Raw genomic sequence first — 130,888 nt, forward strand, 5'->3', positions numbered from 1 at the left:
TGTTTCAATTCAGTGAGGTGTACTTAATGTCATTAGTTATAGAAAAGTGACTTCTTCATTCAGTTTTCAGATATTAATGAAGATCAATGGATGTATTAGAATACTAAGATATGAATTGGGCACATTTTTTTAATCAGTGCCATGTAGCTCAGTAATATCCTTCCACACAGAAAACAGGTTGTAGGAGGTATAAACTCTTACATTAGTATTGGAAAGAGGGCTACTACATCTGGATCATTTCTCTAAACCTCCACAGACTCTTACTGAAATCTAATTATTGAAGATAGAGGCACTGGTATCAATATACAACTGAATTTGGGGTAGGTTGTTGAAACTTCAACAAATCCTGAGTCACATTTCCTTTAAAGTTTCATTTAAAGTCAATCACAATGATTACTTTCTGGTGCAAGTGATAAAAAAAAAAATAAAATAAATTAGCCTTTAATCTGAGAAGAAGGACTATAATTTAACTATTATTCTGCCAAGAGACTACACCATTGTGTAAAACTGCTAGATGGTTAGAAAAAAATGGTGGGGTTTTTTGTTTTTTCTTTAAACACACCCTGGATAAACAAAGTGCCTTGAACAAGATACAGAAGCTGCAGAAATATAATGTTGTTTTTGTCTTGGCTGGCTATTGCTGCATTCATTAATATTTTTCTTACCTTTTTTTAAATGAATAATGCTAGTGTAGGTTCTCGACAGATACCAGTGATGATTTTTGAAGACTTTAGACATTTACTGAATATTTTATACACTTTAAAAGGGCTTTCTTTAACTTCCTGAAAAAGGCTATTGCCATTTACATAATTATAAAAAACCCTCCAAACCCTCAAAATATATTTGAGGTGATCCTATACTTAAAATAGAGAGTTTGGAAAACAATTAAGGATTTGGCTAATTTTTAATAGAACCTGTGAAGAAGGTGGTGAAATATTGAAATATACAAAATTGTAGAGGTACATAATTATTTATAGTTCATGCAGTGAAGCAAATGAAAATAACGTATTTGTTTGTTCATAATAAAGTGGTTACCTGCTTCACACACAGTCCTTGTGGCATTGAATATTTCTCAGTAGTATTAGAAACAACACTACTGTTTCAACATTAACAAGGAAGTGTTCAATACAACAGTTTATTTTTTATTTATTTAAAAATATTCAAGTGTTCAAAATAAATAAGGTCTACAGAAAACATGCATCTATATGCACTGTGAATGCATTTTCATACCTGTTACTAAATTTTTATACCTGTTACTCAGTTTGAAAAAGAAAAACTGACAAAGGACTGGCAGTCTCAAAAATAATGTATGCTTTCACATTTCAGGAAAGAGCAAAAGAGTAAAAGAGTAAAAGAAATATGTTAATAATGGTAACTTCTGCTGAGAGAATTATGGCACTATTATTGAGGAACACCTAAGATTCCACAGAGAAGCAGCATATTATGAATATTTCAGCTGCAGTACAAGCTTCAATCAGATAAAAGAAAGCTTTGTTACTGCTACTGTTCCTGAAACTATTTTGTTTTATTTTAAAATATATATATTTGTTTCTATACACAATTCTGGAAGCTCTGGATTTTTAAGCTTTTTGAACACAATAACTGAAGATACACTAGAATCAGGATGTGAAGGAAGGGGCTGTTTTTTTAGCTAGGGACCTTGCCTCCCACAAAAGCCTTATCTTGTTTCTCTGTTGTGTCAAGCTGCCTCGACATCAAGCTGCAGCACAGTGGAGGGAAAGTGTTCATTTCTCGCCTAGACAAGCTCTGAGGGGCTCTGCTGCAACTCACACTTCTGCTGAGAAAATGCCACATGCTGAGCCAAGTTCATTTGTATTTGAACTCCATTAAAGCTAATGGGCTTTCCCTGGGGATGAAGATGGTTTCTTGAAGCTAGGTGGAAATGAAAGAAGACATCACTTAGGGGAGCTGAGTTACGATTGAAACAGAATATGAAACTGTTTATTCCTAGGTCAGGAGATGTTTTTTCCTTTTTCAGCTTATGTCAGCCTGGAAAGAATTTTATAGCATGGGATATCCATCTAGTCTGGATAAATGGATAAATGTATTTTAGAGCTTGCTCTTGCATGGACACATATGATAGTGGGCCATCAGCTGAAAGTTTTGGTAGGGTCAGCCTTCAAGTGTGGTAGTGTTTTAGGCTGCAAGACTCCAGACTTCTTTCCTAACTTTTATTTAAGCTTTACTACTTTCTCAGTTGTCCCAGAATTTGCACTGTCAGGATTTCTGCCTGTCTCTGGGCTGCCAGAGTACCCTTGCTGGGAAACAACAGCAGCACAGAGCACTCGTGCTCAGCACTGACATTCAGATTCATTTGATGTCCCTAAACATCTTCCATGATTTTCTTCGTCTTCTCAATGGAGAGTCATTTTGTCTCCAAAATGGTGTCTCCTGGGTCATACAACGCAGAAATTAGAATTGGGAAGGGAGTTTAGGGTTAGCCATATATCAGATAGAGATCTGATAGCCATCCTTTTCAAATTTCTATAAATTAGAGCCTTTCTGAAGTGATGCCTGACTTTGAATTGTTATACTGAAACAATATAAGTTGCTCCCTCTTAGGTGATACCCAGTGTAGAATGTGTCTTTCTCAATATGACAGATATAAGAAAGCATAACTTTTCAACTCAGATTATATAGACACCTGTGTGTATAATTGCCTCATTCAGCATTCAGACTTCACTGTTGGACAAAGCAATGACCATGACATTTCCTTAGGCACCTTCTAGCAAATTCAACTAGAGATGTAAGCGTTCATCTGAAAAAGTCATCTCACAGTTTCAGATTGGTTGGCATCAGAGACAAAAATTAGTATCAAAATGAGTGGACCTCAAGAAGGAGTTGTGCAGGCTGCCTCTGAGTACACCATGTCATACTGTGTGTGAGAACCTGTGTACAGTTACTCCTTACATAAAGCGTATGACCCGGGTCTGAGAGCATGTATGATTAATGGTGCCAGCTGGAAGATGCTCATAAACTCATCCAAAGTTCACTCTATGGAAAAAATAACCATCTGGTGATGTTTTGCTGCAATATGGCATCAGGAGATGGCAAGTTTCCTGCTTGAATACTATGACAACAGGGAAGTGGTGAACAAAGGAATTGCGAGTTGTGAGGATGTGCAAGTAGTTTTTTAATAGGTAGCCCAGGAAAGGACAGTGGGAGGTGTATCTCCTTCAGAAATGCTACTGGAAGAGGTCTGCCCTTTAGAGGGAAATGGGGCAGTCCTCCCCTTATCTATTTTGGTTTTCCCCTAAGGAATAAGTTGCTAGTTTATCTACAAAGCAAGAGTAAGAGACTTCTAACCCTCCTAAACTCAGACAAGAGCTGTGCCTCCCTCCAACTGCATACAGTGTCCAGCTGTGGTAAGGGTGCAATGGGTGTGGGAAAGGAGGCTCAAAGCACCAGGACAAGATGGTCATGGTGAAGGAAACACCCAAAGCATAACTACACCAGCCACCTGGAGCAGGAGAGATCAGTACCTGAGTTGGAGAGTACCTCCACTTCAGATTTGTCATGGGACCTTTACAGGTAGATGTGCCAGGGCTGTCACCAAACATGCTGAGGAAATGAAGGACCAGACCTCTTCTCTGAAATGCCAAAGGTTACTGCATGGGCAAGGGGAGCTAGGCCAAGACACACAGCTCCTGTTCCCACCCACCAGGCTGGCAGAGGGAACACCTTATAGAATCACGGAAGCACAGAATTACTTGAGTTGGGAAGGACTCTCAAAGATTATGCCAAGGGGAGGTACCCTTCCACAAAACCAGATTACTCAAAGCCTCATCCAACCCAGCTGTGAACCCTTCCAGGGATAGGGCATCCACAACTTCCTGGGCAATCTGGTTCCGGTGTCTCACCAAACTCATTGTAACAGATTTCTTCGATGTCCAACCTAAATTGACTCACTTTTCACATCACTGCCCATCGGTCTATAGCTACAGGTAAAAAAAATCCGTCCTCATTTTTCTTGTAACTCCCCTTTAGATAATAGAAGGATGCTGCGTCCCCAGAACCTTCTCTTCTCCAGGCTAAAGTGCTCAAACTCTTCTAGTATTCGTAGGAGAAACTCTCCAGCCCTCTGGGCATCTTTGTGGCCTCCTCTGACTCACTCCAAAAAATCGTTCTTCTGGGGAAGGGGTGTCGTGGTCAGGGGCGACCCGCGGACGGCGCGGCCCCGAGGCGGAGCGGGGGCAGCTGCGGGGGCGGTGACAGGGGCAGGGCCAGCTGCGGGGCAGGAGAAGATAGCGGGGCAGGAGCAGATAGCGGGGCAGGACCAGAGAGCGGGGCCACTCATCCATCCTCCGCCACCGCCCTCTCCCGGCCGGGCAGCGGCGCGGGGCGGGGCCGGGGCGGGCCGCTCCTCTGCCCGCCCTCGGCGGCGGCGGCGCCCGGCCTCTTTGTGCCGCCCGCCCCGGCCCCGGCCCCGGCCCCGGCTGTCCTCCGCCTCGCCCCGACCCCGCTTCGCTCGGCTCCGGCCGCCGACACTGCCGCCGAGGGGATCGGCGGGTCAGCCCGCCCCCGCCCTGCGCGGGGCTTCCCCGCCTCCCTCCCCGCCCCGCCGCCGCTCTAGCCCGCCTCGTCCCCCTGCCCCCGGTGCGGGCTACTCGCGGCCGCCTCCCCGGGCTGCCTGTGAGCCCGCCGTGCGCGCCGCCGCCCGGAGCTCCCCCGCCGTCGGGGATGGCGCTGCTGGCAGCGCCCGTGCGCGCCTGAGGCGGAGGGGCGAGCCCGCGGCCGCCGCGGGAGGAGGAGAAAAGCAGGAGGAGGAGGAGGAGGAGAGATGAAGCGCTTCCAGCCGGGGGTCGCGCTGCTGCTCTCGCTGCTGTGGGAGGTGAGGTGGGCCGCGGGGGGAGCGCTGCCCTGCGGCAGCCCCGGCTTCACCCCGCGGGGATCCGCATCGGTCGCGACCTGAAGTGCGCGGCTGGCGGAGGGGGAGCTGCAGCCCGCAGCCTGCCGGGGGGCGTGCGCGGGAGGTGATTTATCTTTGGGGTTAGTGGCTTGGCCGTACGGGCTTGGCTCCACGGGCCGTGCGCCGTCCGGAGTGCGGGCCGGGCTGGGCGAGACCCGCTGCGGGTCGCGGGTGTCGGCGGCGGCCGGGCTCGCCGGGTGTCCGGGGTCTTACTGCTGGAGCAGGGGAAGATGATCCGCGCTGTGATGGAGCAGAGTAACGCGGGACCTGTACGCAGGGGCACAAGCTGCTGGAAGCTGCCCATTCCCAGCAGACCGGCACACTGTCCGGGGGACGCAAAGCCTGCGCTTGTCAGTAAGGGTTAAGCGGAAGGTGCGTCTCTTATTTTCATTTTAAGTGGCCTTTCCTGGGCAAAGTGTCCATTGTGAGGTAGGTAGAGGTGCGGCGGCGAGGAGCCGTGGCGTGGTTAAACTTCTGGGAAAGCCTGGCTAGCGCAGCTTTCCTGCTTACAACACCGAGCAAACAGTGAATTAGGAGCTTTCGTCAGTCGGAGCGGGGATTTGTGCCACGCAGCCCTGGAATCACGGAATAGTGATTGGAAGTGATTGGTGGCTTGGAAGACACCTTAAGATCGTCCGGTTTCCACCATGCCTGCCAGGGGCTGGGATGGCAGTGGATCGGGGAGGGCTGGGAGGGCAGCTGTGTTTTCCCGGCGGGCGGCTCGGTAGATGCTGCGGGGTTTAAGCCGGGGCTGGGGGCGGGCAGGGGGCAGCGGGAGCGCCCTGGGGCGGGCACCTCGGAAACACCCCTGGGCTTCTCTTGGGCACAGCTCTGCGCTCAGAAAGCCCAGAGGCTATGTAGCTGGAAGCGACGGAGAGGTGAAAGAGCTGTGTTGCCTCTGTGATGGAGCAGTTCAGACAGAGAATGAATTAATTTATTTTTTTTTAAACGGCATGCCGCTAAATCCGTGCGCGGAAACCAGAGTGCTGGCTGTATAATTACCCTTTGGTAATGGATATAATTCATGAAAATTATGTTTACTACGTGTTTATGCCACCTACGTAGATGAATGATTTCTGGTGTGTTGCCCACTGTTGCCATCCAGTATCATCCCATTAAAACACTCGGATGAAAATCGTCGCTTAATGTAAATAAGTGTAACACTTTACAAGTTAATTGATTTGCATCTCCTTACCCTGGCTGTAAACCTGGCCCTGATCCTGGCCCTCAATTGCTCTTGACTCCGCAGCAGCTCTTCAGAAAGCAGGAATAGCAAAATGTCGATTAAATGAACCAAACACCATCGTTTCCCCGAGGGATTGTGTTCATCTGAGACTGTGAAAGGTTTCACCCCTCCAGGATCTCTTTGATTAGATGTCTCTGCTCTCTTGACGTGTATTCTGCTGAAAAAGATCATTCGTGCCTGAAAAAAGTAATTTGCATAAATCCTCACTGGATCTAGCCAGTGTTGCTGTTATTTAAGCTTTTGTACTCGTTTTAATTGTGGGGTTATTTCCTCCCCCCGTCCTTTTCTTTTAATCTAGAATGTTTGTTTTGCCATCTGGTTTTGTGGATTGGTTTTTTTTTTTTTCTTTTTTGGAAATTCTTAGGTTGCCTATTAAAATGAGATGCTATGTAAATAAGGTTATATTCCACAGGCCCAGAAACAGAGTGCTGGTGGTTTAAATAACTTAATGTGAGACATCTGGTTGTTTCAAAGATTTTTGGTACGTGAAACTTTTGCTGTCTTCTGTACAAAGTTCTGTACTGGATATTATCTGAAATAACATTGCTGCAATTGTTTTAAATCTGTTTGCAGCTTCAACATGATCTAAGTTATTACTGAACAGAGCATGGGCTGAGAAATACGGTTTTCATTCATCATTTTGCAAAAGGCTCTGACTGTTACCCAGGTACTGTGGGGAGGAACCCATTTAGTCCGTCAGAGCACTGTGCAGTAGTTTACTGATTCTAACTTAGTTTTCCTTGATCAGATTACCCAAAATACTTGTAAAATATTGGTGTGTTGCAAAACCACTATTTTCGGTTATACAGATGAAAGGAATGAACTCTTTCACAATTAAGTATACCTCAAGTTCCTGGTGGGTGTGAGTTTGGATGTGGGGAGCGTGTGTGTTTGTGGCTTTCGGGCTGAAGCCTCGTCAGTAGCTGGCTGTGGCAGTCCCCCACGAGGAAGTGATGGATTGCTGTTCCTGATGTAAAGGCAGAAGATGCAGAAGAGGGGCTGAGGGGCAGGGGAGGGAGTTTGCATGTGTTGGTGGGTGGTTTCATGAAGGTGATTAAAGGCATTGCCATCGAAGCAGGATTTGCACATAAGAAATTGCTGGCTCTTGATTCTAAAATGCCAGTCCTTGTCTTGTTCTAGACAAGCTTGAGATGCACTAATTACAGAAACACCCAGAGCACTGTGATGGTGGGAGAGGGGAATTAATTTTGAATTCTCTTGTGTGATGAGGGCTTTTTTACTACAACCACAAAGAGCATGGTGGAAGAAAAATCTCCAATCCCAGGACCCAGAAAGCTCTGCTCTGAGAAGACATTATTATTAGGTGAGAAAAGCCAAAGATGCCATGTGTTTTGCTCACAACTTAATTGCAGTTGAACAGTTTAACAAGTAAGGTAAAATGAGGTGGACAATTTGACAGGTAATTTTGGTTCTTGCAGGAAGAAATGAAGATTGTTGAATCTTTATCTGTCTTTTTCAAATTAATTTGGCTACTTGGAGATGGCAGTGTGTTATTAACTGCAATTGCTTGAAATGCCCTTTCTGACCAGAAGCCTGGATGTCTGATATACCCACAGTACTGGGATATGTGATTTCTGCACTCAGAAATAACCAGTAGCCTACTTGCTAGCTAGGCTTGCTGTTCTGTCAACAAGACTGTATTTTTTCTCAGTTGGCTCTCATTTTTATGGAAAGATTTGAGGAGGTCCTTGAAGTGATGACTGCTTGGGGCATATATCTCAAGATTTTCTGCTTCTTTTTCAGTGATCCCAAGGGCTTTGCTTGTTTGAGCTTAAATGTGACTTTAATGAATAGTGATGTCTTTGGAATGAGGAAAGAATAAACCTAAACAGACAGTCCCCCCACCCCCCTGTTGGAGCAAGCTTATTTTCAGCCTGAATGAGGGCACCAGTGTCTCTGTGGGGCTTCTCAGACTGAGTGCTTGCCTTCTCTCTCACAAGCTGTAGAAGTGCTGTCTGGAGGAGAGCTCAATAGCTGAAGCTCAGATCAGGGATGGGGAAGCTGAACAAAGCTGTTTCAGGCTGGTAGAGGACCCCATCTGTGCTGCAGTGGTAATAAAGGTGTTTTATTGTTACTGCTGCGGAGAAGCTTGCTGGATAGCCTCACCTTTCAAAACTGTCGAATAGACAGGTTTTTTTAGATGCCTAAACTTTTGATTGGCCCCCATGTTACATCCAGGAGAACCCAGGAGCTAACACAAGTGTCTGAATATTTAGGTTAAGCTTCTTAGTTAAGATGAGCAAGGCCTGCAGTAGTTGCTGTAGGTGGTGAGTGGTGTTTGTGGGAATCCCTCTAAAAAGGTCTCCACGTGGCTATAAGATTATCTAAATTGAGAACCTCACTTCTGGAAGTACTAGCACTGATTTTTCTACTCACAGTTTCTCATTACTGAGAATTATAATGTGGATGCTGATAGAAACACTGATAATTGGATGCTTGAAAAAAGTGATCAGTGCAGTCCTCTTGTTAATTTGTCAGATGAAAGATACTACACTAGAGTCAAGTGCCTTTTTTAAAAAGAACAAGAAAATGGACATGTCATAGGAACGGCAAAATGTGTTATCTTGAAAGAAAATTCAAATACTCACGACAGTCTGTCATACAAGATTTGTTTAAGTAAAAGCAAAGTTGGCTGGTGCTCCTCTGTTGGTTAACTGCTGTGCTGAGCTTTTTAGTATTGTTTTTGTAAGTGGATTTCAACAGGAGAGATTTTATTAAATCAGAGAAAACAAAAAATTTTTCTCCTTCTGGAAGAAGTTTGTTTGTAGTTTTTCTTTGACTGTTTGTGGATTTGTTGGGGTTTTCTTTATAATTCTTGTAGGAACAAGAACTTTAAGATGAGGAAACCGACCACTCTTAAAGAAAAAACCTACATATTTTAATGGTGGTAGGTGGAGTTTGAGAATTTGTGAGAATTATGGGGGCCACTCTATCCTCCCCTACTCTTCTCTTTCTGATATTTTTTTCTATCCATTAGTAGTAAAGTTTTCCTTTATATAAAGTACTGTAAGAGAGTATATACTCTTGAATATACACATGGGCATGCACACCATTGTTGCTGTCTCCGTGATGACCCTCTCTGTGGAATACAGATACTGCCCTACTGATGTTTTAACTCTTGTTCTTTCAGTGGGGGTTGGTGGGAATAAGGGGAAAAATCTATCCCAAAAATTCTGCTAGAGGGTTGTTAGTGTAGATGTGTCTACTAACCCTCTCCTGCTTTTTAGTTTTGGTTATGTAACAGACTTAGCAGCTTAAACGGTTTCTTGTGGGTTTTTTTCCTTACCATCCTGCAGCTGGTTGCAAAGCAGCTATTGCATTGCTAAGTGAAGGCAGGAAAGAGATTTCTTACAATTTACAGTTTGGAGATCCAACTGGTGCTGGCAAGCCTTTCCTGCCTTTTGACAGCAGTGAGATGGGCTGTGATTTCCAGGCAGGAGGACTGAGCTCACACTCTTTCCTCACTTTGCTCCTGCTGAGGAGGAGACAGATTTGTGTTGGTTGTGGGTAGGGAATGGATGGCCGACTGCCATTTCCATCCTCCCAAGAGGAGGTGCAAATGGGGTTTTTTGGGCTTGGTTGGTTTGGGATTTTTTTCTTTAAATTAGAAAAAGCATCTGTAAAATCTGTTTGTATTTTCTTACATCAGTCAAAAATATTTAGCACTTTCTATTACGTTATCTTCATAAAAGGAAAGTTGTGTGACTCTCTTTCTTCTTGGTACTTTCCACTCAGCTAATGCAGGTGGCTGGAAGGTTAAATTTGGCCAAAGCAAGCCCATAGACTTTGAAAATGGATTTAGCTAAAATCAGTAAAGAAAAAAAAAAAAAAAAGGTAATTGAAACTCTTTGGTTTAATGCAAATTCTTTTTGGTTTTCTCCACTAAGAAGAGGCTTAGAAAAACTGCAATGAGTATACCCATATAGGGGCTTGTTCTGGTCATCAGTGTAGGCTGAGTTTACAAGCAGAAGAAGATTAATGCTTAAGCTTATGCTACAGAATTTAAAATAAAAAATATATTTTAAATATTTAAAAATATATCTTACTGGGGCAAGGTAGCTAACAATTTACTTCAAATTTGTTGTGATATGAAGTAAAATCCATGTGAAAAACCATTACATAAGGCTAGCATATTTTACTTTTTATGTCTGATTTTGACAAGGCAACTGTTGCCTTGTAACCTCAACAATGCAGCTGAATTTGTTTTGCTGAAGGTTTTGTTGAAATCCTGTTAGCTTGTTATGGCAAATATAAACTCTCTTTGGACTAGTAAGAGGCAAAACCTTTCTAAAAGTTTTTTTGTTTGTTTGTTTGCTTGAATAGTGTTTTTTGGAAAGTGAGTCTAGATCTGTCTGAAGTCGGGGGACAGAGCCTGGGATCCTGGGCATTAAATAGCAGTTTCAAGACAAGGAAAAGCTAAGGTCTTTGATAGTGGATATTCCTGATATCAGATCGGTAAGATATGAGATGAAATGCATGCCTGGTATTTCAGAAGGGCATGAGAGGAGAATCTGGGTTTGTTGAATGTTTTTTTCTTCTTTTCCTGTTTGAGAACAATGTGTCTTGACAGGTTTCTCACATATTAAATGGAAGAGTTATCGCCACTAAGTTAAAAATGTCTTTCTTCAGAAGTGTGTCTTCAACTTCTTGCTAAATAGGTGTTAGCTACACCTGTGTTTTAAATAGCTCAGCTAAAAATCTTTTCCTTCTTTCTCAATGACTCAGCTTTCAGTCTGATAAATTTTTTAAAGGAAAGGAACTAGCAAGAAGTGGTTTCTTACCTGTATCTCATGCAATGAAGGTGTGGGTTATTGTGAGCAAAGATGGTCACTAATGCTTGGTTTTGCCAGCTCCTGCTGCTCTAGTGACCCTGGGACAATGAAAGGATCATATCAACCCACTAATGCTGTGAATGACTAAGCCACAAAAAAGGGTCTGGGGGAAAAAAAAATGAGAGGGAATAGTTTTCCATTGCTTCAGCAGAGATTTGTGCCGTGGTATAGCATCATGAAACTTGATGCAGCAAGGGAGGAGGGAGAATGTATGGCTTGGAGCAGGACTGCTCATTTCGGTAGCAGACTTCTTGTTTCAATACATTAGTTATCTCCTAATAGGAATCATAAAATCCTTTTGATTGGAAAAGACCTTTAAGGTCACTGAGTCCAATGGTAAACCTAACGCAGCCACATCCACTGCTAAACTGTGTCCCTGGATGATGCTGCATTTGTACTAGAGTGGAAGGCAATCATGGAGACCTTTTATGTGCTCTGCTAGAAGGGGAAACAAGCAAAATCTTGATTTTTATTTTTTTTTTCCCTTTGCCTGAAAGGTGCCAGTAGATACTATGCTGGAAAAGTTATTCTTACAGTTTTCCCAAATCACCTGCCACATGTCTCAGCACAGGAGCTGATGTCCTCCCCAACCTTTCCCATCTGTAGGGCAGGAGAGGGTCATGGATGGAGACTGTGCTTCTGGGGAAGCTCCAGCATCAGTTGCAGCTTTGGAGGGACTGTTATCCTCGAGTCCAGCCAAAGGTAACTGCAAACACAGCACTCCGCTGCTGCACCCTTCACTCTGCCTCTCTCATTTGGAGGTTTAAAAAAACTCTAAAACCTTGGCCCTTCCTTGAAAGTGATTGTGAAGTGATCTGGGCCTTAGTTTCAAAGTTCAGAGGCAGTGGAAAGTGGCCATTTGTGAAGGATGAAGGGACTACACCTACACTCCAATCCTGGTTGCATGCAAGCCCTCTGTAAGCAGCTCACTGTTTCCAGCTGGAGTAGGAAAGATGCTATGCCAGCTGGCTCCTACCTCTGACATTGATACTCATCAGGCAACTAAAGATCTGGCAATAGTTTCGAGGATGGATCCTTCCTTCCCAGGTCTTGTGCTGCTGGAATAAGATGTGAGGGCTGTGGAGTCCAGGAATGTAGCCAATACATCTAAAGATTTGTCCTTCTAAGGTAATTACCTTCAATGTTTTCTTATGCCTTTCTAGTTACATGCATTCCAGTCTGTTTGGATCTTCCCTGGGAGTATGAAGAAGTGGAGAACCCTGAAATGAAGTTAGTATGAGAGGAACGTGAGCATGTGGGAAGGTGGCAGGGATCTCACTGACAGCAGACTGAAGATGATGGGTAGCACGTGTTACTCTTGATGTGAGAGGAGTGTTTTGTTGTGCATGTTTATCTTTTTGGGCCTCAGTCAGTGCTACTAACACCCAGGGGAGAATGATGCTTTTGGAGACTTACAAAAGTAAGTAAGACTTACTCTGCTTAGCTTGGTCTTGCCAGCAGTGTAGTTACAGTGACAAGCTTGTGCTGCTGTGGGGTTAAGAGCAGGTAGTGATCCAGAGGGTTTGGTTATCAATAAATTAGGAGCTCTGTCTGGGAACATATACTAGCAAAGAAAAATAAAAGCAATGACTGTAGTAGCAAAGATGGACTCCTTTTGAGTTGCTGCAAACTAGGGTTTTTTTTGGCTGGCACAGCTGTGTTTTTCTGCATGCATGTCTGATGGCTGTTGGTAGACCAACAAATTCCTTCTGCGTGTCCTGGCTGGAGTCTGTATTTCTCCCTCTGTACAGGAGATGCTCGATGCATCTTTTCTAACCAGTAAAGGCCAGGTGTTTATACCTAACTGGTTTTGGCACAGTCCCTTCAGTGTCAGCACAGGAGATTGATATCCAGCTGTGCAGCACTTTTCAGACATGGTGATAGAACAATAGACAGTGTAAGGGTCTGTACCTGGGAAATTGCTCAGGTGTTGCCCAGTGCTTTGTTTTTCCCAATTTTGTTAAATCCTTTCACTAAACTGGATAGAAAACCTATTAACTTAGTGAATTCTTTTCTGCTTTCCTCATGATATCTGTAAATGTGGAAGCAGGCACTTCTCAGTCTGGTTGGTGGGTGACTGTAAGTGCTGCAGCTTTTGATGCAAAAAACAGGCAAGGATGAGTCAAGCAAGTGTTTTCTTTCATTTCTGCTTCTTGGGTGGGGGCGGGAAATACATTGCTCATCGCTACAGATAATTCTCTCAATGCTGGTGTAAGTGAGATCCAGGAATTCACTGCTGGCTCTCTTACAGTGTGAGTTCCCAGCTCAGGACCTTATTTCCCTGCTGCAGTTGGAGCCAGGGGTTTAACCTGTTACAGGAAGGGTAATGTGTATAAAAGTCCACCTTCATTTGTTCAAGTGCCATTAAATTTGGCAGAATCTTAGTCCAAAGGAGAGGACACATGATCTCTGAACATGGCTTTTCTCAAGTGGTCAGACAATTGTCTAGCCTAAAATAAAAAGAGGGAGGATGAGTGTGTAAGTTTTAAATTTTTTTTTTTTAAGACTTTTTCACAGTCTGCTTTTCTTTTTCAGGCTGACATAAGATGCTCCTATCTTGAGTGCTGTCTTGCCTATCCCAAACATGCATCAGTAATGACAGCCACGATTTTCAATGTTTTGAGCAGCAATGGTGCAGAAGGTTCCTGTTGATCCTGAACTATCAAGCAGCACTGTCATGATGGGCCCCACCGTGTGCCGTGGGCTTTCACATCAGGGACCCCAGTTCTGCTCTGATCTGCTTGTTGACTAAATCAATTCACATCTTCCGGCTATGATTCAGAAATACTAATAGCATATGGGATTGGGCTAAAACTCTTCAGAACTGGGTCATCATGTAGTTTGAGACAGTGTAAAATAATGTTAGGCTGCTTCTTTTTTTTTTTTTTTTTTCCTGTAGCTGAAACCATAGTGGTCTCTGTTCCTAAACTTGCGTGCATGCATCCCTGCATAAAGTATGTTAGAGTGCTACACTAAGGCTGGGTGTTTGCCTGCATATTCTTATGATGACCTGCATTTCTAAGGAAGCTAGGGAGCAGGGGAGGCATAAGTGCCTAATAATAGCTGGATACTACAAGTTGCATAATGTTGAGGAAAATATAAGACAGTTTTGGGGCTTTCGCGTAATGCCAGCACCATGCAACCAGCTGAACTTAGCGCTGAACTTGCAGCGTGGTGATGGAGAAGTGTTTCAGGATCTGCAAGTGACCTGTGGATCTTGGAGCTTCTGTTTTCTGAAATCCAGGTCTTAGATTTGTTTTCTCATGTGCCGTGTGTAACACTTCTGATGCTGACTCTTTAAAGCCCTGAGGGAATATTAGGAAGTTGGGTCTCACTACACCCTGTATGTGGCAATCATCTGGATAGGTATCTGCAGTGTTCCTAGAAGGCATTGGATGGGACCCTGAAAATGTTGTAGGAAACACATTGGAATATGTCCTAAACCTGGCTGGTGAAACTTCCTGGTGTGGCTATGCAGACCCACACTTCCAGCTCTGTGTGTGTGTCTGCCTGTCACAAGGCATCCTGTGGGAATGCATTTAGGTTGCAGCTTTACCTGGTTTTCCCTGTGGATGAAAACCATGGGCGCAGCTGTGGCACAAAGCCAGAGGGATTTGGATTAAGCTTGTTTTAATTCTGAAGTAATCTTGACTTCCTATTTTTATTAAAGCCCTAATCCTGGGCTCCGTCCAAAGACCATTAAAAGTCAATGGAGACATCCCACTTGCTGGGACAGGCTGCCTGGAGGGTGCTGGATGCCTTTGGTTTTGCTGTCTCAACTAGCTTGAGGTGCAGGTGACCTTTGCTGTGTGCAGCTTCTGGAGCCCTGTGGGCAGGAATGGTGGTGTCTTCCCCGGGCTGAAGGCACACACACTGGCAAGTTTGGTTGCCTTGCAGCAGGTCTTGCTGTCACTCCCCTGTGTACCTGCACTGTGCAGCACGTCCGCCCACGGAGCTGCTGGTGTAGCTCTCCTTGGGGAAGCAGCTACTTCAGCCGGCCACGGTCACTGTCCATGTTGCGTAAGGAGAAAAGCATCGTAGTGATTATATAAAAGAGATTATGTAACTGGGTAATTTGGTAATCGCCTCTCTGGTGAATGCTAAGAATAGCTCGTGAATATGCATTTATATCTGTGATAGCCATCCACAATGATGAAGTGCTGGAAAAAGTGGGTGCTGGGCAGTGGCACAGGGTGGAATACTTGTGCCTGCTGGGTTTGTGTTTGCAGACTCTGCAGCTGTGTCACTCCTGTGCTGCTGTGGTGAGACACATCAGCTGTTGTTCCCCCTGCCCCACACTGTGGTGTGACCTGCTCCACAGGTGCAGTGTAGGTATCCAGCTGCTCTTGATAAGCCTGTGCCACCTGCCTGTGGCATCCGTATGAGGATGTACAATGCATAGGCAGAGCAGATAATGGAGGAGGGAACACATGTTGCTTCTCCATGAATTTGGGCCATTTTCTCTTTCTCTTGATTCCCAGAACTATCTGTTTTTCATGCTGAAGTTGCCAGCTCTTCCCCCCACCCCACCCTGAAAAGTGTCTGGGAGGTGCTGGACAATTTCCAGGATCCTGGTGAGGAGTGAGAAGGCTCATTGCCTGCAACAACTGAGAAGACCATGTGTGCTTCAGCCCCACTCTTACTTGCATCTCTTCCTAGGTTTATTTCTCTCTTGCAGAAGGGAGGGTGACTCATAAAAAAAAAAAAATCAGCTGTTGCCAAAGCCAGTGAGAGCTCTCTGATGCTAACTGAAGTCGAGGGAGAAATTGTGGAGGAGATGGGTGCTGTTCCTTGTAGTCTCTTAGTCCTGAGAAGGCTGTGCAGGGGTGAGCTCAGGATAGCTTGGGAGAAGGCAGGAAGCTGGATGAAAGGCTGTGGCAGGGGAGGAAGTGAGCAAAAGAAACTCTCTGAGCACCAGTGGTTCAATTTGGAACATTGGTGCTGGCTCTGAAAATATTCCTGAAGTTTTCAGATCAGCTTCTGGAGTCTGAGTGGCTGCTGGCTTTTTCTTGTGGGTTTGGGGTTATTTTTAATTTTTCTTTTGTGTGATTATAATTTGCCTTTCCATTCACCCAAAGGTACAGTTTTCCACCTTTTCTCATTGCTACAGCTACGCCTTATCTACCTTGAATTGCTTTTTCAGCTCCTCATCTCCTGCTGCCTGAAGCTCAAGCTCTTTAACCTTATCTTCAAGCTGGCACATAATCCTCTCTCCACCTATGGCTCTGACCTGGTTTCCTCCTCCTCCTCCCAGCCTTGCTCTGGACTGTTGTTACACCCTTCTTGGCTTAGGATGGCTTTCTTCTCTCTTTTCTGCGTTACTGATTTCATGATTTGCAATAGTTTCCACTTCCCTGGCATCCCTGTTCTCTTTTTTTTTAATGTTTTTTTCTGTACTTTCCTCTTTTATTTCTTTTCTCGGCTTTCTTCAGTTCCATCTATGATTCAGCCCTGGCACAGCCACTTCCCACGTGGGTTTTGCCTCTCCCATAATTTCTTTACTTTTCCCTGCTTGCAGAAGGAAAGGCTGTACCATCTGCCCTTAGAAGTGCCTTATAAATCCATTTCCCATGTATTGCAGTTAGGTGTTGGATGCAGATTAAAAAATGTAATTTAAATCCTTTTCCTTGAAAGAAATACACATTCCCATCCTGTCCCTTTTGCCTGGATATCTGTTTCCTAGAATGTTTTTTCTCATTTTTGTACATTAGACTAGAGATTTGAGAGTTCAGCTTGCAGCTTCACCCAAGAATTCCCTTTGCTGATTCCTTGTTGCAGTTCACTGCCTTGTGTATATACCCCTTCTCCTTGGTATTTATACCTTTTCCTTTTAGCAGGCTGTCAACCCTGGAATATGCTGCTGTTGTTGTCAGGACAAAAGAGATTTAGGGGAATATTTTTAATAAACATATGGTTGTTGCATAATGTTGATGGAAAGTAGGCAGAGGAGACTGCATGTGCAGCACCCTATGAACTGTAGAAGACAAGGGCAGGCACAGACCACGGATAATACGAAATTATTTTGATGCCATGTAAATTCTCAGGTGCTTAATGGACTTAATTTTTCAGTCTCAAATTACACATCTGGAAAAAGATGTGACTAAAGTTGAAAGGTTTTGCGCAAAAGCATGTAAGGGTATGTTAGAGCTGTTACAGGAGCTTCTGTAATGTGAAAACAAAAATTTGCAGCTGTACAGTTACATTAAGAGTAATCCTATCTGGACTGATGGGCAAGTGTGAAGTAGTGAAAAGTGAAGGAAGCCAAAATTCATGTACTGTGTTAACTTTTTAAAACCAGTGAAACTGAAATAGTATCTCATTTGCATCAATTTTAATGAAAAGTATGTATGTAAACTCCTGCCTAAGATCAAAGAAAAACATTAATTCTTAGTTTCATGTGGATAAGATGGTTCAAGGTGCGTAAGGATGGTAAAAAAAGGTATGAAGGCAATTTTAACATTTGGTGCAGAGATACCATACAAGAATTTGCTTTACTTTTGTCTGCCTTTCCAGTGTCACATGCAGCATGTATAATCTGACTCAGTTTAGTAGCAATTGTTCTGAAACCTCCAGAAACTCTCACTGGTAAGAAGGAGCAGAATGGGTTCCATGTTTTGGGAGTTTGAACTTGAATCCTAATTGGTCATCTGTTCCCTTTGAAGAAAATACACTGTAAAGATACTAAATTTCTTATGAAGGTTCCAGTTCAGTTAAATAGATTCAGTTAAAAGAGATTTCCAAAAGCAAGTCAAGAGATTTCCAAAAGCAAATCCAGCAGAGGAAAAAAAATAAGCAGTGTCTGCAGATATCCTGCTGTCTGGAAGAGCCTGATGGAACCAAATTAATAACTTTTAAGAAGTTCCCTTTTGAAATGTTCCTGCAGCAAGCCTTTTAAAAAGAGAGAGGCTTGAAAGCAGAAACCCTTTGTAAAAAGTTTTTCCTTCAAGCAAGAACATTTAGACATGATGTGAAGCAAGGTTGTGAAGGGACAATTAGTACTGGGTTTCCTGATACTGCCTGAAGAAAGCTTGGCTGCCTTTTTCGCTGTGGTAGGGATGGAACTTGTAATCTCAGTGTCAGTACTTGCAAGTGTTACTCTGGCCCTGCTGGTGACTCCCTGCACATCTCCCTGAAGGTGACTGCCTCCTGTGTGAGGGTTGTACACAGCCGGGTCTTGAGGAAGGACTGAGGTCTGACTCCAAAGCCATCTACAGGAACAAGTGACTCTTCCAAGGGAATTGATCTCATGTCTGTGCAGGCTTGCCAGATGTGTCTGGACCTGACTCTCCCTCAGCCTGACAGGTGTTTTTGCAGCCATTTGATGGCAGGGATGTGCCACCTTTGTGCCTGTGGCCCCCAGTATGATGGTGACAGCTGGCAGGGCTGGCATTCTTCTGCTGGGCTGGGTACAGCTCCCCCTGCCCTCTCTGCCTGCCCCTGCAGGGACAGAGGTGCTCACACACAGATACTTGTTCCTGGAACATGGGCTGATGATGGCAAAACTACATAATGTGTCTGACTTTAATACCTGGCTCTTCAGCTGCTGGAAAAAAGTCACTGTTCTTTTCCCTTTCAGTGCTTTATGTTGTTCTGGAGGAGAAATTCTTTCTTAACGATGTCCTAGACTTTGATATACGTTCTGTATTCATGGTAACAGCTTCTCCAACTATCCATCTTCCAAATTAGATTAAATCTATTTGTACATTTATGGTATTTCTTCATGCTTTATTTAAACACAAGTAATCAAATAAAGAACAGTTCATGCTGTTACGCTTCAGAAGTCCTTGCCAGTACTTAGATTTTTATGGGAAACCAGAATTTTGCAGCTGATTGTAATGACAAAATGTGTACTTGTCTGCCATCTCTCACAGAAGGATTTCATAGTACTTAAGCAATATTAAATACGTCATAGCATGTTCCGGTCACATCCAGTCCAGATGCGTAGCCTTGTACAGATGGGTAAGTGGGCAGAAAGTATTGTAAATGTCATGCAGGGTGTTTGTAGCTGAGTTAGAAACTTAGGATTTCTGATTCCTGGTTTCCTACTCCAGTTCAATAAAAGGCAACTGCTTTGACCTGACTATAAACTTTGCAACAAGCCCTTTTTCATGAAGTTATAAAAATGGGTGTTTTTTTGGAAGTTCCAAGCGGGCATCATGTCAATGGCACAGATATGTACAGGCATGTGAGTGGTCTGGAGGAAAATTTCCTGTGTTGGACTCATCTACATGTGGAATTATCAAATTGTAACCATAATGTTTATTCAGTGTGTCGTGTTAGTACTGAGGTCAATAGATACCTCCAGATTCTTACCCTTAGTCTTTTGATTTATGCATTTGCACATTTACCACTCAACTGTACTTGTATTGGGATTGTATTTTAGACTTAATGACTTTCTGATGATCTAATTAACCTCAGCCTGTTAGTGATGGCAGTATTTATTTGTGTAGAATATGAATTGATGAAGGTGTCCACCTGCATCTCACCTCTTTGGATAGCTGACTAAATCTGTTTAACTTACTGTTGTCTTCATAGTGCTGCTCTCTGAAATACCACAGGAACTAATGCTTGTGTGAGGTTCTTTGTTTTCCCTTTTTTTTTCTTTTAAGCATTCATTGAATATGCAGTCCTCAGACAGTCTAATATTTGCAAACTTGGGTCAATGCTGCTGAGTAGATTAGGTCAAAATAGAAATAACAGTGCATCAAAACAGTTTCAGACTTTCAAAGGCTATTTTTGTTTTAAGCACTTCCAAAAGCTAGTGTATTGAAAGTCCAGGTTTACAATGTGTGATGAGACTGGAGAAACAACTCTGAAAATCTTGGCATTCACCCAGGGTGTGGGAGGCCAGTTTTGTCTCCTTTGTGTCTGCTGGATGAACCCTTGAAAGAGTTCCTACCCTAGATGGGGTATCCTAGAGTTGATTTATGTCAATTGTTGATATTATCTCTGTTTTCCACTTCTAAAGGAAATATGTGCTAAGCTAGGTAGAAAGCTTCACCATCACTCAGTGGTTTAGATGCTCTTTGAAGAGAGACATCTTTGCAGAGTTTAGTCCAATTATACCCCTTCAGAGACTGAACATAGAAACTGAAAGACAGAAAAGGGTGAGACATTGGGTCTGTTGGTTGCAATAAAACAGCATGGCCTTGTCTTGGGAAGTGCTTACAGAGGGAATTTGAGGAAGCTGCTTGTGTGTGTTGGGAAGGAGATAATTTTGTCCTTGCTGCTTTTTTACATTATGTCCTAAAAATTTTACTACTATCTCCGGATAGAGATAGGATGCTGGTGAAAATAGGTGTTTGCATCTATGTTTATGCATTTCATGCAAATGCATAGAATGCATAAATATATGCATAATGTTGAAAAGAAACACTGCCAGCACAAAAGTTTGAGGTTCTGTCTCCTCCAATTGCCTGAAGTTAAATTTCGTCCACTTCCAGGGGAGCGAGAAAGGCTTGAGTCCTGGGTGGGAGATAGAAAAACAGACTTGGCATATCCTGGTAGACCACATTAGCTGGGTTGGGTGGATCTTGACTGCAGTTGCTACTGCACCCTTCCCCTTTTACCTCTGCATTCTGCAGATCTTCTTTTTCTACACCTAACAGATGCAAAAAACCTCAAAGGAAGATTTTTTGTTTTGTTTTTGCTTTAGGAGTGCAGGAAGCACAGTTTTGGGATCTAAAAAATACAGTTATGTGCCCAACTCTGTAATATGAGAGGGTTTCTTGGAAGATTTCTCTTTAAGTTTCTTATCAAGCTGGCACTATCTGGAGTTTACCTGCTGCTACATTTTTGACTCATATGATGACATGAAATATTTATATTTAATAAAGAGCTCATAAAAATCTGTCTCCCCTCTTTTTTGTACTGAGAGCATCTCATGGCAGTGTCCTGAATGTTGCACATCTAGGCAAGGACTGTGGCAATACTGGAGAGATACATTTCAAATAATCAGCATTCATCTCCAGTAACTAGGCAGATGGGAAGGTGGTACAGTGAAGAATGTCAAGAGGGCAATGCCTAGTATACCTTTTCCAGCCTTACAGAGTGTTCTAAAACAGATCCATATAACATTTAGGCCGAGAGTACTGGTAGTATCTTTTCTAAGCACCAGATTTTTTACAGGGCTGTTGTATTCCTGACATTGCTGTGCTAGTTCATGGTACCTTGCTCAGCTCCTTCCTGTATGATAGGGACTAGGTTAGGGAATTCGTGCTGAGGCTGGTTTTGGCACTGTCTTTTTCCTTTAATGAACATCTTAAGGCAGTCTTAGATACTTACTTCAAGTTTTATTTATATGAACTGATGAAATGTCCATGGAACTGGATGTTTGCTACATTAAGTGGTGAGTTTATATATTCCTGTCTAAGTCTGTCTTATGTCTGCTGCTCTAATTTGCATTATTTTTTTTCCTGAATATTTTTAAATAATCCAGTGATTTATATTTTTTCTGGATAGTTCAATTTTCCAGTTTGATGTTTCTGTGTCTGGTGACAGGGCTGGCAGCTCAGGATTGATTTAACACTCGCCATCTCTGTTGGTATGAGAGACTATCCAAGTGCTCTATGCAGTGAAACCAAGAGAAAAAGAGTTTTCAAGTAAAAGCATGCATATCAGCAGCATTAATCCTACAGTTCCTTGTACCAGTGTGTAGAATTGGCACTCCGGGTTTCTTGTTGCACACTGTGGATTTAAGCTTGGAGGAAACCCTGCATCTTGAGCCTGTGATCACAATCTTATGCGCATAAATAGTGCTGGGTTTTACAATGTCCCCCAAGAATTTTCTGTTCTGCTTTCAGGCAGTCTTGAAACAAGCTGCCTACATGTGTGCCTTGCAAATAAGCCTCAAACCTGACCTGGAGGGAATACATCTGTGGGTGGATACACAGCCCAAGCTCCCCACCTCCTCAGAGCTCTGCTTCAGATGAGGCAGTTGGCAAAGTTGATAATGAATCCTGGTGATGAGGATGACTTTTTGTTTGGTGCAGAAGAACCCAGTTTAAACTGTTGTTGGAGAAAAAAAGTTACTTCTTTAGAGCTTGTCTTAATGTTAGAAATAATCAGTTTCCTCATTCATGTCTTTGTATATTTGAATATATTTTTCCATCCAGTGTTTTTGTATGATCTTCTATACTCTGTAGGAAGTGGTATAAAAGTATGGCCTCATGGCTAAAGGCTGTGTCACTTAGGAAGGTGGGGTTTTGCTGTTGGCTCTGCTGTCAGGCACAGGCACATTTCTTTGTGATCTTTGTCCCATATTCCTCTTCTAGTTTAAGAAATTATAAATTCTATTCATAGGTAGTCTTGGAAGCCATGGATTAAAAGCCATAGGAAAGACAGATGAGTTTCAATAGATTGAATTGAGCAGATCCTACCATTAACAGAGGTGAGGAAGAGTGATCTCTGATATCCTTTTCCTGACCAAGTACCACAGAATTTTCTCTTGCCACGTAACGTGTTGGTTCTCATATCAAACAACGCCCTCTCTGACTATGGGCTGAGGGTCATCTTTCAGTCTGTACTGTTTCGTGTTTAGGAGGGTTTTTTTAGCTAATGAACTTAAGACCTTTAATAAAACCTTGTTTTTAAAAAAGTAAAAAGATCTGGATATCAGTTTCATTCCCTCTATTGAGAACTTCTGGGATTCTTTTTTCTGCTTTGTTTAATGGCCTTGAACACATCTAGTTTCTCCTTGAAAAGCCTTAGGCAGTGCTTGACTTGTAGTACAGTTAGCATTGTACCTTAAGGAGCCACAGGCACTGCCATTGTGTAGTGTTAAACTCTGCTCCATCATTTGCCAGAGCTGTGTTGTTCCTCCTGCACCTTCATTCAGGAACATGGGTACATAATTTTGCAAAAAATAAGTTCTATTTAAACCCATGCAGTTTTGATCTGAGATTTGTCTTCAAATGAATTGTAACTCTAAGCAAAGTTCATTCACAATGTTTTCTAGAAATTAGGAATTCACCATGGTTTTCCAGATGCTTGCCTAAGTTTGTCAGAAAATGTTTTAAATGAGAAATATTTTCCAGAGGCTTTTATTTATCTGAAAGCCACAAAAAGTATTTTGTGTTTCGTGCCATGATTCAACCCCAGCTGGCAACTAAACACCCCATAGCTGCTTGCTCACCCTCTCCTGGTGGAATGGGGAAGAAAATCAGAAGGGTAAAAGCCAGTAAAGTCATGGGTTGAGATAATGACAGCTTAATAGGGAAAGCAAAGCAAGAAATTGATTCAGTGCTTCCCCTGGACAGGTGGATGTTTAGCCATTCCCAGGCTCCATCACACATAACAATTACTTGGGAAGACAAATGCCATCACTCTGAATATCTTCCCTTCCTCTTTCTTCCCACACCTGATATTCTGAATGTGACACCATATAGTGTGGAATATGCCTTTGGTCACTTGAAGACAGCTGTCCCAGCTTCTTATGCACCCCCAGTGTCCTCCCTAGTGAGGCACAGAAAAGGCCTTGGCTCCGTGCAAGCACTGTTCAGCAATAACTTAAGTATTCCTGTGTTATCAACAGTGTTTTCAGCCCAAATCCCAGACATAGCTCCATACTAGCTACTGTGAATCAAATTAATGCCACCCCAGCCAAAACCAGCACATTCTGTATTGCTAATTCCATCTCATTTACATCATGTTCGGTCCCACACTATCCAGAACACCCTCATTAACCCCCACCACCCTTCACTCACATCCTTCAGTATAATAAGTAGATATCATTCCCTTAGTCAATGAACATTGGATTAATTTATTCCATGACTTAGGGGTTCCATCTCTTATAGGGAGTCAATGAACATTGGATTAATTTATTCCATGACTTAGGGGTTCCGTCTCTTATAGGGAGCACTCAGGACAGGAGAGATGGTGTGGAGTTACTTGTGTGGTGTTACTGGGTACCACAACCAGCTCAGGTCAGGTCACTGCTGCATTTGCACTGCTTCTTGTAAGGCTTGTCCTCTGTTGGGTCAGGTGGTTTCTGTAGTTTCTGTGGTTGCTGTAGTAATTCCCATAATATGCAACTCAAATCCTGGGTTACAGCAATGTAAAAGTATTTCCATTGCAATCTTCACCCCTTGTCCCTTTGGGCCAGACTTTAGGGTTTAATAGTGCAATGAACTTGACCCTGCTTCAGCTTGGATTTATCAACAGCCTGCAGTTCCTTAGGGTTGTACTTGCTCCAAGTGGAGCCTTATCTATGAGCCAGTTTCTTCAGGGGTATACCTGCTGTGGCATGGACTTATCCATAGGCAGAGTTGCTTTAGATGTACCTGTTCCCCAGCATGGCCTTTTATCCATTGGCCACAATCCCTTTGGAGGTGCACCTGCCACAGCACAGACATAAACACAGCCACACTCCCTGCTCTGGCATGGACTTATCTGCAGCCACAGGCTCCTGGGAGTGTTCTGCTCTGGTGTGGACTCATCCACAGGTGACAGTCCCTTTGACTTGAGTTCACACTGGAATTCCAGCCTGTCCAGCACAGCAGCGATGCTCTGGTCCTCTGCCAGCCCAGGCACGTTGCCACAGCTGTTACCAAAATGTTCCCAGGCACAGGAGAGTAAGATGATAAAGCAGCACAGCAGTACAGGAAGCAGTGAAAGCTAAAAGCAGCCAGTAATGAGCACCAGACTCTGACATACACTAAGGCAAGCAAGCCTTGCAGCCACAGGGGCCTGCTGATTAATACCAAACAGCAATAACAGCTATAAATTCCATCTAGCCCCTTCCAGTCTAACCTGTTGTTATCTCCAAATGTTCAAACCCCAGGCTGGCACCCAAAAAGGATGGCTGTGGTTTAACTCCACAACAAGGCACCACACAGCTTCTTCCTCACTCTCACCTAATGGAATGGGGAAAGGAATCAGAGTGGTAGAAAAAAGCATGGGTTGAGGTAAAATTAGTTAAACCAAAGGTTGTGCCCACAAACAGAGCAAAATGAGGAATACATTCGCCGCTTCCCATGGGCTGGCAGGTGTTCAGCCATCCCCAGGGGATCAGGGCTCCATCACACATAGTGGTTACTTGGGAAGACAGCTGTCATCACTGAACATCCCCCTTTTCTTCCTCCAGCTGTATATGCTCACCATAGCGCCATAGGGTATGGAATATCCCTTTGGATAGCCCTTAGAATCAGCTGTCCTGACTGTATTTTCTCAACTTTTTGTGCACCCCCAACCTTCTTCACTGGCATGGTGCTACAAGAAACAGTGTGTAAGCACAGCTCAGCAGTAGCTAAGACATCCCTGTGTTATCAACACTGTTTACAACACAAATCCAAACTAGCTACTGTGAAGAAAATTTTGCCAGCCAAACTCAGCACATTTCATCATGATGCTTTCATGAAAAGCACCCTCAGTAAGCTACCGTACAGCACGTGTTACATTGCTCTTAGGGAGGTGTTGGTCAAAATGGAACACCTTTCTAAATCCCCATCTAGCCAGTTCTCAGGCCATAAAGTTCAGTGGGACATTTGCAAGGGTGCGAAGGGATGCTCTTCCTACTTGTCGTGGTTTTGTGTTTAATTGGATGGTCTGTGTCTTGCAGGCATAAGATGATCTTTGTGGTTGTTTATGGTTTTATAAACCTGCAGAATGATTGGGTTAGTATTCTTTGGCTGCAGCTCTACAGAGAAAGTCTGAATGTTTAATGGAGTATTGAATACTGCATAACTTTTCCATGTATGAACTCGAAGAAGGTGTTTTGATGGATTGGTTGGTTTGCTTCTTAAACTCTGAAGGGTCAGAGATTATGTGTCTGAAATGTTTTATACATCTTGTGTAGGTTTTAGGTAATTAATATTTCATGCTTGCCCCCAGATATGTGGTAGTGGTTAAAACTCAATTAAGTGGTGATTATACAGAATGATGAATATTTCATTTATTTAATATTAAAATGGAAAAAAAGTATATTGCTGTCATGCTGGTTGTATTTCAAAAAACTTAGTCAAGATTGGCAAGATTGAAAGTCTTGTTAGGGTCCTGAATTTATTCTGCTGAAAGAATGCAGGATTTCTTTGAGTTTAAAAAATGGGTTCTGTTCTCCTTTACAAGGTTGTTTCTTCTTGCACCTTTATAAAAGCCTTTGCCTTGTTCAGTTACAGACCAAAATATTGTTCTGTTCACACCATTTATTAATTTAGCTCTTGGTAATTATATATTCAGAAATATGAGTGTCTGCAAGACTGAAAGAAATCAGAGACAAGTGTCTGTGTCATTATTGTGTCTCGGGTGGTGGCAGGTGCTGTGCCAGGAAGGGCCACAAGACTGCCCACTGTCTGAGATCCATTTCTTTAATGCCTCCCAACATATGGACCACTTGGATCAGAGATATTAGGGTGTATCTCCCTTTTTATTTGGTTTAGTTACTGATTTGGATCTATCTTCTGTGGATTTGTCAATTTCCTTTTGAATCTGTCATTTTCTGCAGTTTCCTGCGTCAACAGATTTCAGATTATGTCTGTGTGCTGTGTAAAAAAGTACTTCTTAAATTAATTTCCTGCAAGGAAGAGGGGCACTTACTGAAACTATTGTTACAGGGCTTGGCAGATAATAGTTCTGTGCTTGGCCTCATTCAGCTGTGCATTCAACCTTGCTCTTCCTCATCCCCAAGGCATCTGTTTTCCAAGTTGAAGGCTCCCAATCCTTTTAAACCCTTCTTGAAAGGCAGATGCTCTATCTGATTATTCACTGTAGTTTTTCCTCTGTGTACATCTGATTTCTAGATACAAGCACTTCTTGGAAAGCAGAAATAAGGACTTAGAGATACACTTTAAAATAGGGGAGAAATTGGTCACTAATATCTGCTGAAAATTTGGGATTCACCTCCTGTATGGGAAAAGAGCTCAAAATGATCTTTAAAATATAATTTTAATGTCTAAGCTTTTAAGGAACTGTAATAAAGTAACTCATCTGTTTGAGTTGGATTCCAGTGGCGTTACTGACTTTTAGTTGCTTTTATTCTTCAAGGGGTTATTAGTGTAGTAAAGGACTTTCCAACACAGAGAGCTAAAGTGCATGAAACCTACCAGAAAGCACGTATTGACTCATGCCTCCTGAAGCTTCACTCCTTTTGATGGGGCTGGCTAAGGGGGAAATTTTTATGTGCTCGCCTTCTCTGAGAGAGACTAGTCTAGTTGAATTTTCAAAATTCAGTGCTCAGAGGCTTGCTGGAGCATACCTGTAGGAGGAGATGGACAGATTTTAGCCTGAAGGAGTGTGGATAAGTGCAGCTGTCAGAAGACAGTTGGAATACACGTCCTGCTTCTGCAGCCAACGCTCAGCTCCCTCCTGCAGCATGAGCATAAAGACTGCTCATCATCACAACTGGCTCTTTAGAGAGCTGTATTAGATAATGGAAGTTTTATTACGTGGTTTGTAACTATTATTTAGGATTAAGTTTTGTTTCCTATAGCTGTCCTGCCACTGCCGTGGTGGTGTCTTCTAGTGGTGTACCAAAGAGCATGGCCAATATCTGTTCTGGGTCCTCTTCCAGTGAGCTGAGTAGTTTTTCCTATAAGAGGCTCAGTTTTGTATCCTATGAAACTTCATTGTAGACAAAGGAGAGAAAGTAGAATTTGTTTCATTATGTTTGAGGTGGGTGGGGTGGGTGTGAGTTTGCGGGGAGTCAGGATGGAGTGTTGGTCCTCTTTTCTGTCTTTTAGCCTGTGTTGTTGAGGGAGTGCAATTTGATGCTTGGTGCCTGTTGGATTTTCTGAGCCACTGATGCCTTTATGGTATATCACAAACATCTCTTAGTGCCACAGCTGGACTGAGAGATGGCAAAGGCACCCATGCCAAAACATAGGCCACAAGATGAAGTTGGGACTTCCAGGCTGTTGGGGTCTCTTAATAGTGATCTGTCCTTGAAAATGGTAGGCAAATTTGACCACTTGTGGGTGTATATGGAGAGTCAGAGATTAATGGAAAATCCTCAAAACACATTCTGCTCTGCATTTTGCCTTCCTTATCTAATGCTGTCACCACAGTAGTGCCGCTGTGGTCACAGTGGTTAGATGGAGAGGAGCTGAAAATTGTCTGTAGATTGCTAGCATTCATATCCGTGTCATTTTCATCCATTTGAGTATGGCTGTAAATAAAGAAAATGGATCCTTTTGAACATTAATTTGATTGTCTGGACTCAAACTCCTGGTGAAGGAACTGGATTATATGTTTTGTTCTGTGTTGTAGCAGTCACATTACATAGTTGGGCTGTTAACTAATGCTTGAGTGTGTCTTATATTAAATACTACAAAGTTCAGCTGCTAGGGATCTTACCTGGTGGGTTGGTTGCTTTTTTTTTTTTTTTCAGGTGAGCTCCAGGTGCAGGTCTATAGTAACTGTAAGTTTGTTCATCAGCATAGAGGTTTTTTGATAAATCATATGCCCATGATTTTAATATTCCTCATGATAAAAAACACAAGGACTTTGGGTGCTGCTTTTTCAGAGACATGGTTCTTCTCTGATTTTCCCATTCTTTTTCAATTCAAATGCATGCAGCCTGGTTCACATAGGTCTTTGTACATTTTAGTGTTTCTACATTTTGCTGATATATGGCTAGTTGCATTTTTTTTTTTTTTTGAGAAGGGCAGTTATAAGCACATCTGATACTTAGAGTCAGTGCTTTTTATATCATGTGAATGAAGAGTGTTTAATGCTGTTCCTTAGACCTGAGCTAGTTGAATGAATGGCATGTGAAGTTCAAGCACAGTAATCTTGGTTCAGTTACAGCTCTAAATTCTTCTGAGAATTTGAACCATGGGTACACTTACTTTTTTTGTTTTCTTGTGAATTTAAAGTAGTATTATACCACCAACCCACTTGACTTGCAGAAGCACAGGAGCATGAACAGTAATGTTTAGTTTGGTTGTTTGCAAAAGAAACTGGTGTGAGATTCCTTGATACCTGATGGTTTCCTTGATGTTCATCATACTGCAAGATGGTCTTGGTTTGCTCCTGCTTGGATGAAAACATAAATAGGTAGTCAAAATAAGACTTTATGCATCTGTGTACTATCATCCTGCTCCTCGTGTTTTCTTCCTAAACCCAATCTAGACTTCAAATAAATTTGTGAAATTCTTGGTAGGCCTTCTTCATCCTGCCCTTTTCCCAAACATTGGGAAAGGCTTTCAGTAAACACCTGCAGCTTCCTTCCTTGTTTATCTGCAGGTCCTGCCATGGACTCTATGCCATGAATGCAAAATGTGGCAGCAGTTAAGTGGGTGTATTGAGACCAGTTGCTGTCAGGACAAGAAATATTGCTTCATTGTTTGCTTTTACCCTCTCTTTGCGTCTTGCTTTCTGTTGTGTCTTTTGTTTTAGACTTTGATAGTCCCTGTTCCCTTTCTGAGTAGTGACTGTGCAGCCATGGCTGGTTCCTGATACGGGCTTCTGGATGCAGCCAATGATAAATGTGCAATAGCAGTCATCCTGGAATACCTGGAAAGTAGAGTCAAACTCTACTTCTGGTGAATTTATTTCCCGTTTATTTTTTTCTGCTGCTAAGTACAGCAAGCAGCTGTCTACCAGCAGAAACTCTGGTGAACCAACTTTCCCACTGTTGATTTTTCCTTCAGTCCATATGGATTTCTCCTTTAGAGTGAGGGGCAGATGTACTTTGCCTGCTCATTTGTGTAACACACCACTGGTTGCTCTTCTGCCTTGAACTCGTAATGAAGTAACCTAAATGATTATAAAAGCTTTAGTATCAGCTTCATTTCATTTTAATAGACCAATAAAAGCAACCAGTGTGCAAGTTGCTGGCTCTAGTACTCCTGCATAAGCCATTAGCAAAACAATATTACTGGCTCTTGACAAAGGAAAATGGCAGTGACAAATCCAAGAATTCACTCTGGAAAGAAGTCAACCAAGTGCCAGTGAATCCAGAGACCCACTCATATGCACACTGGCTGCTGTGAGCTCTTTGTTTGAGGCTGAGAAGTCAGCACTTTCTCATAATTTGTTTTACATTCTGGCTTTGTTTTCTGTAAATATCTTTTGCAGTGTTTCCAGCAACGCTGGCAGCTGCCTAGGCACCAGAGGAGCTTTCCCAGTTAGCTTGCATGCACAGAGATCTGATGGGTTTTGCATTTTGTGTGTGAGACTGGCTCATCTGGCCACTTCCTACGCTCTTGCCCTGCAATGCTGGTAGACTGTGTGTTTGCAGCACTATGTGCCAGGTACAGTGTGTTGGCTTTGAAGAGCAATAGTCTCCCCACAGGGCCCAAAGGAGCCTCATGATGTCTCTGCTAGAATAGAATGCCTGTGGTTACCTCACTGGTTCTGGGACATGGGAGAAGAAGCATCTCATGGGACTCAACACATTTCCCATGGGAGCTTTCTGTACTGAGCAACAACAGCAAAATCCTGCGAGCCTTTTATTTGCCTAAGGTTTGTTAAGTGTGCCTTGAAGGATGCCTATACAGTTGTTATACTGTGTATTTATTTCTAAGTATGCAGAAACTGTAAAACTACCTGCCAACTCTCAACAGATATAAACTAGTACCATCTGCTTATATATTATCCTCTAGTGTTTTACTGTGTCAGATAAACAAAAGCACTGCTCACGTTTGGGTACGTGGATGGATAGACAGTGGTCTGGTTTCAGACATAGTTGCCTGTGGCAGTGGCTGCCCCCTGTACTTTCTGTTGAATGGTAGACCTCACAGATGGGCAGGTCAGAAGACCAGTGCTCTGCTGACACCCTTTTTCTGGGTGCTTTATGTTTAGGCTTTGCCTTGGACCTCTGAAAAGGCAATACAAGATTCTAAGAGCTTTGGTCCCCTCTTCACGGTGTCTTCCTTTGTTTCCTTTCTTTAAAGCTGAAAACAAAAACCCTGCCTTTTTAATTTTACTTGCTGAATTTAAGAGTGTCATGATCATTCTTTTCCAAGAAAACCTCTCAGCACTTCAAACTTTCCTAAGATGTACACTGAGTATGGGTGCTCCCCAAAATATCTGGTCAGCTGAAGCAATTTTAAAATGTAGTATCACTTAGAGCAAGACAGATGCTGGAAGAGTGATGTAGATGACCTCAGGGACAGTGAGAGGATTAAATTTTCCTAAAAGAGAACTTGGAAAAGATTAATATCTCTGTTATGTGCTATGTTCTGGTAGTTGTGCATTAAGTCTAATAAGGAACTGAGGATTCTTTCTGTGCCCCTGTAACCTGGACAATCATTTAATAAGTCTGTGTGGACTTTTCCTTTCCATCTCTTTGCTTTTGCAGAAGTGGATGAACAGCACAGCATTATCGCCTTTCCTGCTTGTCCAGATCTTGTTTCTCTCTTAGGATTTGTTTTACTGTTCCTGCAGCAAATCTCCCAGTCATCCAGATAGATGTGGTTGTATGTATACATTTTTAAGATATTATTATTATTTGATTCATTTGTGTTCATCAGTGTCATTGGCAGTAATCTGAGTGGTCACAATCTGGTGTGCTGGCGTCATGTGCTTCTCTTCTTGCTTCTTTTGATGGATCTTTGTCTTTCTTCAAAGCTATTATCCTTTGAAGAATGTTTGTCCTGTTTCCAGTCTCCTAATATCTGTTCTGGTTTAAAGCAGATGTTTCTAACCCATTAAGAATGCCTTTACTGTGATAGCTAGACTTAAATTTGCAGAGCTGATCTGAAATAGAACAAGAATTTCCAGATGATCATCCTTAGTTTCTTGGTGCATTGTGGGTTTGTTATTTTTAGTAATCTTTGCTGTTTAGTTGTCAGTCTCACATTGGTGATCTTCCTTTCCACTGCCAGGATCAGCTGCTAGAGTCAAGGGGTTATGATTGCTTTAACGAATGAGCAGGGAGCTTTGTAGTCTGATGGCTGCAGACAAAGAAGTTTGATATTTCATTCTCTTTGAACAGAGTTAGAGAAAGTCAACACAAAAACATGTAAAGAATTTCAACAGTATATCACTGCATAGCCCTGCTGATTTCAGTTTCAAAGTGAAGGATTTCTCCTGATGATGTTTTCTTTCTTTTCTTTTTGTTTAAATGGACATTGTAAGAGCAGTCCATGTGGATGTGCCTGGAATAAGTCATCAAGTCATCTCACAGACATAGTCATTCTGGATGTAGGGTTTCATTTTGGCTTCTCCCTTGCAAATTATACAGTGAGATGTATTTTCTTTCCTGTTCTTTTCCTATCACTTCTCTTACTACTCAAAAGAAAACACAGTTAGCCCTTTAGTAGTTATCTGATGATGTAATTACAAGCCCTGAAATCTCACTGAAAGCTTCTGGCTGGCCTAGGCTTGAAGTGTGACAAACATCCTCTGGTCCCTAAGTTTCCAAACTGCCATACAAGCTGTACTTGCACATGTTCTTACTGGTGTAATGCCAGCTAAGTTCTCCTTCCAGACCCTCTGTATTAATTGGTTTGTTGGGGCTCAGCCATGAACAGGGTCTTGTTTCAGCAATTCACCCATTCCACACATCGCCTTCATGTTGCAGTGTGTGCATGAGCATTGCTGTGGTGCCAGGTGTGTGATTCTCTGTTTCTGGAGGTTTTCTCAGTTTCCCTTCTCTAATTTACCTAGTTTTGCAATTTCTCTGTGGCCAGGTAGTTGCCCACTCCGTTGTAGCTTTAAGACTAGATTTAAAAGCTGAATAAAATCACTTCTGTGATCTAGTTTCTTTATAGAGAAAATTAAATATGTCAGGAAGCCGATACCTTCTCAGAGAATATACAGTGAATGATCCCTATCTATCTCTGTACCTCTGAATAGCAGCCATTCCTGCTTCAAACAATGAGGGCTCTGTCTTTTATGACTGGGGACTACATCCTGGCAGGTCAGTACCTGGCTGGATAGGTGCCTGTGTGCCTTGATACATTTACTGTCCTGTGAAGTGACCTATTATGTGCAGATATCATCTGTCACAGGAGCAGCCATACGTGCAGGGACTGAGCTGTGGACAGCCAGAACAAGTATCTTAACTTGAACAACGAGTTGAACTGTGTTACTGCTGTCTCTGCAGTCACCAGAGGGATATGGCTTTGCTCTGTTAAACAGCAGGGAGAAAGGATCAGGAAGGAAGCCTTCTATGTGCAGGGCAAAGTCAGGGAGAGCCCAGAAGCCTGAGGAACAGCTGGACACCAGGCTCTCTCCAGCAGGCTCACCACAGCTCTCACTGTTGCTTTGTCCCTTTGCAGAAGGCTCCACCAAGTCCAGCTGGTTGCTCTTCTCCACGCTTGGGCTGAGGGCAGGAGCACAGTGCTGTTGGCCCTAAGGCACTCAGCAGTGATGGCTTTGCCACATCTGCACTGTCAATTGCCTTTTTAAATGGGATTTAATCCTGTTCTTTACCTGCAGGAAGGCACTGGGCTACATGTGAAACTATTATTTATGTCTACTTTTCAATCCAACCAGCCATTTTCTTCCCCACTTAGGTCACATTTGCCAGGCAGTTTATTTATATAGAGCTATCTGAACCCAAGTCTCTGATCTGTTGAGTGCTGGATTGAGCCTTTGCTTTTGCAATTATTGGGCCAAGGCTGCATTGTTGGGGCCTTTTTATTTTTCCTCCCTTAAGGAAAAAAAAAATAGATTAAAACCATATCTGAGCATAATAGAAGGCTCTTGGCAATGTTACAAACTTTGACTTACTTTAAAATTTTTTTTCCCCCTCTCTTTAAAACTGTTACTTACCACTTGAGAACTGTTACTTACCATATTTTAAATTTTGCTCTGTCAGTGGGTCCTTAACAAGAGGAGAATATTTTTTTTTTCCACTGGATATTAACTCCTAAATGCTCTGGCTTTGTGACCTCTAACTGTGCCTTTATACATGGGAATGAGGCAAATGAAGCCAAACAAAGACAGAAACTCTGTATTTCCAGGAATAATCAGCTGTTTCCAAATTTCCTTGTCAGTTCTGAGCCTTTGAATTTTACTCCTATACATAAAGTCTTCATTTTTCTTTTGTGTCTTCTTTGTATTTTCTTTTTCTTCTCATTGCTCCTTATGGCTGTTGTGTGTGAATTTATAGGCATTGTCTCTTTGCTAATTTTGCTCAGTCTGGTTTGTGAGTGGGTATCCATGAGAAGATGCTTAGCAACTGAAGGCAGAGCTTCAAGAGGTGTAACTATGAAAGCATTTCTGCTGCATCTGACTTCAGTGTTTCAAAAATGATTTTAATATTTGGATTCTCCTTGCCAAGCTTAAGAGGCATGTTTTGTTTAATTCCTTTTTTTTTACAAATACCAAGTACTTTATTGCTTTGTTCCACTCATCCAGACTATAGACAAGTTGGTTTATTCAGGGAGATGAGTGAGTAAAACTTCCCTGTGTAAATCATTTCGCACCAGAAACACCCTATACTTAAAATAGAAAAATCAGCTCTTCAGCTGTAAAAATGTTCTCCACTTCATGAATTTTTATTAGGCACATTTTTTTCCTGCTAGGCATGCTAGTAAGTCTGCAAGCCTGGTCTATCCAGCTGGGGAGTCAACTAATAGCATTAAATGAGAAACAAAAAGCTGGAGAAAATGTTTGGTGTGGACATCCAGTGGTTTACATCATGTTGTCCTCCTTCCTTTTCCCTACTTGCTGTAGTCGTTGACTTGCCTTTGGCATTCACATGAGCTAAAATATCTGCCTGCTGCTCAGATAGCCTTGTGCCAGGACTGAAACTGGAGCATATTGTTCCATCATTAAACGGGCAACGTTGAATACTTTGGAAATTAACAACAGCTGCAAGTTCTTCAGCTATTTTTATTTGTACTGTGGCTCTAATTTTTCTAGTGTGTTTGTGCTGAAGTCAGAAGAGGAAAGGAAAATAGATCCCCCAAGAGGCTGATTTTTTGTTTTTAATTTAAAAAAAGGCACTGCCTAACAAAAGCATCCATAAAACAAATAGTACCAAGGGTTGCCTAGCAGTTTACTCAGTGTTGTGTGGGCCCTTTAATGTCGTTGCTGGTATGAATTTCTGAGGACTTTAGTGACACCTTAGTGTACAGTGAGGTAATGAGTGAGGTAATTGGCAATTTCCACCATCAGCCTTCTCCTTTAAAAGTCCTGCTACTAATAGCATCTGTCTTGGCCTTTTGTAAAGACTGCTGGCAGCAAACAGTTTTCCATTTTATTTATATTTTATGCTCCTAGTCAGAGATATAAGCCTCAATCCCCAACAGCCACTCCGTTTGGTGGTCTTTGGATGAGTCCCTAAAGTCAAGCTAGGAAAGCTTTAAAGGATGATTGTTAAACAGGATTTCTTAAATATCCTTCAAGAGTCCAGTGGCTTGAATTCCTCCCCATAAGTCTCATGATCCTGTGTCAGGAATGACAAGGCAGAGCCTTATCCTTTCTGAAAGTTCAAGAAAATGCTTCTTAGAGCAGCTGTAGGAATCAGGCATAAGTGCATTGTTTCTTAATTTGAAAAGCAATTTAGCAAGAATGTATTTTTTTCCCTTTAACTGAAGAGAGAGGTGGTCCAATTCTTTTGCCTTGTTATGTTACCTAACTCATGGCCAGAGATCTTTTAATTAGGCTGGACATCATTTTAGAAAACTGCATACCACTATGGGAATTTATAGGCATTCCTTTAAAGGTGTCGAATATGGGTTGGTATATATCTGGATTTGAGTGGAAATGAATAAAGGCAATTATTATATTGCTGTTCATATTCAGTAACTTAAAATTTTAGGGAAGTGCTAAACCTGTCCCCCCTAGCACAGGTGCACTGTGGGTAGTAAGAAGAGTCTTCTTTGTATATGGAGCCCTATTGACATATTTGAAGGACTGAACCTTTATTTGGTATCTGGTGTCCAATTTGGGAGTCTCTAAACTGATAAAAATTTCTGCTACTTCAGATGAACGTGGCTTTATTGACATGGGTTAGCAACCTTGCATTTAAGTATTAGAAGTTTTCATCTTCTCATTGAAAAAGAACGATAGCAAACGTGAGCCAAAGGCAAACAACCTTGGAATGATCAGGTGCCAGGCTTTTCCTTTCCCAAATTAGAGGCTAAGCACACTACACAAAAAAGGATTTATTTTTTGACTTGCACTTTGGGAAGATGATAAAAAGATTTCTGCCCTGGGCTCACATGAGGAGCTGTAGATAATTCATGGTGTCATGTTTTTGTGTCAGAAAGGGCTCAAGGTACAAAACTCGGTTGTAGGTGAAAAATTGTAATGCTGCGTTGCATGGAGGAGAGGTGCACCAGGTCTGTCTGTAGTATAAAAATGACAAAGCCAGTGGGGTTGTCCCTTCCTCAGTACCTTTGCAAGATGTTTTCATTCCTGTACAGTGGCCAGTAATGGAGAGACTACCTCTGTAATTTCTTTGGCTGCCACCCCATTGCTTTCTATCCTCTGAAGCCTTTTGGGAAACCTGATGGGAAGAAGTCATGGTTGTGGCTCAAAGTCAGTACCATTTATTCTGGTTAGCTCTAAGTTTTATTCCACTTCATATTTTTCTGGTTTTCTTGGGCATGTCATTGTCTTCTTCACCTTTCTGCCCTACTGCTCCTATTCTTTCTTTCTTTCTCTCATCCATGAGTTTGCGTTTGTAGTTACAGTATAAAGGATCCTTTGCCTGTGCAGAATTGCCCTAGAGAAATGTAAGAGCAAGCATTAGTGGCTTTGTACTGCAGTGCTGTTTCCCCTCTGAGATGAACCCAGCACTTGGAAGAGCAGCTGGCAGGCCTATGAAGAGAGGGGCAGCAAGCCAAGCCATATCCTGTGAAAGCAGAAGCAATGCCCTTGAAATCTCTGGAATTGCCCACTACATGCACAGGGATTAAATTCTCTCTGAAAGTTCAGTTTATGCAACATTATCAACACTGACCAAAATATGCAAGTGTGTCTGTGCTCGTCTCTGAGCTCTTGGTACTATTTCCATCTCTTAGTGTAGGCAGGCACTATTAAAATCCTCAGCACTTTCAGTCTAGTTGAATAATTTTCTAGCTGCTAGGTTTATAAATTAAACATTTATGGCCATATTTCATGCTATTATCCATCCATAGCAATACCTCCAGGCAAGGATCTTGAGCTTTTTCGGAGTGTAGGCCATGTGTTAAAGAAGAGCGAATGTTTCATTTATGCCTCATCTTACTCTTGCACTTCTCAGTTGCAGAACATCCCTGAGGTAACCTCATATATTTCTTGGGAGGAAATAACCTTAGTAAGAAGTTTTTTGATGTCTGTGTGGTCTGTGTCAAAGGAAACAGCGGAGTTCACTGCAGCATCCCAAATTTTTTTTTTATGTCTTTTCAAATAACTTCCCAACACACAAATACGATCTATTGTCTGCAAGCTGGAATAAAGAAAAACAGTTATCACATGAACCACAGACAAGGGTGGTAGCAAGAGGTCCAGTAGTAAGAACTAGGACATTTGCATTCTAACTGCTATTAATGGAAGCTTGATGGTGTCCCAGAAAAATACGTGTATATGGACAGATGTTTGAACAGGGGGCATGCACTGAATAACAGTGAGAGGAGGCATGTAAAAAGCTACCCACATCCTGCATGTCCTTCATCAAGTTGAGAAGTGAGTGGTTTGAGAGGTGAAAGGAAGTGTGAGCCAAGTTGTGGCTTCTGTACGTAAACAAAGAGGTTATGCAAATTCGTCTGGTTATGTGTATCCAGTATCTCCTTCTAAACAGTCATCCTAAGAATGTATTTTTTTCTTCTTCCAGGAAGCTAATTTGAGTGTGGTACGACTCAGGTGATAAAGCAAGGAAATGATCCATTAAGAAAAATGCCAGAACTCATGTGCTTTTGGTTTAAATTAAGAGATTTGTCACATTCTTAGTGGTTTATGTTGAAATTGGACAATCTGGGACGCTGTAGATTATTGTTTAGGTACATTCAGGCTCCTAATAAAAGAAAAGCAAATAGTAAGTTCTTACGTAGGAAGTTACTTCATTTGGAAGAATGCTTTGCCATCAGTAAGGCATTGTTACTTGCCTGAAAGGGTTGTCTGTTTATTTGCTATTCTAGTCCTTTAACAGGAAATACTCCAAGGACAAATGCTTAGTATTTCTTCCTGCTCAAATAAGTAGTTCTGAAGTACAGCTATTAGATTTGTCTCACTGGAATTTAATAATCATATGCTATTGCTATGGCAGTGTATTGGACTGTCTGAAAAGGAGTCAGTTTAGGTTCTTAGTTTAAATTAAAAGACATTGATGTTTCAGTCTACCTGGTGAGTGTCTGCCTAAAAGCCACAACACAGTATCTCTCTAAAAGCTTGAATTGACTTATTAAACAAATACAAATTACATTCTCTCAGCTCTTCTGCTGTTTCTTCTTGTGAGGAGAGTTTTGGCTTGAGACAGAGATGTGTTTGCTGCTGATCAGTAGGAACTTTAATAGACTGTGTGCAGGAATAGAAAAATGTTGTTATTAGCCTGGATGAACCCAGGCCCATAAACTCCTCCCAGTGTTCCAGTAACTGAGTCCCAGAGCAAGTGGGTTTCTGGACTGTGACATGGAGGTGATTGTATGACAGCCCTGTTTGATGAGCCAGCCTTGCAGACCACACAATGCCTGCCTTTGCTGTGTGGCCATCTGAATTTCAGCGTTTACTTCAGAGTAGTTAGTCTAATGCAGCTGGAATGAACAAACTAAAGTTTCCTTTTGAACTGTTCCTCCAGTCCCATTATGGTCACTAAACCAGGTTGGACCTGTACCTGTATCAATTATACATTGGTGCTTTTCCCTTGAGAGACTGAGTGGCCTTGTGAGGATGTGAAGGACACAGTAATGATGGCTGTTAATGTAAGTGTGTAGGTAATAATTTACTTCACTGTTAAGCAGGTGGGAGTTGACCAAGTATGAAGCTTCCCCCAACAAAGCATTCAACTAAGTGCTTCTCTTCAAAGAAGTACCTGGATTCTCACTTGCCAGGGTTTTTTAGAAACTGCTTTTCAAATACCAGAATGTTTCCAAGGTAACCTTTTTAATCTGCACTGTGTTCAAATGCTTACTAATTTAATATACACGTGACATGTGTAATCTGATTTAAAATTAACAGATGCTCCTAAAAACAATTTAACACTAAACGTGATGGGGTTCTAGAATAACCTCTTCCAAGGTGAGAACTTGCCTTGGCATTTCTTACCTTCCAGGTAACAGCAACAGCACTTAGATAATATTTCATTGTTATTGATTTCTTTTGTTCCCTGCACCACTGGGTGTGTGATTGGTCATGGACTCTGCATTTTTTTTTCTTTTTCTTTTATTTATTTTTTTTGAGTTTGAGGATTTGATATCTTCAGTGTTACACATGTTTTCAAGACTTCTAATCACAAAGCATTTTGATCCAGTATTTGCAGTTTTAGAATAAATACCTCACAAAAGTGAAAAGATAAGTCTTAGTTGAATAAAAAAAATGTTTTGTTTTGCAATAACTCCTCATAAGAAGCATGTGAGGAAGGTGTGCATCCCTGGATTAAATGTCAAGAATGAAAAATAAGGGTATTAGGGAGAGAGGAGCAAGAGTTGCTGTGATTATGCAGCTGCGCTCTGCCCTCTCAGCTCGTGCTGTCTCTCTCTGTGGAACAAATGAGCACATGGGGTGGAGATATAACATCAACAGAACAGAGCCTGGAAACTCCCAAGGCAGCTGCCCTATGTCCTAGGAACCATCCAGGAAATCTATTTTCCTGCAGCCTTTGATGGGCTGTCCTAACCTAACTAACCAGCATCTGTAATGCAGTGCTTTTAAGTGCCTCAATCTTGTTGCACTGCAAATGACTTAAGAAAATTGAGTCTGAATTAATCTTATTTTGCTCAGTCTTTCTTTGCTTTGGTTTTATTAGTTTGGTAGATGAAAGGCAACCCCTGAGGATTTAAGTACTAGGTAATTTAAAGGCTGTTTTCATTCTTGGGTTGGTAAAGTGGAAGAACAAAATGTGTGTAGGAAACAGGCAAATTTGCCAGTTCAGCAGGGACTGGAGTAGTTTTAGATAAAAACTAGGGAAACCTCAAACTAAACTTTGCCATTAATAGTACCCTAAATAGCACTGGTTCCTGCCAGAAAAAAGTGTCCAGTCAGGGTTGATGCTGGAGATGAACCAAGCTTCCAGTTCTTAGTCAAAGGAAAGCTGGTTTGGTGCCTGTGTTCGTGGTGTTCATTAGAGGCATAAAAGTAGAAACATCACCAAATCATTTTATATGAAAAATTTAATTCAGGTTTGTTTCATTATTAAAGAGACTGAGGGTGTAAATAGTGATGTCTTCACTTCTAGGATGGTCTTCTTTTTGATTCCTGACAAGTGATCCTTTCTTCCTGACACCCTACTTTATGGGCTGTTTTATGATGTGACTTGTTCTGTAATTAAAGATTGCAAATAATAATACCCTTGGCTTTATTTCTCATGCACTTATAAAAGTAAATAGAGTAGTTGCAGAAGTTAAATTCAATTTTGGAGCTGTGGAACCTATCCAGTATCGTTTGAAATGGATCAACCTCTGCAAGTGGAGTTGGGAAAATGTTACATCTTTTTGTTTTTTTGCAGTTGGAACAAAAAAGTCTGCCACTACCCACCTTGAAGCTGCAGAGACTCCAGTGGAATGTTGAGTCTGTTTTGCTTTTCTTGGGTGAAAATGCCTTCAGTATGTGGCATGGCTCATGCTTTCTTGCAAGTTTAACATTAGAACCTTCAGTGTAGGGTTAATTCCACCAGGAAGGTTTAAATGCCCCCACTCCCCAGCTTTTATATTTGTGCAATTATTGCTGCATTCATGGGTGTAGAAATGAAAGAAAGAAGGTAAAGCAAGTCCTAAACTTCTCTGATACCAAAGCTCACTTGGTACTTTTGTAAGCGTCTGTTTTGATGCTCTGATGAAGAACTGAGCTTATTTCACAGAACTGGTAACTATCCTAACTGTGCTTTCTAAACAGTTTGAAAAAGATTGAGTACAGCTGTTCCATCCAAGGTGGTCTGATGGTGCTTTGGGCTGATGTGAAGTTGGATATGAGTCAGTGGTATACCCTGGAAGCCAGAAGTGCCAACTGTCCTGGATGCATCAAGCACTGCATCACTTGCTGGTCCAGGGAGGCTGGTCCAGTGTCCTGCTCTACACTGCACTGGTGTGGCTCCACCTGGAGTTTTGGGTGCAGTTTTGGGTGCCACAGTATTACAAGAACATAAAATTATTGGCAAGTGTCAAGAAGAGAAGGGGTGACTGAGGTGGTGAAAGACCTTGAGGGCAAGACTTAATGAGAGGCAGCTGGGATCACTCGTTTTGTGGAGTGTGGAGAAAAGGCTTGGCGGTGATCTCATTGAAGTCTATAACTTCCTCAAGAGGGGAAGTGGATGGGGAGGTGCTAATCTCTCTCTGGTGACCAGCAGTAAGACATGAGGAGATGGAATGAAGCTGCATTGGCAGAAGGTCAGATTGGACATTAGGAAAAGATTCTTCCTTGAGAAGATCACTGGAACAGCCTATCCAGGGAAGTGGTTGTGGCACCAAGCCTGTCAGAGTTCAAGGAGCATCTGAATGTTGTTCTTAGCCATATGGTTTAATGTTAGGTAGTCCTGTGAGGAACAGGGACTTGGACTGAATGATTTTTTTGGGGACCTTCCAAGTTGTGGTATTCTGTGATTCTGTGGTAGTTGTGCTTATTAATTTATCATATTAGTGCTCACACATACGAGGAGATAATTAGTAGGTGTAGCTACTATTAGTAGGTGCAGGTGAGAACAGAGAGAGAACTGAGAGCTGAGTGAGGTCATGTGTATGGGTGAGGTTTTGTGTAGATGATTTATTGCCCCAGTCGGGCTGTGGGAAGGTGCAGCAGCACTGGGGCACTGCAGGAAGGGAGGACGCTGTCCGCGGTGCTGAGCACTGGCCCTGCACCCTCCCTGTTGTGGGCTCTAAAAAATAAGGGTGCCTTGCTTTGCCTTTCATTTTTTTTCTTTTTTCCTCCCTTGGATATGGATGAGGGAATTATGTTCAATTGAAATTGCATTGTTCTGGGACTGAAGTGCATTTGCAATTTGCTGCATACTGGGGGAAAGAAAAAAAAAAAGAAAATTAAGCAAATAAATGAGTCAGGTTCCTTAAATGAAATGGCACACAAGGGATATTTGTATTTCCTCTGTGGGAAAGGTTAATAGATCTAAATGTAAAATAATGCTTTGTGATGGGAAGCTGTCTAATGCTAAACCCACATTAATTCTAAATAAAAATATTATAATTAATATGTGTGCTCTGAACAACACAAGAAGTAATAAGAATTAGATGCTTGTGCTGAAATTTTTTACTGTTGCAAAACACACACTGTTTAATTCAAGGTGGAAAAATTTTTCTTTTACGAATCCTATTATCATAAATATTCCCTTCTTTCTTAGAGAAGAAAACGTCTTAACCAAAACAAATTGTCTTAACCAAAAAGTTTTAACTAAACCATTTAATTTTCTTAGGAAATATATGAAAATCATTATTTATACTGTGAGTTGTATGGCTTTGTTATCTTGGTGTTGGTGAAAGAGATGTAAAGCCAAAATAGCGAGCTCAGCGTCTTAGAATAGTTCTGCAAACGGGCTACTTTCACCCTCAGCTGTTGGTATCACCAGGAAAGAAGTAGGGATGAATTTTGATGGATTCAGGAAAGGCTAAAACAAAATGTGTTTTCTCTAGCGAACTGTTTTCAACCTTAGGCTACACTTTCCAGATTCAGAATATGCTGTCTCTTACTTTAATGGATAATTTGCCCTTTTCTTGGCAATGGGAGAACAGGATGCCTCATATTCTTGTGTCTGCAAATAGTCTTTCAAACTTTCAGCACACAGAAGTTCTTCTGATACAGCCCAGCTTGTATCTCATAATGCTTCCAGCTCTTGTCTAGGCACTGAAAGGGATAGTGTTCTGAAAACTGATGCAGTTTTAAAGGTCAGATCCCATAAAACATTGTGATTCGTAGCCAATAATGTGCCTTCTGGAACTGCTTATTTAGTCTGGAGTTGCACCATAGACTTTATCTTCATTTTGTCTGGGTTTCATCAAGTATTTGCCAGGTGCAGTGACCAACGAAACCAGGAAAGATCTGAATTTTCAAGTGGCTTTCTGTAACAGAGGCAGCAGGTATAGACAGTTGTTTCTCAGATGCTGTGGAGCCACATGGTGACAAACATGTTGTCCTTCCTATTTTCTGTTACTAGTTTGATCTAGGAGTATGGAAGACAGAGTTCTGGTTCTGTGTTGGAATAAGATTGTGTGATGCTCGGAAACAATAAGATGTTTAAGATGTCAAAGATACTTCTAGCTCTTTCTTTCTGTTTGTCTGTGTATTGATCTGAGCAGAGCTTCAGAGGCTGTAGCCACAAGACTGGCATGTGGATCATCTTGAACCCTACTAATGTGTAGCATATACCTAGCTAAGTGGGAGGTTACAGCCACTAAGCAGGTCATCCCAGAGTACCAGGTGCCATTTCCATCATATCAGTATGGCAGGTCACTGATAAATACCTGAATCTACCTTGGATCCTTATAACTATAATACATAATGGAAAAGAAAGGCTTGCCCTCCGTTGCTGGTAACTGATAGGTTTTCATTGGCCTTGTGACTGATAGCAGCCCCATGCCACCTACAGAATCTGTCTTTGAGCAGATGTCACAAACTCACTCTGGATGTCCCTTCAGCATACAGATAGAAATTGCCCTCTATCTGCCCTCCACAGGCATGGCTGTCCACAGCAGGCTGCTTTTTTCATTGATACCCATAACAAAAACACTGTACTTGTACTAAAATATGCATATGGGGCTTTATTTGCTTTTACTTTTTTGTTATTAATTTCCAAACCTCCATTGAAGGTACTGGCTGTGAATCCCCTGATTACAAAGAGTAATTAATTGATCAGATCTATTTTCTTTTTGTTGTCCTGTGGACTGAGAGATAATGGTGTGCAGTGTGGAGGATACTCCTGCTAGAGACAGTATTCCTGCAGATCCTGCAAAGCCTGTCTGTGGAGTACCACCCAACATTCAGTGAGCAGGCTGCCTGCTCTAGCATCCCCCACACCATGTGTGTACATGTGCATTTTGTGTTCTGTGTTTTATGGTGTGATCCAAACCAGTCTTTGGCTAATGTTTTGGTAACTCCTATTTCTCATTGCTCTTACTAGCAGCTGTAACATTTGCAATATCAATCTGTGCCAGGAAGCAGGTTTCCTTTTTTAAAGGAAATCTGAAATAATTTAGAGGCTGCAAAAAAGGACAGCTTGCAATTCACATTGCTACAGTCTTGCAGAGAAAACAGGCTACAAGACAGATGCTGATTTATTTAAAATAAGAAAAACAAAAAACCAAGTCTTGTGTTTTTTCTCTGCTTTTCTTTGCAAACTTAAGGAATATATTCAAGCATCTGGCTAATTCACATACCATTAATTCTCTAAAGATTACATATGCACACCCAATTAGACCTGCATAATTTATTTTTAAAATGAATGTACTCTCATATTTATATTTTATAGCTGTGCCAAATTCTTAAAGGGCATAGAACGGAGAATTTTATAAGAGAAATGTGCGAAGTCCTTTCCCTAGAAAAGCTGTGAGTATCAGTAGGGCTGTACCTAATCTTAAAGACTAAGTTTTGGCTATTAGTGAATGGGTAAATGGCTTTTTAAATACATGAATGAATGCTTGTTAGAAAGTCTGAGATACAGCCTGTCTTCGTATGGGAGCTGGTGGGGTGGCACCTGTCCTGATGTGTGAGGTTCCATTATGTTGCAGCAATATGACTAATCTTCCCTTGGTGTCTGGTTTGTGGGCTGCAGCGAGCCCCTGCCAGCTGTGGTTTCTTGAGGGTTTAATAGTCCCAAACAACTACAAGGAGATTGCTCTCCAAAGGCTGAGAGCTTGATGCTGATGGCATATGTCTCCTCTTACTCTTGTATGGCTTTCCACCAGCCTAGCTATTGAGGCCAGTACCACTCAGAAGAATAATTTGGAACTTGGCAAGTGGCAGATTATAGTAGCCTTCTTCAGAGGATGTATGTGGGGTGGGAAAAGCTAATCTGTACCCTGACCCCTGTTTGTGTCTCTGGTGCCTGAGTGCTAAAGGCACTAAGATCCTTAGAGGCAGTGACATTCTCGACGGACTCTCAGCAGCGAGTTCCTGCGAAGTCTGCTAACCAGCAGTAGAGAGGGTGGTTAGTAGCCGCCTGCTTTGTGTCAGGCTTTACTGGAGTAAAGTTGCCATGGAGATGGGTGGGAGTTTAACTGAGCAGGGAGCTCGGCGGTTTGCCCTTGTGCGTGTAAATCTGTCTGACGTGTCATGTGGATCAGATTTGGCTCTGCTGCTCACATTTGAGGTCCACTTGCTTTTTTTGCTCGGTTCCTATGTAGGAGAGCTGAGCAACTGCCATGCAGTATTCATAGCACTGTGATATTAAAGAAAGGCAGAACTGGGATTGGTGCCTGTTCTTCTAGGGACAATTTAAAACTAAATCTGGCCACCAAAGGATGTTTAGTGCAGGTACGTAAGCCCTGTAAACTGGAAGGAACTTGCCCAGGCTGGAGCCTTTCTTGTGACAGCAATAAGCATATTGGCTGCCTGAAAAAGAGAATTATTTAGAGGCAGAACAGAAATCCTACAGTTAGGGAGATGTTGGAAGGGGGAATCTTCCCAATTCATTTTAGAACTTGTAAAGCAGATTAAAATGTAGGGGGAGAGTGCTGAATATAAATGTCTACTTTACACTTACAAAGGGTGTGCAGGCTCCACGTGCTCAGAAACATTTCTGGGAAAACATCAATTAAAATGCTTGAGACTGACAAAAGGCTTCAAGGCTGTTGAGGTAAATGGTGACTCATACTGGCTGAGAAGCAGGAAGGAAAAAAAATTATTTATGCCATTTAATGGCAGTGCACACCCCAAGCTGTACTCTGAAATGAGGCTTCCCAGGGGGTTGACCTGCAGGCACTGGGATTTTAGCCAATGTCTGCTGCTCTACAGCCTTCAAAGGTGAAGAGCCAAAATATTTTTCAGTGACTTGGCAGCACGCCTGTTGGGTTTTTCAATGCATGTAGGTTTGCATGCTGTTACGGAGAGAAACTTGACATATTTCTAATTTTAGAGTAAGAGGAAACAGCCAGCTGGTGAAAATATTTTGAAGGAAGGGCTAAAAAGTTGGAAGATTTGAAGGAGGTGGGGAAAAAGAGGGAATAGGGTGAATGCAGAGATGGATCTTTGAACAACACTTGCTTCAGTAGAAGTTAAGGAGTCCTCCTGAATAGATTGCCTGGACCATGGCATCAATTTGAGAGGGGAACAAGGTTTTTGCTTTGTTTATTCTAGGGAAAGAGGGCTGGTCCTTCCAGCATAAGCTAGAGCTTGTGCAACTCGAAGACTGTTGTGAGCCTGTTGTGTTACAGGCCTGATCACATGCATCAAAAGCATCTTCTCCTCCTCCTTCTCCTCCTCCTCCCTCAATCCCCTGTACCACTCTTAACAATTTAATCCGTAGCAGTTTGTCTTCGCAGGCTGTAATTGATCTGTCTGTGATTTAGCTCATCAGACACTCATTAAAGAGTTTGCAGCCTTTTTTATTCATGAAGAGTGAGAGTCAAGAATCTAAAACCACTTCGTCTTTGTCTTAACTGGATTCATTTAGTATTCTGGGATTTGGGAAGGCTAATAAACTTAAATGAGCTATTATTTAAAGGTGAGCTGCCAAGTGAACGTGAATAATGATCCAAACACTGGCAGTGTGCCAAGGGTTCTCTGTCATCAGGTGTCAGGTGTGAGCAGCAGAGGGAATTGCTGCTAAAACCCCAGATATTCCTCACTGCTCTGCAGCGGGCGTCCCACAGTGCCCTGCCCATGTGTGATGGGTAATACAGCTTGCAGGAGAGCTGCTGGAGTTGTGTCTGCAGTGAGGATGGCATTCTGTGCTAGTGATGTCAGTGGGATACACAGAAATATTTTGTGCATTGTGTAGAGTTGGAGCTTGACATCTGGTTTTCTTTATTAGGGGCTGCTATTGTTGTGAGCTGCCGCCTGCGCTCTGGCAGTGCCCGTAATGATGAGCGCTTCTCACGTCGCTGGCGCACACATGCTGAGAAAATGCCTGTCACAATCCTTTCTCAGGGATGCACTGGCAATCTGCAAAAGAGAACAATACCCCTGAGCTGCAGAAAGCAGTTTTCTTTAATGAACAGTTGAGACATTTCCAAGCTGTAGGAAGAGGAGATGGGATAAGTGGTTCTCCGTTCTGCTCCTTCCTGAGCCTGGCTTCACAAATCCCACACTCCCAGAAAGATAAATAATTCCCTATAACTGTTGAATTTACTGTGTACTCATATGTGTGGTATCATCAAATTGCTTATGCCTTGGAGGTCATGTAAGGGGCTTTAACCACACATGGGCTCTTAAGTTGTCCATGGTCTTTTAAGGCAGCAGTTCTGCCAGAGAACACAAGCAGCTGGATCCTGTGCCAAATGTACTGACTTTGTTCGGGAGCTGTGGGAAGCTGCTGGGGCCCTGCGGACAAGGGGCTGCATGGGGGATCTGGATCCTGGCAGGACACATTGCCATTTACGTGAACTGACTTCCCTCTTGCTGTGTGTATCTGGATTGGGAAATCTTTGGGAATATAAACCTTTCCTAACTGCTCAGAGTCACAGTATTTATAAATACTCTAAGCTTGTGTTTATAGCTGTACATCATCCTATGTAAATATTAATATCATATTTTTCTTTCTTTGTAGTGTACAGAGGCCAAAAAGCATTGCTGGTATTTTGAAGGATTATATCCTACATATTATATGTAAGTAGTCATTGCCTTTCTTTTTCAAAAGAGAATTAGATTCTGTAGGCTCTTAGACTGTTAGATTTTACTGTCTATACTATAGATAAGACTGTAATTTTACTAATTATACTTTTTCTGTAACTTCTCCGAGACTTTTGCAAATTTGAAAATGAAGATGCAGGAAACTTTCATTTCCCTCTTCCCTGTAACCCATCTCTTTTCCTTTTTCCTTGTTAAAAAAAAGTGTACAGATTCATTTTGCCACACACCCCAGATGACCTTTCCAACTGAAAACAAAACTCAAGTATTTGAACAGCTCTTATTTCAGAACACCGAAAGGAAACATAAGTAGAGCAATGTGAAGACAGTTATCCCTTTGTTTTGAGCAAGGACAGGTAATCAGACAGAATAGCAAGAATGCTTTGAAAGTAACTTTGTCCCTGTGCTAATACTGTTGTTTAATTTAGAGAGCTGAGATGATTTGTTACCCATGGCATTAACTGTCCTTTTGATGAGTGGCATCTACATTCATATCAGGCTTGGGTATGAACCAAATGTCAATGACCTGTAGGTGTATGACTGAGGATCTCTTTAATTGCAGTTTTCTGTTTCATACTGCCCACAGCAATGACAAAGTGGAGGAAGTATGTGGATGAGAGGTACATTCCATGTGGATTTGGGGACAGAAAGGAGATAAATGTAGTAAACTTTGTATCTGGGTTGTATAACTTCATAATTGCAAACAACTCTAAACGTAAGTTTTAAAAACATGAAAATTAAGTGAGGTGGAAGAGCATTAGGCTATCTATTCCCTGAGCAAGCTCTTTCCTGCTGAAGGATTGGAAGTTACTGTAATCCTTATGCTACCCAAGAACTTCCCTCCCTTTTCTCTTCCACCTCCACTTCATCTGCCAGAAGCAGGAGAGAAATGCTAGAGACAAAAAGCAGCCAGGAAGCCAGTTGTGAAACAAAGCCCACAGAAAGAATGAAACACCATGATTTGATCGTCTGTGATCCTGGGTATTAACTACTTAGGAAGTGTTTGTGCCTAGAACTCACTGTCTTTTTTTCAGGTGACTGAAATGTTGAGAATTACTCATAGATGGTTGGCCAGAACATATGGGGGAATTTAAATAAGTTCATTTTCTTTGCATGCTAATAACAACAGGACTTCCACCTACGTTTTATTTTGCTTTTCTGCAATGTGGGAAAGAAGCTGGGATGTTATAAAATTATGAAAATCCCACTGTACATTGACATTCAATGTTATTGTTCATCACCTTGGTGTTTTGCTTACGTTTCTGCCCACATGCTTTCACAGATAGTGTTTGTCTCCCTAAGCAATACAAAGGGATGGCTACTTGGAGGTTGGTTCAGACCCTTTGTGAACATACAGAGTCCTGCAAAAGCAAGAGTTACAAAAAAAATCCTGTTGTGTATTGACAGTGTCAGGTCAATCAGAAGACTGTCACTAGTCATCATGTGTTCTGTGGCAGTTACTGCAGCATGGTGTTACCCAAGTCATTGCATGAAAGTGTTGTGGTTGCCACTCCTGAATAGTGCAAGTAAATGGAAGAAGGAAGGGGGAATGGGCAGGATGTGTGTGCTCGGCGATTGTGCCAGTGGTGATGAGTGTCACATTAATGCAAATGTTTTTGTTGTGATTGTAAGTAGGCAAGAAGAAACAGTAGGGAAAGGCGATAAGGATTTGGGGATGGTAAAGGTCAGAGGATAGATACTATGTGGGACAAGTGAAGGAATAGGGAAAGGAGTGGGGAGAGGATATTTGAGTGCACAGGAGCTCAGTAGGGTTAAAGGGGGGGATGCACCAAAGCAATACAGCTCGTACAGGTCTGCGGTGCCTGGGCTGTTCTACTTTGTTAGTTCTGCAGTTTCAGTTTCTGTTGTCAAGGGTCCCCAGCTCCTTCCTACCTGTGCTGTCTTTTCACACCTGTGTGGTGGAGGAGAGGCACAACTCCAATCTCAATGTCTTAGGGTGAAGTCCCATTGCTTCAGCACTTGTTTGACCCTTCACTGAGTTAATTCAATTTGCTAATCCCACAGAAAGTTGTTCATTTTAGCACATTCAAGTCAGTGTTGAATCAGCTTGGTACAGTTTTTGGCAAACACTGGTGAAATGGGAGGAAGGGAGTACTCTGCATATTGTGGGGGAGGAGGCATGAATAGCATCGTCTCCATCGGCATATGGTTACATGTTAAATCATCTAAAGGCATAATATATAACTTTGTCCTGAGAGTGCCTCCTCTGTACAAATCTAGATCTGGGATGTGCTGTAGTGAAACGGGTTTTATTTTATCCTACAATTTCTGCAGCAACAGTCCATACGAAGCAGATATATTTAGATTTATATTTAAAGGAGTTTGCAATAGATTCCATTTGTTTCTATCACTGGTTTTCTGAACAAACTTTTTTCTACCCTGTTAATACACGTAGTCTCTCCTTTGGTCTTGAGACTATCTTTGGAGACTTACGAAATGCAGCAAGGCAATCCTTTTTAATGATTTCCTTGTGATTTCAGTCCCATGCTGGCACTATGTCACATCTCTCATGGAGACAGTTGGTATTATAATGAAAAGGTTGGCATGTCAGCTCAGAAATGCCAAATGCTGTGTCTATTCACAAATGCAGTGTGGCATGCTGGGACCAAGGTATCCCTGAACTGGCCCATCTGCATGCCTTATCACTTCTGGGTAGGCACATCCCCCAAGAAAGTGACTGCCTCTGTTTAAATTACCCACAGTAATAGAAATCTGGTGGACTGGCCTATAAAGTGGTGGTTTGCTTTTATTGGATGTTTAAAGGCAAGATAGCTGAGTTAATCTTTCCTGTAAAGGCTCTACTTCGCCATCCAGAGACAGATAAGAATGTGTCTGCTAAGCCAGAGAACCATGTGCCAAAAGAAGTGTTCTGGAAAGTCAGCTAGATTTGGGCAGGTAAAACTTGACAGCTCCTCTTTTGGAGCATAAGTTTTTTTTAGGTTTTTTTTTTAGTTTTTTTTTTTATTATTATTTTATTCAGTCTGCATTCCAGTATAATAATTTTAAAAAGAAAAATCAGAGATACTTTTCAAAACTTTCTTGAAATTTGTCTGTTATGCTTTCTGTCTTAACATCTAGGGCAAAGGTTGGAGATCACTGATCCAGAACTAATGATACGTCTTTCTGTCCAATTATTTATTTGTATTAGTATTTTTTTAAAGTACTTTTTCCAGTGGACGTAATTATTCTATCCTTCATATATCATCATCAGCTTTAGTTTAATTCAAGGATGTTTCTTCCAAATGTAATTCTATTTCTTAAGGCTAGACTGAGGAATTGATAATTTTCCAAAGTCTTTTCCCTCTCCTGTGTAAGATACAGCTTATTTCAGACCAGAAGTGAACATGGAAAGCTTACCAAGAATTTGAGAGACAAATGTTGGTCTTCTGTCATTAGCACAGACAACTTCCAAGACTGCTCTTATTTCCCTAACTCATCCAACCATTTCTCCATGTCCTTGTCTCCTGAGTCACCAGACACTTTTGTCATTTAGGTAGTTTTCTCCTACTTCAGCACAATTATTTTTTATATGATCTAGAAAAATAAGTAAGCAAATATAAAGCAGAGAAAGGAATTAATCATTGGAGTCTAATTCCTATCCTCTGGAAAAGCAGGGAGCCAAGTTGTTCCTGACTTTGCTTAAAGAATTAGATCATACGCCTCCTTGTGTGGATGCATGGAAAGTGAATCAGAATTTAAAGCTGTCTCAAGAGACTTGACTGATGCTCTAAAGGGATCCTCATCCCACGCTCACTTGAGTAAGCCACCTCAGACTTATCTTAGATGTGCTGATGGTTGGCAGAAGAAACAGTCAAGGTACTTTTCTTCCTTGGCAATAATGTGAATAGTAACAATAGAGAATGCATTAGATTGCAAAACCACCTTCCCTTGTAGGCAGATGCCAGCAGCACTTAAGATACTCCAGTTGTTTTTCCACTTCTAAATTGGGCATGAATAGGAGCAGGACGGCTGCCTTATGTTTTGCTGATGAGTAGTGGTTTGATTGGAATGATTGTGAATGTCCCCCTCACTGCAGGGTGAAGTATATTTCCTGGTATGATTGATCAGTCCCATAAGCCTTTTCAGTTTATTTGTCCTTCAGTGGGTAGCTGCCATCATACTGGGGCTTTTAATGATGTGATAAATTCCAGATGAATGTTTCTAATCCTCTCCTTGCCAGGCTTCATGGCATATTTAATAAAACAACAGGAATGTTTTTGTGTATGAGTGGTAGGCATGTGTCCACAGCAATAGATATCCCATGGCTGATGTCACTGGGTCAGTGAAGGACTCACCCATAGGGAGGGGGACCCATTATCCCCTGCCCTCTGAGCCTCACCACTGTGCTTCTGTTTGTTGGGTTTTTTTAACCCATTTAGCTGCCTGCCTGTCTAGACTGTGAGGTCTGCACTTGGTTATGAGAATATTGAGGGAGGCAGTGTGGAAAGCTATGCTGAAGCTGGGGTAAATGACATCTCCTGCTCTCTGATTTGTCCACAGATTGCTTCCACTGCCAGAGTAGTGATAGAAGCTCTTCTTGCTGGACTTTGTGTCCCTTCCAGCTACTAGTTGTAGGTGAGGTTTTGCTTTTCTAACATCACACCTAGTTGTATATGTGATGATTTCTAGATGCCTCCTTGGTAGTCTGTATCTTCTTCTACCACCTCCTAAATACTGACATTTTGCATCTGAGTTCTGCCTGGAGTTCCTTGTCTTAAGCCGGTCTTGACTTCTCCAAGGTGTGCTACTAGGTGAAAGACCTCCAGAAAGAAACATGGACATTTTCTCTGGAAGGAAGAGTTAACCATTGCTGTTGGTAATTATGTGAAGAACAGAACAAAGAGGCCTCTCAGTATCTTCTAATTCTTATCCAAAGCAGGGCCTGAATTAATGCTGAAAGCAGGTGGAAGTGCTGTATTTTTAGGCTAATATGTTTCCACCACAGAAACCAGTTTATTGCATACAGCAGACAACTGCACATGTACACATTTGTGTTGATTAAATATGTTTAATTTTTCATTTAGAATTAGCATAAGAACACCAACGGAAACCAAAAAAATGAATGTTTGCTAATACTCTTTATGTTTAAAACATGTTCCTGGGCTGTATGGGAAGAGTGATTTATTTTTCTTACTGTAGAGAAGAATGAGCAATATATTAAGTTTGTGGTTTTTCATGGCTTTTGAAATAAATTTTTTGCACATTTCCACATGCTTCTCTTACTTTGCTGACTAAGTTTTGTTGTACTTATCTCACAGCCATATTCATCTGGGTTTTGAATGTGAGTCCTTACATTCATTCTGGTTAGTCCATAATAATTCTGTGCATTATCAAGAGCCTGCAAAATGTCCCAGATGAAAACATTAAAGAAGTGTTTTTCTCTTGCTGTTACTCAGATAGCTTAGAGGGCACTCCTTCCATCAACGTGTGTACAAGAGGCTGGGAAACCACCCCAAACCAGACACTTGGTGTGTTGCATGATGGTGGCTGTTGTCTGTGCTCCTGTTCTGTCATCCTCTTACGTTTACTGCTGTTAATTAAGCTGGCGTTCCTGATGGTACTCTTAGCTTTCCATTGCAATTACAGCTGCATGAAGTGTCAGCAGGTGTGTGCTTAGGGCAGTAATATAGCTGCTGATTTATCATTCCATTTGATTTGAAGCCAGCAGGGAGGAGGGAGAGGGGAGGCAGTGTAATAGTCTTGCATGCTTCCAGGCGCCTTGAATAGCTGGCACTGTACAGAAACAGAGGCCTGGATTTGCTCCAGGGCCACCACTTTGGCAGTCAGCAGCCACAGGAAGGGCCTGTTTGCAGATGTAGTTCAATGCAAGAACATAAGTGCATGGTTTGTGTCGTGAAGGAAGACAGCAGTAATTATCAGACCATCTGTATAAAAGGCAGCAGAAACCCACCACCATTGCTCAGTCCTGTGTGGCCTTAAACAGTAACAATGCAAAATGTCACAACTAGCTACAACAGTCAGTGCCTTTGAGGTGGCTAACTCCTTGCTCCAAATAAGAGACTAGAGTTACCCAGCAGGTAAGTGCCTTGCCACAAACTGGAATTTCCTTCAAGGGATCACTCACCTAAAGCAGTCTGGAGTGAATTAGGCTGCCAAATTAACACCCAGCTCAACTTGCTAGGAGTAGGTCGTGGAGAGAGGTTTAATATCTCAACATTGACAGGCCATCACACAGATGACAGACCTAATTTCAGATTTAAAGCTCTGGATGATTTTGGAGCTGGAGGCTGACCAGGTAGGCAGCTAATTCTGAGAAAAGAGAAAAAGGGGGCATCCTCTGTCTTCTTGTGGGGCACTCCTCTGAGGCCAGACCCTCCACTGGCTGAGGTGGAGCAGAGAACCCAGTCCCATCCCCTCCTCACTTCTAGAGGATGTGATAACCACAGTTATGACTTACCATGCGTTAGCCTCACTTATTCCTGTGGAGGGTATTTGATTTGAAATACCCATCAGGTCTTAATTCTTCCATGTCCCAGGCAAGAACCCTTATGAGAGGCTGAGATACAGTTTCTTCTGGCTTCCTCTCAGTGGGACAGGAAGGGTTGCACCTGCTTTGAGCCTCAGTGGACAGTGTCAAAGTGCGTCTGACACCTGAGTAATCTTGAAGTTCTAACCCTTTCTAAGTAGGGAGGCCCTGAATTGAAGTTTTGAAAGACTTGATGGCACTTAACAGTTGTCCATTCCTACCCAGTCCTTCTCTGCATTTGATCATGCAGTGGCTTGGTGCAGAAAAAAAAAAGGTTTACTATGTGTTAGTGTCTTAAATTGAGGCAGACAGCAAATTCCTGGATACCCATCGCCCCCTGCCAGCAGACTGCTTATGCTTTCCCAAAGCAGGGATGAGATGCAGTAGGACTGCCCGCCCACTGGGAGCAGCTTGAGCTACAAAGAGCTAATCATCTGTTTAATAAGGGGCCTGATGATTAACTAGAAGTCCTTGTTCCTGTTGATACGAGAAATTTACAATTCCACCTCCAGAAAATTCAAACTTGTCATGCACATTATCTATAGCTTACTTTTGTCAGAGTCTTAGGCAATGCTGTTTCTCCACTTTTTTCTGTGAAAGAAAAGGCTGCAGCCTGTGTTGAAAAATGGCTGTTTAAGGCGCTCTGTATACTTCCAAAGCCCAAGCCACTGCAATTCCTGCTAGGTTCTGCCACAAAGGGAGCAGTGAAAATTTCTGGATGGATATGTACTGTCCAGAAAGCCATGTAGTGGTACTTTACAGACAGCAAAGACACCTACCTTCCTCTGTCGGGTGGCTTTCTTCTTGGGATCTGGGAAGAGAGGGGCTGGGATTATGGTAAACCTTTGGGTAGCAGAAGATTGTAAGAATGATTTGTTTGATAGGAACACCTGAGCAAATACTCCTTATCCCATCAGAAATGGGTGAGGATTTGCTGTATTCTGCTGAGTTCTTGCACAGAGATGGTGTTTATAGGCTCTTCACCTAAAGACCAATTGAGAAATAAGCCCTTTTTCAGTTGTTGCCTGGTCTTCTTTTTCATATCTCTGTGAAGGGCAGGAGCCAAGTGTCTTGTCTTGTAGGACATTTTAGTTGTGTCAAAGCAGACAGGACTCTAATCTGACCAAATATTGTTTCTGTCTCAGTTGTTTCTGCTCTGTAGAAAAAAGGTATGTGACAGCTGTTTTCCTTTTTTTTGGTTTTACATTTTCTTATGTAGTTAAAGGCTGTGTGATTTACCAAGTACCTGGATAACTATGTCTCTAGTGCTCTTCTTGGTACCAGTGGCAGTGATTTTACTCTCAAGTACAGATGTGCACTGAGGCCACAGCTCCATTCATCTATGAAGCAGCTGTATTTATTATAATAACCTCCTCTATTCATGCTTATCAGACCTGTATTTTACAAGGCACTGTTATTGCATATGCTGAGATCATTTTTGCTGTTTATATTAAGATAAATGGTTTTGGGTGCTGTGAACCTGTAACTTCAGGTGATTGGTGGAATCATGTCTGCTGAAAATTAGGCCAAGGAGACACAAACCACCCTAAGGCCGAGGCCAGAATGCAGATGTTCCCTACAACTCTGCTCCACCAGCCAAAGACCTTGCCTGTCTTACTGCTCCTCGAGCACTTGAGTGAATTCCAGTGGAGGGTTGTAGTCTTTGTGTTGCAGCATCTTTCTGGAGAGAGATTAAACCACTTTGGGACTCAAAAACAGTTACTTAGGTGGGAGTCCTGAGTGCAGGGTTGGACTCTGTTTTGATTTCCACATTCTGTGGACACCTGTAGCAAAACAGATTCCTTGGGATAATCCCTCCACTGTGTGGTGATCTTCCCTACATCTGCAGCCAATAGTCTGTGTCTTTCCTTAGACAGCAGTACAGGCAGTGGGTTTGCTTTGAAGACTGCTTTTTATGGAGGGATGGAAATGCACTTACAGAATGTCTGAAATGAATAAAAGTTTAAGTAAACTTGGTAGAAAAATAACTCTTTCTCAATTACATAGTACACCTTCAGTAGATCTTCCCTGTTTTTCATCTGTCAGGTCTAAGTCTTGTGGCAATGTACCTCAGTGACATCACTCCTCATTGACAGCACAGCTATGACTCGGAGCTTCGTCAGAATTGTTTCTGCTAGTCACTTTGTGGTGATTGCCTTCTTTTTCTTTTTGTTTCAAGGCTTATTTGTTTTTTCTCTGTTCAGCATCATTGCATCCTGGCAGCTGAGTTGCAAGAAGATTAGATTATTTTTTAAACTTTTTTTGTCCTGGAACGAGTAAATGCATATGCACACTCAAGCTGTCTGCTGTCATCTGTTCCATGGGAGCAGACCTGAACCTTCTGACTTTGAGGGCTCAGCGTTGAATCTGCCTGGAGATGACCCAGCCTCAGCAGTTCACCCCTTATAGTTCTCATGAGGACTACTGGTCTTTTGCCTCTCCCAATATCAGGGCCACATCTGGCACTTTCTTAGCTCCATCTAATGCTACTACCAACCCCCCAAAATGTTTCCTTTGTGCTCTTAGCTTTGGTCTACTGCTGTATTTTCATTTACACAGTCCCCTAATTTCCTTTAGTTTTCTTGCCCCCCACTCCAAAACTGCCAGTGCTTCTTGTGTTCAGTGAATCCCAGTTGGTATCATAGAATTTACAGATATGTGCAGCATTCATTTAATTTATGACTGGTATGCAACGTTTTTTTGGAGTTCATGTCAGGCTTGTCTTCAGAACAAGATGAAGTTAGAGATGATGCATCTGGTTGTTGATGTGGGGTTGTGGTTTTATTTCACCTGCTCATCCTCTGTCTCTGTGTATACAGTAGGGTTTCTGCCACTACATGTGGATTAACAATTTATGTTTTGTTTCACTCTTCCAAAATTACTAATCAAACATTTTAAATGTTAAATCAGATTTTGGCCTCTATGATGCAAAACATCTAGAGCAAAACCCTAAGAGTGCTTACAGCTTCCATTTCAAAGATGTGGTGGTGGTAGGGAATGCAGCCCTTGGCTGCAGCAGCTCTACTAGGAAGGAATTTGTTCAACTGTGTAGATGCAGGTATATTTGGAGAAGAGCTGTTGGACCATTTCATTAAGCAGCTGTTATCCACAGAACCTCAGGCAAGTAAAAAGCTGGATTGTAAGGTTTGGGTCATATACCTTTATGTGAAACTCTATGCTTTGCTTGTCCATAAAGGAAGTTCAGTGCCATGATTTAAATGTGAACCTTGTCCCTGTGACCTGACACACTGTGTAACTTTGATCTGTGATACAGCAGTTTCTTGGTGTGCCAGCAGTTCAAGACATAGGACATGCAAATACAGTCCTTTCATTCCACTGAATTATGAATGAAGAGTTGTACCTTCTAAATCATAAATCCCATTGCAGACAGTTTTGAAAGAGAGACTGAATTCTTGGTGAAGTTGCAAATTAGCAAAGCAACTAATTATGTCTTGTTCTGTGTCATAGGTTAACTTTTGATCAATTAAAAGAACATTGCCCTAGGGAAATGCAGTTCTTGGGATCACCACTTATCTGTGAAAGAGGGAAATTGACTTTAGGAAAGTCTTCTGGAGATGGGTTCAATCCAGCTCTGATTGATAGTAAGGCTCATTCTGCTTCAGCTGGCATTGGGCCTTGTAAAGCAAAGCCGAAGCATGAGTTCAATTTAAAGAAAATGCATAGCAATTCAATAAATATATGTGCATGTACTTAATTGTGGGGTTTTTTTAATGAACCAGGGTCTTAATTCTGCTGTGATTTGCCGTCAGGCAGTGAGAGATAGCACATCAAAGACTTATTATACTTAAGCTTGCATGTTAGTCCTTTAATAAGCTGATTTTGTTGCTGACATTTGCCAACTAATAAATACAGCATTTGTAAGTAAGTTAATTATCATGTAATTTGGATCAATATTGTCAGGAGTTTTCTTGTTTTTCCGTGGTACATTGAATCAAGAACAAGAGATCAGCAGAGCTTTTGCTGTAGCCTGATGGCAGTATCAGCAAATGGAATGCTCACTCTTGCAGTCCTTTCTGGTGCTGCTATCAAGTGGTGGGGAGTACAAACAGCAGGTTGGCATCATCCTTGATTCCAGCTTTGATTCCAGGCTCCTGTGTATGGGTGCATTTGTCCATTCTCACAGGCACACAGAATAAAGCACCTGTTTGGTTTTATGAGTAAAAAGTGACAAAGTTACCAGTGTTATGTCTCAAAGGGTTGTGAGGGTTGAGGTACTGGTTTACTTTCACAGATCCACCAGCAAATGCAGCGCTCAGCCTGGTATGAGCTGGCTCAGAAAGCCTAAGGACTGCCAGGAATTGGAGCCACCAGAGACTCCTCCATCATTGTTTTCAGCCATTTGAAAGTTCAGTCACCTGACACTTCTCTTTGATGGCCTGTTTGTTTGTCAGTCAGTGGTCTCAGGAGCTTCATAAATATTCAGCAGTGTAGCCTTGCTGCCTTCCAGCTGGTGCTTTAGCCTTCTTTTGCAGGAATAAAAGCTAAGCCATTGAGACTTCAAAAATGGTGCTGACTCGTAACCTGGATAACTTAAAGATAAAAAATAGATTGAGGTACTATATTCCTCTACAGATGCTCCTTTAATTTTGGTGGCTTAAATGACCATAAATATATATTTTAAAATAGCAATTTCACATCTTTTCTGGCTCTGGAGAAAACAGGTGCAAAATAAGCAAGGCAAGGGTGGGCATGGGGGAGGTGTGTGTGCAGTCTCTGTGATGTCTCTGTTTAAGTTTTATTTCAGGTGAAGCTCTTGGGGCTCTGGGAAATGGTGCCTCCACTCCCCATCCTGTGTGTGGTCAGATGTAGGTGGACTGACATCTGGACTGACAGAGTCAGTGTGTGGAGGCAGAGATAAAGATTGTTCACATTCCTAAAAACCTTCTTTTTATTTCTGTCCTAATGGATTCAAGAAGGGCTTCTAGATTTATGGTCTCTGTTTCTTCCCTGCTCTTCTGGCCCAGCAAAATCCTTTCTGTGCAGCATCAGCCAAGAGAGCAAGTACCCATCACCATGGATGAAGTGCTCCAACCAAAGCTCGTTGAAGAGCAAAGGGGTACCACGAGCACTGGTGTAACAGAAGGCAGCAGCTTCCAGCCCATTTTTTAAGGAGCTTGAATCTGTCCTTGATTTCAGCATGTCTTGAAAGCTCCTGTAGGGTTGAACCACTGTGGAAACATGGAGGAGGAATACCTAATTTCTTGGTCCCAAGGGGACTGAAGTTAATGCTGACTTGCTAAGTCTTGTTGGTAGCTATGTGAGGTTTGGTAGCTTAGAATATGAGTAGTTGTCAGGGTCTTGGGAATCTTTAAAGAAGAAAAATTGCAGATGGGTCACTTTCAGGTTCAGTGACAGAAAAGTGGGTGTTTTCTGTTTTGGCATGAACAACTTCCCTGATCTGAGTCTCAAACTGGGTGCCCGAATCTGTTAATGAACCTTGTAATGATGATCATGTCAGATCCTCCAGCTTGCCTGAATAAATCCTACTTGTCATCACAAGAGCATGTAACTGTTCTCACTTGCAAAACAAGTGATTATGTATCCATAGATCATCCTCCTCTGGCCCTAGTTAGAGGCTGAAGCCAATGTGACAATGTATTTCCTGGGTGAAGTCTTGTTAATTGAGCATGTAAATGTGTAATTGTCTGTACAATTATTCAATTGACATGGTTTTAGTTTGCATACAAATATGGGAGTACAGTCATGCAACTGAGCAAACTGTCCAAGATCAGATACTTAAATAAATATGTGCATTCTGCACACAGATGTGAACACCCTTAAAAAGATCAATCCAGTTGCAGTCACTTCCTTTTTCTTTTTGTATGTGGATATGCTAATCTGCTTATTTTCAGCCAAGTCTGTAACATACCATGGATTCTGTGTAAACTTGGTCCTTTTCTCTACTTAGTAGGTTTCTTTGGTGTGGACTTACCATAGGAATTGTTCAGAGGTTGCCTTTAATGTATGTGCTTGCTTTTTGTGAAGTGGTACCTCATGCTCACAATCATTGGTGCTGTAATACTTTCGAAAATGTGCGTACAAAATATTAATTTGAAGTGTGGGGGATTTCTAGAGGAAAGCCTGCTTTAATAATGGGGTGTTCTAGAGGAAAGCCTGCTTTAATAATGGAAGTTGTTGGCAGTTGCAGTCCAGTGCAACTTCTGAGAAGAAGAAAAGGTCATGAAATTTGCAAGTAAAGGTACGATTGGAATTTTCTCTGCACTCAGTGGTTTCTCTGCTTGGAAGCTGCTGATTTCAAAGAAAGGGTGATCTGGCAGTTTTGTTCCAGCAGTCATTGTCTGTTCCAGTGAATAAAACTCCAAACATCTGTTGGGGGTCTGCAGTGTTCATTTACTGTGAAAGAAAACACAGTGAGGCAGCTTTTCTTTATAACCTGTCCTTTTTTATGGAGAACTGAACGCCATATTTGGTCTTTTTGAGGTGGTTTGAGGTCAAGTATGTAGGAAGATAGTTTCAATAACAAAGAAGAAGTTCCTGAATGGGGATAGAGCTGTGCCATGTATATGACTGACAGCTTTATCCAGCCAAGGGTAGTCTGTTCTCAAAATAATGCTTTGGTTGGGGGTGTGGATGGTGTCAGGGTTGGGGATGCCATTATAATCTGAGTGACAACCACTCCTCTAACACCCCTGTCTCTTTATTTCTCCACAGATGTCGCTCCTATGAGGATTGCTGTGGCTCAAGATGCTGTGTAAGAGCTCTCTCTATCCAGCGACTGTGGTATTTTTGGTAGGTCCAGGTCATTTGGGAATTCTGTGTTTGTCCTCATCCTGTTAGTTGGACTTAAATTAGGATATTGCCAGCCTCAGTGTTTTAAAGTACAGCAGGTGCAAGAATGTAGGAAGGTATATGTGTACATGGAAATGCATGAATTTTGTTTTTTTGTTAAAATTCTCCTGATGCAGTAAGAAAACACTGAAGAAGGAGGTTAATTGTGTCAGGCTGACCCTTCCTGCTTCTGCATCCTGCTGCTTTGTACAAGCAGCGGTTCCACTTTTATCCAGAATTGTTGAATTCCTTATGTCTGTCCCAGCTATTACCAAGCAACAACATTCTTCCTGTTTTTTTGGCACTCAGTTTTAAAAGTGGATCGTAAAAGCAGGATTGTGCCTTTTAGGCAGGGTTTAATATATTCTTGCTGCCAGCTGAATTGAGGCTTCAATTAAAAAACAAGAGAAGTACATTTATGACTATGAGGATTTCACTGGAGATGACAGCAAAGGAAAAGAAGGCAGAAAGATTGAGCTTGTGAAACCAGCAGCTCAGTAATCTGGATAAAGCTTAAACTAATCACTGTTTTATGCATAATGAAAAAATAAGGTGAATTCCTTTTGGTGTGGAATTTAAGAAAGCACCTGTATAAAACAGTCATTACAGTCAAGAGAAAGCAAAGACCCTCCTAGAAAACCTGATTTCAGGCATTTTAATGTGGAATTTGAAAACTGATTTTAAAAAAAGCCTTCAAAACTGAAACAAATAAACAGTGAAAAACAGAAGCCTGATACATACTATAATACAGAGATTTCCCAAAGCTGACTGTGGGATTTCAGTGTACAATCCTTACTGATATAAGTGAAGAGCTCTCTATCTCAATCCCTGGGGTGACGTAGTAAATCTCTGTTTTTCTGTTCAGAAAAAAATCCTTTGCAGGAACACTGCCAAAGGGGAATGTATTAATATTGGTTCAGGGAAAAGGAACCCCCTTCTGCTCTCATTTCTGATGTAGAAACAAGAACAGAGTTTAAGCCTTTGCATGAAATAACTCTTGCTGCCATGCTGTGCCTCACTCTTCCTCTGAGCCACCCGGGAATTCTCCAGAGGAGATAAGCATGGTGTGTATGCTTGCCTCTGGCCAGCTTCCTTGCCTTCCAAAAAAGCACAGTTGTCATTATCTTCCAGTAAGAGGCCATGAAACAAGACAGCAATTACAGGCAGAAGAACCATTCCTATTTACAAGAGCCTGCATGAGTCACTGGAGTGTCTGATGACTGATGAAGGAAACACAGTGAAAGGTGCTGTCCGAAGAACAGAATCTGATGTGCCCTTGCTGCATGTTCCTGTTTCCACTGCACCAGGGCAAGGAGATAATGAGGACAGTTTAGTTAGGTTGGAAAAGATGCTGAGAGAGGTGAATGGTAGGTAAATTATGTCTTTTTTATGGAGAATGTAATATCCCATGTAGGAAGCACAATGCAAGGTTTGTCACCATCAGTAGTGAATGCTTCAGTCTTCCAGCTTGAGCTTAAATGCCAGCTACCATATTTCCCATGGGAGATAAAATTAAAATGTTGAGTTAATCTGAGAATATCTAAGATTCTTCTTCTAATGCCAAGAATAGTATTCCTCTCTGTACTCCACAAACATACTGAGCAGCCTAGATGCTGTAAGCCTGGGGCTTGCATCCAAGATGTGCAGTTTGAAATTGTGGCCTGGAATTTCAGTTTAGCATCCCAGTGGGGTGCTAAAGAAAGAGTGGCCAAGGTCAGGTGTGAACCTGAACTTTTCAAAAGTTCAAGTGTGCTCTACCTCTGGGTTACATGCCAGAGAACATTGAGTATAGTATTAATCACTGAAGATGTCCCTAATATATCCCTAAGTGCTTCACGAGTGCTATCCCAAATGGCAGACCTTCTCTCAAGAGGCAACCTATTTAAGAAACCCTGCTAAAAGTTGTAGGCTGATGTATTCTCAGTGAACAGTCTAGATTTAAGTGCTGCCTGAATGTGCAGGTTTTGACCTCCCTCTTCTTTTTGCCTAGGTTCCTTTTGATGATGGGGGTTTTGTTCTGTTGTGGAGCTGGTTTTTTTATCCGAAGGCGGATGTACCCTCCTCCATTAGTAGAAGAACCTACTTTTAACGTGTCTTACACCCGACAGCCAGTCAACACTGCATCAGGTCAGAGACTGCTCATGCAAGTTTCACTGGTTTCTTACTTTGGCCAAGGCACTAAAAAAGTGTGGGTTTTGAGCTTTTGTTTCATTGGTTTTTGGAAACTGTGTGATTTGTACAAGAGATTGCACTACACCTCCTGCAGTAAGTGATGTCTTCAGCCTTTCCAACAGCATAGTTCAGCTGCAGTGTACAGAAAGTGGTTTTGAAACACATGGGATGATAGAATTTTCAGTTCTGTTTTGGTTCCTAACACCTTTACAGGTCTGTGTCCATGCTGGAAGGAGGTTAGCGAGCTCTCCCTTTGCAGTGCAGACAAAATGATAGGTGTCCAAATTCAACAGTCACAGGAAGAAAGAGTTTTAAGTACAATTGATAACATGGCAGAGGTGAAGGAAAGCCTAGCATTTTCTTCCACAACCTGGCCATCCTGCAAGTATTTTTGATTTGCCTTCAATGTTCCATGCTGCAGTCTTTCTGTGGCAAAGTGGTTTTTTTGTCCTTGTTAATCTGATTTCTTTCTCTCTGGTGAGTAATAGCTGTGAGCATCAGGAGGACCTACCTAGTGAGGGCTCCTCTGGCAAAATTGCTTTCTAAGTTTGTATTTCTTCCCCTCTGGTAGCTAGTTCCAGATGGGAACTCTCCTAGGCCTAAATGGTTAAAAAGATGTTATAGATACAAACTGACACTTTACTCACCTCCCTTGTTTAAATCCTAGGGTTTTTTTTAGGGCTCCCATTCTGCATCTGTTTTCCTCCTTGACTGAACAGAGAGTATTTTGCAGCTGAGGGGGAGCCAATCCAACTAGACTAATATTTTTTAAACCTGAAAATAGCTTTGAGTTTATGTGAACAGGGAATGTCTTTGGCTGTACTGATAAACACCAGATTTAAATACAGAGCACAGTTTTACTCGTTCATGGTGCTTCATGGAACATAAATTGTGGGGAAATAGAAAATAAGCACAAGCTCTTTGATGACCTGATTATGGCACTTACTTCCAGACTGTTACCACTGTTACTTAAAATTTAAGCTCTGGGCTCTAAGCTAACCCCACCATTTATTTTATTTTTTAGTTTTAGTTTTTCTGCTATTCTAGAAATACTTAACAGTGAAAGCAATGAGAATTAGTAGTCAAGCAAGTTCATATTTTCCATTAGTTACTCTTCTAGGTTTGGTACCAGTAGCCAATTCACTATTGAGGTGGAGCCCTCAAGATGTGGCTCATTGCCTGTCTCCCTCCTTCCCTGCAGAGATAGCAGCAGCATGTTTTGCCATTCCAGCAGCATCTGCTAGGAGTGCTTTTCTGGGAGCCTGACTGGGAGAATGGAAGTGGAAGATCCCTTAGAAATTGTGTCATCATTGGAAATGCAGAGTGGCACCAAAAGAAGAAAACCTTTTGCTCAGTCATGACTTTTTTCCCAGTCCGTCTTTATTTAAACAGAGAGAAAGAGAAAAAAACTAACATCTTGAGATAGTTTGTGACTTCAGTTGCATTAAGTCATCTTCCACCACCCACTGTGATATCTGAGGAGGGTTACACACCAGCTTTGTTCTTATGACAGCAATCTCTGCTACTCCTTGTGTCAAAGCCAAGGAATTTTGTGTTTGGCCATACATTTCCTTTCCTTGTCCCTGCAGGCTCCGATGTCATTTCCTAAATTGAATCTATGCAAAGCAATCTTGTCCCATTGTGTTAGCCAGCAGTAAATGATTACAGCTTGGGTCTTTGCTTCATGCAGGTTCACCTCTAAACTGTATCGTGCATAGGAGGGAAATTATCCATCTGAGCTTCACTCTGGTTTATCAGCAGATCCAGGACACCACAAAATAATCTCTGATGTCCTTTTGTAAGACTTGACGTCTGAGTCAGGGCCACAGTACAGACTCCTTTGTCCATCTGGGATCCTACACCTCTCTTCTCTGCAGACAGAAAACCTTTCCTGTCAGAGCAACTGGACAGGGCTTACTGTTTTCCCTTTCAAACAGTAGTTGCTCGGGGCAGTGGTGCCCTTTGTTTCACTAAGTGATTTCCTTTGGATGCAAAACTGAAACTTTCTGGTAGCATCTGAAGAGGTGAATGCAGTCCTGCCAGCCTGTTTATTTTCTGGAAGGGAGAAAAATACTCTTGTCTTTGCTCTGAGGAATGCTTTGAAAAACCTTGTCTGAGTACACAGAGCACAGGCCCTGAGAGAGCACAACCTGATGCTTCTGCTGTTGCTGATACCTTTTCTGTCTTTTTCTTTCTTTCAGGGTCACAACAACCTGGAGTGCCGTATTACACAGATCCAGGTGGACCTGTGATGAATCCCATGGCTATGGCTTTCCACGTCCAGCCCAATTCCCCACAAGGAAACCCGGTTTACCCACCCCCACCTTCCTATTGCAACACACCACCTCCCCCCTATGAGCAGGTGGTGAAATCCTCCACGTGAGGACTCTGCCTCTCTGACCTGACTGTGTGAGAAGAAGGTGCAATTGCAAAATGACCAAGATGGAGGGCACCTGCCCTTTTGAACACTTGCTAGTTCTCCAAGTCCTCTCTCCTTCCCTTCCCTGCACCTTTCCTCATTAAATTTACTTGCAAAGGGGTGATTTTTAAATTTTTTCTTTTTCCTTTTTTTTTTTTTAGTAGAAGTGGATTTTTTCTTTGTCTTCAGAATGAGAGAAGTTGTCTTTGTAATGCTTTTAATGGAAACCTATATTTAAAACCTGTATGTCTTTCTCTTTATTTATTGTTCGTTTCAATCAAGGTTTTATTTGCGTTGTGGCAGGTTACTGATAGCAGTTCTTGCAACCCCAGAGTGGTGTGCAGCCTCCTAAGACCCCACAGCAGAAATGCCCTCAGCTAAGGGAGATGACAGAGAAAGAGAATAAAGGGAGAAGCAGCAGGGCAATGATTTTACCAAAAATTGTCACTACCGTCTTTTGCTTTTATTAATTTCTTTTAAAATTTAATCCTGATGTATAAGAGAAAGATGCTCTGACAAAAGTCACTGTGACCAGTGTACCAGCATTGGTTGACTCATGGCAGGGGCTCTGCCAAGTGCCCTAGGAAAGAGGGACTTATTACTTTAAATGATGCATCCAAAATTAAGGACTGGGACTTGAGTTTCCTGTCCATCCCCTGGGCTTTGCCTCTGTGATCAGTATCTTGGCTCTTCTTGTTTTACCAGCACTGAGATTGTATGAAACAGACAATGACCTGGATGTTGGCACAAGAGGAGGGTGTTACAACCTCAGAGCTACTTGTGCCTCTTGACACACTTGGAAAAACTGAAATACTAAGGTTTTTTCCCTAAATTGGAAAATACTTGCAGTAAGAAGGGATGGGAGCATAGATACAAGTTTACTCCCTTTCACCTTGATGGGAGTTTAGTCCCTGAGAAATATTATTTTTCATTACAATCTTACTGCTGCCACAAAGAGTACCAAGTAAGGCTGTCATCTTAGGTGACAGATCTGTAAATCTGCTCTCCTCTCTAGGTCAGAAAGATAATCTTTTTGGACAGGTTCTTAATAGCATTTTTTGACCTGATGCACAGATGGTTTGGCTTTCAGTATCTCTTATTTCAATATCTCATGCATTTTGTTGTGAGTACTCATGACCAACCCTCTGTGTGACCACAAACAAACATATTCACATAAACCTTTGCCTGTTTAGGGCTCTCACACCCATCCATGTCGAGCAAAAAACTGAAGTTGCTCTGAAACATGAGTTTGTACTAATGAGACCTTCTCCCTTTGTGCATATTCAGTCATACCACTGAACAGTGACAAGAAGATGCCATTGCCTCCTGCTGCTGAAGGACCTGTAAAAATAACAGCTGAGGGTTTGGAGTCCCATGTGGTTTTTTAGGTACCAGGTGAATGCTCCTGTGTGATGCCAGTTAGGGTACAGAGGTCACACTGAGGTGGTTTGGAATAACCTGAAGTTGCACAGGGAGCCAAAGATTTATTGTGCTGTTGTTCTGTGCTACTGGCTTCTGAGAACTCGTTTCTAGGTAGCAAGCTGGATTTGCAAAACATCCCTTTTGCTGTGAATATGAGTGTCTCACAGAAAAACTTGTAAGGGCCACTGTTTCTGCTGATGGAGTCAGTAGCCATCTGGAGAAGACCTAGCACTGGAGAAGTTCATTCCTGCATACCTGACTTGGGTGAAATTGTAACCAAGGCTTTCCCTTACTGTGCATCATAATAAGGAACAAAGCAAAGTCCTTCTGTGTGTGTAGTCTTAGGCTTGAGGGACACTTCAGATAACAAAAATGAACATTTTATAGATGAACATGACATCCATCTGCACATCACAACTGTATATATTTTCTAAATTAGCTTGCACTTGAAGTGTAAAAGGTGTATATGTCACTGAGTATGGTTGTGTTTACAGAACGTAATTTTTTAAAAGCAAATCCAACCTTTTTCTGTAAATAGTAATGGCAACAGACCTCATGTTAATAGATAGATGTTGTTAAGTCCTTTTATATTATGAAATGTATCTATGACAACTGGCATTGTCCTGGACACATTGAATAGAAGCCTTTGTTCAGAGAAATTCAACTTCAGGTGAACTTTTCCTGAAGTCTGGCTCGTTTATTTCCTAGTGTTGATGGATGACACTACCTCATACAACACAGGGAATTCTCTGCTAGCAAACTTGCTCGGTCTTTCCTTGAAAACACAACACCTGTGTGGGCATCCATATGCTTTAATTGCAAATTGTTTACACGCCTTTCCTCTAGTTTCCAATTCCAGCAGGATTTACTTGGCAGTGGCGATGCCCTAGGAGCTGCCAGCTGCTGCAGCTTTGCTAATGTGAACTTCCCCATGGGGGCTTGCTGCTTTACCTGCTGGTAAATTTACCTGCTGGGATTCTCTGGGTGCAGCTACTGCATCCTCTCTCAAACACAAGAGAGATTTTGGTGCCCCGTTGATGAGGCAGGGTGCTGTTTTGACTGCAAAATAAGGTTGTTTGTCATGGCTGGGAGCCCTTGGGGATGTGTGGGGCACTCCCCTGCCCCTTCCCAGAAACAATGGACCAGTGTGCAGCTGACTCCCAGATGGCCTTTGAGATCTCCTCATCTGCCTCAAGAAGATGATTTTTGCTGCTTTATAAGAAGAGGCACCATCAGGGACTCTTGGTTCACCTTGCTGTGGTGGGCCCTGTGTTTCATCACTTTGAGAAGTGATAATGTAGTAACAACTTTTTAAGGTTTGTGGGTGCTTCTTGGGTTTTTTTTTCCCTTTGGAGCCTCTGTGGCAGCTTACACTGCTGTAACAACCAACAACTAGGACTCTACTTTTCCAAAGAGGTATTCAGACCTTGTAAAGAAGCAAAGGAGGTATTTTTTCTTCCCTGCTTTAAAAAAAACAACTCCAAAACCTCAGAAAGTTTAACTTCATATACATATATCCAAAACATCACTATTTGGCAAGAAACCATAACACTTTTTCCGACAGCCTATCTTCTTTTTCTGGTCTAACATTGCTAATTGAGTAGGTGAGCCAGGATGCCTTTGTAGGCCATGTGGCTGTGGGAGACCTCCCCTCTGATGATGCCCTGTCACCAGGAGCTGAGCTGCCTTACAGTTTGTACTATTTGGCAGGGAAATGACTACAGAGACACCATGCAGGGCAAAATCCAGCATGAAACAGGTTTTTCAAAGCAACTGCTAGATAATAAGGCAATTAAAGATGAGAGGTGCAACTGGCAGCCACTGTTCCAAGCCATGTGCTGCAAGGTGAAAGGGACAGCAGAGAAAGGCAGAGGGAACAGTGACAAGTTAAGCAGCCCTGCCTTCTTGCACAAATCTGTTATTTTAGCTTTACACAGGGAGAGAAGTCACAAGGATGGACGTCTCTTTACCTCTCCCACTCTGCTTCTCTCCTGCTGTCTAACCCTATCTTACCTAATAGCTACAAGCCACAATCCACTTGGTAGATGTCAAGGAGAAGCAGTAGTTTAAGGTCAGGACCCTGTGCACAAATCACTCTGGCTCTGACTGTGAATCGACATGAAAAGTGAACAGTTCACTAGGAAAGGCTGCTGCTGGGCAGGGCTCAGGCAGAACAATTGTGCCTAGCTGAGGTGACACACAGCACACATACTTCTTCTCATGCATCTCTCATGGGCTGTTTAGATGTTAGAGATCTGCTGTGCTAGAGAAGCCCCAGTGCAGTTACCCACCTACACCTGAATTTGTACAAATTGTCTGCAGACCAGAACTGATCCTCTCCATCCAAAAAAAAGGCAGTTTCTTTCAGTGGCCAAGATGGCCATGAGTGGCACAAAGGGCTTTGTGAAACAGAAATACTAACCCTTGCCTGCAGCATACTTGATGTTTCCTTCATTAAAGCCTACCTAGAGGAACATTTCCAACTTTGTCAAAGCAGGGAAACAGCTGTTCTTCAGCTGGACAGAGATTTCATACATGTGTTTTTAAAACCAGTTCACCCTGAGTCTGGCTTTAGCTGCAAACTCTTCAACAGGATCTGTGTAGCCACAGAGGAAAGCAGAGATTTGCACTAAGCAATGTACACTAAAAATCACTTGGAAGCAGCAGCAGAGAAAGCACCTGCAATGCTAGGAAATGGGAAGGTCACAAAAAACCAATCTGCCCTCTTTCTGACGTGTGTTTCATCCTGCAGGACTATGAGACAGGGAAGTAGCTCAGCAGTCAGATCAGTGGGACAGCTATCACCAACAGTGCTGGAGGGAAGGAAGGAGAACCACAATGAAGAAAAAAATCAGACACACAAATTACCACCACATAGCTTAATCTTTACTAATAAAGCCAAAGAACAAAACATCAGCATTTTTTCCCTCTTTTTCTGCCCACAGAGCATTTCCATTTTTAACACTACTGCTTTTTGCAACAGGTAGACTATTAAACACAGACAAAGCAAACTGGGGAATATTAAGACATTTTCTACATTTGTAGTTTGATGTCATTTCTGAAGTCAATGCCTTGGTGAAATGCACTTTTTCACCTTCACACCATATCTTTCCTTAAGGGGCCACCTAGATAATCGCAATGCTGTGACAAACAGAAAGGAGGAGCCATGGGGAAAGTCACAGCAGGAAGATGAGGCATCTGCACTGTAAAGACACTTCCCAGCTCAATACATTTCCAGTCTTACTCAATTCCAAGAGGATTCTGCAGAGAAAGATGGTGCCAGGCCTCCCACCATGGCAGGAGGCTGGCTATGGTACAGAAGAGCAGGTAGCTGACTTGCTCATTATCTTGACAGGTACACTCCAGCATCTTGGGGATCTGCTCAGCATTCAGCTGTTCTGAGTGTGTATATATCTCTGTATTTTTAAAACTTGCAGGTTTTAATTCCCTTTAAACTCCAGCCAGCCAAACTTACCCCCCACAGGAGCCATTCCAAGCACAGTAGCCAAGGCCAATATACATATACTCACTGAATGAAAACCCTGCCAGCTGACCCCCTAAACAGTCCATACAACAGAGGCTTGGGGTTTGCCAGGGTGGCCAGTGTTTCCAGGCAGCTCCTGTAAGTGTGGTGAGCCCTTTCCTTGTTAAGACACTCAACATGCTCTGCAGTCACAGTGGAGGGGAAGGAACAAAGAGGTGGGGTGGGGGGTGATGTGAAATAGGATCAGAGCTGGCATCTACCTCTTTTAGTATTTCTCTGAGACTTCCTGGGCAAGTTTTCCTTCCTGGTTTTTCTATGGGCAGGACCAGGATCCACAGGCTAAAGAAAGAAATAAAGAGTTAGCTCTTGGCCTTCTTGGTGCGGAGAAACCCCTCATCGAGGTGGTCTCTGCTGGTACACTGTGCACTGCCTCTGTGACCAGCTCTTCCTGTTCCTCACTGATCCCTCACATTAATAATTCTCTCTGTTCCTCACTTTCTGCTGCTCTGCTCCTGTTTTCTTCAGTTCAGCTGCTTGCCATGCAGCACTCCCCACTGCCTTTCAGCATTTTCCTCCATCCCTGGCTGCAGAAATGCAGCTGGGTTTGTTGCTCCCACATCACCTTCTGCCTTTGCCAGAGGCGTGGAAAAGTCCCTTGTGCTGCTCCCATGTTTTAATCCTACCTGACAGGCCAGCAGAGGAGTTGCTACACTGTGACATTAAGCTGTGTGCACTGACACTGCTGCTGTTGTCTGGCAGAACGGAATAGGGAAATTATTAACATCCCAGGGGATTTGGCAACAGACACTGAAACGTGCTAAAGGAAGTCACCTGCAAGGTGACAAATCAAGACAGATTTATGCAGAAGCAACAATGCATCTCCAAGCCTAACCACAGACACTGGCACTCAGCAGATGGCCCACAAGTCTAAGATATCCTGATGCATGCCCAAAAGGTCAAACTCTGCCATCTGTCACACTCACACCTGACAGAAGATACCAATTAAAATCAGCACCTGAATGACAGAGCACAAGGAGACCTGGGGGAGGATGACCACAGAGCCTGAGTGACTGGGACAGCACTACACTTTAGGTACTACCGGGACACATACGCCTGCGCTATGTTCCACTTTTCCCCAACCAATAGCCTGATACTTGGGAGCACCCGGAGGCAGATCTAGTATTTCACAACCCCACCACACTACAGGGGGAAACAAAGCACTAGCAGCAGCTAAGACTACAGGAAAAGAGCTTTTTCTGTGTGGATTTGAAGATGAAATATAGTTCAATTACAGCCACTAGCAATGGCTTCATATTGCTCAATAATCCTCTGCAGCCTCCAAAAGCAGCTGGTATTTATCACTCCTGTACGACTACATGGGAGGGGAGGGCCTGGAACAAATCACCACTTTGGTTCCACAGTAACAACCATCCTCTGAGCTACCTGCATGAGAAGATTGCCATAGCACCTTCCTTGCTCATCTGTATATAAGAGGCTGCAGGACAGGTTTATTCCAAATTGAGGTCCAGGAAAGGAGAAGCAGTTACACTGTCCAGGCTCTGCTGTTGGTGGAAGAGGGAAGTTTGTCCAAGTGATTCCACCTGCAGTTTAAGCTTGTGGCATGCGATGGGCCTTTGCAGCAGTGGGAAGAAGCATCTCCACCCTCCTATAAGCACCTAACACACTAACCAGCTGCAGTATCAAAGGGAACCTCTCTTTCAGACTTGCAACAAGCCTCCTACAACAGCAGCAAAAGACAAGCCATATCCTTTTCAACCTGCTGAGTTTCTGAAAACAGAAGTGGCCTCATGGCTCTTCATCAAAACAGGCTGATCTACACCAGCTTAGCTTGTAAGGACTGTGGAGAAAAAGGCAGAAAATAAATGAACATAGAAACATTTTTCATCTCTTTTTAGAGCTGCCAGCACACCAGTGAAGCTGGGCACCGTCCTGCAGCAAACTCTCTCTGCAGGTAACCACGCTTTAGAAAGCAACACTGCTCTTGTGAGTCATGCACAAAGGTACAGGACAGAGATTCACACGGAGACCAGCTTTTGGCTAACAACAAAAGACTCAGATCAACACACAACACCAATAAACGTGCAGAGCATGGCAAAGACCTGAAGAAGACAAATACAACGGAAAAGAGAAAGTTCAAAACTTGACTTCTCCGGTCCTACATCTGAAGGTGTCACTTCAACAGAAATTAAGTGTGGCTTCTCCTGTTCATGCTCCAATGACTTCATGGTCCTTTGGAACAGGAGGGGTGAGAAAAGGGCTTTATCCATCTGTCGGTTCAGCATCAAGTTGGTTTGCTATCAGAGGCACTAAACAGTCTCATCTCTTTTGGCATCAGTTTCCTTTCAAAATGATCGTTTTAGCCATCCTGTTCCACTTTGTTTTCCCTCCTTTGAGGTCTAAGTTCAAACGCTGGAAACTGGGAAGTCTCCGGTACTGAAATGTCTGAGAGGAAGTGAATAGCTCCAGCCATGCCTAAAACATAATGAGAAGGAGATCTTTGTGCACATTAAATAAGCACAGCTGACAGCAAAGGCAACAGCACCCATTTGAACACCTCCCTCACAAGGATCTTTTTTACAGGAGGTGAACTTAGGCCTTATGGAAAGGCAAGTTCATCTCTACTTTGCCCAGGAAAATTTATTTGAAAATATCAAAGGCAAGAGCTAAGATGTCTCTGCTAAAATCTCTTCAACAGAGCAACCTTGATGCTATCTCAAATTAAGAAAAAGTTAATCCAAGCTTGGACTGTCCTTCATAGTTTGAGCCGCTCTTGCTTGTCATTTCACTGGTTAAAAGAAAAAGCCAAAACTTTATAGAACTTGTGAAGTACAGACTCATTTCCTCACTGTTCATGAAGAGGTCATCCAGAGCCCAAAGGGCATCACCCAACAGAACTCATAGGGTGACAAACAAGAGAGGCACAAGGCAATCATACAAACACAAGTTCAGTTTTACGATCAAGCAAAAATCCTATTTTATAAACAGCTATGCACATATAAAGGAACTTTTCTGAATTACAGTATCTGATGGAAACAAAACACTTAGGACAATTCCATAAGATGCACATGCAATTTCTGTTCAAAGCATGCATGTACAGGCAGAATTGGACAACTGCAAGCATAATTTTGGCTACAAAAACAAAGAAAGCCCAAAGTTAAGAGGTTTTTTTTAAATCTCAAATATAAGAAAAAATATATTTTTCTAAAAACATTCTAGACAATTAAAAACTAAAATAAAAGCTGTATGTTAGCATTAAAGCACAAATCATCCTGCTGTTCACACTGTTTCACCCTCTCAACAAATTTCAAAGCTTTTATATACCAGATTGTATGTACGCTTTTTCCCTCCCTATTAGAGCATGCAAAGGTGCTCTCAGGAATAGGAATACTTATGCTTTTCTCCTTTAAGCATTAAGACATTAACTTCGTGTTTAGAAGGGCTGCATATAAACTCTTGTGTTCCTTCACGCCCTGGATTGTAAATTTGCAACTATCCCTGCTCGGCTGCTGTAATTTCAAATATCAGCGGCGGGTGGCACACTCGGCTCGTTGTTGATGGAGCAGCCGGGGCGCTACCTTAAATCCCACTATGGATATGTAATTCCTTGCTACTGATTCTGTAATGTGGATATAGGGAACAGAAAATAAGCTACGTTAAAAAACAAAAAAAATTAATACAAAGCTCTAGGAAAGTATCTGGTAACACCTTGGAATTTACAGATAAGTCCCTAAGAACTCTGCACTGCTTTCCTGTTCAAGTGATTCGGGTTCATATTGAAACTACCTCTTCCTTGGTTGAGTATGGCAGCAGAGAAGGCGAAGTTCTGGCAGCTAGCAACTGGTTTGAGACCCCCTACCCACAGCTGCTCCCCTGCCCAGTACCTCTGAAAAACCACCTGTGACAAAACTATTGCCTGAACTTCTGTTAGATTTAAACCAAGCTGCATCAGCACACCCAGAATTTTATTCTGATGTAATACTGGCACAGTTTTACATTCAAACTGCTGGAAAGAAACCAGGAGTGAAAGCTTTAATAGTGAATGATTTTTCTTTATCCTTTTCTACCCCCTGTCATCCTGCCTTCTTTTAGACAGAGGTGGTGGTATGGGGGAGGTTTAATAATGGAGGAACCCACCAAAGACTTCCCAACTCCTATGCATATGCCAAAATTGCAAGGATGCCCCTCTTTCCTGTAGTACAAAACTGTTTGCAACATCATCACTTTACCTTCAAAGAGGGAATAAGGTCGGTCAGGAATACGACATCCATGTGCACCATACTCCAAACACCATTCAGCAAACTGAGAAACACATTAAAAAAATATTTTTATTTAAGACTGTTAAATGCAAGCTTGAGTATCTGAGTATTATTAATAGGTATAAAATGTGAATCAGTGAAAGCAGACATACAATGTATAAATCACTGAGATCAATTTGTCCTCCTTCAACCATGACAAGGCCACAATCAGGTTTTAAAATATGAGTGAGCATAGAGTGAGTTTCAGTTTCATTAATAGGTTGGCTTGACAGATTCTTTTTGTAAATGAACTCTGCTACACACCAAGAAAAAATGCTGGCAGAACAGATATACTCAGTCAAAATTTTACTAATATTATATCAGTCTCTTATCTCTCTTGGTGCTTAATTTATCCACAAACTTAGGACTTACAGCTGTTAATTGCCTTTTGGTTTTCTTTCATTCCTGTGCTCATTCAGAGTAATTTGCACATTCTGTGCAAATTTAGAGTACTAAATCTTCAGCTGTCACTAATGAGTTTTATTTATTTGCTCTCCCCAAGCCTTATGAAAAATCATTTTAAATACAGTTAGACAATTATGGTCACCAGTATTTTGTTGCAGGAGATGGATTACCATTAAAAAGAGTTAACATTGTCTTTCTCATGTTTGATCAGTACTGCTGCAGTAGCTACATTAGACATTGACTTATGAACTGCATCTGGATCAATTCAGTAACAATCAGGTACTTCTCCTTTATGACTCCCCAGAACAATAGGGGGCACAAATTCCCCTGGCATTTCTGTCCTTGGATGCAAACCACTGCTTGTTCAAAATACATACCTAGACTCCTGCAAAGCAAACAACTGAGAGGTCTCTCTGCTTCCCCTGCAATTTGGCCTAGCTGCTAGCAAATGCAATAGCGTAACTAGAGTGCCTCAGCCATAGAGCTGGGGCTCTGTATGGTGTAAGCATGATCCCAGAGCCAGCTGTCTGTTCATTAGAAGGAAATGGGTGTTATCTCCTCTTCCTCCCCTCCCCACTCCATTTAAGTATTTAGCGGGGGACAAATTTTTCTTCTCTTGATAGAGATATGTGCATGTGTGTGAGTGTCTTCAAGAAACACAAGGAAAAACCACATACACAAACACTGTGATTCACACTGTTATTAAGAACAGATTAAACACTTTTGGGCACCCTCTAGGTATAAATCTCCAAACTGTGGTTTAATTCTCCCAAGTAATCCCATCTTAAATGTGAGGACCAGACATGTTTATGGCATGTTTCTAAGCTACAATCAATTCTTGCAGCATCCACATTGCACACTAGCCTGTATTATTACTTCCAGCCTGGGAACTGCAACAGAAATTTTAAAAATGCACCCTAGGCTACTGAAACCCAATCATCATTTGCAAGTTCATAGCTTCAGCATAACCCAGATCCAGTAAGCCACAGTATCTTTATTTAACTGAAGGGAGGGAGGGGGACAGAGGGGAGAAGAAAAAGTATCTTAGGAAGACATCTGACATTATTTGTCACACAGACTGGGGCATGCTTGCCATCAACAGTGGCAATCACAAGGCTGAACAGCACAGGGCTCAATGCAGTGTTACCTGGAGCCCAGGATGCCACAGACACTCTCTCCTCTTACAGACAGCCAGCTAGGAGCGCCTCAGCCTCCTGGGAGCCTGTCTGATAATCTGAGAGGAAAACTGTGAAGATGAAAGTGTGAAGAACAAAACTGGGATCTCCTCTATTCAAATTCTTGCAGGTCATTTGTGAAACAGTGTCATGGCTTTCATGAGGTAACCAAGGATTCCAGGCAAGACTCCTTCCCTAGACCTGATGTTTTTGGTGTGAAGAAGCACCCCTGGGAGGGGAGCCATCTCATTCTCTCAGTTGCATGCCTCTAGGTACCAACATATCTGCATGTCTGTTCCTCTGCTTGCTCTGGCTTAGAAAGAAAAGATTTCAGGAATGCCAGACAAGCAAATTCCTCTGCCTGTTTCAAGATTTCCCCTGCAAGGGGATGCTGGAGATGCTGACTGGCAGAGCGTCTGCAAATCCGCTGCCTAAGGTGGGCACATCCAGGGAACGGTCTTTGGCCACTGCATCACAACTTCCTTCTTAAAGGGATTTCAGGTATGTAACTAAGTCTCTTCCTTTTTCTGGCTTTGAGACAGATACATCTGCTTTTCTCTACCTAGGCGTGGACAAAACCGGGGCTCTCTTGGGCCAGAAGCGCAGCACCAACGGGAGCTGCCAATGCTGCACAGAGCTGCAGAAGGTGTGACAGCATGGAGGATGGAGAGTTGACAGCAGTGCTGCCAGCAATGCCTGCAGGGTGCTGTGGCTCACACATCAGCAGTGGGTGACTCCATGTGTAACAAAGTCACACATGTGCTGTGGGAATAATAGGGTTTTATTTCACCCTCTAGGATGCAGTTATGCCTACAGGTGTTCTCATAGCATGATGCTTTGGTAAATGTGAGACAAACAGCAGCTTTTTAAAGCTCTGCTGACAGAGGACAGGCTGACTGTAGAGATGAATTACAACAATTTTACATATGGCAAATATTCACAAAAAACCACCTAGGAAGCAACTCATCAAATTTCATTTGCAATAGTTTGTAAAAGGCCTCAGCTCAAAAGTTGTGTACACAATATGGAACCGCATGTCAGTCAACTGAACTGGAAAAAAAATCCAACAAACCAACCCGAAGTTTTACAAGGTAAGGAAACAGGCAGAAGAAACCTTTTCCTTCAGTAGCTGTTAGCACAGTCAAATTCCAATTCCAGTGGAAAAATTCTGAATGTGTTTTTCTAAAATTTGTATTCATAAAAAAACTCCAAGTGAGCAATTTAATAACTGTAATTCAGAGCTCTAAAAGCCCCAAACAGGCACTAGTATGAAAACAAATAATTACAAAAGACAACAAACAGTATTGCTTGAGGAGGACAGTGGATCTCTCAGTGGAATAATTATCACCACATAACATCAGTCTGTTATTGTTCAGGCAGGCTAATTTTCAGGCTCTTATCTTCTTCTGAATACATTTAGTCCCTCCCCTCCTACAGAACATTTGTGTGTTTCACTCTGCTTATTAAGACTGTAATTGCCCCACACACACAGTTGAAGTCATCCAGTCAAAGTGTGAGTAGAAGTGGAGCAAATGATGGGCCCTGATATCCCACCCCATGCCCCAGCCAGCCCCAGTGCACATCAGCCCACTCCCACCCCAGTTTACCCTTGCGCAGGCACTGGGGTGTGAAAAGGAGCAGTGATTTTGCTGGGATGCTGCAGAGCTCACCTTGCAAGCTCGGTAGAGGTACTTTCTGTCCTGAGTTAGGTTATAGAGAGACAAGAAGGAGTAGCCATTGCCAGCAGTACCATGGCAGATCCCATACCCTTTTCTCAACAAACCTCTCTGCCAGATGACATCGCTGCAATCCATAGCATCTTTCAAGTATTTATCCTCTTTAAAAGTCTATGGGATAAAAACAGAGAATAAACACACATCAATTGAAGTACTAATGAAAACAAAAGGAAGCTGCCCCTGAGAGATGTTTTGCTGTTTGTGAAAAAAATTATTTTGAATTTCAGTAATCCATTCTTCATAGACTTGTCCTTCTTCTCTTACTAAGTTGTTTCTCCCTTTCCTACATAGTAAAAGAACAAACTTTTCAGATTTTTGTTTCCAAAATCAGGACCCCAAAGAAAAAACTCAACTTGAGTTTTGAAGAGTATTTGAAGAGTATGTGGTCCTTTTTTCTTCATTTTCTGTTCCCAAACCAGAATTTGAAAAGTAAAACAGAATACTGGATATCAAATCTAGTCCTAAATTGCTGGTCTGGTCTTTGTGACTAATTCTTCCTGGTTACTCACTGTCTGCCTTCAATTCCATGTCAAAAATGCCCAAGAACACCTCTTTGCATAGCACAGGACTCTTTGTCACAAATACAGGTAGGAACCCTACACTGCCTTTATGAGTACTTGTATATTTATATAGCATATACTCAGAAGCAGTAGTCATTTTGAGCAAAGGAACACTTCTGCAAAGTTTATTGCAACTGAAATGCACTTCAAACATAGAGGGCTCATCCAGAAAGAAGCAAACAAAAGCAAGTAATTTAGCTGATTAACAGCAGGAGGATTCCACTTTTATAAAGCCACTTTGTTGCTAACCTTTGTCACTTGACAGATCAACCAACAAACAAACAAAACCCCAAACCAACAACAACAAACCCTACCAAAATAACCCCAACAAAACAAGCCCTGCACTACTGTAGACTTAGTCCTTTGGAGATGGTAGCCCCTGTCAAACTATTTAATAAGATAATAGAAGCAACTAACATGCAAGATTCCTAAATTCACATGCACGATAAAGGAAGTGCCTCTCTCTGATCAGGGCTTGCCAGCTACTCAGATGTAGCATTTTGAATTAAGGCCTGGCAACAGCACTTCATTTCCAGGACAAGCACTGCTGTCTGTTATCACAAGTCCTATGCCTGGTATGAAATCATGGCCCACAAAAACACGCCAATTTTTTTCTTTCAGTTCTTCAAAAAGCAGAATATAAAGAATAATAGAAAAACATCATACATTTCATCCCCTTAAGCATAGAAAGAGGCCAAAAAGGACACTGCTAATCAGAACTTGGTCCTATCCCTCTCACCACCTGCAAAACATTTTGTGCTGGGGAAAGCATCACACTGACAAAGGAGAGAGGGAAGAAGTGTTAAGTCAATCTCCCTACCACAGTCCAAAGAAAAAGCGACTGCTGTTACATGCAGCAATGTTGTAAGAAATTTGAAGTTCACATTTCAGGTAGGAGCATGAGTAATTGTTCCATAAACCAACCCTGCTTTTCATCAGCCCACCCAGATGCCAACCAGGGAATCTGACAAGGAGGGCTGTCAAAAGCAAGAATCGATTTGCATAAATTTAATTAAATGGCATACTTTCAAATGTCATGCAAATCAGAAGCACACAAGAAGACAGGTAGCAAACCTAGTTAAGAATGGAGAAAGGCCAACAGCAGGCTTGTGGCAGCTCAGCAGTTTTCTTTATGCCCTGGTAGGGGCCTGCGATCTTGGCTCTGATGTTAAGTTCTCAAGAGTTATATCTTAATAAAGGAGTAATTGATGGAAAACATTCTTTGGCAAGGCACATGAACTTACACTCTTGAAAACCAACATAATTGTTAAAACTCTTGGGATGAAGATTCAAAGAATTTAGGTCAATGTTCTCACACCCAGGACTCTGATGCCAAATTGTTTAAATATATGTCTCTTTTCCAAGAAAGCCTAGTAACTGCTAGTGCCCTGAGAAGGAATTTTACCCCTTATTTTCTCTTTAAAATATACCAATGTAAGTGTTCTTAGATTTTTAGGTGTCTAGCTTGCAGTTCTTGTTCAAAAGCCTAGATCTAGAAAGATACTAAATTAAAGTCTTACAAACAAACAGGCCTGCATATAAGACTCTCTGTAAAGACAGAAGTATATGTATGTATATATTTATATATATTAGAGCTTGGTGCTAATTAAACCAAGATTGTGGGTTTGATCCCCACATGGGCCACTCACTTAAGGGCTGGACTCCATGATCCTTGTGGGTCCCCTCCAGCCCAGAATATTCTGTGAATCTGTGAAATCTATGAACACAGAATGATTCACCTTATAAGCTTGCATTAGCATGTGGATGACTCCAGGGGCACCATGGCACCAGTGAACCAGTCTGTCAGTCTCATTGCTCAGTGATGACGGGTAATTCCCAGATCGGAATTTTTTATGACGCACATAGTCAATGCTTGGCTTCACCAGCTCTGTCAGGGTCTCCTGATCCACATTTGCAATTGGCTGAAGAAAACATTAAAATAAACACTGCTAAACACATCAACAGAAGTAGTAAGAAATTGTATATCAACACTTAATTCTACAATCTGTTTTCAAGTATCCTACATACGTGCCCTTGATCCAAATACTGTGAATCACATCCTACAGATTTAATTATTGCCTGCTTATTACACCCTTGTGAAGAATATTTTTTTCAGTCATTGCAGAGACAGAAATTGGGGCACCAAGTTGTTACCTGTCTTACTGGAGGTGACACAGAAAGACTATGGAAGAACTGAGAACAGAGTATGAAGACTCCCTGACCCCTCTTTGTAAGTTAAAATAGGGAGAACAGTTACAGAAGAAAGACAGTTTTGTACATATGGTACTCATAATACACACTTCCAAACATACTGGGTTACACATTCTGTTTTAAAAATAACTATTTCCCAACAAATGAAGGATAGTGTATATAGCTGCATACCTGGCATATACAGATTTATGAAGGTTGAAGTTTTCCATCATAAACATAGCTCCCTGAAGCTATGGGCTATAAATCTGCATTTCCAATTTCAGAAGCAATAGCTACCTCACCAAATATCTAAACATCTTTGTACTACAAACTCATCCTTCAATTGAATTCCTTCAATTGCTCTTAAAAATTTTCTTCCTAGTTTTTTTGCTTAATTTACATCCTTGTCAAATCCTTGTAACTAAAGGTTTAGAAGCCAAGTAACTGTTGTGTCTTCAGTTGATCCTGGTTGGCATTCCCTTCACTACCAGCCCATTTTCCACCATTTTAACTGCAGAGCTCTCTATTTTTACGTAATCTATGTGATTTCTGGAATTTCTGCAAGCTGTGGGAACAACCACAGGCACTGGAGCCTATAGCAGCCTAATAACTGAGCTTATTTTTTTAAATAACTTGTCTTTATTACTGATTCAATATCATACAATTCCACTGTTTCCCACCAGCTCCAGCACATTTGTATTCAACAGGGGAGCACATTCCTACAATTCAAAGTCTGACAGCCAAATGAAAGAAAACTTTCAATAGCTGTATTTTGGGTAACCTGAAGAAACCATAAACCCCTATTTCCCCTAAGCCAGAAAACCTCTGCAAGACTTCTGTCTACCAGGGCCCTCAAGCAGACTCCAGCTCTACACTTTTCTGAGTGGAACAGAAATGTTCATGCTGCTCATCAGAAGTACACCTGAATACAGAGCAGCTTGTCATGAAAAACACCCCAAAGCTAATCAGCCCTCACTCAGAACCCTTCCTATGAGGTAGGGAGGATTCACAGGAATGTTTGTTTTGAGGCTCTTCATTCTGCATGGCACTCCTGCAGAAGAAGGCAAAGAGGATGGGCACCAGCAATAAATGCCTTCAGTCTTGAGCTGTGCAAGGCAAGCCCAGCCCAGCTAGGAAATCCTCAGGAGGTAAATCCAAGAAGAGAAGAGCTCTTGACAAACCTCCTTACCTTGTGCTTCCAAGAAGCTTTGAGTACAAGCGAGTTTTTTGCCCAAGCTGCTGAGGTTCCCAGCACTTACTTCAAACAGTTAAAGAGTAACCTACAGGTGTGTGTCCTGAACCTCTGGCCAAGAGCAATGATATGCAAACAGACACTTTCACTTCAGGGTTAGTAAAAGGACCTTGGAGTAGGGATTTCCTAGCTAGCACTTCAAAATTCCCCCTTTACCTCCTGGATGAGTTATTTAACATGACTAAGCTCTTATTATTCCAGTAGCCTGTAAATAACCCCAGCAATACATGCTTTCTCCAGTTTAAGAAGTGTTTGGACAATGCTCTGGGCACATTGTGTGATTCTTGGGGTGTTCTGTGCAGGGCCAGGAGCTGGACTTGATGATCTTGATGTGTCCTTTCCAATTCAGCATATTCTGTTATTCTATGATATAGGTGTCATACAGGAATTAGCCTCAGTAACCTTCACATCTCAGGTGCAATGTTAAACACCTTTTTTTTCTTATTAAATAACCATTCAACAAACCATATCTTCAATTATTTGATGAAAATACAGCAAAATTCACCCCATTTGGAGTGGGAGGGATGGGGAAAGGATGGGACTCTGATATGCCATCTACTTCTGCAGTGGATGACTCAATTTTGCATGACTCACAATATTTAACATACAGTGAAAAGATGGTAATCTAATGCTGCATAAACAATGGCTTTCTGGTAATTCTTAAAAGCAGCAATTACATGTAAAGGAAAAATAACTAGGATTTTAATATGTAGACAGAATAGCTTCTGCTCAAATCAAAAAGCACTGTGCAATTATTTCTGCTATGAGCCTTAAATAGTAAATGAAGGATAGAGCCTTCAAAGAGCCTTCTTTAAAAGACTAGATGTTCCTCTGAAACTCTAGCACTACCAGGGGAAAAAAAATGGAAGCCAGAAAGTTGAAGGAAGGAGAAGGGGGTGGACCTTCAACCTTGTTGAAGAAAGCAGTAGGCAAAGATAGGAGCACAGTAAATCAGAGCAGTCTAAGGCCCCAGTGGGATGGTCACTGCAGAAAATGGGTGTAGTGAGGTTAAGACACACCCCAGGTAGCAGAGCAGTAGCTACTTCTACAGCAAAGTCAGTTGGTTTAACCACAGCTGCTGGTGGAAGTGGTGTAAGGTAATCCGAAATGCAGCATTTTGGCTAAGCAAGGAATGGCTGAGCACCAAATACCAGCTCAATCACTTCTGCAGAGAACATTGGTACGCAACTGCAGACTGTAAGGATGTACAGTCCTTCCATCTGCCTGAAGAAAACTCATTCTGCATGAGCTGGGAAGGAAATTGATATTTACAAAGATGTACAGACTGGCAGTGGCACCTTCAAAAACCAGAAACAGGTGCAATGAAGTTTTGCAGCTCTATGGCAATCTTCTATAATGAATCTTAAGGCTCTTTCCCCAGGCTGTAGAAGTAAGATATGTAAGTCTGTTTGGAAAAACACCATAATCCTATTGCAAATCTTAGGGCAGGGGAAATTGATCTAAGTGTGGGAAAGAGGAGGTTTACCGAAGGGAGGAATCTCACTAAGGAAAACAGAAAGAGGAAAGCAGGAGTCATAAATACACTAAAGAACATAAGACTTTTGTGTGAGAAATAGGGGAGCTAAGGAAGAAGAAAAACATCTAAATAATAAAAGCATACTGAAGACTAATGTGTGATTAATGATAGTCTTCCAAAAGCACCAAGACAGTGGGGAAAAAAAAATCACTAGAGAAGTGAGGAAGGGAGGCATCAGCAGTGCAATCATTTAAAAATAGCAAAAAAAATTGAAGAGTGATGGATAGTAAGTGAATTTTTAGCTGTTCTAACTGCAGGCACCAGAAGAAGTAAGTATGAAGGTAAGAGAAAGAACTTCACTGTCTTCACTGAGGACAAGAAACTGGACCCTGAAAAGCTGGTGCTCTGAACCACAACTCAAGAGTTAATTCATTCTAATGTGATGATATCCTAGTTACAGTTTTTCATTCTAATGTGATAATATCGTAGTTACAGTTTTCTGTTATCAAAGCCTTACGAAGCACCTCTGCACAGTTCTGTGCTTCAGTCTAACTCCAAATTGTGAGACCCTGATCCAGCACAACACTGCACATGCATGAAAACTGAAGATAAGATCCTCTGATGCAAAACAAAAAAAATCACTGCTACTTCACCCCAGCCAGCGGAAGATGCTCTTACCTGCATGAGCACGTAATAGATCCCAGCCACTCCATGGGCTGCTCCAACATACTGCTTCCTGTGCCACTGGTACAACAGAGGACAACGGTCTGTTTTCCGCTCCTCTTTTGAAAAGTTTTTCCCCGACTCAATAATAGCATCTATTACCTAAGAAAAAGAACACACCCTGATCACCTGTGTTGCTTACTTTGATTCAGAGGGTTTTCTTCTGCATGACTAGATCCACAAGAAACAGTAAGCCACAATACAGTGATAGGAAACAATATTCAATTAATTTGGATTTGAGTGTTGAGGGAGAAAAGGTATTTTCCTTAATGATGAAATCATTTCTATTTTAAGAGTAGAAATTTAATCTATCTATATTTCTAATTACTTCTTTCCACCCCTGCCTCCTCAGGTTCCGGTATCTGCAGAACAGTCATGCATGTTCTCCACATTGAATTCCCTTTCTTTTGACTTAAGATACTTCCACACTTCGACTTAAGGTTTTGGGGTTTTTTTGTAACAATGTCTCAAGTGGCCAAAACTAGTTACATACTGACCTATTTCTGGGCCGGACACAGATCCACCCACACTGGTCTGTCCCAGCCCCAGCTGGGCAGCAGGGAAAGTGGGGAAGAGATTGGACAGACAGAGGAGACTGGGTTCTCAACTCTAGGTCCCTCTTCTCTCCAGCATCCCTGTCTTCAATTGCTTGAAATATGAACGAGAATGATCCCAGTTCAACCTCACTGATACTGTGATGCTGGAGAGAGAAAAATGTCTTACCTCTTTGATAACAGACTGTGGGACAGTGTCTGGACCGATTTCAGTATTCAGGTACAGCAAGGCATACAGGTAACCTGCTCTGCCATAGAGCAGCTCATCTGGAAGTTCAGAATCCGTGCTGACGACAGTCCTTTGGAGTTGCAACAACCTGCATCAGACAAGGATATTGGGGAGAAGGAGTATCTTCTGTGGAAGATGGCTTGTACAGTGCAGACTGGATTGTGCATTGTACAAACCATTGATCCAACCAGAAGCAGAACAAACGGTGAAGCCCCACCACTCCCCTTCAATCAGCCCAGTCCAGCTGGCTGCCAGGTTTACAGGCAGGAGAGGAGCTCTGCATGCCTGCCATCTCGGAGATGGGAAACTCTGAGCTGGAGCCAGGTCAGTATCAGCACAACTGTCAGGATTTTGTGCAGACAGAAACAGATGCAGGGCAGGAGATGAAGAAGCCCAGAGAGCTACTTCAGCAAAGACAGAAACCTCCTGGAGCCTCTGGGAATTTCACCAAAGTGAGGAACACTTAATTGTACGTGTTTAGGAGGGGAAAAAAACCACACAAAAACCCCCAGTATTGCCATTTGTCATTCCCTCTCCTAAGAAAACACATTGTCTCAAACATTTATCACCTCAGTTTTGAAAAGGACACTGCTACAATGCACAAGTGTTTTTCTTGCCTTTAGCAATGAAAAAACAAGAAACAAGAAATGCTGGCCTTCATTTTCTCCACAATGACTCTCTGCTAATACTCTACCAGACTATATTAGCAAGGAGGTGGGGATCAGAGATATGTTTTCTGGCCACTCCCTCCCTGTCTCTTCTTATCTTTTTTGATTAAATTGATAATTAGATGAAACCATGGTGATGATAACATTTTTACATTGGGGGAGGGGCAACAACAATCTGGATTAAGACCAAATTCAATTCCCAGATTCCCCCAGCTGTTATTTCCCAGAAGAAATATTAGCATTAATATCATGCCATAGCAAAACCATTGACCTCAATCATGTGTTTATGCTGTCCCTGCTTAATACTAGGGAAAAGCTACTCAGAAAAAACAGTTTTATATCTCCTTTCTCAGAACTATGCTTTGGATTTAGAATTAAATTATTTTCTTCTAAATTGTCCACTATTAAGTTTTATTGTTGAACTCATACAACTGAACAAGGCAAAAAGTAAAATCACAGATTTTATTTTGACATCTATAATGTACCACTCAGCTGGTGTCAGGTATATATTTGTAAACAAAAACATTATAAAATAAACCATCCAACTAAACTCCTTTCCATTACTCTTCATAGAAATTACTTTCCAAGGAGGGATAACACTAGAAGATTTACTGCTAATCTCATTTTTCTATACTCATGGTTCTTGCCTTACAGCAAACACAGCTTTCTGAGCTGCATTCAAAATAACATGCCCAAGTTTACTGCCAGCTGTAAAAGAAAAAAACCCCAAACCTAACATTCTCTTCAAAACCGAAATACTCATTCAGGAACAGCATCAGAGATTAATCACACTAGGGTTCTAGTCTAGAAAGAGACCAATTACATTTCCAAATGTAAACCAGAATGGAGATGAGGACATAAGCCTCGTTGCAAATTCTGCCAGCCTGAGGTATGCTGCTGGACAGCTAGCAGGTAGACTGTGGTGCTGAATGCAAACCCCACAGGGTTCCAGGGCTTCCAGCCCTTGCTGGCATAGCAAACTGTACCGGCAAAGGCACAGTCAGCTCTCTAATGAAGCCCATCTAAATGGGATTTCTTGAGACATTTGTTCCATTTAGATTACTTTAAAAATGGCTACATTTTTTTCAGGTCACCCATCATATGCCTTTGACCTAATTAAATCCCTTGCCTTTACAAATTTGCTCCTGCAAACGCTTCCTCTTTGTTATATTAAATTTTTGTTACATATCAATCCCATACACCGTGTTTCTGTCTGGCTGCTTCCAGATCCTGCAGCGCACACGTTTTGTAATGAATCTGCAATTAAGAGCCACTCTTTACAGAAAGTATCACATGCTGCACAAGCACTACATATTGCCAATGACAAGCTTGTGGCTTTTGTTAAATGTCACTTCAAATGTGACAAAATCAGAACGTGTGTGCACTACAGATACGCCCAGGACATCCTGTCCTAACAGCGATAGAGGACTCAAGATAACACACTAAAAATGAATCAAGTGCAAGCCAGCTTTAATAAAGATAAAGCCTATTTTGTATTCTTGTACTGAAAACTTGTAATGGGAGAAAGTGCCCATTCTTTAATCCTGTCCTCTAAAATTCTACTTGCAAAAGTTACTGAACCAATGCTTTCTGCAAATGAAGGGCATGACATTTCCCACCATCAGCCACTTACTTGGCAACACATTCTTTAGATTCACTGTCATTTTTCAGTTTGTGGTAAACCACTGCACCCACTGCTAATGGCCCAGCATCACCACAGAGGAAAGTAACTCTTCTGCCATTCAGATTGCGAAGGATTCTCTTCACATAATCAAGAGATCGCTGCAAATGGCTCTGGTTTTTCGTGACACGGTACAGTTGCAGATATAAGAGGGCAATACCTGAAATAAACACATGAAAAAGAGAGAGTTTCACTTACATTTCTTTCTAAGTGTATCATATTCCCCTCTTTGGTGCCTCTGAACCAGTAACTCAAATGTGAGCAGGTATTTTGGCAATAAAAACATGTCAGTCAAGGGTCCTAGCTTATGCAGTGTGAAGTCACTGGGCCACTATTTGGATGACATTTCAATTGGATTGTGGCAAAAATAAAAATTATCAGACTAAAGCCAATAGTAGCATCTCAATTTACAAAAAAAAAATGGAGAAAACTCATGACACAGGCCTCAACCCTCAGCAAACTGTACTGGGTTTGCATAGCCAAGCTTTGGTAGCAGGGGGCTACAGGGGTGGCTTCTGTAAGAAGCTGCTGGAAGGTTTCTCCGTGTCTGGTAGAGCCAATCCCTGGTGGCTCCAAAGGCTGATATGCCACTGGTCAAGGCTGGGTCAATCAGAAATAGTTGTAATGCCTCTGTGATAACAGGTTTAGGAAGAAGAGTTAAAAAAGTTATTTTGCAGTTGTAATTGCAGCCAGAGAAGAGCAGAGTGAGAACATGTGAGAGGAACAACTCTGCAGACATCAAGGTCAATGAAGAAGGAGAGGGAGGAGGAGCTTCAGGCACTGGAGCCGAGATTCCTCTGCAGCCCATAGAGAACCACAGAGATCCACAGAGATCCACCTGCAGCCCACGGAGAAGACTCATGGAGCACACCTAAGAGGAGGCTGTGACCTATTGGAAGGAGGCTATAATCCCTGAGGAGAGCGCACCCAGCACCCTATGCTGGAGCAGCTTGTTGTTGAAGCATTGCACCCCATGGAGGAGTGACCCATGCTGCAGCAGTTTGCAGACAGCTGTTGCTTGTGAGATGGACTCACACTGGAGAAGTTCATGGAGAACTGTCTCCTGCAGGAGGGACCCTGTAGGGGACCAGGGGAATGACTCTTCCCCCTGAGCAGCAGATGAAAACATGGGTGATGAACTGACCATAACAACCATTCCCTGTCTCTCTGTGCTGCTGGGGGAGGATACAGAGCTGGGAAAAAGGGAGAGGTGGGAGGAAGGTGTTTTGAAGGCATTATTTTACTTGTCATTATCCTGCTCTGATTTTACTAGCAATAAATTCAATTAATATCTTTAATCCTAGCCTGCTTTGGCCATGGTATGGTATTCAGTGAGTAATCTCTCCTGATCTTTATCTCAACACATGAAGCCTTTGCTTCTCTTTTATTCTCTTTCCTGTGAGAGACAGGCTTTGTAGGTACTCTGCATTCAGCCAGCATCAACCCACTACACAAAGAAATCACTGAAGATTCAAAAATTTGAGCTAACAAGCACACATGTGACTGAGTAAACTAACTATACAATACTCATCTATTATATGCAAGAAGTGACTTCCTACTTGATTTGTAAAAGAATCTTTTGATGAGTTTCGGGATTCAAGTTGCTAAGTTTTTCACAGCCCCTAAAAGTATTTCACAACAAGATTACAAGCTTGTACAAGCAAAGCTGGTTTGTAAAAGCCAGAAGTCAAACCAGGGCTTGGAGAATGCCAGGAGGTACTATCAAGCTTCACTCCACTAAACTCATTACATAGGTTTCCATTAAAATAAACCAAAACCTTAGAAATAACAACAATGTAGGCTGAAGGAAGCAAAACAAATCCATCTAAGTGGATGTCTATTGGCCAACTGCAAGCATACACATTCAGAAGTAAATCACGTATCTCCAGACAACACTGTAACTCAAACCCATTTCTGAATGGAGAGAGCACTCTCCCAAGCCTCATCCAAAGCCAAGTACACACAAGGCCCACTTAGCTCACAGAGAGGCTACCTCAGTAATACAAGAACAGCAGCACCACAAGAGAGGTACATTCTCAAATTTTCCCTGGGCAGGCTCTGAGCAAGCCTTTCTAGGTAAATCTAAGCAGAAGGCTGCAAAGCTTGGGTAGCCCAGTTCAATATCTGGGAACTTGTGAGCTGTTTACAGGGATTTGTGTAACCCTTTTTTATGCTGCAACAAATGCGTAAATATCTTGGCTTGATCAAAGGGTGTTTAGAAATGTAGCCACGAAGTCCAGTTCATCTAATCCTTCCACCCTTAAAATGGCTCCTCCAAGAGGTCTGGCATGTAAAATAGTACTTGTGTAAGATGGACTCTTACATGTGTCCTATGATTGCTACATGCCAACAGTAGGTCTTCCAAGATTTTAAAGATGTCTCACAAAATGCAAGCCAGTGCTCAAGACCGCACTGCCAACAGGATTTGTCTAGACTTGGTACATAAAAAGCAGAGCAGTTGTTTGCAGCACTACTTTTACCTTCTGATTTGAACACTAACAAAATCCAGCAAAGAGCAGGTTTGGGGAAAAAGTATCTGCATTAAGTATTTTAAAAGCCTGATCATTTAAATACTTTTATTCAGAACCATATCCACAGGAGCCTTAAAAGAAGTTAACAGCTTGGAATAGATGTAGATGGCAATCCTTCTACAGGATGGAAAAATCCCACACTCATTAGACAACGTCACTTGTTCATCTATATTCCTGTTTCAGCTAATGACGGCTGTGTTACTTTTACCTTATGACTCATTTTCAGCATGCTCTGGTTTATCAGCCATAATTTCAGTTGTCAGTCACTGTGTCAGAACACAGCTCCCCGGGAGCCATTCTGTACTGCCAGCATGAGAAAGCCCACCACTGGAGATCTGCACGCACCCAGCAGCCAGTCACTTTCAGACCCTGAAACACGTCTATCTTTTAAGCCTGAGCTGTCTAAAAGTTCCCCACCCATCCACCCACAGGACCATCTGTACCGAAACATCAAGAAGAAAGCAAAGAAATTTTACCCTTTAATTGCCAGATTTTGGCCTAAGGATGGATGAAGGCTGGAGAGCTTTTCCATGCTACTCCTCCCCCAAGACATAGAGATAAAGAGTACATCTCCTCAGGGCACATTTTAAACATGTGGTGCTAAAAGTTTAAGTATGCCTGAAGCTTGAGCTAGAAGAGCAGGAGCAGAATTCTATCCAGCAGGCCTAGATGGACATGTCCTGGCAACTTGAAGCATAGTGACCACATCAGACATGAAAACTGTAGGCTCTGCCTAAAGGATCAGTGTCCTGGTTTCAGCCAGGATATAGTTAATTTTCTTCTCTGTAGCTACAGTGCTGTGGTTTGAATTTAGTGTGAGAATAACACTGAGAGCACATTGATGTTTTAGTTGTTGCTGAGCAGTGCTTACCCTAAGACAAGGACTTTCCAGTTTCCCATGCTCTGCCAGGGAGCAGGTGCACAAGATGCTGGGAGGGACCATGGCCAGGACAACTGACAGGAACTGGCCAAAGGGATATCCCCTACCACAGGACATCATGCTGGGTACATAAACTGGGAGGAGCTGGCTGGAAGCCACCAATCACTGCTCAGGCATGGGCTGGACTTTGGTGAGCAGGTGGTGAGAAAAGCCATTCTGCATCACTCACTTATCTTGTATTTTATCCCTCTCCCCTTTCCATTACAATTGTAATTATTATTGTTGGTTCCATTACTATTATTATTATTTTATTTTACTTTATTTCAATTATTAAACTGTTCTTATCTCAGCCCATGGGTTTTATCTTTTTTTTTTTCAAATCCCCTGTCTATGCAACTATGACAGAGGGGATGTAGGAAGGGCAAGGTGTGAGTGCTCACCTGTGTGATATTTAGTTGCCAGGTGGAGTTAAATTACACAAATTAGAAGGTCTCATTTACATCAGTGATGCAATGCTAAATCAAAAATGGGCCTTAGCAATAACCATCACCTGCACATGCCTAATTTTCTTCATGATCTTCCTAGTCTTGCAACCACACCTCTACACATCTCCTCCTCTACTCCGTGATTAGAAGATTCTGCTACCATTAGAGAACTGCTAACTAGTAGCCTGTTGAATAGAAAAAGGTGAAAAATAACTCATTTTTAAAAGCAAACTTAAAGAAGCAAGAGGTAAGATAAAAGAGCAGCCTTAGGAAATCTACTCCTTTTGCAAAAAAAAGATCTCCATATAGAAAAGCCAATTATCATTCTGTATCTTTGTCTGCTGAAGTCAATGCAAGTTACAGACAGTAGTGATCAAGACTCCAGGGTTAAAAGAAAAAACAACTCACAAAAATGTAACAGAGTATTTCTGCCACTCCCATGAGAATATCAGAATCTCCTGTGAATAAATCCAATTACATAATTTAACAAATACAATTCATTCAAATTCTAGCTTTCTCACCAGTCCAGCCAGTATAGGCAGAGCAGTCATGTGGATCTGCCGTCTTCAGCCCTTCCTCCATTTGTTGCAGAAGGTCTTTGATTTTTGCCTGGATCCGTTTTAAGAACCGAGCATTGACCTGAAAGCAGGAGACAGGGAATGAACCAGAAAAGAAACAAATTAAAGAATCCAAAGTGCCTGCTCCACTTCCTTGTTTGGGAAGAAAGCCAAACCCAAACAAAAAATAATTAGGAAATAAATAACACACACAGCAATCAGCAGTATCAAAGTGGTTCATCTTAAGTGTGTCTCATGTAAATGTATTCTGACTACATTTTAGGGTAAATTACAAGTATCTACATTAGACAAAAATTACCTGTGCATTCTTTGAAGTCACACAAAGAGCAGCCATAGACACTGTGACAGTATGTAATTCTAATCAGGGTCCTAGTACCAAGACCATGTTATGGACAAACAGCACAAGCCCCATGTTATATATGCTTGCTCTCATCGCAAGGTCCCTGCACACCCTCCGTAGCACTACAGAGCAGGAAACAGCCCAAGGAAGACAAATGTTCATACTCAAGACAATCAAGTCAAAGAAGATGAGTATCTCCAGCTCAGCATCTTCAGCTCAAGCATGAAGGCAGAGAAACAAGCCTTCGATTTTACACACTGCTTGCTTTTACTTTTGACAAAAAACATTTATATAGATGAAATGCATGAAATATAACAGGGGATACTTTACTCTTGCCAACATTTCTCTCTCATTATGCATACTTTTAGGGAAGATATATTACTGATTACCCCTTAAAGCCTAAGGAACATGGAAATTAGCACAGCAGTAAGGTAAGTTCTTGCCTGACTGCAGCACATCCCGAAAGTGTGGGGTTTGGATAAATTACAGGTCCTGGATGCCAGCATGCAACTGATTACTCAAGATACAGTCTTCACAGTACAAAATTCAGAGTGGAATTTCAAATAAACATCAGTGATTTCAAACATCCATCCAACAGATTCAGAAATCAGAAAGATTAGAAGAATTGCACAAGGCTGCTGAGACACCAGAAATCTCCAGGGTCAATAGTTCAAATCCATTTAAGGATATAAATGGTAGGATAGGAAGGGAAAAGGAAAACTGTGCCATTATACATTGAACACGTATCATTCTAGGAACAAGCTAGAGACACCTTAACCTTCTCCAATATCTCTAGAAATAGCAACCAAACACAGTAGGCATCTGAAGCCTGTTACTCTTCATTAGTACTTTAATATGGTACTAAGCACCTTTCTGTTAGGGAACTGTATTGTGCACATCCCAACTACCACCCCACCACCATCCCTTTTTTGACTAGTTCAATGAGGTCTCAACACAAAGGAAAACCTTCCCCAAGGGCAGGGCTTCTCTTCTTCAAAAGACAGCTATGCCAATGCTAAGGCATATGGTGTAACAGCATGAGGATATTCACGTGGATGCATCCAGGCATAGAGCTCAGCTTATCTGACAAGAGTGAACTAAGGCTTCAGACTTCCCATTTATTTACCTACTGCATATCACAAGCATGCTGGTTATCTTTTTGTTCTGACAATACACCTGCTGTTACCAAATCAGGATATTTTATATCAAACCTCAGATTAAATTACTTAGTGGTAGGAGGGGACTACTAGGACATCAGGATGCCTGGGTTCTGCATTGAAAGCTCAGTCCCATACAAATAATTTAGCTCAGGTTGGTAATCCTTCTGTCTAGAACACGAATTGTAACTTACTTGTCTTGGTTCGGTGCTTGAAAAATCACAGATTAAAGGATATTTTAATGAATATTTTTATAATTACCTGTAAGCCCGAACAAAGCTACTCCCAAGCTTATGTCAGGGTGAATAGGTCGTAAGTGGCAACAAAGTTTTCTCTAGCTATCTACTCCTCTACCACTGCCTCTCTTTTTTTCTGGTTGCTCTGAAGCTTTCACAACCTAGTACTGTCACTGATCCTTTTATAAGATTTCTCTATAAGCTTCTAACAGATGCTTACATGCACTAGAATAAATTAATAACATGAAGAAATTAATGTTGAAAGGTGGCTTTAGAAGATCTAAAAACTTCCTTCAAGGAATCTTTGGGCAGCATTAAAACTGAGCCTAACACACACACTTGTGTGGAGCATAGAATGATTTTCATCAGAAGCACATTCATCTCACGAGGATGTTTCCAGCTGGCATTCAGTCTTTTCTGCAGGTGACTTGTTATTCCTGTAGGGACAAACAAAAACCAGGAAGCCTGATCTCTGATATCCAGTAGCATATTTACTTCTGGTTCACAAAAGACTGGGTGATAGCAGGAGCTGAAGAGTAACTAGAAAAGGCTCTCTACAGGAATTCAACTGCTATATTACTCCTCTGCTGCTGCAGAAAGAATAACCACTATCATCCCAAACATTGCTGAAGTTTTATATTGTCAAAACACAAAAAAAGAGAGCTCATTCCTCATTACACCAAAAAGAGCCTTGTGCTATATTGGTTATGGTAACTAAAAAGGCTCATTATCAGCACAAAAATAATGAAGAAAAAAATTAAATATCTTGGTTTGGAAATTAATGAGTTTGTTATTTATTTGAACCATATAACTTTTTCCATTGCAGTGAGACAGCAGGAAAAGCTACATCCCAAAACAAAGTCTTCCAAAGCCAACAAAAATGTAGAGAACGTAAGTACTTATGCAACATCACTTACCTTTGGCACTAATCACAGGAAGTCTAAATTATGTTGTCCTTGTTAGCAATATGTTTCCACTATCTGCTTTCTTTCATTTGTGAGGTTTCTAAAGAGAATTTAACTCATCTTCTGTAAATTCAGCACTAGAACTACACACCCACATTAGAGCACAGTGCTAATAGCAGCAAGGTCATGGGTTTGATCCCCAAATGTTCTATTCACTTAAGAGTTGGACTCAATGGTTGCTATAGGTCCATTCCAACACGGAATATTCTGTGATTCTGTTATTATAAAAAATACATCATGATGCAAATAAAAGTCTCCTAAAAACCCCAAACACTTCACTTGTAGTCAACATTACAATAACATACCGATTCTTACTGACCATTGCAGACATATCCAACTTTACAGCCATGGCGCTAAAACAAACCAGAATCAAGAGCAGATGAGGCAATAAGCAGCTGCTATGTATGTATTGTATATCATGATTTCTGCTAGGTAGGAGAAGTCTGTAACTTTAAAGTCTTGCATACGCATTTGAACCAAATATCACAGTGCTAAGTCTAACAATGCAACCCTGAGCCTTCATGGCATTCCTTTTGTCATTAAAAGTAACACTCTTGTTTGACAGACATTGGATGAGTAATCTCATTTGTATCTGTCAAAGACATTCAGATAGCCATGTGTTGTTTAAAAACACCTCTTGGCATTTACTTGCTCATGACATCTATGCTAAGAACTTGTGCAGAGTCACAGCAGGGCAATGGAGACCTGAGCTCACAGCTTCCTCACAAGTTGTCAATGTACCGATCTTTCTTGCCACCACCAGCTCCCAAAACAACTGTCTTACTTTTAACCCTATTTTAATTCATCAGTTTTTGGGGGACTGATGCTATGTGCAAAACCAGACTGCAGAAGTAAGCAACTGATTCTGCAGAAGCAGAAAGAAGATGACCTAAACACACTTGTGCAACCTACCAATAGAATTTTATCTCACCTCACTTTGTTGCTGGTGATGTGTAGAACAGGACACATAACATGGTGCTGTGTTGTCTTTCAGCCAAAGTGCATTTCAAAGAGAAGAAAGTACAGATCAGATTGGTACTGCAGCAAGAACTCACTCAAAAACCATAGAAGATCGCAGAAAGGGCACGACAGATATTGGCAAGGAAGAATGTAGTAAGGGAAAACTCACAGCTCAGCTGAAGTGAAGAATCCTGGCTGTACTGAAGTCATTGGGAACGTTGCCACTGACTGTAAGGGAGCCAGGTTTCACACCCATGCATTAGAGCATGGGTCTACTGAAGCAGGATGAGCTCTCATGCTCACCTCCACAAGTTCCTGCAAAAGCAGACCAGAAGGGATGGCAGTAGGATCCCATATGCAGAACCTAGCAAGGTCTGCTAGGAGCTGACCAGCCTTTTCGTACAGAAGAACAAGTTCTACTTTATTTTCACCCAAGTCAAAAGACTCTTACAGCTCCAAGAGCAGCGCTTTCTTCTCTGAAAGTACCAGGTACTGTTGAAGCTCATCACCCAGCCTCTGAAACACTGAAACAGTTCTCTGATACTTCTCAGACAGGTCCTCCAGAAACAACTGTCAGTTCTGCAAAACCACATGCCTAATAAACACTTTGAAACATTGCTGCCTGTAGAACACATTGCGCTGTTTTTCAGTGATCTGTCACTTAGTGCCATACATGCGATAATGGGGGGGGAAAAAGTAAAAAAAAATAAAGTAAAAAAATAAAAGTAAAAAGAAAAAAAGAGGGGGAAGGGACTAAGAGACAGAAAAATCAATAGCTGTAGGCAAATTCTTACACTGCTACAAATGCCAGCTTAGCAATAGGCTTTAAACACAGTCATTACCCTGTCTCAGAGGATATAAGGACACGAAAAACATCATTAAAAGGCAAACATTCAAGTAATAGAAAGAACTACTTAAAGCATGTGAGAAATAAGAAGACTGTGTCTCTAATGCATCTGTGTGTGAAAAAAGTTATATGTCTCATTGTATATAAAACAGCAAACACCCAAAGCTTAAAGATCTAGATCATCACAAAGAATCATCAAAAAGCTCCAGATTATTGGCAACAAAAATAAACATGATTAACAGATATCCTGTGTTTTGACAAATGGAGACTGATAAAGCAAAAGAGCAATACTGAAAATCGCTGGTCCTCCAGGTAGCCTAACACCAGCATGCTACTTCTTGAAAGCTGAGTAAATAGAAGTCTGCTGTAAGTATGATTTAATGTCACTCACTACACAGAAGTCTCTGGCCCAGCTGTGACATTTTTAGGTGGTCCTCAAGTTGCAAAAAAAGATAAAACCTCTACCAGTTCTGTCTAAATTACCTCAATGCACAGGGAGCAGATATATCCCACATATTGAGCTTGACAGCAGATCAGTGCAGCTAGACCCAAATAAAATTTATTTTCACCAGGAAGCAAGTATGTGCTATTGCACTTGCCCACACAACTAGCTGGAGTAACAACTCATTAACATGCAGGTTTGCGAGATAAAACTGGAAGCTGATGAAGAGTGGATGGATGTGAGACAATTTAATCAGAATTTGGGGGTTTCATTTTACAAAGTATTTTCATTCAGAACTGGTTGACTAAAACCAAACAGGCTTAACTCTATGGTCACCTCCTGAATGGCAGGAGAAGCTTTCACTACAAAAGCATCAGAAAAGCCCTAAGCGATGTTCAGTGCTGATCTGTGCTGTAGGAAAGAAGCAACAGTTCTTCCTTTTGGGCTGTGTACAACTGGCAGGAGTTAGTGAGAGACAATAAAGTACAAAAAACTGTTTTTCAGGCTCAGTTTTGACCAAGACCCTCAAAAAGCAAAGCAAATTTTCCTTCTGAAGAATCACAGAGAATACTGCAAACCTGCCGCACTATATTAGGAACAGTGAAGCACGACACAGACTCTCTAGCTGGGTTGTACAAGAGAGCAAGTTTTATTTTATTAAAATCTTTCACAGAAGGGTCTGAGAGGTGAAACTCTCATTGGTCATTAACACAGCACCATCACTGAACAACTGGAACACCACCCCTTGACTGTTTCTTGTAAGTAAACAACAAGGATGCAAACAACACCTGCAAAGGTTGTTTTCCTTTCCAAGGACTGTGTGGATTCCTCCTTATGATTTCCCAGGCCACACTTCCCAGGTCAGTCTAAGAAAGTTATGTGACTTGGTTTCACACAGGCTCAAGCTAATGCCTGAAGCTTAAAAATCTCTTATTTGACCACTGTCAGTTCCCACACACACCTTTTTTGTTTCAGAGTCCCCTATGAAAATAGCATATGCCCAAGTTGGGATGCCAAGAAATTATTAAAAAAGTAACAAGCTCAAGAAATGCAGCTACATCATCCCACATCTCTTCCCAGGGAAAAAGTGGGAAGAATTATTTACTGGCTTTGGAGATTGAATTTTGCCTCCAGTGTAATAACTTGTATAAATCCCACTAGTATAAGTTGCTGCTGAGTCAGTCCCAGAACACAGAGAACTTGCTGCCAGTGAGACCAGTAAAATGCCCTGAAAATTTTTAAAAAACAAAACTAAAGAAAAAAAAATCCAAAACCAAACAAAAACACCCATAAAACCAAAAAACAAAGGGAAAAGACAAGTGAGGCTATGACAAAAACCCATAAAACATATATACATACATACACATATGTATGTATAAACATATATATACACACAGATATTTTACAGAGAAGGAAGATTGAAAGCCACATAGAGGAATTACCAGAGTAACAGGAGACTGAGAAAGCATTAGAAAACTGAGAAAACATTAGGAAACACTACTAAATCACCCAAATTATAAATCTAAGTAAATATTCTATATCACCATTAATACATATTTGCCAATGAGCACCATTATCTTTGAAACAGGTTCCCTGTAAGGAGTCCCCTGCAAAGCCTAATAAGGTACTGCATACACTTTTCAGAACATACCACTTTTTTCTAATATTCTCAAAGCACCGTAAGTCAGAAAAAAAACTTATAAAGAAAGAATTTGCCTATAAAAGAAGTTAAAGTTTGGGCATTCTAGTGACCAATCCATGGAGGTTGAATCTAATTTTGCTTCTGTCTTGTGACTCCACAACAAATTCAAATAATCTTAAAGTGAGGGCTGGGATTGTGTTAATTTCTCGATGACAAGGATGCTTCTCTTTTTGGCACAACCACAAAATCCAAATCATTGTCTAGGCTTCCACCTTCCCCTGGCTGAGCAGATAATATCAGGCTGACTTTTTTTCCCATGTCACTGGCCTGTAGTCAGTGTGAAGGAGAATCCCAAATCACACCTGACTATTATAAATGTAGGCACCAGGCTGTGGTGGCTCCAAGGACAGTGGGCAGTAGGTCCTCGAACAAGCCATCACCACCCCTCAGCAGCAAGGTCTCCTCACCCTTTTCCTTCCCAGGAAATCCTTCAGAGCTTTCTAACTCTCTTCTACCATACTAGGGAACTAAGAACTAGGGAGTGTTCTTTGTTACGAGTCTATTCATTTCTCTGCCTCCCCTGATCAGGTACATTTCCATTTTGAAAATTTTTGGACAGGCCACTTTGAGATAGTATCTGTAGGTAACCTTTTAGGCTAAAGTATCTCCGTGGGGCCCACATGAAAAGGAAAAAGGTTACAGGATATACATTTAATTGAAAGATTTATCACTTATTAAACAAAAGTTTACATTTAAAATTATGTTTCTTATTCATCTAGAATTAATGTTGTCTGGTGAATTATTACCTTGGCTTTCTCAGACAAGTTACAGAAGCAATTTAAGTTCATGATACTTTAATGGTGAAGAAATCTAGTCATGGAAACAGTGCATTTCAACTGCATGAGCAGGGCCCACACAGATAGCTGCAGTGTTTACTGTGACTATTTATAAGAAAGCAAATCAGCAACCTCAAATTCTGTTTCTCCTACTCCCATACCTTTAAGATTTCTGAGCAATATTTTTACCCGTACACATTTCCATATGCAGAATTTTATCCCAATTGTCTCACGTTTCAGACAATGCCTTGAAGAGCTTCTTGTCCTTTTATCAACCAGGTGAATTTTAGATGCCAGCCATGACAGACTAAGAAATCAAATGGATTAATAATGCATTGCCTTCCATGACAACAGCAGAGCCCCGCACACCTCAGGCTGTCATTTACGTGAGTCACTCAACACTCCTTGCTCCACTCAGCAGCAGATGGGAGGAAGGAATTATGCAGTGCACTGAGGCCTCCTGAAAGATGCTCTCATTTTTAGGAAACCTGTGTGCTTGTATACAGAAATTTACAGAACAGAGTTCATACCCTGTGTAAAGTCCTTCTGCCTTCACTGGGACTTCAGGCAAGCAAAGACATTTCTCTGATGGAATGGGAGCCATTAAACGCAAAAATAAACCACTAAAACATAAACTGAAAATCACAAACAACAAAAGCAAAAGCACCCCAAGAGTACCCATCATGAAATCTCACAAAAGCATAGTACTAGGAGTGACATCATGCAAATACTTCAAAGGATATAAATACACATACTCGCAGCTATATTCTAGCCCAGAAATACGTAAAATCCTGAGATTTTACTGATGAAATTTTACAAGAAAATGCACACTTGCTTCTGCCTTCTCCTTCGAAATGCACAGAACTGCTGTAGTTACATGGTTTTAAGACAGTACAGAAGATTTGTTTTCCAGAGGTGCTTCATTCTGAACAAAGCCCAGACACCACCTTTTATCAAAACCACAACTACACAGGTCCTCTAACATATTTTCTGAACACACCTGCAAAATAGCCACTCCTTAACAAGGAATGTCATCCACAAATGATGCTAAGAAAAAACATTTTCACTCATTGTAAAACACCATTCTCATGCATAGGAGAGCATAACAGGCATTCCTAATGTGAACACAGGGCTAGAAATTCTTGACTAACTCATCTCAGTTCTGCCACAGAACAATGTATCTCAATTTAGATTCATTCAAGAATCAAAGCTGAAGTAAATTAAGAGGTGAACTATTTTGCAATAGAGCTAGCATACTCTAAAACCTCATTTTTAAGGATGTCCGTCTTCTTTTGATACTTCACCATTCTTCTTATCTCACTTGAGAAAGCGTTAGTCCATCTAGATCAGTAGTAAATGAGGGAGTATTTTCTCTTTTAAAAAATGGACATGAAGTGTGGGATTTAAAGCAGGTACACAAGAAAGATGACTGGCCTATAAAGGACTTGTTATATTTTTAACCAATTTAACAATAATATATAGCTTACAGTGGTTCTGCCATCTCCTCTCTGCCTTTATACTTGAACTCAACATACTTGGATGATTTTTATAGACTAAGCCAGATACAAAAAAAACCAGAGAAATAACAGCTCTCTTCCACAAGGAAAAAATAATAATTTTACCAACACTCAGCATACTACCAGGGAGTTGTGTACAAAACAAAGCAGATTTCACTTTTGAACCTACTCTTTTTAAACCTTCTCAAGTGCTCTGCTTTTGACAGCTGCAATTAACTGCAGCAGCTAAGACACTGAAGACCCAAAATATTATCTTTTGTGCACTCTGCTTAGCCATGTACAACTTTATAAACCTCAGTCATAAACAACTTATGTTTCAACTTAGTGAAACCCTTCATTGCCTTGGACTGATGGCGAGCTGATGGTGTCCTGCTGGTACTGACAATGGTCAGAGAGAGTGTCCCTCCCACTGTTGGCCATCACCATCCTTGTCTCACTCTGTCAGTAAGTCAAGGTAATTCCATACTGCCACAAGCAGAAAAATACAGAGCTGATATCAACAGCACTCCTTTATTCATCCCAGCACACAGTCAAGAGAGCTAGGAAGCTAACTTCCCATCCTCAATGCATTTGTGCATGTAGCAGTGTCACCATGCAGTGTTTTCCATGCAAAAGATGACAAAGCTGCGCAGGATTGAAAGATGAGGCTAAATGACAAGGAAGTCCATATTCTGGCATTCCTTCTGCAGCTTAATTCAGTCTGCATGGTAAGAGGCCAGGCCAGAGAAGCTTCTCTACTTAAAACCTAGGACACTCATAGTATACCAAACAGCAGCACGTGGCATCCAGGAGATAAGCAGAGCAGGAAGACTGCAAACCTTGTGTGACCAGTTCTACCAGGCAGACCTTCTGCGGGCATGAACCGACTGAGAGGGGCCTATCATGGTGCACCTGAACCTATAAATGCGCGTATGTCAGTGAATAAACACATGAGAACAGTCTAGCTTCACAGCGTCTCAGGTAACAACCTGAGAATAAACTCTTTTCTAGATGGGCGCTCATCTTTTCCATTCCCTTAAGCACTTTCTCTGGTAAAACTCGGGAAACGTGTGCTGACAACTTCTTCTGATACACAGAGCCGCCGTGGTAAGAGCAGCTAATGCTGTTGTGCCTTACAGTGTTCTATTACCTCCTGCTGAAGCACCACGTTCACTTCCGTACCGGAATAAAACCAACAGCCCGCATTAAGAGCCACTGCTGCCGACTCCGAGCCGTGCGGCCGGGCTGAGCTCCCGCTCCTTCCCTCAGTTCACCCCGCCGCTCCCTCTCCTCGGGCGCCCCCGAGGCCTCGGCGGCCGCCCCGAGCTCGCCCGGCGCGCAGGCCGCGGGCAGCCCCACCGCCCCCGGCGCCGGGCCCGCGCCCCGCCGGAGCCGCCCCGGGGCGGAACCTCGGCCGCCCGCGCCGCGGGGCCGCCGCTGTCGCCGGGAGCGAGCGACCCGCGGGTGAGGCCGGGCCCGGGGTCCGGGACGCGGCGCCCGCCCGCCGCCCGGGACTCACCTTCCCGTCGGCGCCGAAGGGGAGGGACTCCTCCTCCGCCGGAGGCTGCAGCGCCCTGTCCCGGTGGGCGTCCGCCGCGCTGGGGGCTGCCACGGCTCCCTGGGGCTGGTAGTCGGGGTAGGGGTTGGCGAAAGCCCGCTCCTCCATCTCCGCTTCACCACCCAGCTGCAGCTTCAGCCTCTTGGACATGCTCTCTCCCATCTCAGCCGGCCCCCGGCCCGCCTCCCCGCACGGCGAGCCGGCGGGGACACACTCCGCCCCGCAGAGCGGCGGCTTTGCAGCAACGCGAGCGCCGCGGCCGCCCCCGGCAACAGCTGCCCCCGGCTACAGCAGCCGTGCCGCTGGGGCCGGGGCTGGGTCAGGAGGGCGGCTGCGGTGACAGTGCCCGCGGCCGCGGGCCCATCGGGGCCGCCCCGGGGCGGAGGCGCCGCCGCCCCGACCCCGAGCCACCGAAGCCCAACTTTGGAAGGCGAAAGGGAAAGCTGCGACGCCGCGGCTCTGCTCGGCGTCCCTGTCAGCCGGGGCGGGGGAGCGCCGAGCGCGGCGGCATCACAGCCTGTACAGGGGCAGAGCGCGGCCGGGGCCGCGGCCGGGCCCCCCCGCGGGAAGAGGCAGCCCGCCCGCCGGCGCAGGCTGCGTGGCACCGCTGCAAAGCTCGTCCCAGCGCCTCATCCTCCCCCGCCGGGGCGTCAGTGCCTCGGGCTGCTGCTGCCGCCGACAGCACGCCGGGCGGCGGAGCGGGGCTGCCGCCGGCTCCTCCCGCCCGTCCCCGCGATGCGGGGCCGAGCCGCCGCCCGGCGCATCTCAGAGGAGCGGCAGCAGCAGCAGGAGGGGCACGGACAGCCCCAGGAGCAGGCAGTACGCCACCAGCTCCTTCGGCCGGCTCATCCGCAGCCGCCGCCGGGCCGCGCTCATCCGCTGGCAGCCCCCGCGCCCGGCGCGCCGGCCCCCGGCCAGCCCCGGCGGGAGGGAGGGACGCGCTCCGCGGCTACCGCCCGGCGGGGACGGCACAGCCGGCGGCGACCGCCCCTCAGCCGAGAGGCGAGAGGAGGCAGCTCCTCGGGGAGAAGGGGGGTGGTCTCCTTCCCTCGGCCCGCCCCCGGGCTGTAATGTTGGCCTGAGCGCACTCAGCGTTCTGCGGGCGGGGAGCCCGCTCCGACAAGCCAAAACGTGCTAGAAAAACACCCCCCAGCCCCCAAAAAAGACATCAGAAAACCTCACAGCCCTGGAGAGGGCTGGCGGAGCTGGGTGGGGAAGGCCCTCAGCGATCGGCGGCTGGACGTGAGGGTGGGATCGCATCCCACCTGGGGAGGAGCAGCGACTGGATCCCGTGTGGATCACGCGTTTGTGTCTCGGATCCAGTCCTGGAAAGGGGGGGGCTGAATGCCAGGGCACTGTGTCACCACAGATTTAGGCCGTCGTCTTATGACACCTTCACTTTAAGCTAGAAGTGCTCCAGATGAGAGGGCCATATATACAATCATCGAGGATAAATCTATTCTATTCGCAAATAAATGGTACATACTGCCGACATAGTCATAGCCTCCAGGAATTGATACTGCGTCCTAAAACATCGCTGTGTAGAGCGAGCTGGCAGAAAGCCTGCAGTCTGGCCAAACACTGCACACAGTATTGGTAAAAATACAGTCGCAGGAGACCTCATTATGCCATGAAATATTTACTCCCAACTATGCCATTCCTTTTTGCCAGTAATTGTAAGTCAGACGGACCATAAAGCATTAATTCAATAACTGGCACAATAGTGCAGACTTATTGATCTTTAGTTTTATGCATTGGGTAGTTTTATTGCTATCAAAATATATATTCGATGCGTGAGCTTAAATAGAGATGACATCTGTCCTGGCACTGGTTTCAGTTTACATTTGTTTGTAGCAATATACATGTGAATAAATGGGACATGTCTGTCGCTTTGTCACAGGGTATGAATTTGAATTAATACTTGCTTCGTTGCTTTTTATTTTTATAAATTGAATTGATGACAAAGCAGAAATTCTAAACAACCTGTCTGACAAGAAATACCTTGTACTTGCTCTGGAAGCAAATATAACCAGTCACTTTAAAAAAATTAGAGTAAGCTATAAAATATCCTCTTCTGTGATAATTAAAAAATCACTTTATGCATCATGTATTCTTTAATGGGCAAGTCTTTTGTGCTGTATTTCAGTGCCTGAAAAGGTAAATGCAGAACCTTTTTAAAACATCTTGTCTCTGAGTAAATATTTCAAATAATATGTTTTCACCTAGAATGGTTTCCTACCTTTATTGGAGACTGACTGCATTAGCGCAAGTAACTGCATTCCCATGATGAAGATCAGAGTTAAGCCTTTAATATGAGTGTGCGTGGCTTCTGTCTTCTTACACCTTCTACTCTTCTTGAACAAAATGATGGAAATATAAAGGCAGGGTCATACCAATTGGTATCTGCTGAAGGCCTACAGATAAGGAGAGAAGGTGCTGCCTGGCACCTCACAAGAGCAGGTTCTTCCCTTTTTCCGGAGCTGTTGGTTTGTGGGTTGCTGGGTTGGCATCTCTTCCCTTTTACATCATTGCACTGTTTGATTATCTGCACTCTGCTGCGTGCAACACCCTGTTTTCTGGAGCACTTCTTTCATGTTCGCTGTTCTTCACATTTGTTGCAAGGTGGTATGTTTAGTTTCAAGCATACAAGGTCTTCTTTTGTTCTTAGCAGGTGGGATAGAGTTCAAAAGACTTTCAGGCTTCTTTTCAGGGGGTGTTTTTTCCTTTTGCTCTTTTACCCTTGATGCATTCAGAGCTCCCACAGCCCAAATGGGAATCATGGATGAAGAAGGAGGAAAAAAGTTGGGCTGAGTGAGGCATCAACCTGTTACATAAGTTTTAAGCAATAATAAATTCACATCTCTCATCTCCAGCAGTATGAAGCAGGAAACTTTGCCTACTGAAATCCTGATTTCATTTGTGCTTTCATCCAGAAAATGTCTAAATGTTACTGAAAGCACTGAGCCCTCACCCTTGCTTCATCACTTCAGCTAAGCGCTCCTGTAACCTGCCTTCTGCAGCACTGGAAAATATGCAGCCCTGCAGCAAGCTGATCTAGCCAAAAGCTGTCCTTTTCTTTTCTGTGATGCCAGTAAAATCCAACTAATATCTAAACAAAGCCTGGTTCTTACTTAGAAATCAGTGTCTTCATGTAAATCGTGAAAGTTTTTGCTTATCAGATCAATGGGCCATTTATTCTTTACACAAGAGGAAATCATAAACCCTTCTTTTATGGCCTTCTCTCCAATCCTCTCAACCTCCTGTAGCGTTTGATGCTCTCCTCACAACAAGACTAAGTGCCAATTTTTTTAATAGTAAAATAAAATATCTGTTACATTTTTGGTCAGGACTAAATAATCAGAATCCATACATAAGCCATGAATGATGCTGTGCTTTCCTATGCATTTTGCTGTTTGATTCCCAGCATGCGTTGTAAATTAACCTAGCTAACAAGGTGGGAAAGAGATCCTATATAACAGAGCCAACCCTCTGAGGACTAGCACACAGCTGCCCTTCCCACTACACACTGTGGGAGCTACACCATGATGCAATGTTATGTGGCTTGTAGAATGAGTGTGAGCAACCATCAGGAATCTCCATAGCTCTAGCTGTGACATATTCAGTGGCTCTTTCAGCATCTGTGATCATTCTTATTACAGTATAATAGTGCTCATTTATTTTCATGCATAATGGCTCTACATCTGTGCAAGCAACAGCCCCGTCCATGCTTTACTCCGTGGAGACAAGATGATAAGTATATCACTTCAGCACCCATGCTAAAGTGCTTTTTAAATTCTGGGAAACCATTGTAGCAGCTGGCCTTAATCTCATTTTATTTCTGATTGTAGAGCTCCAGCTGAAATTAACTGAGAGAAGCAAGAGCTTCAGGAATGGATCCTGCTAATGTGATACAGAATGGAGAACAAGGCTGTGTTCATTTAGTGTGGGAAAACAAGGTATGGCAATTTTGCAGCTAGCGTCAAGTAGGAAAGCAGATCAGTGGAGATGGGGTATATACCTGCTGCAAATCAGAGGTCATACTTCTATTGAACATAAATATAGTCTTTCATACTTTCATACAAAGCTTTTACTTTTTTCTCTGGTCATCTCTTCAGGCTGTGCTCTGTCTGTGGTGTATCAGTTATGCAGTTTGTGCAGCAAACGTTTTACTCCTTGGTCACTACCAAAGTCCTATAGTAGCCTATAAGAAAGGACTTCCTAATTCCCTCTTCACTTCCCATTCTATAAGAATATATTCTGCTACTAAATTATTTAAAGCTGTTTAGGTCTAATAAGCTATGGGGGGTTGCTGCTTGTAATAAACTCGATATTATGAAATAAAATCTGCAGGATCAGGTTTTGCATTTTAATTGCAAAGTATTTGCAGGTTTTGGACCAAGTTCAGTCCTGTGTTCAGTAATGCAACATATGAACTAACTAGTCTGTGTGAGATGTTATTTTCATATTGTTATCAGTAGAAACAAATTTCTCTGGCTGCAGTAAATAACTGATCCCTGTGATTGTATAATTTTGCTATTTAAGATCTGAGATTCCTGTGAATCTGAGAAGACACTTTGCTATTCAACCACAAAATAAATGTTTCTCTAATATAGTTGTCTTCTTATTTTCTGTTCTTGTCTTTGGTTTTGTTGCAGAAAAAACAGTGTCATGAAGTCTGCTGCACTTCTGTTCTGATGACTGCCTACTAATAAATGATAAACCTGAACAGCAGTTCTTGCACTTCATCTTGTTTTTAAAGAATGGATTTTGTTATAATCAAACATTTATGTTCCTTATCCACTTATTGCCAGTGGTTTTTGATTTTCACATTCTGAGTAATTCAACTAATGCTGAAGAAATTCAAAGATGCCTGTAAATGTTCTTAGAGGTCCTTACCATTTATGATGAAAATGGAGACAGCACACTGTTATTAAAATTTACCCTTTATAATCATTTGCCTAATGTTCAGTTCGAAAAGGAGTTATTTCCAACCCTTACAAGGTTTGTAAGCCTAAAAGTTCAGTTAGTAGAAAACAAATGTAATCCTCCTGAAGCATGAGGAACATAGGTAAAAAATGGATGCTGTTAGACTTGCTGTGGCTGGCCAGTATCAATAAAAAGGAACAATAAAGTATTGGACAAAAGAATTCCTTTTCCATAAGGAAGCTGTTGCAAGCTGGACACGTTATTTCTTCTGATAGTCTTTGAATGACTCAATGTTAGGGGCTTAAAAAGCAGCCCTAGTCACTACCTTAAGGTCAGGATAGGTGAAAGACTCAGGCCCAGGATTCACCAGAAATTATGGGCATGTTGCTGTGATGCACTGAGTGATCTCTGTCCTGTTTCTTCAGGGTTTGTTTACAGAGGCTTGTGATCTTCAGAGTGTACTCACAAATCCATAGGTTTGGGTTCGGTCTTCAGTGGCTTTTGCTGAATCGGGACAGAGTGGGGAACAAGCAGCTTCAGGCAAAGTAGCTTTACAACTTTTGCAGGATAAGAACAAACAACAGTACAAGTACAAGATCATACACTTGTACAACAGTACAAGAAGGAAGAAGAAGGGAAACAATGGGAAATGAGGGAATATGAGAAAAACTAGACAAAAAACCATCAAGGTTTTTTGCTGCTCCTACATAGTGAAAGATCTCACTGACTTCAAATGAGGCACGTAGCTTATCTCTGCCCTGAGACTCAGAGTGCAAATACAGAGAGTAATGCTCACGATAGTACAACCTTGATAAAGATAGTAGTGAAACTCCAAGAGAGTCTCTAACAGAGGATGTACCATCCACTGCCTGTCACTGTGGGTAGTCACCAGCCTTCAGAATTAGCAATACAGTGCCAAGCTAGAGGACAAACAAATTTCTCACCCATCTTTCAGCTGCAAGAGGTCAGGGCTGCTCCTGACGTGTTTGCTTGACCAGGTTCTAAAAAACACCACCAAGAAGGGTTTCCTCCACAGGCAGCCATCTCTGCTGTTGTTCCGTTGATCATTTCCTGTGTCAGACTTGAAAGTCCTATGTTGCAGTTTCAGACCATGTTGAGAAGTGCTTACTCTGTTATTCATGCCTCTGTTGCCTTGCTTAAGGAATCAAAACTAGCACAGGTATAGCTACCCTCAGCCCAGTGTTGGTAGAGGGATCATGGTGCAAGGTGTGTGAAATTAGCTCTATGTCTGAATAACTCTTATTTCCCCCTGCTTCCTGCCCCTCCTGCCCCCACCCCCAGCTTTTGTATTTTAGGTATAATAGATTAATAGATCTCTTTTTTATTCTTGTGGGAACGGCATGGGGAGCTGGTGTATTTTTACCCAAGAGCAGAGGTGACAAAGGGAGTCATGGCCCCTTATTACCATTGCCTAATGCAGTCTTGTTCACACATTGTAAGATGGAGTCACAGGTACAAAGTTGTCCAGCTCCTCCCAGTCAGTGCAGGGCTTCATCTGCCCCTGTGAGGTGTACATTAGCACCATTAGCATTGCTTTTCCCACGATTTCTAAATTTTGAGGCTAGGAGGAAGGAGAGACAGAAAGAGGAACGGATCCACTTTTTCCATTCGTCACTGAAATGCTCTTGTGTTAGCTAAAAACCAGTGCCTGGGTGGTTTTATATTTTGAATTCTTCTTGGTCTTCAAGTTCTGATTTGCACCTTTAAAAAAAAAGCTTTGTCTTTTCAGAGAGCATGAGGAAAAGGTCAGATTTCCAAAAAGGTACATCACTAGGATCTTACACAAGTAACCAACTACTGTTGTAACAATGGTGAAAGCCCTTTAGCTATGTAAATAACAAAGAGCAAAGAAAGAGGTGTGAGGTTTTGTTTTATTTAAGGGAAGGTTGAGTTAAAAACCGTTAAGAACACTAAAGGTAATCTAAATCTAGTGAAAAGCAAAATTAGGATTTTTGTTCAGTATTTAGTATCAGAGAGATTACAGAATATGGATATGAAACAGGGTAATAGGAATAAGTGAAGGAGAACAAATTACCACCTTCTGGGTTTGGGTGAAAACTAAACTTGGATTATTTATTACTCAGTTTAACTGGGATTATAAAAGTTGGCAAATGAAACTGTAATTCCCCTAGTGATGTTTATCCATGCAGTGAGCAAATTAGCCAGTACTGTGTGATTGGAGAACAGCACATATAGGACCTGTTTAACCAACAGAGAAATCATGAAGCTGCCCATTACCAACCATTAGCTGACCTTGGAAGGATGCAAAGATGTAGTACAGGCATTGAAGAAAAGATTAATAGGAAAGATGGAGATAAATGGAAAAAATGCTGTGTGGGTTTGTAATATATCATTCACAGCGGAGAAACTCACTACTTTTCTTTGGCAAGAAAAGCAGTTCTGTAGCTGTCCCTCTTTGTACAGTTGCAGTAACATAACTGGTAATTTCCCATGTAGCACAGTAGCAGGTTAATACAATTATCTTACAGTAAGTGAGGATCTAGAAGAAAGGGAGGCAACAATGTGCTATTGTCAAAGGGAATAGAGGAAAGGTAATAGGGTTGGTAGTAGGGTAATAATGGAGTTGATTTGGGAGTACATTTAACAGAAATTTGTATTAACAGTGTTTGTTCAGCAAATAAGAAAAAATCTAGTGATTTTTGCAGAGGATGATTAGAATGGTGCAGTGTAAGATCTCATGAAATGGGCAATTGTGAATGAAAGGTTGGTAGCTCTAATAGGGGTAATAGTGTATTGACCAGAATCCAAGGTCATAGCAATCTGCCTGCAGGGGAGCTGGTCAGCTGCACTCCAAAAACAAGCCATTAAAATTGGAGCAGATGCCAAAAATGGGAATGGAGAGTGTTTAATGAGTAAAGCTGAGAGCATTCTGGCTTGTTTAGCAGAATGAAGGCTGGAGTGGTATATAGTTGCTGTCCATAAATAAGAGAGAGATATAAATATACAGTTGTATCTACACTAGGGAGGTGAACAATGATTAAGGGCCATACTTGCAATAGAAAAACTCATTATATGTTGCCCATGATGAAATTCAAGCTAAAAAACAACAAAAAAGGAGTGATTAGCTATCAGAAATGGAAGATTTTGGAGCAACCTATGAGGCATTTTGGAAATACTTCAATAAACTTCTTGGGTAAAAAGTGCTATAATGTGGTCATTGTGAGCCAGTAAACCAAGATTCTCATATTTCTGTGACTCGGAGAAGTACAGTGGTCTCAAGGGACACGAAAGAGCTTCTTATTTATCAAGAGTGAATTCTAGGAGCCAGTGAATATTTGAACAAAGTTGTTTTTTCCTTCATAAATTCTTGCTGAGGGAGAGATACTGGCAAGTGAGATGATTGTAATATTCACTAAGCTTCTGTGTGAGATTTCCCACAGCAGGCTTTTAAAGTCTAATTGTCATTAACAGTTCTGCACATGTTGTGTTTATGTGAGGATGAAGATCAGGCATCTAAACCTGCTTCAAATTCTGCCAAGGGAATGACAAGCCAAATTACCGGTCTGACAGACATGAGAAAGTTAGAAAATGATGGATCTAGGCAGTCTTCTGTTTTATGGCTTGAAGGAAGACTTCTGTCTGAAGTGAACTCCCCATTCAGACAGTTTCCTGACATGTGTGTTTATTTCCTCAGCTCTCTCCGGTGTTTAACTGTACATATATTTTCATCATCTAGTACTGAGCTTCCAGGTCTAACAATAATGAGAGGGCAGCTGAAATATGAAAGTAGAGCCCTCCTGGAAAGTAGGGCCCTCCTGGAAGCCATTTAAAATATATCAGTCTGACATAAAAGAGGCTACTAATAGTGCTCTATTTAGATTTTTCCTAACCTGAACAGATATGGAACTTATGTGGGATGTTCTCCCCTTTTTTCATCAGATATTCTAGTTTTGAAGAGCATTTTGGGTCACAGAATAGAGGAATGACTTGGTTGTTGTTTAGTCCCTCCATCACTACTGTACTGCATGCAGTTCACCATAAGGCTGAGTATCCCTCTGCAGTTATGAGGATAATAAAAAGAAGTTGAAGAATACAGAAGTTTGTGTGCTTGAACAATGAGAGAGGTGACTTCTAGATAGAAAATCTAAATTCTGCTGAGGTAACTGCACTGACTGGTTTAGACTTCCTTAAGTAGTTAAATAAATTAACATGACTTCTCCATATATGTGTTGCAACTCAGTTGTCATATCACATCAGAATTAAACAGATAACCTTTGCGAATTTCTGGGGTAATGTTGGCCCTTATCAAGTAGTACAAATATTGTTGTATCCAGGCTAAAGCAGGTCATGCTTTATTTTTTCCCATCTATTTTTTTGACCATAAACAACAGCATCTTTCTGCCCCAGGTGCTCCTTAACACACTGAACCAACTTCTGTAAAAATTATAGATTCCAGGGACTAAGGGGGAAGAAATGATTGCAAAACTATCGATCATAGTTGACTATTTTAAGAAAAGGACAGCATGAGTAAAGCTGAGGTAATATAGAGGTAAATAGAGGTAATGGGCTTCAGCAAAGCAGATGTTGATAAAATTTTTGAGAGGATTCTTTTGGAGGGATAATTTAAAGAAGTGCAGGAGAGATAGCAATTACTGAAAGAAGAAGCTGTATTTAAGACACAACAGCAAATTATTGTGCTATGAAGGAGAAAGGAATCAGCATAAGAAGGAATAGCTGAAGCAGAAGCTCTTTAAAGTCTTGAATCCTTAAAAGGGATTTATTTACAAATTAGGAATAAAGACATCTGGCTAAAGCTGGGGAGAAAAAAATAGACCCAAACTGTATGACTGAGCCCAGATAGATAAACTACACCATGACTTACTACTATTGAGGATAATAACAAATTAGTGTGAAAAGGTTTTATGAACACTAAAAGAGCAGAAAAAGGCAAAGTAGAATTCTGGCCCATTCCTTAATAGGAAAGGGTTACAAATAATAGGCCATGATGAGAAAACCAAGATATTTAATGAGGTCTTTGCTTCAGGCATGACATAAATTGTTAGCAAATGCCTAAAGCATTTAGGTTATTTACAAGAGCACAGAGTAGGGAAAGAAGAGGTTAGAAAATATTTCATGTATTACATATATTAAAGTTAGAGTGGCCTGATTAAACTGACCCTGTTTCTAAGAAACTATCTAAGAAACTGAAGCAATATCTAAACCAGCAACACTTTAGGTAACAAAAGAAGAGAAGGTTCTCTAGGAACTGGAACAAAACCCACGGAACCCATTCTTCAAAAGAGGAAAAACAAGATTCAGGGAGAGAGCAAGTCTGTCTGTGTTATCCTGAAAAACACATGTGATCTGTATGTAGAGAACAATAAGCTAATAAAAACTGTCAGAGTAGATTTGTCAAGAATAAATCATGTCTAAGTAATGGTTTCCTTCTCTGATTGGATAATTGTTCTTATGGATAAGAGAGAAGCAGTAGACATGTCTTGACTCTGCTTAGGCTTTTGGCCATCTAACATGCTCTAAAGGAAAGAAAAGAAACATATACATACCCAGGGTCACAGTACAGTGAGCACACACTCATGCTTCGAGGTTAAACTGGGAAGGCATCCCATGCAGGGGTCCGTAGAAATCATCTCAGCATTTTCATCAACAACATGAGTCATGGAACACACAAGTGTCCAAACAACATGAGGCCCGGAGGAATTACAAGCTCTTTGAGGCACACGGTCATAATTCAGAGAAACAGCACAAAATGCCCAAAATCAACAAGAGAAAATTCAGTATTTGAATACAAACACTTAACCTTGGGAAAGGGAAATTAAAATACAAATTATAAAATAGGGAACAAAGGTGCGTGGTTGCTGTTATGGAGATGTCTAATGGTGCCATGACAAATGATACTGCCATAATATGATACTGTTACAAAACTAGGTAAATCTCATGCTGTGAGGCACTGAGAGAAGTGTTGCGGGCAACATATGCAAGGTAATTATCCTTTCCTGCTTGACCCTGGGATGCTGACTCTGGCATGTTTTGGACACTACACTTTCTCGAGTGTTGCCAAACTGGGAGGAGTCCAGAAGAGGGAAATGAAAAAGGTAGGAGGTAGAGAAAGCATGGCCAGAAAACAAGAGCCAAAGTCGTGACTTTTGAGAAAGATTGAAGGAAATTGCCTTGTTTGGTATAGAAAAGAGAAGACTAGAAATAAGATGTAATAATAATCCTCTATTCAAGGTCTGTTAAAGAGAAAGATGTTAATTTGTTCTCAAAGGGCCTCACAAAACAGACCATTATGAACTCAATGAATTTGCAACACAGATATTTTGTGTTGCAGTATTAGGAATTTATCTATGGTGCAGTGCGAGAGTGTTTATGGAAGGATTTTTAAATCTGGCTGGACAAATTATTAGACATGGTCTAGGTATAATAGCCTAATTCTTCAGAGAGGAAAAAAGACTGTTAGATCCCAGGATGTTCTTACCAGGCTTGCATTGCCATTATTCTACTAAATTAAGACCAGGAACACAGCAGGATTTGACTTTCTCTTTGCAGAAAATCATCATTTCCTTACTTCAAATATACAAAGCTGTTTTAAGGCATCTTTTGTTTTATATGGATGAGAGACAACCACAAATAAGAAAGGAATGTGATTAAATATTTTTTTAAACTGTTTTCAATTTTGGGCCAGTTAAGGATATGTGGAGAGCAAGATGTAATTAAGGAACTATGGGAGGCCTGTAAAGAATTAAATCTAGTGTGTATAATGAAATCCCAATAATATCAGCAGGCCAACTGAGCTGGTAGCCTTGTTGGCAGAAATCCGGCTAATTGTACCTACCTTGAAAGCCCATTCTTAGGGTTATTGTGGGAAAGAAAATGGAGCATAAGACAGAGTACAACCTTCATGTGAAAAACCAAACATACAAGTAATGGAAAGTCAAGGAGAGGTGTAGAAAATCCTAAAATTTTCAGACCTTAAAAAACGGAAGCAATAGTTGAGAAATATTTTTGAGTGAAAAATCTCTGTGTTTCTCATAGAATGGCAGACTATCCTGACCTGGAAGGGGCTCACAAGGATCATCAAGTCCAACTCCTGTCTCTGCACAGGACAATATCAAAAAGCACACCATGCGCCTGAGAGCATTGTCCACACACTCCTTGTACTATGTCAGGTTTGGTGCTGTGACCACTTCCCTGAAGAGCCTGTAACCTGGGCAGAGACTGTAAAGGTTTCCAAAATTGTCATTTACACCCTTGTGTTCTGCAATCATAGTCTAGAAGGGTGGTCCCTGGAGGGCGATGATCCTAACCCTCTTGGGAAGCCGCCACTTCAGTGTTGCTCCATTTGTAACATCTCTCCCAAAAGGAGAGACTGTATGTTAAGACTGTATCAGTCCTGCTTAATGAAGTCTCTTAATGCAACAGCAGCAAAGGGCATTGCTTGCTAGCTGCTGCAGTTTATGCATTTATCAGAACAGCTTTGGGGTTTTGAATGCCAGTAGTGGGGCCCCAGATGTGAAATGCAATACTGGAGTTACCTATGAGCCACAAAATGTAGCGCCCTTCTTCCTCAGCTGCTGGATCCATGGAACACCATGCAGTGGTGGTCCGAATGCTGCTGAGAGCCTTGAAGGAGGGAGGGCTCACTGACAGCCAACTGTTGATGTGAAGCTTTGGCTGGTGTCACCAACACAGCCTCTTCCAGACAACCTAAGGGTGCCTTCAGTGCAGTGCAGAGAACAAGTGTCTCTGCAAACACAGTGTCCCTCCCGGGACCTCATCAGCCAGTCAGAACTGATCCTCAGAGGTGTGCTGATGGAGCTACAAAAAGGACAGAGCTCCTCTCACCCCACCTGGGGACACGGCAGCCAGGAGCCTTACAGTGTAGTGCTTGGGCTTTCTTCCCCCAAACACTTTCCCAGCTGCAACATTTGCAACTATTTGAACCCCCTTCTGAAAATGGCAGCACTCCTCTAAGGACAGGAGCCTTGGGATTTCTGTGTCTAACAAGTCCTGGGGCTGAATCTGGGCTACATGCCTCCTTTCATGTGAGGAAGGCAGGTGGACTATCTCAGCAAAAGAACTTGGTATAGGATGCAAATGAAGCTGCCCCATGATCTGAGGCAGAAAGTTTTCTCTCTCCTACTCAGCGACCAACATACTTTACCCACTGCACCCCAAATCTTGATGCCTGGCAGCAAGAGATCCATTACAATGAGGTTTCCACTCTTCAGCAGAAAGCCTGGCATCTGCTGTGGTTCATGGTTGCTATCAGCTGTTTAGGAAAGGCACAGAGTAGGAGGGAAGGAAGAAGCTGTTCTGAGGGAAGTACGTTTTCTGAGACAGCTTCTGAAGCAAAGGGAATTAAGTTTGAATGAGTTCTAGCTTTATTCCACATGAGTCTCCTGACTATTAATCTGGAGTCATTATCCTTAAACACCAGTGACTGCAAATGCCCTTCTTAGCCTTCTGAGCAGAGGCAGGGAAGTACACACATGTTGACATGCCCCTTGGAGGAGCAGCAATAGATAGTGGGCAGTAAGAATTAATTACTGTAATTCTTACAATAATGTAAGGGAGGTAACAGGCCTTAGCAGGTAGGATTTGTTAAATCTTTATTCTTAAGCTGACTCCTGCTCTTACTGAGAAAGGAAAAAATCTTGCTATTTCTGCATGTAGCTGAGGCAAGCAGAATGTTTGAAATATCTGATGTATGTCTACTCTAGTTTACAGGGACTCAGGAATCCCATGTGTTGTATGCTTGAGCATGAAACAGAGCTAGACCCTAAGGCATGGTGACCTGTGAGTCTTAAATGTGCCCACTTGATTTTTGAAAAGAGACAGAAGCAGCCATAAGGTCGGCATCTTTGCCTTTTAAAGCCTGAGGCTTTGAAGAGTTATTCAAGGCAATAATTTATCTTGTACCTTTGAGGAGTTAAACAGAAGGGATTTTTATTAGAGGAAATTACAGAAAAACTTTGCTCCTGTAAAGAAAGAAGACATGGTATTGTAATTAGCTAAAGAACAGAGTTAGTTAGCTCTTCTGCTAATGATGTCTCAGATGATCTCCCTGACCATCAACAATAAAAAGGCTTAACATATATAGGACATATTATTTCTCTACAAAGGGGAGGATTTATACACAGTGCTTACTTTAAACTTTGGATACTTATCTTACTGTATTGCAAACAAATCCTCCCCCATTAATGAGTAAGACTGTAAGATAAAGCCTTTTAGTCTGTAATTTCAAGCACCTCAACAGAGAAAATTCATTACTCAGTGATGTGACCTTTATTTTCTATATCTGGGATGCTCGTTATTGGACCTCTAGACAATGAACTTACCTGTGCTACAGCCGGTTAAACTGACATTTTCTTGAAGATAGGTGGAGATTTGGCCTAGTTTGATGCATTTTATCCAGAACATGATCTGCTTATCTTCCTCATATCAGGAGCTACTGAAGAAACTCTAAGAATGTGCTGTGAAACAGTGCAAGCATCTCTATTTATCTCACAGTAAATTGAGCATGTTTTGTAACAGGAGTGCTACAGAGAAGGGAGAAAAGACTTGTTACAAGAGAAAACTGATAATTTGCAAATACTGAAAAACTCAGCAGGGTGTGGGAACATGATTTCCCCCCCACTCCAGCTTAATCATCATCAGTGATTAAAACTAGCTTGCTGCTACTAACATGTAGAATCTTTTATCTGAGATTTAATTAAGCAATTCTCTCAATGAAAGGCAAAGCAAGTTAAAATTTGGTTTGGGCTTTCCTAAATGTACAGCATTTTTGTAGCTCACATCACTATGATTCAAACAACAGTATTTTTATCTTGAAATCAGCACAAAAGATTCTTAATAAATGCCTATATAAGATCAGCTGAAAAATAAACACCTTTTAAAAATGGCTGCTTGCCTGATTTTACTAACAGTAAAAGTATTGTGAAAAATAATTGGGAAGACTCAGTTTTAATGTATTTTGATGTAGTAAGATTATCTTTCACTGATGGTTTCTTTGCCTCTAAGTTTACCAATTCATCTCTAGTATTCAGATTTCTATGGTCAAAATAGACTGCAGAGTCTGTCTTTGTGTCAATTTCTGCAGCTAGCAAAGAACTAGCAAAGAACTTAACTTTGAATTATAGCATGTTTCAAAAAGACATCTTGCATTTTCTCTGTTAGAAATCCTATTTGACTGCCTCCATCCTTATCAGTAGGTATTTTGGATTTTATTAGTGCTTCAGCATCCCAACAAAGTATCTTTAATTGAAAAGCATGTATGTGACTTCTCTTCTAAATAAAAGATGCATTATCTTTATGATAGTTAAGATGTTCTTTTTACACATAGTATTGTGACAATATCAATTAACACCACACATGGTAGCAACATCAAGAGTTAAAATGACATGCAAAGATCCTTGTGATGCTCCCATCTTATCCAGGGTGAAAGTTGAAGGGTGTTGATGTATCAAGAAAAGGATCTTGTTTTGCTGTGGTATGTCCTTTCATTAGACAAATTGATTTAAAAAAAAAAGAAGTGTGCATGCTTGTGACAACTTCAGAATTTGCAGTATTAGGTAAAATATGGTACGTTTATTTAGGAAGTTTAATCTTCAGTAGATCTGCTTCTAGTGGAAGAGATTGACCTTAGCTGTGTTTCCTCCCCTATCAAAGATATCACATCACTTTTGAAGGAACCATTATTAACAACATGAAACACCTATTGATGGTGACTGCAAAGAGCTCACTGATTGCTAAAGCTGGTAGCAATCTAGACTCTCTCTGGATTTTACTTTGTATTCAGTGGAAATTCATTCCTGTGCTATTTTGGCTCTAACATTAGTGATGTGATATTTTCTGCCTGCTGCCTCCTGGTTTGTCCATGTTGTGGGCTTTTTATTCTTGGTATCTGAGTTGAGTTTGCATTGCTTAAATGACCTCTCTTTGTTCTTTTTTCTCTCCCTTAAAAGATAAATACTTCCCTGTCTTCCAGTTGATCAAGGCTTAGAAACCCACTGCCTCAGGTGTTTTCAGTCTCTTTTGAGTTTAACCTTGTTTGTCAGGATTCTTGCCAAGTGCCTCAGGATGCAAAAGAATCAGACACATCATCTGGGAAAAGATTTTGTCTTCAAGCCAATTCTGAGTTGACTTCCTGGCTATATAGGGTACTAGGGAATACACATTCACTACATCTGTCTTCAAGCCAGGACCTCAATTAAGCTCAAGAGAAGCAAAACTTAAGATTTACATTTTAATAGAATTGTCAGGTATGTTCTGTTTGCCAGTTTTTTAAATTTCTTTTTCATATGCTCAGTATTGAAGTGGATGTTTTGATGTTTTATGAAGCTTAATGTTTTCTAGCAAATTGAATTGCAGTGTCATGTTCAAACTAATAAAATGTAGTGAAAATTGACTGATCACAGCACAATTTGTAATTCAGTCTTCTTTAGTTCTGACTAGTTTCTAACTTCAAGATGAGGTTAAAGATGCTAAAGCTAATCTTTCTAACCTGAAGGTTGTCTGAGTTTGGATCCACATCTTGCCAAGTTGCAAGTGTACCACTTCGATATCCTCTGTAATAGTGTTGGATCAAAACTCATGCAATTTCACAGGCATCTTTTGTCACATGGAAGGAAAATGGCCTTTTTGGTGACATTACTACCAAGATAACATGTGCTGGACAGACAACATAGGCTGGAATTGTGGATTTTGCAAGGTGCCAATACACCCATGTAGTAATTCTCATTTTTCCTAAATTTCATGTGCCCATGTCCCTGCACTGCCATTTACTGTAGTATTTGAAGTTTTCAGACATACTAACTTTCTTATACCAATACTACCAAGTCCTTGCTTTAAAAAAGGTAAAGATTGGTGTTTGAATTAGAACGCAGAGTCATTGGAATATCTGGAGCCAAGGACAACTAGGGGCTATTAGTATTTTCTTTGGCACTTGGCAGAAGCGAGGATGTGAAATTCTGGGATAGTAAATCTCCTACATACAAGGAACCAAGGTTGAGGGGAGCTATAGATCTGCAGGTTAGGACAGGATTTGGAAATGGTTTTTTTGAGGCTTACAAATATATGAAATAGGGTATTGCAACAAAATCAGTTCATGCCAGTACTGATGTACTTACTAGATCACAAAGCAGTGAGGCTCCCAAAATGTACTTGCTTCTTCAGGGATGGATGTCCCATCCCTGGCAGTGCTCAAGCTCAGGCTGGATGGGGCTCTGAGCAACCTGGTCTAGTGAAAGTACTGCTCATGACAGGAGGTTTGAAGCTAGATGAACTTTAAGATGCTTTCCAACCCAAACCATTCTATGATTCTATGATTCTTCAAGGCACAGTTTGAAAAGCTGAGGAAAGTTCCCTTTCATCCTTCTTTCCTTCTCTTAAGTATTCATTCAAAGACCAAATGAAATGTGGCAATATAGTAAAAAGTATATAAAGCACCTTGAATTCCTCACAGCATTATCCAAATTATAAGCATTCAGTGACTGTCAGAAGTTGGATGCTGACCCGCACTGGTACTTCCTATATTAGACATCTATGAAATACAGGACTTGGATCATCTCAATCTTTAAGTATTTGGGCATGAACATTATTAGGGCTTTACTTTTGTACAACAACAAAACCTGAACAAAAACAGCTTTCTGATAGTCCAATTCATCTCACTCACCCTGGATTCAGCCCATCAGAAAGCACCCTGAGATGCACTAATGGGCAGTGATAGCTCACTTGATTTGGTTTGAGGGAGAATCTTGTACTCAGAGTCCTCTCAGCAGCAATGCGTGATGCAAAACCTATTTTAGATCTTGCACAGTGATGTTCATAGGGGCCATCTCCAAATCAGCACCCACATTGAGGAAATGCTGTGAGGATGTCTCTGCAAAGGATGGCGAATTCCCAACAGCCCTTCACGTTCTGACAGCGTCTGGCCAGACTTCACAGCCTGATGAGTGTTGCATCCACTCTGGTGCAGTGAGCGGTATCTGATGTGCACAGCCTACTAGCACAGCAGAAGTATCTGCTCACTCAGAATCAGTTTCTTTTGTGACACCTAAAATTTTACCCAGCTGCCATTGAAAGCAATGTGGCTAACTGAAAAGTTCAGTGGCTAACTGCTTGTTTTTTCAGCACTGTTAAGAGCATGGGATTATTTTACTTACAACATGCCTTCCATCCTTCTCTTTACCTCTGACAACAACATTCCTGTTCCAAACTGCTGTGTTATTTTTGCTGAAAATTTCAACAAAAATAAGCAATTTTGTCAGGCAATGAGAAAAAAGAATATAGACAGAATACAGAAAACCTGTAGTGGGCTGAAGACTATGGGGAATTCTTGCTTCATTTGGTCTAAAGCAGCATCTGTGATTCTGTTCCAATTACTGTTCCTTTTTGACAAATCAAGGATAACTGATGTAGAATTAAACCACTTGGGAAAAAGAATAAATCACAGTCATCAGGCTGAAGAGTGCTTCATTAAGTAAGATAATCTTCCAGCTTTACATAGAAAAAAACAGAAAAAAATTGCCTTTCAACCAAAGAAGTCCTGAGGGGAGAAGGCAACATCAGAGTATAGTATTCAGTGACTGACAGGATGGAGCTATGGGCTTTGGTTATGAGATCTCCCACCTCAGCAGGGTGCCTGCTTCTTATGGCTGTGTCAGATCTGGCCTCCCAGAGTACATATGGCTATAGTCAGGGCTTCATCGTAATGCAAAAGAGCAGAGGACTGAGGTCAGAGTCCAAGAAGGGATGAGAAACTGAAGAGTCAAGCAGGTGGTCCAAGGATGTGAAGGAAAGATGGGAAGAGGATATGGGTAAGGTGAAAAAGATAATGGCCTAAACAGCAGGTAGAATGAAGATGTTAAGGATTAAAAAGAGAAAAGAAAAAGCAAACCAACAGTGGAACCTTCTCCTACTACTTTGATCAAGAAAAACTCCTTGATCTTGGCCAAGAGTTCTTTGGTCTTGTAACACAAGTAGGTGGTGAGAGTGGAGTGAGAGAAAATGAAAAGCCTGGGTGACATTCTTGGAGAGGCACATCTTGCTTAAGAACTACGACAGTGGAGGCAGAAGGTGGTTTTTAGTGTTATATTAAGCTGTGTGAGCTGTAATGGGGCAGGGGAGGTGTCAAGTGGAACAAGAGGACCAGACATGTTGCTGGTATGAGTAGTACAGATTTAGCATCCCAATCCTAGTGAGGTGGGATGGGGAGGAGGGGTGTGCTCTTCTCACCAGGAGAGTTTCCTTGCGCCATTTCACTTATCGCTGAGCCAAATGACGCTGCAGGATGGGAAAAAGGAGTGAGTGGATTGGTACTTCTATTCCCACTCTAGATGTGGGCAAAATGGGTATGTTTTCTTGATTATTTATTATTATCCTTGATGCTCAAGGAAAGTTATATTCTGGTAGCTGAAGAGGCTGAAATCTTTCATATGAAGTCACAATCAGACATTTTAAGCTTCTGTGGTACTGAGGTCTCCTAGGACTAGTTCTGAGGATAAACAAGCAGGCCTCTCTTTCATGATGATTAGCCTCAACATGGTGGTGATGTCACAATTTTATTTTAATCATTAAACTGAATCCATCTATGTCACATACTTTAAACAGTCATCAGAAGATGACTTAACTTTCATCAAACACAAATTCTAACTAGCAGTGTACCCTCACAAATTCATCCCAGTTCACTACCAATTCCATTGATTTTCAAGATCTATGGATATTTCTCTTTCCTTCCATCTCTGGTTTTAAATATAAACAGATGGAGGGCTTAGAAAAAACAAAAAGGAAATGCTGCATGTTTTCTAGTTATTGGTAAATACCCAGATAAAGTGTCCTCGATAGATTAAAGAAGTAAGCTCTTAAGAAGCTTATCTAGCCTCATCTCCTACTATTTGACCTTTATCTTTTTTCAGAATTAGCACTGATTTGATTTTTTCCATTTCCATTTCCAATCATTTGCTTCCAGAGTGGTCTGTCTTTACAAGGTGTGGCTCTGCCCAGTGTGTGTTTTGGTGTGAGCTGCTGATGAATAAAAAGGTGGCAGCTCAGAGGACAGCAAGTGTTCAACCACCACTTCAAACACTGGAAGAAGGGGTGAAACAGGTAACAAATCATAATGTAGATAATGTGAGATGCTGAAAGCTGATGAGGCAGTAGGGAACACACAGATCTTGTGCTAGCATATGTCTGATAGCAAAATGCTTCATCACTTAGAGGAAAGAGTGAAGACAGGGCTTTGAACTTTGCTGTACTCTGGTCTTTGTTGCACAGGGAAAAATCGACATAAACTTCAGTATACCACCAAACTATCTGAAAAAGAAACACTGCAATTTTGAAACAGTGGCCCAACTTGAATGAACTCATTCAGGGCCTGAAAGTTTTAACAAGAATTCATTTGGAGCAGCAGCTCAAATATCCCAAGACACCCAACCAGTATATATCAGCACTGCTAGCATCCAGACTAAGCCTGTAAGTTGGGAAAGACAGATCTACTGTGGAAAACAATTGTCCTGGTAGTCCAGAAGCTTCTGTAGTCCCAGAGAGCTCTGCATAAGGAAGAAATGGTGTGAGTTCATAAGAGGCAAAGAGACACCCTTCCGCCACGCAGTGTGAACTCAAGTCCTCTTTGAACTTTCTGGTTCTGAAAGTTTCCCTGAAAGATGAGAAAACCTTTTGTATGATGGAAACAATGTCATCTATATGCCTCAAAAAAGTAAAAGATGTGAAGATTGCCTTGTGTGAAGCTGAGATAAAAGCTTCAATAAAAACATTGCAGAAAGTCAATATAAAGAACACTGACGTCCTTGTATGGATGCCTGCTTAAAAGCTTTCAACCTGTATCAACAGATGTACTCTTCTTCCCACAGGAAAGTTTAAGAGAAAATTCCCATTTGGTGCTTTAGTGCATGTGTTTACAACCATTTGTGCCCCACAAAACCAAGAAGGTCTTATCCCATTTGGGCAACTCTGCTTTGCTTCCAACCCTGTCAGCAAATCATGCTTGAGCAAAAGTTTCTGATATATCCAGTTACTCATTAGCAACTTTACAGATCTAGTTTTTCATTTGCATAATTTCCCTTAACTGACAAACTGCTGAAACTTGTGAAAGTTGCAGCTGGACCAGTAAATAGCAAATCTTGCTGGTCTTGTTTAATTTTCAGTGATGCCAGCTTTTCATTATTTTGTCACACTGTCATGGTGGTCATGTCATGCAGAAACCCAAAAACTGAAGAACTGGAGTATTCATAGGGTATAAGAATGGCATGTATTCTATTGTGGCAAAGCCTTTAAAAATTTGCATTTGAAATTAACTATGTAATATGGTCCTCAGCAAAGTTGTGTGACTCTAAAGTAGTCACAATATTATCAACCAACAAAGTATATGAGAAAGTTATAGATTTCTAATGATTAATTCAGTGCAGGAAGAAACACCTTCTATGAAGACATTATTCAGTGTTGAATGAGAAACTAAACTTTATGACTACTTTTCTAAAACAGCTAAGAAGGTTTATGAAAAAAGAGTAAAGCAAAATTTTGAACTTAAAATGAATCAGAACTACATTTTGAAAACAGTGGGAGTTAGATGGTAATCCAACTGCTAGAAGACTGTCAAAATGTCTAAGTGTATGTGTGCATTGAAGAAATGGGTTATAAGTGATCTGGTTATTCAAAATCTCATTGTAAAAGAGAGAAAGCTACTTAGAAGTCTATTTCTCTGAGCCCTCATCAAGGGGTAAACATTTTACCATACAGTATTTTTGATGTAATCTAAGAGCAAATATATACAGAACCATGTAATTTAAAATACAGATTAAAAATACAGTTTAAAATACAGTGTTACCTTTAGGGTAAAAATCATAAGCTGGTGAGTTGAATTCAGCTTTTATATCATGCACAAATTATTGATGCTCTTATTGGTGGCATGGCAGCAAACCCCGCTCTGGTGAGGGTTCTTGGGGCACTCTCTGGCTTGGGCCTTCAAGTTGGGCCACCAAGGTGCCTCTCCAGGATGTGAGGATGCCCAGAAACACCCCACATCAGACTAGTAACCTCAGCAGGGCTGAAGGACCTACCAATGTGTGCCAACAAGTGAAATGGTCCCAAAGGCCAGTTTACACTCATCACAGCTTTGCTAAGGTTGCATTCCAGTATTACTCCAAGAACAACTTCACTGAGCTTCTGTGGGACTATTTTACAGAGCTGATCTTGTATGCAAGTCTTCAAAGACCCACCTACAGAAGTTCACTCCAGCAGAGAGGGTGATGTGCCATTAGTCATGCTTTAAAGACTTAACAGGGACGTGAATGATGCATAACATTTTACACAGGTTGTATACACACATATGCATTTCAATAGCCTACTTAGTGCTATTTGAAGTATTTATAGAAGTGTTTTGCATGCAGTGGGGAGCCAAAAGGAAAAAAAAATAATCTGTGGTTCATCTGATATCTCAAAGGGATATTTAGAATCTTTACTACCATTTCCCCTAAGGCCCTTCCCATGATAGCTGCAATACTGAGACACAGAAGGTTAATTAGTGAATATTTGTAAAGGACTTTGAAGATGAAGAGCTTGTTTTCTTTCTTTTATTCTTCTTTTTTTTTTTCTTTTTTCTTTTCTTTTTCTTTTTTTTTTTTTTTTTTTTGTGCTAAACATGCCAATATAAAAGTGGGATTTCTCTCAGTTTCCTTGTTTTGCATGCTGCACTGAAGTGGTTTGCTATGAATTCAGTTTGCTGACAGATTTTCAGTAATTAGTTTATCTGCTTTACCTGCTGCTGCCTTTTGCCATGCTGCCCTCTCTCTGCTGGACCAGCACTGCTGAGGGTGCTGGCTGATGTAGGAGGAGGTTGAGCTCAAGTGCTACCCTGCACACCACCAGCAACCCTACTGTGGGCCAAATGAAAGAAACTCCTTCTCACTAACTCCATCAGAGTTACTCCTTGACTTCAACAAGCAACAGAAACTTAACCTTGCAACCCATGAAATGAATGGTGCTTATTGAATGAGATCCATGGAGCCAGCTCTTCTCATCTACAAAGGCAGCCCACACTGGCATCCTGCTTAATAGAATACATCTTAATAATATATCTTAACCTGAACCACACAAGACTGAAAAAAATGACAGCAGCTCTATCTCTGGCAAATTTGACAAAACCTTTTTTCCAGGAAATCCAGTACAAAATACCAATATTTAAAGAGTCAAGTACTAAACAGTCTGCACTAATGCATCTTATTCATTTAAACACAAGAGCTCAGCAGCAGCAACAGGCTTTGAATCTAATTCTCTGAGCTTCCTTCTGTTTCAATAAATAAACTTCCCCTTCTCTTCATTGAACTCATTAGGTTTTTCTTTATCCTCTACCTACACTTCCTCAGGAACTGGAACAAGGCAAACAGCAGTCATCTCCATCACAAAACTTAGTATACTTTCATAGTCAGTAAAATTAGCTAATGTTACTCTACCAGCAATCTTGATGGAACAAATTTATTAAGTTTTCTTTAATCAGACCATTGCAGTATTGGAAAAAATTATACCTATACAAGTGGGTTTATGAAACAGCTTATTTTGCTGAAGATATGGTTTGGGGCATTTACATATTTGAATGTGTTTGTAGCTGAGACATGAGGATGCCTTGAGAAGATGAAAACAGCAATCATTGGACTTCACCTTGGGCACGGCTAGTCACTTGACTGCATGTTGCTCTGCTTGCCTGCATTGCTTCTGCATGGGGTGAAATGCACCTTCCCTATAAGAAAAAGCATCCAGAGTACTATGACAAAAACCCACCACTAGAGCAATCCAGTGGTGTTACTGAGTTTGTACTGGATCAGAGCAATGTGCAGACTGAGATTTTTCTAAAATGAAAAAAAAGAGTAAATGAAAAATTTCATTTTACAAAAAGAAAAAACATTTCCTCAGCAAAGAGCTAAGAATCCTCTTCAGACCAATCTGTATTAAAATATTTACTGTAGAGAGATATGATGTTGGAGGGAAGACATCTATACTACATAAATATTTCTCCCTCTTTTTCTTGAAATTATATTATAAATTATCACTATTAGTTTATTAAGCACTAATTTCCTAGCACATATGGATAAGCACTCTCTCTATGCTTTCAATATAAAGAGTGTTTCCATCAGATATTTCAAGGCAAAAATCATGGTCAATATAACATCCATAAATTAGTAAACTGATATAAAGCCCTGCTGGCTCAGTGGCTTGAAACCAGCAGGGTTTCAATCAGACCCTTTTGTGTTATACTCAGCAGAGAGCTGAAGCAGCCCTAGCATCAGGAACTAACTCTTCTGCTTGGTGAACAGGAGTGACCTGCCAAAAATGTTTCAAGAGTAGCTACAGACAGGGTTTCCCTCAAATTTCTATCAGTATTATTAACATTCTGTCTGTGTGTCATCAGACCAGAAGTCCATATAGCAAAATATCTTTCCCAGTGGCTGAAAAGTAGGTGCTCGATGAAAGCACATAGAAGAGAAGGCATCCACTATCTTGGCATAATTCAGTTTATGATGAACCTATTTATTAATTTCCTGATAGTTCTAGGTAAGTTTTTTGTTATTTTTTGGTGTGAGAAAGCATAAGTTGGAGTTGTGACCATTAATTGAGTTTGAAATAGATTTTAATAGAATAGCAGTCTTTCATCCAAGAAAGTTTTCTGAGCAAACATTTTAAATGATAACTTCAATACACAGTAACCCAGCATTGAGGACAAAATATCGTCTCTGAGCCCATTAAAGTCTCCTTGAGTCTTGTTATGTAAGCAGGTGATAGGCTTGCAAAATAGGAAATTGCACCCTGCAAGAGGATATATGCATGCCTGTGTCTTGTTCTACCTGCTGTGCAAACATTTTTGCATGGAAATGCGAGATCTGAAGATCACACATCTAGCATCTCTCTTCAGAAGGCACACTTGGGATCTTTTTTTCCACACAAAATCTAAGGGTCCTATATCAAAGAGACCTTACTGTGCTAAGTAGCTACAAAACCTTGCTAAGAAACATACAGTGCACCAAACAGCCTGCAGCCTCTACGTGGTTCAGCTACAGAGCTAATACCTGTGCAATTGCACTGACCCTTGGGTAAAAAAACTGTATAAAAGGCTGCCATCACCTCAGCTAAAGTCATAAGCATGGGCTCACAAATTGACTTCTGCAGGTAGTTCCTCCAAACTGTCCCCTGCTACAGCCCATTCTGCTTCTTCTCACTTCCAGACAGGACCTACAGTCACGTCTCTTTCTGCAGCACTGCCCCATATGCCCCTTGCTACATTGTCCTCCACTATATAATACAAATCCAAAAGACCATCCAAGAAGCAAATCTATCCAATCCTGTCCAAAACATCTCCAGAAGGCTCAAACCTTTGTCATAAAACAGAATAACTACACGTATAAAGGGATCCAGTCAACAATTCAGGAAATAAAATGCTCTTTGTGTGCATGTGCCTTTGGTCATTGAACCACGATCAAATTCTGGTGCAGATTTATTTTAAGGAAAATACCTGTTTTTCCAAGTCAGTCAGCCAGTCTCTGACATACCTCTTCTTAGCTCAACCCTCCACCACATTTTGTTCCCATCCTTAAAAAATATGTACTCCTATCTTCAGCCCTTTACAGTCCTGCCAGTGCCTATTTGCTTCCCCCTTTTAGGCCATCCCACACTAGGCCAGGTTTCTTTCTCTCATTCTTTTTAAAGTTAAAAAAAAAAAAGTTACTTTTATAACCTGTGTGTAACAAGCTTTCCTACCTGCCAGGGTTCTTGTGAGTTTAAATATGGGTCACATACTGCAAAGCAGACAGGGTCACCTCCCTTCAAGGTCTCTTCAGGATTTCTTTGGATAGTCCGAATGTCCCACCTACACACTCTTGTCGCCTTCCTCCGGCTTCCCCCTTGTAAACCAGCCTGGTGGAAATCCTCTGATGGAGCTGTCCCAGCTACCAGTATTTCAATGGGCTCATCTCTGGCTAAATAATTATTTTGAGCTTTCCATCGAGCATTGTTCCTCTGGGAGAAGTGACCTATTGATCTGCACCAGTTTCTATTGAAGGGAAGCATTAGAAAGCCAATGCAATTAGCATGCTGACAAGGCTGCTCACAAAGATGAATTTGGAGTCAGTGTTACCTCTAATAACTATTGCCTAATCACATTCGGTTTAATTACATATAGATCACTGATTCTCCCAGGAAATGCCTGGTGCCTGCCTGCCTTTTTGTGTTGGTGTTAAGTGCCCATTGGAGGCAGCCTGACCATCAAGTTACTATGCAGCTGTCCCTTGCTGCTGACTGCCCTGTGGTAGGGGAAGGCCCTGTAGGTATACAAAGTCTTCCTCATCAAGCTTTGATATGAGACAGGGGGAAAAGCAGCCTGACTTTTGGGAGGAGGGCAACTCTGCGTGTGCTCTTGAATTGCTATGTATCTCTTATAGACACATATTTCAGGGGCATGTCCATTGCTCTTTGCTCCTGAAATTCCCAGGTTTTGGCACACATTTTGCTACTTTCCACCATTGGTACAACTTATGTCTGATGGAAGCTAGGTTTGTTAGCTCAGCACTCAAAAACGAAGAATAATTGAAAGTCTCGCTTGTTTACCATTCTTTTCAAGCATCATTATTCACAGCAGCAAAACATAAAAGTGGCCAGACTTTTTAGGCAGATTTGCACTGGATTCTAAATCAACAAAACAAGGACTAGAAATGATTTTGCATTAGCAAGCCCCAGGGGGCAATACACTTGATTTTTGAAAGTATATGGAGGCAGTGTTTGCATTAGGCAAAACCATGGCCTTTCTAAATCTGCCATTCACTGAAAATAGCCTTTTTTGTTTCTGCATTGTGTATAACCTATGCTGGAGCATCCCCATAAGATACAAAAAGGCTGGATGAAGAATTCACCCTACCAGCAGTATAATGACATATGCCATTTGCATTACTTCAAGAAGCATTCTTCACAGCCTCATCCGTACAATATTGCTGTTCTTGCAAGACATGAAGAAACACAGCAGCTGAGAATTGGGGGAATATAATTATTTACAGTAACATGCACAGGAGGATAGAGGGCAGGAGGATGTCACACTTGTTATGATGCTGTCACTTGTACTCTTGTCACCAAGGGGTATGATCGTGTCCCTTGCATGTACATTGCCATGTCAGAAGTCAGCTCTGTCATGCATACAATTGTATTGCAAATCTGCTAAAACTAAGCTGCCAAAGAAAAGGATAAAATTTCCACTGGATCAGTGCATCGACCCTTTCTAGCAGCATCCCATACGTAGGTTGGATTAAATGTACCATGAACCTGTACTCCAAATGGACTGGAAAATAAATTGCCTATGCAAGCTCATTTTTTCAGCTTGGTTTGCTGGGAGACCTATTTTAAAGCTATGTGTGCTCTGGACAGTTTCTTCCTTCCAAGAGAGGGCACCATTAGCTCTCCTTCGGCTGCTCCTTAAAGCTGGGGTAATAGGAATAGCTCCAGAGAGCCTTTGCAAGCCTGGGTTCCTTTTGGACATCTCAAGTGTGCAGATGTGTTCTATGAGTGCCCCATAGGATGTCTGGTCACAGGGGCAAGGGCAGTGCCTGAAGGATGCCACCACTCTGCTGTGCCAGAGCTGCATTCCCATGACATTTCTGCCTAGCCAGGCTTGGTTTGACCTAGCTTGGCCTGGTCTCCATGGGCAGCAGTAGAGGTTACACAGTGCTGTATTTCTTACCCACAACCAGCAAATTCACACAGAGATCCTCAGCTTTTGATGATTTAACAGACTCCAAGAGCTAGATGGGAATCTGTACAACCAGCTGTGACCCTTACTGGCTGTACTTTGGCTTGCTAAGCCAGTGCCATGAAAAACATTGCTAAATAAAAGCCATCTGTGAGACAAGGATATCCATCTCTTGTATCATCATTGCTCCTGAGAGGGACAGTGTCCTGTGAAGTCTAGTGCAATGCATAAGTCTCAGCACTTTAAAAAAGAAAAGGAAAAAAAGGTGCAAACATACAAAACATACAATACAGGATAAAGATGAACAACACTTACTGTGCTATTTCAGAGCTAGTTCAGTTTCAGGGCTGTAACTCACTGAAGAAAGCAGTCTCTGAGGCTAACATACACACATTAAGTAACATTCCTTCTCCTCTCTTCAGAAGGAAAACAGGTTTTCAAGTAAAAGGATTTCTGCAACAAGAGCTCTGGTGTTGAGCTTCACACAGATGGTGCTTATTAGAGAGATTTCAATTCCCAACAAACAATTTAAAGCACCACCTGATCTGCAATTCCAGCTCCTCTCTCAAATAAACAGCAATAATTCACATTGTGGGATTGGGGCCTTACTTCTTCCATTTATGCTTACAGATGGGCTCCAAGCAGGTCACCTCATGATGTAGGGAGCAAGATTAGCCACCCCAGTGAGCCCCCTGAGCAGGATGT

The 130,888-nt window shown here is 41.9% G+C and overlaps 2 protein-coding genes and 1 long non-coding RNA gene across 5 annotated transcripts; 2 read left to right on the top strand and 1 right to left on the bottom strand.

Moving 5' to 3' along the window:
- The first annotated feature begins 4,437 nt into the window (after positions 1-4,437).
- VOPP1 (VOPP1 WW domain binding protein) lies at positions 4,438-65,931 on the top strand. 2 transcript variants are annotated; one of them, XM_086845358.1, is made up of 5 exons: positions 4,438-4,852; positions 47,703-47,761; positions 60,984-61,061; positions 63,091-63,227; positions 65,474-65,931. In XM_086845358.1, exons 1-5 carry the CDS (start codon positions 4,802-4,804, stop codon positions 65,653-65,655), a joined length of 507 nt encoding a protein of 168 aa, XP_086701484.1. In that variant the 5' UTR covers positions 4,438-4,801; the 3' UTR covers positions 65,656-65,931. The 2 variants fall into 2 exon arrangements, with proteins under 2 accessions (XP_086701484.1, XP_086701494.1); XM_086845368.1 differs by lacking the exon at positions 4,438-4,852 and adding an exon at positions 46,626-46,658.
- Positions 65,932-69,977: 4,046 nt separating this feature from the next.
- On the bottom strand, positions 69,978-103,238 carry LANCL2 (LanC like glutathione S-transferase 2). Of its 2 annotated transcripts, none has more exons than XM_086845342.1 (9): positions 102,478-103,238; positions 91,981-92,098; positions 87,516-87,723; positions 85,155-85,302; positions 84,387-84,533; positions 80,529-80,711; positions 78,164-78,340; positions 74,845-74,917; positions 69,978-73,090 (listed from the first exon to the last, which is right to left on the bottom strand). In XM_086845342.1, the coding sequence occupies exons 1-9, from the start codon at positions 102,676-102,678 to the stop codon at positions 72,975-72,977; spliced, it is 1,371 nt and encodes a 456-aa protein (XP_086701468.1). In that variant the 5' UTR covers positions 102,679-103,238; the 3' UTR covers positions 69,978-72,974. The 2 variants fall into 2 exon arrangements, with proteins under 2 accessions (XP_086701468.1, XP_023775632.2); XM_023919864.2 differs by lacking the exon at positions 102,478-103,238 and adding an exon at positions 102,109-102,343.
- Positions 103,239-106,390: 3,152 nt separating this feature from the next.
- On the top strand, positions 106,391-107,239 carry LOC147655783 (uncharacterized). Its single transcript, XR_015274813.1, has 2 exons — positions 106,391-106,472; positions 107,172-107,239. It is a non-coding gene; the product is annotated as an uncharacterized LOC147655783 (long non-coding RNA).
- The last annotated feature ends 23,649 nt before the right edge of the window (positions 107,240-130,888 follow it).

This window comes from Cyanistes caeruleus, chromosome 1, assembly GCF_971803275.1.
Source record: "Cyanistes caeruleus chromosome 1, bCyaCae1.hap1.1, whole genome shotgun sequence".
Lineage (NCBI taxonomy): Eukaryota > Metazoa > Chordata > Aves > Passeriformes > Paridae > Cyanistes > Cyanistes caeruleus.

Excerpts from the sequence above, each read along its gene's own strand:
- VOPP1 (XM_086845358.1), top strand. The coding sequence starts at position 4,802 with ATGAAGCGCTTCCAGCCGGGGGTCGCGCTGCTGCTCTCGCTGCTGTGG. Across the intron at positions 47,762-60,983 it reads TTATATCCTACATATTATAT|ATGTCGCTCCTATGAGGATT; the intron begins GTAAGTAGTCAT and ends ATTTCTCCACAG. Across the intron at positions 63,228-65,473 it reads GCCAGTCAACACTGCATCAG|GGTCACAACAACCTGGAGTG; the intron begins GTCAGAGACTGC and ends TCTTTCTTTCAG.
- LANCL2 (XM_086845342.1), bottom strand. The coding sequence starts at position 102,678 with ATGGGAGAGAGCATGTCCAAGAGGCTGAAGCTGCAGCTGGGTGGTGAA. Across the intron at positions 85,303-87,515 it reads TCTAAAGAATGTGTTGCCAA|GTTGTTGCAACTCCAAAGGA; the intron begins GTAAGTGGCTGA and ends TGTCTGATGCAG. Across the intron at positions 80,712-84,386 it reads TCTATTACGTGCTCATGCAG|CCAATTGCAAATGTGGATCA; the intron begins GTAAGAGCATCT and ends TGTTTTCTTCAG.